The 113,980-nt window shown below is 35.2% G+C and overlaps 1 protein-coding gene and 1 long non-coding RNA gene across 4 annotated transcripts; both read left to right on the top strand.

Annotated features, from left to right (window-relative positions):
• Positions 1-6,537: 6,537 nt before the first annotated feature.
• On the top strand, positions 6,538-95,081 carry LOC143240077 (uncharacterized). 3 transcript variants are annotated; one of them, XR_013021552.1, is made up of 2 exons: positions 6,538-6,945; positions 94,561-95,081. It is a non-coding gene; the product is annotated as an uncharacterized LOC143240077 (long non-coding RNA). The 3 variants fall into 3 exon arrangements; XR_013021554.1 differs by lacking the exon at positions 94,561-95,081 and adding an exon at positions 36,797-37,059; XR_013021553.1 differs by lacking the exon at positions 6,538-6,945 and adding an exon at positions 47,864-48,211.
• Positions 95,082-102,480: 7,399 nt separating this feature from the next.
• Positions 102,481-109,759, top strand: LOC143238993 (uncharacterized). The gene is made up of 3 exons (XM_076479693.1): positions 102,481-102,725; positions 104,145-104,552; positions 108,689-109,759. The coding sequence occupies exons 1-3, from the start codon at positions 102,554-102,556 to the stop codon at positions 108,856-108,858; spliced, it is 750 nt and encodes a 249-aa protein (XP_076335808.1). The 5' UTR covers positions 102,481-102,553; the 3' UTR covers positions 108,859-109,759.
• Positions 109,760-113,980: the final 4,221 nt, after the last annotated feature.

The raw sequence follows: 113,980 nt of genomic DNA, 5'->3' as shown, positions 1-113,980 counted from the left end.
TAGTGAGTGGGCTCTGTTACCACTATTAACTAAACTACTCACTACGCCTAGAATTTCACTACAAACTTGAGTATCGATGGCTTTCGTCCATATCGAAAAGCTGCTTTTGCTAAAATTATTGACAGTATTAAGTTTACTAGTTGACTCAAATCTGTAAGTACAACAACGCGATTGCTAAGGCATTCATGTAGCTATAGTAACAAATCTACACGTTACAATCTATCAACGATGTTTTTATAATATATGTAGTAATACGCTTATAAGTATTAGAGAAATATATTGATTAGCTTGGCCATCCAGTAAACCTTTTCATATAACATTTAAACCTTTTCACGTTCTTGAACGTGAGAAACAAATAAACATACTTTAAATGAAAGATAGACAAAATAAAACATGGGACCAATACTATTTGGAACTATGTGAATACAGTCACCGGCGACAATGAAAATGTATACATATTATTTCATTACTTCTTTTATGGAATTTTTCACAAAGTTGAGTTAGATTAAGTTTGAAATTAAACTACACATTGAACAACCTGTGCTCCGCTCGCCACAGATATTGAAATACGGTTTCCAGCGTGGTAATTCAACAGACATGCCGTTCTGTTGCTGTGGAGCCATACAAGGCTAAAAGACGGCTGTCGGAGCATTGCCACCCTTAATGTTCACTTACATAAAAAGGAAAGACAACTAACCAACGGCACCTCCTAGGTTACTCCTGTCTGATTGAATATTTGGTTTTCATCGTAGTTATTCTAAACCATCACTGATAACGATCTCAAAATGTTGGGTGCGTTTCTTGAAACAACAATTTTTGCGAACCACGTATCATCGGATTTAAAATCCGGGCACAACGCCATGACCAGCCCTTATTTCTATAGAGAGACCAACATTTTAGAATGTACAACTTCTTAGAATATACGTTTGAAATATTGTTCGTTTGACAGTTACTGGGCACTCTAAACACTAGGTAAAGTCAGACCCCATAAATGGGAAACAAATCCACAAATAACCACGTGCAACATCACATATCTTCTGACAGATTCCTACACAATTCAATATAGAAACAATAACTCATTACCTACTACATACTTCACTGTATAAACACTAACTAACGTACTACTACACAGTTCACAATGGAAACAGTAACTGCTATTCTATTACATAGTTCACTGTGTAAAAATAACTGACATGATACTACATAGTTCACTATATAAACACTAACTGATAGACTAAGACACAGTTCACTATAAAAACACTGTTCTACTGCTCCATAGTTCACTATATAAACACTAACTGATAAACTACTACATACTTCACCATATAAGCAGCAGCTGACATCCTACTACATAGTTCACGATATAAACACAAACTGATGTACTACTACATAGTTCACTAAACAAACACTACGTGGTATACTACTACACAGATCACTATAGAAATAGTAACTGATATACTACTACACAGTTCATTACATATACACTAACTTATATACTGCTACATAATTCACGAAATAAGCACAAACATACAACTACATAGTACACAATATAAACACTGATATATCACTACATAGTTCACTATATAAACACTGATATATCACTACATAGTTCACTATATAAACACCAACTGATATACTGCTACATAGTTCACTATACACACACTAATTGATATACTGCTGCATAGTTCACTATATACACACTAACTGATATACTGCTACATAGTTCACTATATAAACAATAACTGATATACTACCACATACTTCACTATATAAATACTACCTGATATACTACTACATACTTCACTATATAAACAGTACCTGATATACTACCACATACTTCACTATATAAACAGTACCTGATATACTACCACATACTTCACTATATAAACACCAACTGATATACCACTACATAGTTCACTATATAAACAATAACTGATATACTGCTAAATATTTCAATATATCAACACTAACTGATATACCACAATATATTTCACAATATAAACACAATCTGATATACTGCCATATAGTTCACTATATAAAAAATAACTGATATACTGCTACATAGGTCACTATATAAACATTGATATACTACTACATAGTTCACTATATAAACACTAACTTATATACTGCTTAATAGTTTACTATATAAACACTGATATACTACTATATACTTCACTATATAAACACCAACTGATATACTACTACATATTTCAATATATCAACAGTAACGGATAAACCACTACATAGTTCACAATATAAACACTAACTGATATATTACTACATAGTTCACTATAGAAAGACTACCTGATATACTACTAAATAGTTCACTGTATAAACAATAACTGATATATTGTTAAATATTTCAATATATCAACAGTAACGGATATACCACAATATATTTCACAATATAAACACTAACTGATATAATACTATATAGTTCACTATATAAATACTACCTGATATACTACTATATATTTCACAATATAAATACTACCTGATATACTACTATATATTTCACAATATAAACACTACCTGAGATACTACTACATAGTTCACTATATGAACATTAACTCATTTACTACAAGATACTTTAATATATAAACACTGACATGCTCCTACATATTTAACAACATAAAGACTAGCTGATATATTACTATATAGTTCACTATATAAATACTACCTGATATACTACTACATAGTTCACTATATAAACACTAACTCATTTACTACTACATAGTTCACTATATAAACACTAACTGATATACTACTATATAGTTCACTATATAAACACTAACTCATTTACTACTACATAGTTCACTATATAAATACTACCTGATATACTACTACATAGTTCACTATATAAACACTAACTCATTTACTACTAGATAGTTTACTATATAAACACTAACTGATATACTACTACATACTTCACTATAGAAACACTAACATACTACTACATAGTTCACTATATAAACACTAACTGATATACTACTACATAGTTCACTATATAAACACTAACTCATTTACTACTAGATACTTTACTATATAAACACTATTTGATATACTACTACATACTTCACTATAGAAACACTGACATATTACTACATAGTTCACTGTATAAACACTGATATACTGCTACATAGTTAACTATATAAACACTAACTGATATACTGCTACATAGTTCATTTTATATATTCCACAATGTAAACACTAACTGACATACTACTAGATAGTTCATTATGTAAACACTAACTGATATACTAGTACATAGTTCACAATGTAAACACTAACTGATATACTAATACATAGTTGACTACAGAAACACTGATATACTACTACATATTCTACTATAGAAACACTAACTGACATCTTACTACATAGTTCACTATATGAACAATAGCTAATATACTGAGAGAAGCATGGTGATGTACTTGCCTTCCTTGACACTCTATATTCTGCTATATTAAGGATAACTAGCGCAGATAGCATTTTTGTGTGAAATTAAATAAATAATAAGTTTGTTTGTTTCTTTTGGAAATTAGACAAAGCTATGGCTAAAACAATAGGGTCCCTAATTTCGCAGTGTAAGAGCGTCGTGGGTTTGCTATCCCGTCCACCCAACATGCTCGCTTCTTCTGCCGCGGCGGTGATATAATGTGACGGTCAATCCCTCTATTCGGTGATAAAAGAGTAGCCTAAGTGTTGGCGGTTGGTGGTGATGACTACTTGCCTTCCTTCTCCTCTTATTCTGCTATATTAGGGATAACTAGCGCAGATAGCCCTGGTGTAGCTTTGCGTGAAATTAAATAAATAATAAGAAGAAAGAACATAGTTTGTTTTCTAGTCTCAGGAGATATTGGAAAGTAGTTTCTGGAACTATACCTGGAACTTAAGAAAATTATGGATGAAAGACATCAAAAGAAAGTCCTGTGCTTGAATTCTCTGTTACTTGAACAAAGTTAAACTACCTGTAATAATAAAATAGTCCCTTTATTACCATGATCCTAATGTATTAATACCTCTTCTTCTCCGAATAAAGAGATCGAATGACTCCAGTATTTTCATAACCTCACCCACTAAGCTGCATGTATTTTCATTAAAGTCTGATATGAACGAAGTTTCACTATCAGCACGAAGACAAGTATGTACTGCTGTTTGGACTATGATAATATCAGCCAAACGACCCTTGTACACTCTTAGATTACACACCACCCTTTCAGCACCGCAGCCTTCTTGTTTGGTCTGATAACGATGCCCAGGTGGTACATGTTTTAGCTGATTAGTAAGGACGCAACACTGTTTTGCCAGATAATTTTCTCAAATTGAAAGCATCGCTCAGGCGTTCCATTGAGATATATAGAGCCCGCAAGGTTTAACATTATAACACGAACTATCAAACACAACAAGAAGAGTAAACTACACAACGCAAGGAGGAATGGAGTTAACTTGTAAAAACATACATTTGTAATAACATTTCAAGTATTTTAATATGTTTTGACGGTTAAACAGAATCGAAACTTTGGTTCTAATTCTTTACTAACTTCCTCAAACAATGTTTCAGTTTGGTATAACAAGGTTTCTGACTTAGATCCAAGTATAACAAAAATTATTAAGTTGCATTAGGACTTAATTCTTTTTATTATCTCCACCCCTCCAAAGAAAGAAAAAAACGTTGTTGCGCCATATGATTAAGAAACGGTCTTGTAAAGATTAATCGTGAGAACTCCGCGTTATTTAATGGCGAACTAGGCTTAACTCACTTTAGGCCTATTTTTACAGTCTATTTTAAGCCTATTTTACCGCTCAAAATAAATAGTAGCCTAACATTTCTCGTTCTTTTATTTCATTATTCGAACATATCTGGTGGAAGAGTAAGGAGCTGACTTCCCTAAACGGGAAGGTATCTATGGAATGAGTTATTTCGTACGTGAAATTTAAAAAGACGAAACACTTGTGCTAAAACGTCAGATATGATCACACCGTTGCATATCACATGATTTGGCAAGCATGCACAGCACGTGATGTTTTGACTGAAATACAACATCTAACTACTATTTCAACTCTGATGGTAGCGGGTTTAATTGTAATATAATTCTTCATATCTGGAGGGGTTAGATAATAACACAAAAATAAATTATATTAAACTTCATTGTAAAAGTAATTATGCTAACTGTTTGTTCTCACACACCATGCACATTGGCGCTGACTGTAAATCAAAAATCATATTTGTCTCGTGATCTGTTTCATCAATTTATGTAGAGTAAATAACATGTATATACTGATCTGAAGGGGAGTATTTACATAAATGTTGTAAGATTAAACAATATTAAATTATCTATTTGCTTACACAAAGCGTTCACTATTCTATGGATCTCGTCTCTTTAAAAGGAAAACCTTACGTACCTGATGTAGGCCTAACATTGCACTTCCAGCTTAAAGTCTTTAGAATTTATTATTAACTCGTATAATAGAATATCATCCTATAAATCAATGTTTCCCAAACTCTTTTACTCTGAGGTTTCTTTGATGTAAATAAAAAAGTCTGAGGCGCCACCTTCAACCTATAAAAAAACCCTTAAGATGTAATTTAATAATTTCAAAAAATAATTAACAATGAATTTTGATATCTATGGAGCATTTTTTTTCTATTAAATTGTATGTTTGTAATTTAATGTAACCTTTTCTTAGTAATTTCTATTTGTAATAATTAAACCATTCGAGATTTATTACATTTGGGTTAAATTTCTAGACTGATGAGCGATTAAATATACACTTAATTTTATGTAAGGTTAATTTATTTTCACTTTAAAATGTAAAACAACCATGTAATTTAAGGATTAAGATTACAGCTAAGGTTCTTACTTTACGTTACATTTAAAAAATGTTCATTAAACGTGTGTACGTCATTTTAATTGTGAAAACCCACTTACGTTGAGTAACATTAAAAACATGTTCATTAAACGTTTGTACGTCTTTTTTTAAATGTTGAAAACTTGCTTATTTTAGGTAACATTAATATGTGTTCGTTAAGCGTTTGTAGGCCTTTTTAATTACGAAACCTACATACTATAGGTTGAAAATATGTTTCCTAAATCTCTGTACCCTTTTTAATTGTGAAAACCTAGTGATTTTAGGTAACATTAAATATATGTTTATAAAACGTTCGTACATTTTTTTCAATTACGAAAACCTGTTGATAATGTGAAACATTCACGAAATTTGCTGCTGTTCATAACATATGGTAACAACTAATGTGTTATTATAACACTGTTCATATAACACTCAAGAATAAAGTATCATTGAAGTCCCGCTTGAATATGTATAAGCGCTATATGACTCGATTTAGTTATATGAAAAAGTTGAAATCAATACTGTTTTTAAATCGACAATTTGTAGAAAAACTGCCTATTAGGTAAGAACTTTGTAAAAGTTAAAGAAACGAGGAAAGGACTACAAATAGACGAATACAAAATGGAGCTAACAACATTAAAATCACATCCTTTTGTGTATATATATTTTTACATACTATTCATAACTTCCTGCGAACACAGAACTGTTTTCATTATGAAATGTAACTACCGCCCTCTTCTTCCACGCTCTGCTCTAAAACAGAGTAACCTTATCCTTGGAGTGTTTCGCCCATAGTTTATGAGTCACTGTATTAGTCAGGGCATCTTTTGTTTCGAGCCAGGAGTTCTTGTATTTTCGTTTATAATCCGTTGGTGCATGCATAGTGAGACAGATGTTCTACGGATCGGGATCAAAGGGTTGAAATTACTTGTGATTCCGACCGTCGGAGGCGTACAACACAGATGATACTGATGACGCAACAGCGAGTGTAGTCCAGGGGGCTGCTTTTGTCATGCAGGTAACTAAGAACAGCTCACTTGGAGCCTACTCACCAACGGTCAGAGCCCCTTTTGTTCGAGACGTACAAAGTTTCTTGTAAGTGACATGTCTATCAATGTTGAGATAGCTCAACATGAGCAGATATAAAAACAAGAACCAAGTTTAAAGAGCAGTCATTAAAATAACTCTTCGTTCGAGAATACTGATGCCTCTTCTATTCTAGTCTTTTTAATTTTAAAAACAACTCGTTTTTCGCGCGATGGTCAAATTGTTGACCACCTGTTGTTTTCTTACGGACTTAAGCAAGACTGGAGACTTAGTAATTTTGTGTTTATTTCACAAAATTTATATCACATTAAAAACATGTCTCTTCCTACATATTTGTAATCGTCAAAACATTAATTACTTAGATAATACCTAGTTTTCAAACATTCCTGTAGTTGTGAGGTACATCCTAACCCTAACATTTCCAATGGGGTCCCATCCAACGGACATTTAAATACATTTTTCTTAACTGTTTATGCTTGCGAGTTCGTGACCTTTGGTGACATATGGGTCATAAAACGTTTAAACAAAAATCTCATCATTATTGTAATTAATCACCCCCTAGGGTATATAACATGTTTTGCAACGAAAATGTTTGGTTTCGTTCAATTTTTTGGTTAGTTCTTTACAACCTAGTGTTGTAAGAAACAAATATTGCTCAGTAGGGTGTAATATGTAAGTCTCATTGGTAAAAAAAAAAAAAAAAAGTAGTTAGTTATCTAAAGGTAAATATTCTTACTTTATTTCGCGGAAAACTACACGAGGGCCATCTGCGCCAGCCGTCCCTGATTTAGCAGTGTAAGACTAGAGAGAAGGCAGCTAGTTAATCACCACCCACCGCCAACTCTTGAGCTACTCTTTTACCAACGAATAGTGGGAGTGACTGTAACATTATAACGCCTTCCTGGCTGAAAGGGAGGGCATGTCTGGAGTGACGGGGATTCGAACCCGTGGCCCCCAGGTTACAAGTCGAGTATCTTAACCACCTGGCCATGCCGGGCTCTTCTTAATATGAAATATATATATAGTTTAAAAAAGGTTAACATAAATAAAGGTCAAAGCAGTCGAAAAGTTTGAAGTTCACATAGATCTTATTCGAGTCTTCTAAGACGACCTCGTTTCGCCAACTACTGGGTAAATATTTTATGCGAACTTTTAATCAGAGAAATTATCTTTAGAAAAACAAGCATTTCGAAGTATTCTTTGCGTATATATTGATAATTCTTAAGTTTAATTTAATAGTTCTATAATAAACGGTAAATGAAGAAAATAGTTCTTTGAAGTCTGATGAAAGCTATTTCTATTATAAGTTAATTTTGGTGAACCGATGCTTATAAATGCCTCTATTCCATAACAAGATAAACAATTCTACCACTGTTGAATTAATTTAAAATATCTTCGTTAGGTCCGGAAGTATTAGAGTTTCGTTTTTGTCTGTTTTTAGAAGCTCGCGCAAAGCTAGCCGTTCCCAATTTAGCAGCGTAAGACTAGAGGGAAGGCAACTAATCATCACTACCCACCGCAAACATTTGGGCTACTCTTTTACCAACGAATAGTGGGATTGGCCGTAACATTACAACGTCCCCACGGCTGAAAGGGCAAGCATCTTTGGCCCGACGGGGATTCAAACTCGCGACCCACAGATTACGAGTCGAGCGCCTTAATCACCCAGTCAAGCTGGGCCATTTCGTTTTTGTGTTATAATGTTATGTCGGACAGCGCTAATAAGATGCAATGTTATGTCTAAATGTATCGTTATGTTACCTTACTGTATCTGACGATATTGGTATGTTGTATTGTTTTGTCTGAATGTGTCAATATTATTGTATTTGATGCTATTAACAACTTACGTTGTTTTTTTCTATGAAGATATCTGGTCTTAAATTATTGTATCTAATAATATTAGTGAGTGGACTGTTGCGTTAGAAAGTAATAATCCATGAGTAGATTGTTAAATAGCACGTTGCCACGCTGTGAATCTCATGTCTACAACTCCAAGTGTACTGCATTATTATAACTAGGCGGTATGAAGAATGGGGGAGCCTGAATATTCGAATGCATTTTTTTTAATTTTCTTTGAAATATATGACACTGTATTCATGCCCTGAAGTATATAATACAAGAAGTGCATCAACTGTTGGGCCTCGTTGTAAACAGCGATTTGTACTTGAAGCCGGCTAGAAAAATATAAATCATTCGCAAATTTTATTAAGATTTTGTAGTTTTATTATTGAAACGAAGTAAAAGGTTTTCATAACCTCTACTTTCGTCCAGTATTCACCACCAAATAATTATATTTAACTGGAACGTATAATACTTTCATTATATAATCGCACATAACTTACATATAATGTTCTGTTGAATAATTATTCGTAACTTGCATATAACAGCGGTTAGATTACTTGCTTACAACGCTAAAATCGTGCGTTCGATTCTCCGCAGCGGACAAAAGAAGAGATATCCCAATGTGGCTTTGCTCTAAAACATACAAGCTTCTAATATTTCATTAAAAATCATACATTATTTTTATATAGTATTTTTATGACATGATAACAAATAATTTGTATATTATTTTATCAAATAATCACGTATTACTTACATGCACTGTTCTATTAAATAATCATAGATAACTTGCTTATAGTATTTATTAACTAATTATCTATCAGCTCGTATGAAATATTTTCATTAAATAATTTCATAAGTTGTCCTGTGAACTTACGTCGTGAAGTATTTCATACACAATGTTAGTAATTCCATTTAAAACACGCAGCCCGTAATTGGCAAGAGTTTCTTTCACGTGCTGGAAAAATTAACAGTCGTAGTATTCGAATAAAACGCTTCATTTTGTAACAGAAATCTTATTTGAACTATCAGAAGACTCTGCTCAGAATCGATGTGATTTCCTTGTAAATCATGGTGATAAAAGAAAATTTTAACGAAAAGGAAATTACTAGTAGTATTCTACATAATTATCACCACATTATCAATAATCGTTTGATCATAAACAAGTCACCGACAAAGGCAACGTTCACACCAGCAACTCAATCAAATCAAAAGTTTCTCAAGCTCATATGATTGTTGGGAAGCAACAATGTTTGTTAGCTTTTTGTAAGTTTCGCGCAAGGCTACTTGAAGGCTATCTGTGCTAGCCGTCCCTGATGTAGCAGTGTAAGACTAGATGGAAGGAAGGCAGCTAGTCACCACCCACCGCCAACTCTTGGGATACCATTTTACTAACGAATAGTGGAACTGACCGTAATATTAGAATGCCCCTACGGCTGAAAGGGGGAGCATACTTAGTGTGACGGGGAATCGAACACTCGACCCTCAGATTACGACTCGAACGCACTAACCAACTAACTATGCTGGGTCCGACACTAACGTTAAAGCTTAATATTTTATGTATCATCGTGTGAAGATAAGAATGCTGATATTCGAAACTTAATAATTTTTGGAAGAGCTACAACAAATATTATTATTATAATACAGCTAATTCTATGTACTGGTCTACGTAAGGAGTATGAAACAACATTATTCCAATGTAGTAATATTACTCCATAAAGTTGAAAAAACGTATTAAACGACAAACCAATAGAAATAATAAGGAACGAAACATTGTAACAAAGTTTATTTGTTTTGTTTAAATGTAAGGCTGTACGGTAAGTTACTTCACCTGTGCGCTCTCTAAGAATCGAACACAAAATTTTAGGGTTAAAAAAGATTCGAAGTTGACTGTTGTTAACCGAAATCGCGAAAACGAAGTGAACCACCATATCGATAGCAGTTTTCTCCCTTCCTTCCGGCCCGGCATCGTCAGGTGGTTAAAGCACTCGACTCGTAATCCGAGGGTCGCGGGTTCAAATCCCGTCACACCAAACATGCTCGCCCTATCAAGCGTGGAGGAGTTATAATGTTACGGTCAATCCCACTATTCGTTGGTAAAAGAGTGCTCAAGAGTTGGCGGTGGGTGATGACGGCTAGCTGCCTTCCCTTTATCTTACACTGCTAAATTAGAGACGGCTAGCGCAGACAGCCCTCGTGTAGCTTTGCGCGAAATTCAAACCAAACCGTTTTGTTTTAATATTTTAAATTTATTTATACCTCGTGTACACGATCGGAAGGATTAAAAAAAAGGTCGAAAATACGCGGTTTCTACATAGACAGAATAGGGATAACTGTTGTACATTAAGTCTTAAGTATTACATTCATCAAAGTCATATAAATAAGAAAAAAGAATGTGTATTTATGACTATGAACTGAAGTTGTCTTACCGTCTTAAGACAAACATCATTTCATAGATAACCAATAAGAGATACAGCTCAAGAAAGGGAACGTCAAGTTATTTCAGTTCCTAAACTGTGAACATATAAATTACTCTGTGTGTAGCGTGTCTCCTAAACTGTGGACATTCAAATTACTGTGTAACGTGTCTCCTAAACTGTGAACATATAAATTACTCTGTGTGTAGCGTGTCTCCTAAACTGTGGACATTCAAATTACTGTGTGTAACGTGTCTCCTAAACTGTGAACATATAAATTACTCTGTGTGTCATATTATATAACACATACAAGACATTATTTTATCTCTCTTTTTCCTTAAATTTTACTCACACACTCAGTTTCAGTAAACATTTTTAAGTCTGTATATAACATTTGAAACAATTTCTTGTCCGTTCATCACATCAAAAGGCTTGCTGTTTCACATACATCGCTTGAAGGTGCAGGTCCGTTTATAACACTTGAAGACGATTACCTGTCCGTATATAACACTTGAAACTACGACTGAAAGTTTGTATGTTAAATAAAATAAAACCTGTTCTTGTGCGACAAAAACACACACTACGAGTCTGTTTTTTTTAATTTCGCGCAAAGCTACACGAGGGCTATCTGCGCTAGCCGTCCCTAATTTAGAACTGTAAGACTAGAGGGAAAGCAGCTAGTCATCACCACCCACCGCCAACTCTTGGGCTGCTCTTATACCAACGAATAGTAGGATTGACCGTAACATTATAACGCCCTCACGGCTGAAATGGTGAGATATTTGGCGTATCTCTGTAAGAAGAAGTATTATAGGACAATAAAGAACGTATCTCTGTAAGAAGAAGTATTATACGACAATAAAGGACTATCTCTGTAAGAAGAAGTATTATAAGACAATAAAGGACGTATCTCTGTAAGAAGAAGTATTATAAGACAATAAAGGACTATCTCTGTAAGAAGAAGTATTATAAGACAATAAAGGACGTATCTCTGTAAGAAGAAGTATTATAAGACAATAAAGGACGTATCTCTGTAAGAAGAAGTATTATAAGACAATAAAGGACGTATCTCTGCAAAAAGAAGTATTATAGGACAATAAAGGACGTATCTCTGTAAGAAGAAGTATTATAGGACAATAAAGGACGTATCTCTGTAAGAAGAAGTATTATAAGACAATAAAGGACGTATCTCTGTAAGAAGAAGTATTATAAGACAATAAAGGACGTATCTCTGTAAGAAGAAGTATTATAGGACAATAAAGGACTATCTCTGTAAGAAGAAGTATTATAAGACAATAAAGGACGTATCTCTGTAAGAAGAAGTATTATAAGACAATAAAGGACGTATCTCTGTAAGAAGAAGTATTATAGGACAATAAAGGACGTATCTCTGTAAGAAGAAGTATTATAAGACAATAAAGGACGTATCTCTGTAAGAAGTATTACAGGACAATAAAGGACGTATCTCTGTAAGAAGAAGTATTATAGGACAATAAAGAACGTATCTCTGTAAGAAGTATTACAGGACAATAAAGGACGTATCTCTGTAAGAAGAAGTATTATAGGACAATAAAGGACGTATCTCTGTAAGAAGTATTACAGGACAATTAAGAACGTATCTCTGTAAGAAGTATTACAGGACAATAAAGGACGTATCTCTGTAAGAAGTATTACAGGACAATAAAGGACGTATCTCTGTAAGAAGTATTACAGGACAATAAAGGACGTATCTCTGTAAGAAGTATTACAGGACAATAAAGAACGTATCTCTGTAAGAAGTATTATAGGACAATAAAGAACGTATCTCTGTAAGAAGTATTATAGGACAATAAAGGACGTATCTCTGTAAGAAGAAGTATTATAGGACAATAAAGGACGTATCTCTGTAAGAAGAAGTATTACAGGACAATAAAGAACGTATCTCTGTAAGAAGTATTACAGGACAATAAAGAACGTATCTCTGTAAGAAGTATTACAGGACAATAAAGGACGTATCTCTGTAAGAAGTATTATTGAACAATAAAGAACGTATCTCTGCGGAAACATAATTATATTAAGTAAAGATCTGATTGAAATATTCGTTGTGTGTAATCTTATGTAATTGAAATAATTTTACAAAAATTATTGTACAACCGGACCTGCCAATCACCACAACATACCAGATGCTAGGTCCAATGAGGGGAATCAAACCCCAGGTTTTAGCGCTGTATCTGAACTTATCGCTGTCCAATCAGGGGACAGTAACGTGTTTCAGTACAACCTTCATAGCATGTCGTAGCTGAAAGAAAACAGACTTTTCACTGGAAACTGTTTTAAACATCAGTAACGTATCTTTTGGTATAGCAAACATTACTTATTTTTCAAACTCATATTTGAACTTTTTTTGTATTAGGTATAGTTTTACTTGGTATTTATAATTTAAGTCTGTTATTGGAAATGCTAAATTATTCTGTGTTACTTTCCACGGAGTGTTAGGTTGACACTAAAACCTGAAAAAAAAATTGATGTTTTTAAGCAAAAAGCTGCATTAGGGGTCATCAAATCTTGAGTTATAACGAGACTAACACTGGGTTACTAAAAAGAAATAAAGTTGAATAAAAAATAATTGAAGACGATGCCAAAACCAAAAACGTTAAATTATGTTTCTAACAAAAAACAAAAGCTATTCTAATGCTAGGCTTGGAACTTCCAACACCAATCCGTGCTTCAAAGACATGGAGAAAATCAAACGTACCTTGCTTAATTATTTAACTAAAGTTTACGGTAGTTTTCAAACTGATATAAAAAAGACCTTTTCCATTTGAGAAATACGAATTTCGGAATGAAAGTAACGCTAATAAGCAGCTTTTAGTCGATATTCTACAGGGTTATGTAAAGTATATTAACATGCCTTCCAATATGTACGTCAGCAGGCTATGTGGCAGTCACCAAATATATAGTGACGTGATGAGAAGGGATGTATCATAACTACATTTCGACATCGTTTGGCGTGACGTATGGGTAGTATGATGTCATTGAAAACTGGTCGTTATTGAAAAGACGTCCGAGGATTTAGAATTTTTAAGATGAAATACCCCTTGTACTTAATGTAATTGGAAAACAAAAAATATGGATCAACTTGGGAACCCAAGACCATCCAAAAATAAACCTGCAATGAGTCGCATTCCAACAGTGGTAAGCAAAGTGCAGCGTTTTGTAATAGGTGATAACCATAAACACAAAAGATCAGTGGCAACAGGCGTTCACGTAATCCCGGCGACATAAACCAAGCATAATAAAGAAGGATCTCTGACTGCAAAAGAAAAAAAAAATAATAATAAAGGTATGGGTTTACCAAGATAATGGATCCAGTCATACCACTAGTTCAACCGTTGTATACCTTAAAAATCTCGAGAAAGTAACGGGTATTCATACTATTCTTTACAAAGACATACCGATCAAGTCGCCAGACAATGTGTCTATGTATTTCTGTTCGATCTAAATATTAAAATGGGTGCTAAGAAACCACTGTTCAGATGGTTTATGGAAGTAAGATGAGTTTTTGACAGAATAACCATATAAATGAGCTTTTTGGAACAGAAATTATGTTGCAGAACTATTGTCAAATTGCACGGCCATCAAATGAACATGACCGGATATAGTTATATAGACTTCAACGACGTTGAAAGGTTCCAAAACATATTCCGTAAAACTCGTGAAAGCGTCTATACCATTAATAATATACTTTTTTCATTAACTGCTGATATTTTCAAGAATTATTAAGGCGGCAAATGTCGAAATTATTGATGTAATTTAAAGTTGTTTTTTTATAATCTAAACCAAAACGAACTCCGTGAAAGTTTCAAATCTTTATTGTAATCAAAGTTAGTCATGTTATATATTATCACATACGCAATCAAAATTTGTCATTAAAATCACATACAACTCTTGGAGTTTCTCACGTATGACAATCTCTAGCCACTGGCGGAAGACAACCTGTTAGGTCGGAGTTAATATGCCAAAGCAAACAACCATGAGGTCAAAAGTGTTAAAAAATACAAAAATAATTTATAACAATCGCTAGCAGTAGGTTTAATGTGGCAGATGTACCATGTTATATTTAAATACATGACTTTAGGCTTCGAATTAAGGTGATCATGAAAAGCAAGCCAACACTGAATGAATATCTAACCAAAACGTAACTGTTGTTTTCTCGGAAATTTCATAGCGCTCACACACGAGGCAAATGAAGCCATTACATTTTGTGTCAGCTTTGATGGCACAGAGATGTCTGAGGACTTATACCATTAGAAATCGGGTTTCGATACCTTGCTGGGGAGAGCACAGATAGCCCTTTGTGTAGCCTTGTGATGAATAACAAAGAAACAAACAAATCGATGGTCAGTGAAAAATAATTTCAAAACTTCTAAGTAAATTTAGGGCCTACGTTTCTCCCAAACTAATAATTGTTATCTATTAATTATGTTTTAAGAATATTTAAGATAAAACCCGAGCTTCTGCCCAAGACTTTCCTTTTTACTCTTCGGCTGGGTGGACAGTGTGACATGTTTCAAATTAATAGTTCGTATCTCTCTGGCGTTGAACTGTACTTCGCACTTTCAAACCTTGGGTTAGTTCTTGTAGCAACGTATAAATTCCACTTAGCTATAAGGCTTGCCCAAGAGCTGTTGACGGATGGTGTTGGTGAGTTTCCTTCATTCAAATCCATTAATCTATAATTTGCAACGACGAACACACATAGTTCTTTCGTAGTTTTGCGTGAAATTCTGGAAGAAACATAACTTGATTTGTTTTTAATTTCGCGCATATATACATGGGAGCTACCCGCGCCAGCTCTCCCCAGTTTTTAAGTGACAGACAAGACTGCAGGCCAGAGAAGGCAGTTAGGTGACACCATCCACCCCCAACTCTTGAACTACTCCTTACCAACGAATAGTAGGAATCACCCTCATATCATATCACTATCACGGGTGAAGGACGAGCATGTTTGGGAACAATATTCGACCCCTTAATCTTCAGATTGCGAGTCAAGTATCCTGATCACACACACAAAAAAACGTTTTACTTTTTTTTTAAGTAGTACATACAGCCACCAAAAGGGCTAGAAAGGTTTGAGAGAGAACTTTATGTGAATGGGTTGGAAGTAACGACCTCACACACAATAATTTTTATTAAATAAGTTGACCGATGTTGTCCCTAATATGTTCTCCTACAGAATGCTGGGAATTAGGGCCTCGTTTTGTTTCAGTCAATCAATTAATTAAAAACAAAAAGAAAACATTTACTTGATTTTATTTGCACGAAAAACCAGAATTTGTTTTTTTATTATTGTTCTTAAAATTATCAAAATGGAGTTTGTTTGTTTTTTAGTATTTCGCGCAAAGCTACACGAGGGCTATCTGCACTAGCCATACCTAATTTAACAGTGTAAGACTAAAGCAAAGGCAGCTAGTCATCACCACCCACCGCCAACTCTTGGGCTACTCTTTTACCAATGAATAATGGGATTGACCCTCACCTTATAACTCCCCCACAGCTGAAAGGACGAGCACGTTTAGTGTGGCAGGGATTCGAACCCGCGACCCTCAGATTACGAGTCGTGTGCCTTAAGTATCTGGCCATGGTGGGCCGAAATGTTATTGAGCAGTTGAAACATATCTTGGACAGGTTGTTTTTATAGTTATGTGGGCCTGTTATTTTGAAACGAACTAATCCAAATTACATGCTCGTCAGCCCCAACGTCCACAAATATTCGGTACACACGTTAAGCAATGACTGTGTGCCGTTCGACTAGTGCTGGATCTTTGTGTTTCCCTTTTCACATATTTACTACTTGCTTTGTTTGTTTGTTTTTGTTTTTTTGGAATTTCGCACAAAGCTACTCGAGGGCTATCTGTGCTAGCCGTCCCTAACTTAGCAGTGTAAGACTAGAGGGAAGGCAGCTAGTCATCACCACCCACCGCCAACTCTTGGGCTACTCTTTTACCAACGAATAGTGGGACTGAACGTCACATTATAACGCCCCCACGGCTGGGAGGGCGAGCATGTTTGGCGCGACGCGGATGCGAACCCGCGACCCTCAAATTACGAGTCGCCCGCCTTAACGCGCTTGGCCATGCCGGGCCTACTACTTGCTATGTAACTTAAATTTATGTAAGTCGTGCAAAAAAAAACGATCACAAGAAAATAAAATAGTGCCCTCTGGTGAACTACACTCAACTTCAAGTATTTTGTATTTTGTTTATTTGGCTCTTATACTTAATTACTTGAAGTCGTTCTACGTTTCACATCGGTTTATCTTGAGACAGTCATCACCTGTTATAATCATGGGTTTCAAAGTGACGTTTTTACTATTTCATCTTGGTCTGCATATTCCACAGTTTTTTTTTGAACTGGGATATGGTCCGGCATGGTCAGGTGGTTAAGGCACTTGACTCGTAATTTGAAGGTCGCGGGTTCGAATCCCCGTTGCACCAAACATGCTCGCCATTTCAGCCGTGAGAACGTTATAATGTGACGATCAATCCCGCTCTTTGTTGGTAAAAGAGTAGCCCAAGACTTGGCGGTGGGTGGTGATGACTAGCTGCCTTCCCTCTAGTCTTACACTGCTAAATTAGGGACGGCTAGCGCAGATAGCCCTCGTGTAGCTTTGTGTGAAATTCAAAACAAACAAACTGGCTGGTATACAGCTGGTATCATAATCGTTACGTTACCTACCATGATAGATGTTGACTTTCTTTATATTTCTTCTTTTCTCACGATGATTTGAGCATCTCTTGAAGCGTAAAAAAAAAGTTTCTTACGACCAGTTACGTTAATAAATAACATCACATCTGAACTATTTGAAACGATAATAAAACTTAACTCTGAAATAGAAGTATCTTACTTGAAAAGTTTGAAACATGCAATTAAAAACTTAACTTTAGTTTCTGCTCTACAAAAAGATGTTTCACGTAAATGAAGTTAGTGATTACCTCTGATATACTGTATAACGTTATTTTTATCTTAGTTAAAAAAATAATGTTACATTGGTAATTACACTCTTATTTTCAAATCTCCCTCTTTGAATTTTTTACTGTTAACACTGTTATGATGAATATGAATGAAGTTTTTATCCCCCCCCCCCAAAGAAAGCTGAAGAGAAGTTTTATAGATCGTGTCTGAACTCCTTTAGTTAATTGTATATTAATAGTTGATCCTCCCGTGTCACCCCTGGGGTACTATATATGTGCCCTGTTCGTCATATTAGTCTATTACTAGCAAACAGCTGGACCGATTGTAGCCAAACCTGGCATGTACCTTGAGGGCTCCCTCCGGGAAGCGACATAGTAGTATGTCGGAATTCTGATCTGACCCACGTCGTCCCTGGGTTTTTATGCCTTCTTTATGTGCTCAGATGGTAAGCTAGAACAGTCTTAACCACAATGTTTGCATATTTTAGAACATAAAGTTACTGCCAAACCTAGAGTAAAATATGGCAGGCATATCGGCTTCATGTGATGCCTGTAGGAGGCACCATTAACGTTTGTTTGTTTGTTTCTGAATTTTGTGCAAAGCTACACGATGAATATCTGCCCCTAATTTAATTTTGTAGTGTAAAAACAGAGGGAAGGCAGCTAGTCATCACCATCTACCGCCAACTCTTGGACTACTCTTTTTACCAACAAATAGTGGGATTGATCGCAAAATTATAACGCCCCCACGGCTGAAAGGACGAGTATATTTGGTGTGATGGGAATTCGAACCCGTTACCCTTAGATTACGAGTCAAGCACCTTATCCACTTGGCTATGCCGGGCTAACCATTAACCCTTTATTGAAAGATTTAAAATAAAATTTTTCCACCAATATGAATAGCTGCCCAAACACGTACTCTACCACCTGTGTCTTCTCGGTGGGAAAGAAAGCCTTCCGTCATCTGTTCTCCAAGCAAACAAAAAATACGAATCTTACCATCAGCTTTAACAAACTAGAAACAAGATTCATCTGAAAGGATGGCACGTTTCCAGTGTTCTAAGTGTAAGTTTTCGTACTGTTTTGTCCACGTAACATGGTAAAGGTGGTGAATTCTGGTTAATATCGGTTTGCAGATAGCTCTTCTTGCAAAGTAACCTTGTTTCATCAATCTCCTGTTAACTCTTCTTCTGGATACTCTGGAAAGAATAAATTCAAGCCATTTCTGTCGTCAGGCGTTCTACAATTCCTTCGACCTTGACATGTTAATCTGATCAAAGCATGATCATCTCGGGCAGTAGTTTTGGGCGTCTACCGGTAAGCTTTTCTGTAGAAAAACAAAACATAAACGTTTCTTGTAGTTCAATAACGTTTCAGGGTTCTGGACATAATATACTTGGAATACCCTCACTGTTCTGGCAGTGTCTGTTTGTTCCATACCATTTCGCACCAAACATGCTCGCCATTTCAGCCGTGGGTGCGTTATAAGTGAGGGTCAATCCCACTATTCATTGGTAAAAGAGTAGCCCAAGAGTTGGCGGTGGGTGGTGATGACTAGCTGCCTTCTCTCTAGTCTTACCCTGCTAAGTTAGGGACGGCTAGCGCAGATAGCCTTCGAGTAGCTTTGTGCAAAATACAAAATAAGCCAAACCATACCATTTCTTGGCAGTCGAACAATTTGACACCCTACAACTTCTGCCACGTGATTCAGTGAAGCATGTTTTCAAATAGATAAAAATTATCTGATCAAAGTGTTAGTCTATGTCGAAAAGGATAACACCAAAGGCACACCCTTTTATACAAAACAGGTATGTATATGTGGTTGTTTACTGAAAACAACTTACACAGACCAGAATAACCACTCGCTCATAGTTGTCCAATCATCCTCTACCTTCTCTGTTACAATTCAATTACCACTTCATGCACGTAGACAATAAACATCAATATAGAACAATACGTAAACATTCTGGTCAACACCGTATATGTGTTTGCGTTTTCTTATAGTAAAGCCATATCGGGTTATCTGCGGAATGCACCGAGAGGAATCGAACCCTTGATTTCAGCGTTATAAACCTGTAAACTTGCCGCTGTACCAGCGGGGGGACTACTGTATATGTACATATTTTTAGTAAGATATTAATAGCTAGTTATGTTGAAAAATCCAATAAATATGCTTGTTTTCCATTGACAGTAAACTATATATATATTTTACGATACAAGAACAAAGTGTAATTTTAATCAAAAGAAAAATGATAAAGGAACAGAAAAGAAACGACAGTATGCTAGAAAACTATCAACCAATTTATTTTTGAGTAGGTTTTAATATACTGTAATTTGTGTTTGTACATTTCGAAGAATATGTACATGAAGTTATTTGTGTCTAACTGACATAGGTGTTTCGTAACAACCAAAAATGTTTCAGAATAAACAATATATCTTAATTTGCTTTTTGGCTTCTGTTGCCGGGTTGTTATGTCCAACAAACAGTAGCTTTACGCTGTACCAGATAATTAAGGTCTTAAAAAAACTGTTACCAAGTTTTACTGGAGTGCTTGTTTTCTTCCCTTTGAAATTTCTGTATGAATTCAAAAGCCTCAAATTCTGATGGTAAATTTTACGTAAATAGTAACCTGAGTATAACAACGACCAAAAGTAAGCCCATAAGTTTACATTGTCAGGACAGCATTAAAGTTGATGTCGTTGTACTAACACAAAGCTACGCAATTGGCTTTCTGTGCTCTGCCTATCGCAAGGAATACAGTCACGTATTTTAAAGACAAGCAGTGGAAGTTCTGAAAGACACAGGAGTGGATAGAATGGTTGTGTGGGTATATATACCACAGCATATCAGGCCCTCAAAATGAAACCACTACATCAGTCAGTTGATACTGACTTGATTCTGACAAATGGTGATAGGCTAGATGTTAGTCCCTAAACTTACTGCTGACCCGTTTGGAGACCAACTTAGGGTCAACAGAATTTCCATTATTAATAGGAGAAGACCACGATCCTTAGTAGGGAAATTGAAAACAAACAAACAAAAAACTCCGGGGTAAGAAAGAAAAATGTTTAAAATATTTCAGTAAACCGATTGCTATCAAGACGCAAAAATATCACCTGAGGGGGGGGATGACACTAACCCGAACGTGATAGGTTCTTTCCGACGTTATGCATGTCAATACCTGGCTTTATTCTCGTTGCTTGCAGGCAATATCCTACACTGATATGTTACTGAAATGCACGTGGAACGACTCCCACGTCCCCAGCCTGTACAGGGGGCATCTTACAAGTTAACACCTGCGAAGAGAAAGAATTTAAGCAGCTTGCGAAATTTTTCGCCCACCCGTGGGCGAGGTCTGGTGGACCTTCCCAGCAGAAATCCCGAATGATTTTCACCCACGCAGGGTGGAATAAGCCGCCCCTAAAACTACAGTTCATTTTACGTGTAGGATTACTCTACGTTGAACTAACTTTTTAACCAAGCACAATTTATTTGATACTTTTAGGCGCTATTATGCACTTCGACTGTCCTTCACACTTTCAGCTAAGAATTAAACCACCGAACTATGAATTCGAGGATCCATGGTTTGCATCCTATTGTTGTGAAATTGCAGTTCTTTAGGGCCGTTACTTAATAAGAGCAGCGGTTCCCATAGTAATTTAGTCTGAGGTTCCCTTGATGTAAATAGAAACGTTTGAGGTCCCCAACCTATAACTTTAGCATGGTGATTGAAAAAACCAGTGCCGTAGTAAAAGCAATAACATCTTTCGACATAGTGTATCATTTAATTAATTCAACATAATTATTATAGGCTTATTGTTCATGTGAAATTAAAATTAATTCAGCATCATTGTTTTGGCTTATTTTTGGCGGCTCCCACGAGAAAGCTTTACGGCTCCAGGGGGAGCTTCCGCTCCTACTTTGGGAAGCACTGAATTGGAGAAGTCCAGGAACTGCCAGAACGATAAAGTCGCGCTAAACATGCTCGCCCTCCCAGCCGTGGGGGCGTATAGTGTGACGGTCAATCCCACTATTCGTTGGTAAAAGAGTAGCCCAAGAGTTGGCGGTGGGTGGTGATGACTAGCTGCCTTCCCTCTAGTCTTACACTGCTAAATTAGGGACGGCTAGCACAGATAGCCCTCGAGTAGCTTTGTGCGAAATTCCAAAACAAACAAACAAACAAACAAAGCCAGAACGACTAACTGCTTTCCCTTTAGTCTGTTCCTTCAAAATTAGGGATGGATAGTGCAGATAGTTCTTATGTGGCTTTGCGTGAATATTCGAAAGAAACAACTCGTTAGCTGTTCTTGTTAAATAGTAGTTTAGTTCATTTGTAAACGCGCCAACAATGCATTCGCATTTCTTAGTTGTGTGTCCTCGGTGAACGTTTCGAAGATACGGATATATTTCTATGTGTCGATTATACGAAATACCATCACTGAAACTATCAGATGAATACAGTAAGTGATATGAATTTTCAAAAAACATGCTGTCAATGGACCAAAGCAATATACACACAATGTGCTTTAAAGTCTCGAGGTGCGCAAGGAATGTTCCAAAGTCACGCTTCAAAGTGACCGTATATATTTATAAGCACACACACACACAAACTGATGGAAAAAGGGTCAAGGTGAAAGTCATAAAGTTAGAAACTATATTTTCCAAAACGCAGCCAAGTGGTGCTGCCAGAATTTGGCGGATATACCTGCGTAAACATTGCTTAAATATAAGAAAAGCAACAGGGGATAACTGGCTATGCTCCAAACATTACGATTTACCTTGAATTCAGCCCAAGTAAGGGCATTTGCATTATAGTAAATAAAAAAAAATCTTTGCCCAAAATCGGCAAAAAACATGGCCCGGCTGTCTTGTGTTTGACACAAGAGTGTATGTTTCTTTGGCTTCGTTAACATAAGATTAAGAACAGAAAAAAGAAAAAGAAGGGAAAAAAGCACGTGTATGATGCATGTTTCTGAAAGTATTAATAACACCAGCAGATGGGAGTTCCCAACAGGTCCTTATCTTGATTTGTAGGTAACCTAAAAAACGGTTATGTGCGTCTCCAAATATTAGAAACTTCTCTGTTCGCGGTGTCTAATTCAGTCCTACTTCATACCATCAGGACTACTCAAAAAATAAAGAGAAGAAACTGTAATTTTTAAACACAAACAACAATAAGTATAAGTTTCAATCAAATAAAAAATAATTTGTGATATTTGTTTCTCGTGGAAAGCAGTGAATATCTTTCACTATCCTCGAGCCTCTTTTCCTACATTCACACTGTTTAATACTGAACAAATTCCTGAAGAGGGCGCTGATATTTTACTTGAAACTTCCCCACATTTGTGGCGTTACTTTTTCTTTCTTTTTTTCATTTTGCAAGAGGAACATGATCAAACTGAATAAAATCCAAAGACTCCTCGGGGACGCAAGTTTCTAATGAAGGTAACGTAGTCTGTTTAAACAGTATTAAAATATATCTCCAAAACTGGAAAAAAAGGAAAAAAAGTTTATCACCAGATGCTGATGAACAATTAACCTCGTAGTAAAAAGAACGTCACAAACCAAGATTCAAAAATCGAGGGTCTACTTCCAAAAACAAAAGTATAATCTTTTCACACATTTATCGCACATCGTTTATTAGTCACCTCTTTTATGCCACGTTTATTGATCTTAGAAAGAAAAACTACTCAGCTTAGTGGTTCTAGAACATTCTCACACAAAATGCTGTGCAACACATTAACTTTAAAGCTTATGTTATAATAGGCATGTTTTGGAATACAAAACTTGTGTGACAACTTATGATAAACAGTAGTTAATGTTAACTAAACTGTGGTATACACTACCTATATGCCAGCTTATGGCAAAGAGTACTGAGTGGAAACTAGACTGTAATATTCAGTATTTGGTGGATGTTTATACGGTACTCATTGTTTCAGGCACAGAACATGGATTTATGTTAATCACAGGCTCTTGTACAAGATTTGGAGCTGTAAAACCGCGTACACAGTATCTTTAACTATTTGTTCTTCAGATAATCGAGATCAAACTCATAAGCCTAAACGAAATGCAACTGGGGAGAATGAGAATATGCTATTTGTCGCTCGTGTTTTATGAGGTCCAAGTTCAAAAATCTCTTATACTTAGTTGTTCATTATGCTGAGAGTTTTCAATGACGTCGAAACAGTGTAAAAGATATAAACGTTTATCAGGTTTGCTACGACACATACTCCCCATCCCTCGGGCGGCCTCATTGACTGTTCTTGCATTCCGCTCATTTTATATAATAAGAACCCACGGACCGGATGGGACTTTAATGAAGAGTTTTGAACTTTTTCACCGCCATGCATGTCAGTTTACAGACAGAACATGCGCTCTCTCTGTACAAACGACACTTTATGCACGTAACTTTTTTTCGCTAATAGCGAGAACACAGTTAGTTCCCAGAAAACAACAACAAGAACACAACTACATGTGTTTAAAACGCTAGAAGCTTTGCTGTTACACGACGTTAAGGAGTGAGGGGATGTGCCCTCCATTTCTCAAATTTTTAGTCTGTAAAAAAAATATTCGATACGTTGTTCTTTATTAATCTGAGTTTAAACTCGTTCACGTTTCCCCCTATTAAAATAAATTCTGTTGTTTATATGTTCGTGTTTTCAATTCTATATCTTAGCAACATGATTTCACTTACCACCAACTCCAAGTCAAGTCGGCAATGAATTAGAAATTTTTACTTTCACGCATTTCAAAAAAGAAAATCCCACGAGTCTGGCAAAGCGTGAAGAAATATACACTTATATGGATTTAGAAGGGGACAATGGATAAATTAAAGTAGACAGAATGGCGCTTCAGTCTACTCTCGATCGGCTGCCAACACTAATCGAAGTTCGAGTTACGTTTTATTACACAGAAAAGAGCTAGCTCAATATAGATAGGTACGAAGCTGGCGTGGCTGAGATAGTCCAGACACCATTTTGATATTGAAGGCCCTTGTTAACAGTTTTATTTTCTAACTGTTCTATGTTCTAATTGTGTTCTACGCTAACTATTTTATGTTCCAACTGTTCTGGATTCTAGTTGTTCTCTATGTTAGCTGTTCTATGTTCTAATTGTTTTCTACGTTAACTGTTTTATGCTCCAACTGTTCTGGGCCCTAGTTGTTCTCTATGTGAGCTGTTCTATGTTATAATTGTTTTCTACGTTAACTGTTTTATTCTAACTGTCCTGGGTTCTAGTTGTTCTCTGTTCAGTTGTGTTCTACGTTAATTGTTTTATGTTCCAACTGTTCTGGGCTCTAGTTGTTCTCTATGTTAGCTGTTCTATGTTCTAATTGTTTTATACGCTAACTGTTTTATCTTACAACTGTCCTGGGCTCCAGCTGTTCTCTGTGTTAGTTGTTCTATGTTCAATTGTGTTCTACGTTAGCTGTTTTATGTTCCAACTGTTCCGGTCCCTAGTTGTTTTCTATGTTAGCTGTTCTATGTTATAATTGTTTTCTGCGTTAACTGTTTTATGTTACAACTGTTCTGTACTACTTGTTCTCTGTGTTAACTGTTCTACGTTCTAATTGTTGTTTGCGTAAACTGCTTTATGTTTCAACTGTTCTGGGGTCTAGTTGTTCTCTTTTCTAATTGTTTTCTACGTCAACTGCTTTATGTTTCAACTGTTCTGGGGTCTAGTTGTTCTCTGTTTTAATTGTTTTCTACGTCAACTGCTTTATGTTTTAACTGTTCTGGGGTCTAGTTGTTCTCTGTTCTAATTGTTTTCTACGTCAACTGCTTTATGTTTCAACTGTTCTGGGGTCTAGTTGTTCTCTTTTCTAATTGTTTTCTACGTCAACTGCTTCATGTTTCAACTGTTCTGGGGTCTAGTTGTTCTCTTTTCTAATTGTTTTCTACGTCAACTGCTTTATGTTTCAACTGTTCTGGGGTCTAGTTGTTCTCTGTTTTAATTGTTTTCTACGTCAACTGCTTTATGTTTCAACTGTTCTGGGGTCTAGTTGTTCTCTGTTTTAATTGTTTTCTACGTCAACTGCTTTATGTTTTAACTGTTCTGGGGTCTAGTTGTTCTCAGTTCTAATTGTTTTCTACGTCAACTGCTTTATGTTTCAACTGTTCTGGGGTCTAGTTGTTCTCTTTTCTAATTGTTTTCTACGTCAACTGCTTCATGTTTCAACTGTTCTGGGGTCCAGTTGTTCTCTTTTCTAATTGTTTTCTACGTCAACTGCTTTATGTTTCAACTGTTCTGGGGTCTAGTTAATCTCTGTTCTAATTGTTTTCTACTTTAATTGCTTTATGTTTCAACTGTTCTGGGGTCTAGTTGTTCTCTGTTCTAATTGTTTTCTACTTTAATTGCTTTATGTTTCAACTGTTTTGGGGTCTAGTTGTTCTCTGTTCTAATTGTTTTCTACGTCAACTGCTTTATGTTTCAACTGTCCTGGGGTCTAGTTGTTCTCTGTTCTAATTGTTTTCTACTTTAATTGCTTTATGTTTCAACTGTTCTGGGGTCTAGTTGTTCTCTGTTCTAATTGTTTTCTACTTTAACTGTTTTATGTTTCAACTGTTCTGGGGTCTAGTTGTTCTCTGTTTTAATTGTTTTCTACTTTATCTGCTTCAGGTTTCAACTGTTCTGAGGTCTAGTTGTTCTCTGTTTTAATTGGTTTCTACGTCAACTGTTTTATGTTTCAACTGTTCTGAGGTCTAGTTGTTCTCTGTTCTAATTGTTTTCTACGTTAACTGCTTTAATTCCTAACTTTTCAGAATTCTTTTTCAGTGGTTTAGCTAAAACTTATAAATAGAGCATAGGAAACATATAGACAAATTAATAACTTCAATAAACGTGACATAAGTGTGAAAATATTTAAAGAACACCTAAAAATGGTCAGTTTGTTTCACATGACAAGAAATTAGTAGTAGCATTCGCTTAATATAATGTTGTCATTAAATTAAAAGACGAAATTATAAGAAACTTTATCTAATATGGCACACGTAAACAAAACATGAAACTATGAGAAACTTTTTAATTTAATAAAGGAAAGTAATCAACGTGTACTATTTCATGTTTTAATTATGATATAAACATATGTTTAATTCCTTTATCAATAAAATTGTTTCAATGAACTTTCAATAATGTTAACGGCCCGGCATGGCCAGGTGCTTAAGGCACTCGACTCATAATCTAAGGGTCGCAGATTCGAATCTCCGTCACTCCAAACATGCTCGTCCTTTCAGCCGTGGGGACGTTATAATGTGCAGTGAATCCCACTATTTGTTGACAAAAGCGTAGCCCAAGAGTTGGTAGTGGTTAGTGATGACTAGCTGCCTCCCCTTTAGCCTTAAACTGCTAAATTAGGTCCGGCTAGCGCAGATAGCCCTTGTGTAGCTTTGCGCGAAGTTAAAAAACAAACAAGAACGTTAAAAGTTCTTGGTAGATGTGAGTTTGCACGTTTCAAGCGAAACGAACAGTAAGCACATTATTGACAACCGTATTTTATGCATGAGTCACAGGAAAACGTTAAAATTATTAAATAACAACAGGATGTGATTAAACATTGTATAGAATCGACATGCTGAGTTTGTTTATTACTTTGTATCAATCCATGCTTGGTGTGATAATATCTTAAGTGAAACAACTAAATCAGTAGAGGTCTCGTAAAGTCCATTTCACGGAGAATTTTCCACGCCATTCTCCAAGCCTTCCTGCAGTTTAACAACGTATTAGAACATGATGGCTAACAAGGGTTCGTAGCTTAACTATTACAGCTACGGAAGTACTGAGATTTAGTATGAATACTCACGTATAAATCATTCACCTGAAAGAAATGTACACACACGAGATCTGTTCATGTCACAACACTGAACCGCGTGCAAATAATAATAATAAAACGAACAAAATATTAGGTGTGACGTACAAGACGAGGGTACACGCTCCTGAAGGAAGGTGTAGCCAGGTGAACACGTACGAAGGAAAGGTGCTGTCCTAAAGTGACAGCTCAATAGGCATAGTGTTAACAAAAAGTCTTGTACATCTGTCTACCCCCCTTCATTTCTACACCTTTTTTTTGGAGGGGAAGGGGAAGATATTCCTCCAACATTTTACACTGAATGAGAACATTGATAGGAATATGCTTGATAAAAAATACATCACAGTTTAACAGAATTCTTTTCAAAACACTTCGTCGCTCTAGCTGGTCCAATACGGGCAGATTATCATCCCAATGAAACTTTTTATCATATCTCCAGTCTAAGTGTGGTGTTTAATCACAACAGGGCGCCTGTTCTACCAACATTATCAGTACACATCAATCAAGGATATCAGTGTTAACTGATATTAAAGATGTCAGTAAATCGACAGCGTTCCAATCGAACATTTTGTGATACTTCCAGTCTGTCATCACAGAATGGGTTCCTGTTCTACCAACATTATCAAAGTTAAACTGGTATTAATATATACAAGAATACCGCGTGTAAGATTCTCCATTCACTGTTTAACCCTTCTTGATTTGTTTATACATATTTTTGTATATTCTTGGTATTATGTGAAAGAGCTTATCGGCCCTAGATACGACAAATCTAGTGCAGTTGACGTATCATAATATAATCTCTGTCGCTTCTATTCATGTTGTTCAAACTTTTCTACGTATTCGTTGTGTGTGGGTGTACGCACCATTACGTGCTACGTTTTGAAATATAAATGAAGTTTTTCTTAGAAAAAATCCGTTTCATTTTAAAACACGTGAAACTTGTCGCTTTCTAGAAAGGCATCGAAAACCGTACTTCAATATGAAACGTCTTCTATGTTACACGGCATTGAAATGTTAAGCCTGTCGAATTATGGGTTTGTTTGTTTTGGAATTTCACGCAAAGCTACATGAGGGCTATCTACGCTAGTCGTCCCTAATTTAGAAGTGTAAGACGAGAGGAAAGGCAGCTAGTCACCACCACCCACCGCCAACTCTTGGTCTACTCTTTTACCAATGAATAGTGAGTTTAACTGTTACATTATAACACCCCCACGGCTGAAAGGGCGAGCACGTTTAGTGTGTGGGGGATTCGAACCAGCGATACTCGGATTACGAGTCGAGCGCCTCAACCACCTGGTCATGCCGGGTTCTTTGGAATAAACCAGCAGTTTTATATCACTAATGACACATTCTGGTGGATACTTTTTTAATATTTCGGCACTCGATCAAAAATGGTTGAATTTAGTCCTAAACGCTTTTGTTCCCTGGACTTTACCGAACGTGACACACTTTTTTTGTAGTTAAGCTTACAGAAAAACATGTGTACCACTAGAGGGCGTTTTGCATCGTCATGATGTCAGGATTATGTATTAAGGTACAAGTAAGTGTTGCGTGTATATATATGTATATGTTCATACACATGGAAATAGATATATGCACATAAATCTTCAGGGACAACAGGCATGGCCTCAAAAATTCAAATAAAAATAAAGGTGATATTAAACAGTTCAATATGTACAAGAAAACAAAAACAGAGATTTGTATTTGGATCAAGTTGTATAATAAAATAAAGATGAAAAAAAAAAGAAATTACAATAATGATATAAACATGAATTAGATTGTCTGCATACGTGTACGGTTTTCCGTTTGGACGATAAAAGAAACCCCGACTGACTTCGTTTTGGATAGTGTGTTCCTCACAGCCGATCATATTGTTTGATTTAAAACCAATAACAGAGCTACTGACCAAGCGTGGTCAGTGGTTATCGTGCCTTCCCTCTAGTCTTACACTGCTAAATTAAGGACGGCTAGCACAGATAGTCCTCGTGTAGCTTTGAGCGAAATTCAAAACAAACAAACAAAACTGTAGTGGCTTTGTAAATATATATTTATTGTTCCCGGTTTCTCAGCGGTAAGCTTGTGGATTTACGACGCTGAACTCTAGGGTTCAGTTTCCCGCGGTGTACATAGTGCAGATAGCTTAATGTAAGATTTTACGCTATAAAAGAACCAATATTTAACAAACAATATTATTTTGAAAGAGCAAATGAAATAAGTTCCATGCGAAACTTATATAGCTTTAGATTAAGGCGAGGTGAAACAGACATTTAAAATTGTAAAGGGTATATTTAAAAGTTAAACGTGGAGGTATGAAAGCAAAATGGACACATATAAAAGGTAAAAGGGGCAGGTATGAAAGCGAAACGGTCAAAGGTAAAACAAAGATACGTTATATACACAGAGTCAAACATTACGTTTCGTAAAACGTTTCTCTGTGAAATTATTTTCTGTCAGACCGTCTGTTTCTGTTTATACATATTTCCTTCTGACCTTGGTATTGATCGAAATGCCTCATCGGTCCTGGCATGTTTTTGTTTCAGTTTTGAGTGAAGAAATGTTAGGTTGTTTGTTTGAGTTGAATTTCTCAAGAATCTTTAGATCAAATGCCAAAACTAATTTGAATGTTGTTACACACACATATATATAACCTCCCATAAACTAATACGTTAAATCTATTTCGTGTGTAGATTGTCTTACTCACCTGAATGCCACTGTTTTATTTTTGGTCATTTAAAAAAATGTCTATGTTGGTTGCATTGCAAGTTTCATTTTAAATATATCAACTCTAAAATATTTTTATTATACTATGTAACAAAAGTTTTACTTTTTCTTGTTCCTGGGCAAAAAGTGTTATTTCCCAATTACTTATGTTTAAAGTAAATGGAAAAGACCTATTTTTCTCTCCAAACTTTGCTTTTGTGACCTGGGTAATAAAGTTTTCAAATTTACCCATTTTCCAGGATATTCCAGGTAGATTCAGTGTTGAGTAGCTGATAGAGAATATTCTCGAACTTATAAGAATTTTCAAGAACCTTTTAGAATTTTCTAGAACTTTCCATAGTAATATATATACAGGGGCTTACCATTCACCACTTCAGTTTAGTTCTAGCTGCCTAAGTGAACACAAAGACCTATCTGATTTTATCAAAGATGGTATCAAAAAGCTGCAAGCATTCTCCAGATGCATTCTGCTATATATGTGGCCAGTTTACCAAGACGAGAGCGAAAAAGTGCTCTGTGAAAGAGGAATACAACAGCGTCAAGACCTTGCTAGAAGCCTTGAAGTATGGTGAGTATGGCTGGGAAGTTATCGGAGATTTCAAAATGGTGGCATTCCTGATGGCTCTCCAAGAAGGCTTTACCAAGTTTCCCTGTTATCTTTACCTTTGGGACAGCAGGGTCACCGCGACGCACTACAACAGGAAGCACTGGCCACAAGAGACCGAGTTCTCTGTGGGGAGGCACAATGTCAAGTGTGAGCCACTAGTGGACCTCCAGAAGGTGTTGTTCCCACCATTGCACATAAAATGGGTCTTATGAAACAATTTGTCACAGCTCTTGATAAGGAGTCTCCAGTCTTCAAGTACCTTCGAGACTTCTTCCCTAAGCTGTCTGAGGCAAAGGTCAAAGCTGGTGTCTTCGTTGGAACACAAATAAAGAAGATCCTGGAGTGCACAGAATTCCTCAAGAGGCTCAGCAGGAAGAGAAAAAAAGTTTGGGGCAGCTTTGTCGCAGTGGTTCTGGGCTTCTTGGGCAATCGCAAGGTCGAAAATTATGTGGAACTGGGTTGAGGCTCTGGTGAAGAACTACGGCAAAATGGGCTGCAGGATGTCACTGAAAGTCCATATCCTTGACGCTCATCTTGATAAATTCAAGAAGAACATGAAAACATACTCAGAGGAGCAAGGCGAGCGCTTCCACCAAGATATACTGGACTTTGAAAGCCGCTACCAAGGAGCGTATAACGAAAACATGATGAGAGATTATATTTTAGGGCTGATACGTGAAAGTGATTTACATTACAGTCGCAAATCTCGAAAAACTACTCACTTCTAAACCTTTTTGTTCATTTTTGTATAACTTCAGTATAAATACGTGTAAATCTTGATTCATGTGTTGTTTTATTCAGACCTTATGTAAATGAAAATGTGCAAAGTTGCCCGTTTTTTACATAGAAAATAGGTTGATTTCTAAATTTCATTATCCAGGTCACAAAAGCAGTTTAAAGGAAATAATGGCCATTTTCTGTACCTTTACAATATAAGCAATTGAGAAATAACACATACTATCCAGGAACAAAACTTGTGTTACATAGTGTTACCTGTGTTTATTTTCTATGCTTATATTAAATTGTGATGTCTGAATAGCAGCTATACTGCTTACCAATATGGCCCATCTATCGGTTTTGTAACGTATTTTCTTTAAAAAACACTTATATACAAAACTGCTCAGAGTGTACAAGGTTTCCATTAACATGAGTTACATTAAAAAAAAATTCTTTGTTTTTCTTGAAAGCTGCACCATGAGCTATTTGTTCTGTGCCCAATACGACAATCGAAACCAAGTTTTTAGCGGTTTGAACCCTCAGGTTTACGGCTGAGCCACTGAGAAAGCACATTAACATAAACCATCAATAATACATTTATGTTCACTGAGGCCCGCTGTGTAATTTACACAAACAGCCAGATTATCCATTGGTCCACATATCACAAAGTAATCAACAAACAACTTTAAACTTGTTACTATTTCATAGTCTTGTATGAATGTCTTTATTTTATGTTTTTTCTGATAAAAAATGCTTTTAGTCGAGTTCTTTATGTTAACTGAATTTAGCATCAACCAATGCATGGCTGTTTAAAACAACATGTATTTACTATTTTACATTTTTTAATATTGTGATTAAGTTTCATTATTTTCAGTACATTCAGATTATTCTGTTGTTTCATACATACTTTAACTCTTTATTTTGGTTAAAACATTAATTAATTGTGTCTTCTATTCAAGAATTCGTAGGACCAGTGTGAGGTTTTTGGTCTGGTTGATTAACGCTTGTTTAATTGCTTTTATCCGTTTCAAAATCGATTTTCACACAAGGATAATTTTTGTTATGAATTTGATCATTGATAAAGATCATAATTTAAAAAGCATATGGTGGACACAGAGACACATGTTTGGTTAGAACAGCGCTGTATAAAGTGAGTGATTTTACCAAAGTTTTTGGTCAGTTCTTTTCACTGAGTGCAGTGACAAGAAAAAACAAAATATGTGGACCCACTAGGATTAATCGCCATAAAAACAGATCGGTAGTTTGGAAGGATATTTGATAAACTTTAACAGACTCAAGTATTGTAAAACTGGTAAAAACTAACGTCTATTATTATAGTTTCTATCAGAGTTGTTCAAGTATATTGTGTTTGTTAATTTCGTTGTTAACCCTTAAACAGCGGGAATGTTACAGATAGCAGCATCAATTTATTATGGCCGCCGTTTAAGTGTTCAGCACAAAGCCACATATTAAGCTACCTATTCTGTGCCCCAACGGGCATCGAAACCCAAATATTAGTGTTATAAGCCTTCAAATTTATCGCTGAGCATTGTGGGAGGACTACTGCATTCAGTTTGTTTTGACATCATATTACGAATTTACAGTTTAAAACGGTAATCACTGTTCAAGAGCGGGGCAGGATGCACAAATTAATGTTTTCATTTCAACTGAGCACGTGCTAGAGAAAGAGTTACAAACAGAGAAACACTATACCAAATAATACTGCGGTTATACTGTAACAGAATAGTCATACGTTGCGTCATTACAGCTAAAGACTGGTTGTATTATCATAATTACTTGTCTCTATGAGAAAGGAAGAATTTGTTCGTCACTGAGACTGCGCAGATGATTTTTAACAGATTGATGTGCCTTTTTAAGGAATTCGTGGATAGTTAAATGCAAATATTCCATGACCCCTCTCTATGGAACGTTGTTATTCAACATGCTGGTGTAAATCTGAAATGCATCCGGTTCTCCACAGAAAAAGGATCCAAAATGAATCATCAAATAAACATCCGTTATTTTCCGGAAGTAAGAAACTAAACATCCGGTATGTCTCTGGAAGTAAGCAAAAGTGAACCTCATCAAAAGATAAAACGATCCTAATAACAAACAAACACTTGTATGTTTCTGTATATAAATTATTAACGTGATGTCAGCTCATCTGTACTGTAAACGTTCTCGAAGAGGCGCTGACGTCATTAATGTTGAGTGACGTATGTTAACGAGTACAAGAGCGACACTGTGTAAGTCTCTGGATAAAAGAGACAAAAAAGTAAAAAGTAATAAAGACAAGAATGAAGTGTTTGCTTGTGAACTAGGTGTAGCACCAAAAATTACTGTGTTCAAAAATTTGAAAACCAAATTTTTGTAATTTTAACCTAGATAGTTGACGGTCCAAAAAACAACAACACGTAAAGTTTAATTATATGTATTTCAACTGTCTTGTTTGTTTGTTTGTTTTGGAATTTCGCACAAAGCTACTCGAGGGCTATCTGCGCTAGCCATCCCTAATTCAGTAGTATAAGACTAAAGGGAAGGCAGCTAATCGTTACCACCCACCGCCAACTCTTATGCTACTCCTTTATCAACGAATAGTGGGATTGACCGTGACATTATAACGACCCCACGACTGGGAGGGCGAGCATGTTTGGCGCGACGCGAGCGCGAACCCGCGACCCTCAGATTACGAATCGCACGCCTTACGCGCTTGGCCATGCCAGGCCAATTCAACTGTCAAACAGGTAGGAACCATGAAAAGTACTACTGACTTATAACTGTAACAGAAATATGAGCCAGATGTTAAATGCGATTCTTGAAGCTGTGGCGACGGCTTTAATTTAAGCTTCTAAGCCAACTGAAAGCATTCTTAGCGACCACTACAGCGACCTCTCTTATTGGGAGGGAATTAATTATATCAAAAATAACGTAATTAGTTACAATGTCACATTGTTGATTTTTCTCGATTTCCTCAGGACAAAAAATTTCAGTTGAAAAATGTAACAAAGTTACAATTCAACAATGTAATTAAGTATATAATGTAAATCCTTATATACCTCCAACAATATACACACTAGAAACAAAACTAATATTTAAATGTAACGTAGAACCAGTGGTTTGTCTTTGTTTATTGTTGTTGTTGTGTTTCAACGTGAAACGTCATGTTGCTCTTCCATCATTTTTTTCACAAGGACGGGAAATTATAGAAGGCGTTATCCCTACACACAATGTGTCTCATATTGACACATGCATGTGAATGGGGTATTTAGGAACTGTCAGTATAAGAAAACTACAGGAAACACTGTGTGAATCGACCGTCGAAATCACCAGATGTTCGATATAAAGTAAACACTCAGCAGCTTGCATAATCTTACCAGGACTCTCTCTGTTTCCGTTAATTTAGGAAACATAAAAATAGTACTGGTGGACACACAGGATCTGATCCTTTGGAACCAAGCGGCAGTTTTATACTAATGATGACACATTCTAGTGGATATCCTTGTTGTTTGAAGTAAACCGTTTTTAATTTCGCGCAGAGCTACACGAGGGCTATCTGCGCTAGCCACTCCTAATTCAGTAGTATAAGACTAAAGGGAAGGCAGCTAATCGTTACCACCCACCGCCAACTCTTATGCTACTCCTTTATCAACGAATAGTGGGATTGACAGTGAAATTATAACGACCCCACGACTGAAAGGGCGAGCATGTATGGTATGATGAGGATTTGAGCCTGCGACCTTCGGATCACGAGTCGAGCGCCTCAACCACCTGGTCATGCCGGGTTCTTTGGAATAAACCAGCAGTTTTATATCACTAATGACACATTCTGGTGGATATTTTTTTAATATTTCGGCACTCGATCAAAAATGGTTGAATTTAGTCCTAAACGCTTTTGTTCCCTGGACTTTACCGAACGTGACACACTTTTTTTGTAGTTAAGCTTACAGAAAAATATGTGTATCACTAGAGGGCGTTTTGCATCGTCATGATGTCAGGATTATGTATTAAGGTACAAGTAAGTGTTGCGTGTATATATATGTATATGTTCATACACATGGAAATAGATATATGCACATAAATCTTCAGGGACAACAGGCATGGCCTCAAAAATTCAAATAAAAATAAAGGTGATATTAAACAGTTCAATATGTACAAGAAAACAAAAAACAGAGATTTGTATTTGGATCAAGTTGTATAATAAAATAAAGATGAAAAAAAAAGAAATCACAATAATGATATAAACATGAATTAGATTGTCTGCATACGTGTACGGTTTTCCGTTTGGACGATAAAAGAAACCCCAACTGACTTCGTTTTGGATAGTGTGTTCCTCACAGCCGATCATATTGTTTGATTTAAAACCAATAACAGAGCTACTGACCAAGCGTGGTCAGTGGTTATCGTACCAGGACTGTCCAATAGAGGAACCACAGTTCTTGTCCCGTTCCCGAAAAAACAGGCCCCTCGCATTTGGCAGTCATGGGTGCGCTATAAATGTAACCATGAGATCCCTCTGGTCAGAGAAAAGAGTAATAAATATTGAGTGGTCCTTTGTTTCTTAGCATATGGTCCATGCAGTACCGGGTCAAGACGATCGTAGGACCAAGGCACTTTCTGTTCGTACGCCCTACCTAGCAGCCGTATAAGTTAAACCAAAAGTTAGATAAATTATAGATATATAAATTATAAATTATAGTTTGAAATTTACGTATTTATATGCGTATAGTAGATACTTGCTGTTTGTGTCTTAATATACTGTAGTTAAATATCGGTTGTTTATTTTTGTGTATACACTACTGTATGGTGATCCAAATAGTTAAAACAGATGACTTTCCGTAGTGGTCTCCAGGGATTCGAGGATCCGGAACTGGATTATTTATTAGGCACAACAGGCACAGTCCCTAGATCCGACGAAAACTATGGATCCCTGAACCTCTGGAGGCCACCAGGAGGAGTCACCTGTTTTACCTAGTCGCATCACCCTACAGTAGTGTGTTGTCTGTCACTCGATCAACACACACTAAAAGGACGTCACATAAGGGACGCTTAATGTTGCAACTTTTACTGTTGTGACGTAAGTAAAACGTGACCATGCTATAAATTACGAGAAAAATAACTATGCACTCTGTAGGCTACAATACAGCATGACATATGAGCTTTAGAAACAAGAAATAAACTTACTGGTCATCATTAATTTTGTTTTTATTTATTCTCGAAAGAGAACACTTTCAGGGACCCTGCAAAAGTACATTTGGTTTTAGCTAAACGGTTTACAAATGCAAATTAAATTCAGCTGAAAAGACAACTTACAATGTGGATTGATAGTTTTTATATAAAAGTTCACTAAACAAAGTCTGATAGTTTTTTTTTAAAACCCAACATATATATTATTGGCGACCAACTTGTCACAACTGATTCTTCCCATCAAATAATCTCTGAACAAAACTGCATCAAGCTGGGCGGGCACAGCTGTTTGTTGTTTGTTAACAAATTACAGTTATAATTATAAAAAAACATGATATACGTGCTGCCATCTATTGTGTTCTTGAGTTTAATAATGGATAAAACTTTACTGATGGAAAGACCCATTCAACAAGCACAGTAGATTTAATTATCAACTACCTAATGCACTCGTTCAAAACAAAAGGAAGACTCGGAAAATGATATCGGGGTGAGGAGAAATACTAACGTTGAACTCTACCTCCTGATCACTTCCCTGAGAACTGTAAGCGTTAATACCGAAAGTGACAAACATTAAACAGATAAGTGAAGAAGAGCAGTCATACCTTTGTTTGGTTTGTTTTTGAATTTCACGCAAAGCTACAGAAGGGCTATCTGCGTTAGTCCCTAATTTGGCAGTGTAAGACTAGAGGGAAGGCAGCTAGTCATCCCCACCAACCGCCAACTCTTGGTCTACTCTTTCACCAACGAATAGTGGGATTGACCGTCACATTTTAACGCCAGCACGGCTGAAAAGGGCGAGCATGTTTGGTGTTACAGGGATTCGAACCAATGATCCTCAGATTACGAGTTGATAGCTCTAACCACCTGGGTATGCTGGGCTAATAGGCTTAAGAGGAGGACATAAGGAGAGACAAGATCCACCGTGGGGTGACACATAGGCAGTTCTGAATTTCAATCCCTCTATATGTTACTCATCTTTGTGCCCTAATGGTACCTTTAAAGTTTAGTAGAGGTCAACAGAATTTCACGGGGAACTTTAAGTGTATCCAAAGTTGACGACATAGAATGATCCAGCCTGTACGATTTCAGAGAAATCTTTTAAGTGTCTTCCTTGGTAAGCAAAGATACAGGTTTATATGACAGTGAAAAAAATTTCCTTTCAAAAATACTTAAACATACATTTGATGAACTTTACAAAATATAATTATATTAATATTCATATGTTTTTCACAGTTCAGAGAATTAACGGACACACATGAATTAATATTTATCAAATTAAATGGAGGGAAAATCTGTTTGTGTTACTTTTTAATAAAAGTTTGTCAACCAAAGCCAATACAATGAGAGTTTTCCCCGTGTCGTGGCAAGAACTTCCTAAACTAAATCAAAGCTCTCATTCAAGCCTAACATAATAGGATTTACTTTAATCCGGTTAGGGCGTTAGATAACAAAAGTAGTTCGTTCTGTTTGAAAGTGTTTTGTGGTAAGTCAGTGGAGACGGCAATCTTATCTGTAAAAAACAAGAACAAAAAACACAAGAACATGAGGTACATTCCAACACAGCACAAGTAAGGAAGGAGCTTTTAAGAAAGGACATCATTTTGTTTTAGCAACTTTGATCTCTCCCCCATGGAAGCTCAGCGATAAGGGCCCGTAACGTTAAAATTCAGAGTTCAATGCCTGCAGACAGCAGAACACAAGTAGTCCATAGAATAGCATTGTGCTTAACGATAAACAATTATATTTTTAATGTCAAGAAATATAATTTGAAGGTGATGCCGTAATTGAACATTCATTACCGAACATAGTCTAAGAAAATCAGCGAAGTTATAAACGTAGTGAACTGTAAAGCATTGTCACTTGAGATCTATTGCTTTTATTCTAATGGCTTTGTTTAATTTCATACAACACCATACATCATATCCAATAACAATGAATGTTTGTGTGTAGCTCCAAGAACAATACATGTTTCTATGTAGCTCCAACAACGAGTATTTCTGTATAACTCCAACAACAATGAGGAAATCAATGTAACTATGTTAACAATAGGTACTGCTATATAACTCTAACAATATACATTTTCATGCAACTCCATTGACAATAAATGTTTACATGTAGTACCAATAACAGTTGTTTTACTGTAGTTATAATAACAATGAACGTTTCTACGCAGCTCCAATAATTGTTATTTTTTCTATGTAGCCCCAGTAACTGTAAGTATTCTCATGTAGTTACAGTAATAACGAATATTTCTACCTAAGCCTCCTTCATCAAGTTACAACTCATGCAAGTCTTGGCCTCTGTCTCTGAAGTATCTCAAATCATGACGTCTGTTGTTTGGCTGAAGCTAAACTTAACTATCTCTAAATTTATTGCTTCTAACGATCGGCATGATGAAAACCATAAACCCTCGAATTTGCAGCCAACCACGCTAATCACTAGGCCACGCCCGGCCCATTACAGATCTTAGATAATTAGTCACAGACTTTTTTAATTTGTAAATTTTTAATTTTTTGTGTAAAGTTACTTAGTTCAGTTTCTACTCAGACAAGACGAGTCTCTTTAATAACACACACTGAGAGTAACTATATACACAATTTATATTTCCTCTCACACGAATCACATATGATAACCACATGATGTTTTACTAGTATCAGTCTAAAGCGCATATAAGTATTAGCGTTTCTACTATTTTGAATTCTACACTATTGCACAGGGAGATCAAATGTAGTTTTGCTTTCTCGCCCGAGATTCTAAGCATAAGATCGTTTCGAAAATGCAGAATAAGTAATTGTTTTATTTTTGTTTTACAAATTTATTTAGGCAAGAAACAGAATAAATGTACCCACGAGATCTCATGTCTGCTCAAAAATAAGGGTTAACTGAACGTGCTCAGTATGTCTTTACACTTAAAAACGAGGGTTAGCTGAACTTGCCAGCATGCATTTATTCTCGAAAACAAAAGTTAACTGAAGATGTTATGTTTGTTTTTATACTTGAAAATGAGGTTTAACTGAAGTTACTCAGTATGTTTCTATATGGTTCTAATACTGTAAACCTAAACAGTACCTTACGTAATACATGGATTAAACGGCCAAGTCAAATAACCCGAAGTTCAGGCACGGCAGTTCCTAATTTGGAACTAATAGCTGGATAACCTATTTGACAACTTTTAACCAAGTAGAGTAATTGGTTGTTTTATAACACGACTACAGTTTAAAATGTAGAGGCATTACGTTGTATCTCGTGGAATCGGACCATGAATCATACTATACACATCTTGCTGCTTATTACCCACTGGGTATATAAGCAAAAGAGCACAAAATCATTGAAACAACGCAAACTTGATCATGTTAGAATTTCACTTCACAGTGAAGATCTTTTAGATTTTTCACACACAAAAAATAAAACAATAACAAAAACATAAAAAGACAGTGTACGGTTAAAAACAGTGAGACTGATAACGAATTAAGAAATGGAGAGAAAAAGTTATATATATATATAGTCTATACTCAAAATTTATATTATAAATTGGGTTGAATTCGGATCAATTCACTAATGACTACAGTAATTTTACGAATATGCGACATTGTTTGTTTGTTTTGAGTTTCGCGAAAAGCTACTCGAGTGCTATCTGCGCTAGCCGTCCCTAATTTAGCAGTGTAAGACGAGAGTGAAGGCAGCTAGTCATCACCACCCACTGCCAACTCTTGAGCTACTCTTTTACCAACGAAAAGTGGGATTGACTGTAACATTATAACTCCCCCACGACTGAAAGGGCGAGCACGTTTGGTGTGACGGGGATTCGAACTCGATACCTCGAATTACGAATCGAGTGCCTTAACCACCTGGCCATGCCGAACCAATATGCAATATACAAAGCTATCTGCCATTTCATAAATCAAACATCACAAATAGAACAACCACATGGTTATTGTTATTACTAAAGTAATAAACACCTTGGAAAAATCTAGAACACGTTAAGACATCAAAGTAATAAAAACATTCGAATGATCACTAGAAAATATTAACACGCAAACAACTAACAATTACAATACTTATATTATTTAACAGAATATAAATATTATGTTTTCTTGTCCCATTTTTAAAATATCATTCTGTTTTCATTTGCACCCTGAATATGATCAGTCGTATTTGATTTTCAGTTCTCAGCTTCAGTTTTATTCAGTATTCTCGCGGGTAGAGAACATTACGTCACAACAGGGGTTATGACGTTAGAAGAAAGACGTCACAGATTTTTTTCATGTCGAATTGCCCATATACTCAATGTTAGTAGGCATATGCGTGCACGAGATCTTACATTACTCCAATAGATAGGTAAATAAAGAAGTCTGATCGTTAAAAGAAAGAGTTAAAAAACAGATCGATTGCAGAATCAAGAGCGAAGATGAAAATCAGACAGAAAGAATTAAATAAGAAAATAAAAGACAGACCTGATCTAGATGAACAATATTCAGTTTGCTAAATCAAAAAGATCATAATACAGTAAAGGTGAAAAAAGATAAAGTTAAAAATACGTTCCGATGTTTTTAAAGTAAACGCCTCTTTACGGCCTTAAGATACAATTGTTTTATGTGTGTGTTCTTAAAATAAAAAGCAGGCTTGTGTTGCAGATGACAACTGCTCTGAATGTGCTACGCTGAAAGCTTGGATCGTCAAAGATTTCGCATTTTAACTATCACTGCTAGAGACGAAACAAGGTATGAGTAACTATCTCATTCTCCTTATGAGCCTGTGCACTCAACAGCATCGTGGGCTCGAAGCTCATTAAGTCGTCGATCGCATATTAAGAGCGTCTCCGCGTGACGCAAACAGCCAATCAGACGGGAACAGCTGCAAGTCGTCTGAACTAAACAAACCACAGTGTATGTTATTTGCATAGCAAAAAATGCAAAAATTTAAAAACTACAGACTCACGAGGCACATGGGAACTTAAAGGCACTGACAGAGATTTGGGCTGTTTTCTCTTTGTAGTTTTTTATTAACAAAAACAGGAGCTGGCTCCTGAAAGGAGTAGATAACTCCATGTCAGATAAATTATTTCGTATAATGGTTTGAGAAAATCAAATTATTATTCACGTTTCACTGTCGTGAACAAATAAAACTGATGTAAATTTGCACAAGTGTTTGTTTTATATATATATACAAACACACATATGTACAAGCACATATATACAAACACATAAATATACAAACACACACACATATATATACAAACACACATATGTACAAGCACATATATACAAACACACACACACATATATATACAAACACACACACACATATATATACAAACACATATATATATACAAACACATGTATATAAAACACATATATATACAACCACACATATATATATACAAACACATATATATATACAAACACACACATATATATATACATACAAACACACACACACACATATATATATACAACCACATATATACAAACACACATATATATACAACCACATATATACAAACACACACATATACATACACACACATACAAACACACACATATATATATACAAACACACACACACACATATATATATATATACAACGTATCCATATATCTTGAATCGAATGAAAACATTGTAATGTATTTAACTGATGAAAAAAACAAAAAACAACAAGAACAAAAATAAAGGACACAAAGAATCGTTCTTCCGTTATGCCCTAATTTCTGGACTCTGGATGAACAATACAGATGACTGGAGCAACCGACGTCTTCACGAATTGTTGAAGGAAGGAAAATTTAAAGTTCTTTTTTGTAACAGTTGAATTTAAAATACATCGCTTGTTATCCACGTGCGTTATTCGTGTAATGATATTCCACAACAATATTTTTGGTATTACGTCAGTCAACAATGGCAAGTGTTACTGAAGGCATTACATTTTTTTTCCTTCCTTTCTTCTGTTTCTTGTTAATCTGATATTTGACATTTTTAACCTGAGCAACACATGGACTACACAATCATGTCAGACAGTACCTCAGTGTAACACATGAAGTAGATGGTCATGTCAGACAGTCCCTCATTGCGACACATGTACTAGACGGTCATTTCATACAGTTCCTCAGTGTGACACATGGACTACACGGTTATGTCAGACAGTCCTTAAGTGCGACACATGGAACAAACGGTCATGTCAGATAGTTCCTCATTTATAGCGTAGTTATCCCTAATTTATAACGTCTGACTAAAGGAAGGACAACTAGTCAGCATCACCTTCGCTTTTGTAGTCATTCATATTCAAATAGTTGACTGTCGCACTTGTAACGCCCCCACACTTCAAATTAAGTTGTTTTTTTTCAGTAACGTATCGCGGTTTGAACTTTGGGCCTTCTGTTTCATAGCTTACCACGCTAACCACTAGGCTTTGCGCAGCTGTTCTTGCTAATCTAGCATCTCAGTAATGACTGTTCGTGTAGGATACAACCTCTATACATGTTTATCGTATCAGTCACAAGTTAATTTATAACTAGTAGCTATTGGGTTAAAATTATGTCCAGTCGTTTACAAACGACCTTTTGTTAGTGAAGCATTAGTAATAAGTGCTAGAAAGTGAAACTTATGACATCACGAGGTACCACCAAGGACGAGAGGTCGGGGTATCCAAAAATTATATCACTGTAAACTTATATCTACGAGCAGAGCCACGCATTATTGTGAAATCTTAAAAAAATCGAATATATTAAGAATATTAAGAAGACTAAATTCTAGCGTTTCGCGCATCAAAGCGCTTCTAATTCAAAACCGTTGCACGACCAGCCACTAAAAATTGAAACCAAGATATTTTCTGAGGGGAACCATTAACAAGTGAGTGAGAAACACCCCTGTACACTCTTCCCTAAAATTTGTCAGTTATTAACAGCTATTCTATGATTTTATTATTATTTCTCTTTCTTTCTCTCTCTCTTCCTACATATATATATATATATAAGAGCTCAACTAAAATCAGAATCTTATAAAAAGTTAGAATAAGTTTCATTTGAATAAAAAATATCAGCAACAAATAACACTTAATTTGTTCACCCCCCCCCACTGGCACAGCGGTGTGTTTGCAGACTTAGATATCTGTAAACTGGCACTTAATTTGTTCACTCCCCCACTAGCACAGCGGTGTGTCTGCAGACTTAGATATCTGTAAATTGGCACTTAATTTGTTCACTCCCCCACTAGCACAGCGGTGTGTCTGCAGACTTAGATATCTGTAAATTGGCACTTAATTTGTTCATCCCCCCACTGGCACAGCGGTGTGTCTGCAGACTTAGATATCTGTAAACTGGCACTTAATTTGTTCACCCCCCCCCACTGGCACAGCGGTGTGTTTGCAGGCTTAAATATCTGTAAACTGGCACTTAATTTGTTCACTCCCCCACTAGCACAGCGGTGTGTCTGCAGACTTAGATATCTGTAAATTGGCACTTAATTTGTTCATCCCCCCACTGGCACAGCGGTGTGTCTGCAGACTTAGATATCTGTAAACTGGCACTTAATTTGTTCACCCCTCCCACTGGCAAAGCGGTGTGTCTGCAGACTTAGATATCTGTAAACTGGCACTTAATTTGTTCATCCCGCCAGTGGTACAGCGGTGTGTCTGCAGACTTAGATATCTGTAAACTTGGTTTCGATACTCGTGGTGAGAAGAGCACAGACAACCGATTTTATAATTTTGTGCTTAATAACAGAAACAACACTTAATTTCAAAATCCAACAGTGCTCAGTATATAAGCACGTTTTAATAATGCTGTTAGAATTCTGCTATATTATTATAAAAACAACGTATTTTACCGATATGTTTACGAATTCCACTATATTACTTCCTCCCCCGCTAGTACAGCGGTAAGTCTACGGAGTTACAACGCTAAAATCAGGGGTTTGATTCCCGTCGGTGGGCTCAGCAGATAGCTCGACGTGGCTTTGCTATAAGAAAAGCACTATATCATTTGTATCACAAAACAGAAAGGTGTTATAAGAAAAACATAAAACATGTTATACAACAGTAGGTAAATCACATCATATTTGAAAATTCGGCGTTGGAATTATCCTATATTATTGTTGTTACAGACAATAGTGACATGACTGTTATTAATGAACAGATGTTTGTTGCTAAACACATAGCTACATAATGGTATATTTGTCCTTTGCCCATCGGTACGTATAGAAACTCGATTTTTAACGTTATAAGCCCTCAAACTTACAATTGAGCTACAGAAAAATAAATAACATAAGCTTTAACAGTTTTATTAGAATCGTCCTATATTATTGTTGTTATATCGATATTGTTACCATTCTCCCACAAAATTGTTACTACACCATAAAAACGTGTTTAACTCTGTTGTAAGAATTATCCTGTATTATTGTTATAACGGAATATAAACATAATTTATCGGTTGTAAGATTATAAAGGAAATCGGTAATGTTGGCGTATCATCATCATTCATACTTGACGGCGAGAACATCAGGACGATGGAACTCAAATATAAATATTCAAAAGATAGGAGTCATCTCCGGTTGAGACAGTTTTAATTTTCTAACAGGGTAGTTAGCTTTTGGAAGGGGTTGCCTTTACATGTTATGGACACAGTAAATTTAAGAAGAAAGCTTGACAACAGTACGAATAATAAGGGCTGGCTTGAATTTTTTCTTCTTAATTTAAAATAGTTTAGTTTAGAAGATAGGATGATTGAGATGGAAAAATAAATTTTTGTTGTCCATGAACATTATACGTTATTTTGTTATTAAAAACAAGAAAGTGTTTTAAGAGTATTGTTAGAATTATATTATTATTATTATTAAAAACAAGAAAGTGTTTTAAGAGTATTGTTAGAATTATATTATTATTATTAAAAACAAGAAAGTGTTTTAAGAGTATTGTTAGAATTATCTTATATTATTATTAAAAACAATAGTGTTTTAAGAGTATTGTAAGAATCATCTTATATTATTATTAAAAACAATAATGTGTTTTAAGAGTATTGTAAGAATTATCTTATATTATTATTAAAAACAATAAAGTTTTAAGAGTATTGTAAGAATTATCTTATATTATTGTTATTAAAAACAAGAAAGTGTTTTAAGAGTATTGTTAGAATTATCTTATATTATTGTTAAAAACAATAGTGTTTTAAGAGTATTGTAAGGATTATCTTATATTATTATTAAAAACAATAAAGTGTTTTAAGAGTATTGTAAGAATTATCTTACATTATTGTTATTAAAAACAAGAAAGTGTTTTAAGAGTATTGTTACAATTATTTTATTGTTATTAAAAGCAAGAAAGTGTTTTAAGGATATTGTTAGAATTATCTTATGTTATTGTTATTAAAAACAGAGAGGTGTTTTAAGGGTATCGTAAGAATTTTCTTTTATTATTGTTATTAAAAACAGAAAAGTGTTTTAAGGGTATTGTTAGAATTATCTTATATTATTGTTATTAAAAACAGAGAGGTGTTTTAAGAGTATTGTTAGAATTACATTATTGTTATTAAAAACAGAAAAGTGTTTTAAGGGTACAGTAAGAATTTTCTTTTATTATTGTTATTAAAACAGAAAAGTGTTTTAAGGGTATTGTTAGAATTATCTTATATTATTGTTATTAAAAACAGAGAGGCGTTTTAAGGGTATTGTTAGAATTACATTATTGTTATTAAAAACAGAAAAGTGTTTTAAGGGTATTGTTAGAATTATCTTATATTATTGTTATTACTGGATATAAACATGTTTTTAACGGTATTCTTACAATTAATGTTCTTACTAAACAATATAATCATGGGTTTTATTAGAACTATCCAGTGATATTGTTGTTTAATACCAGTAGCAGTTGTTTTAATGGTGTTTTATAATGTTACTACTAAAGACTTGCCACTACTCAACGAATTGTACGACCCCAAAATTCAGTGTACAGGCTTTATGAAATTATACATTGTATTGTACACTTCATGTTGTACATCACGAGGTGAAGTGTAACTACACCATATTAATAAAATATACATAGAGAGTTTAGACTTATGGGTTTTGCTAGCAATAGGCTGAAGGGGGACTGTCTACACTTCAGACTTTCAAGGCCAGGAGTGAACATCATTGACACAGACATGAACACTGACTTGGGTTATTTCATGATTACAAATCCAGACAATTTATCACCATATCAAATAGCTCGTTCTTTAATTAACTACACTTACCAACAAGCACGTGCAAAGCTGTCTTTTGTTGCTTGATTTTGCTTATTGTTTGTTTTTTTCATTCGACCCCCTTCCCTATTCATTTGCCCTTCTAGTAAAGCTGGAGAAGTAGTAACATTATAAATCAAATGGCTGGAGCGACAAGTTCAGAGATCAATATTCTGCTCCCAGTGTCCTTTTACTTGTTCTTGTAATTTGTCAGTTGTAGTCAAAATGCTATAGGCATCGCAACAATAAAAGAAAAAACTTCAAAATATCATAGCAAGAAATGACAAAGTGAATTCAAGAGAATCCTTCACTCAGTCACAGCCAAGTTTTTTATACGAAACGTATACTTTTTAAAACGTACTTACCTCTTAAGTGAACGTTACTACTACACCGAGACGTAGCATTAAAACAACTTACAAGGGGTCTGGTTCATTAGATTGAGAAATCATAGGCGATAAGGAACCAAGTATGAAACAGGCACTTCATAAACTAGCGTCAAGAGACATATAAAGGTAGGCGAAGCAATCTTTTCTGTTATACATATTATTTTATCCTAGAACCGAAGTAAAAAACAAAAAGTGGTCCTACTTGACTAGTCCGTTGCAACAGATGGCGCGAAAGCTGTTGAATATTACGTCAAGTTAACATAGGCTTGTTGTTCAGATATTGTATTCAGAAAGACGAAGTAGCTCCAGGCGGGCGCGGCTTCGAGAACAAAGGGTTAAAAGGGTTGGATCTACAGGGCACTTACTGGTCTTCCATCACTACATGGTGGCTTGGAATGAAGGAAACAGAGAGAGAGAGAACTGAGGCAGCCATGATAGAGAAAGATCACAGAGGTACCTTGGAGCGATGAACCAAAATGTTGTAGTAAGTATCTTTGATAGAAATACCGATGAAGAGATTATTCTATGCAGTACCTCTGACTATATAATTACTCTATGGATTTAGCTATGTGTTGTTGTAGAATGTGTTATTCTGTTATTCTCCCCTTTTTTTAGTATCCAGCTTAATTAGCAGTTACATATTTTATAAACTGTCATCACTATTTACTTAGTCCTACACTGTCAACACACATCATTACGTACCACACTGTCACCACTAATTACTTAGTCATGCACTGTCAACATACATCATTAAGTACCATACTATCACCACTAATTACTTAGTTATGCACTGTAAATACACATCATTAATTACCACACTGTCACCACTAATTACTTAGTCATGCACTGTCAACATACATCATTAAGTACCACACTGTCACCACTAATTACTTAGTCATGCACTGTCAACATACATCATTAATTACCACACTGTCACCACTAATTACTTAGTCATGCACTGTAAATACACATCATTAATTACCACACTGTCACTACTAATTATTTAGTCATGCACTGTCAACACACATCATTAATTACCACACTGTCACCACTAATTACTTAGTCATGCACTGTAAATACACATCATTAATTACCACACTGTCACCACTAATTACTTAGTCATGCACTGTAAATACACATCATTAATTACCACACTGTCACTACTAATTATTTAGTCATGCACTGTCAACACACATCATTAATTACCACACTGTCACCACTAATTACTTAGTCATGCACTGTCAACACACATCATTAAGTACCACACTGTCACCACTAATTACTTAGTCATGCACTGTCAACATACATCATTAAGTATCACATTATCATTTCTGATCTCTTAGTTGTAAATTTAATACTGACAACTGCTTAATACTTGGATGTGACCAACGAGAACCAAGTATATGACTGACAAATACGTCACTAAAATATTCAGTCATAAATATTCATCTACTGTTATTACACTGTCTTCATTGTCCACTTGTACATATATCATTCACACGTTACCGTTAGTTCTGTTGTTAATACCGTTGTCCACAGAATATAGGACAGTAACAATTACAAAAGCTACGTCACTACTGTCCATGTCAACCTTCATCGTTAGATACTATACCATCGTAACCAGCCACTGACTGCCATCAAAGTCCAGTTAGTTCTCCTGTCGAATACTCGGATTACAGAGTATTAGACTGTGACCATTAAATATGGCAGTTATCACTGATCAATAGTGTCAGACTTTTAACATCAGTTAGATATTATCTTTGATAAGTAAACGTCTTGGGTTAATTTCCATAAACTGACAAGGAATCAGCTAATTAAAGAATAGGCGTTTGCATTTTTAATTAGATTATTTAAATAATAAGTGCTAGTATAAATAATATAACATCACTGATTGCATACAAATTATTTACTTGGATCTTGTGTTCAGTGTAAATTGAAACACTCGCACTGGAATTTCAGTTTCGAAACGCGCCTGGATATCATTCGTTCAGTTTACAGCACGAAATACACGAAACGTTCCAGAAAAAAACAACAACAAAAAACACTCTTCTTTATACCGATGAAACCATGCTTAACACAGGTTTCAATAATGTCCTTCTATATAAAAATGGAGGGAAGAAGGGCGACAAATCTCTTTTGTTGAAGAAAAAACTGAACTGATAAAGTTGAAGATGTTGTTCAAACAAAGCTTAGGTTGAGAAATGAAATATTCGCCCACATAAAGTAATATTCCTAAAGATATAAACACGATCAAGAGCAAGGATGCGGTACCCTAATCATGAACGAAACAGAAGAAAATAAGTTCTCTTACCTATAAATAAAATGTTATGCCAGTATTTTATTTGGAAGTAGAGTCTCTTAACAGTAAAGAAGAACACGCAAGAATACGTTGACCACAAGGTATCTGCTATACATTGCCAACGAGGCTGGGAAACTGAACTATGTTAGTTGTTGAGATGTTATTCATAATATCAAATTGCATGAAAACAACTGTTATATAACGCTGAGAAGTATAGTAAACTGAAGAGACGTAATCACTGTCAATTCTAGTGTAAGTGATTTACAAAAGAGAATTAGGGAGAAAGCTAATAACAAAATATTATTCACTTACTTCTTTATTCTAACTCTAATTATTCATTGATATAACTAAATATTTTTTGCATAATTTCACTCATTATTCACATGAAATGGCGAATTGACTGTTTCTTGTCGCAATCTTTGACGAAAGTTGCGTTTCCTAAGAAAACTTGGTAGTGGAATACTTTAAAATTAAAAGTGGATTTGTTTTTTGTTTGTTTTTAAATTTCGCACAAAGCTACTCGAGGGCTATCTGTGCTAGCCGTCCCTAATTTAGCAGTGTAAGACTAGAGGGAAGGCAGCTAGTCATCACCACCAACCACCAACTCTTGGGCTACTCTTTTACCAACGAATAGTGGGATTGACCGTAAAATTATAACGTCCCCACGGCTCAAAGGGCGAGCATGTTTGGCGCGACGGGGATGCGAACCAGCGACCCTCAGATTACGAGTCGCACGCCTTAAAAGTGGAGGCAAAACTCTCCAGCCTTCGTGCGAAAAGTAAAATATTAAGAACTATAATTATTGTGAGTCAGTCAAATTGTCAATAAACAATTAATTGGTTTAGTTCCTTTTAGTTTCTGGTTTCGAACCATTCGTGATGTTAATAATGGAATTCCAATATCTACAACACTCCCTTCGTGAATTCATGTCGCGACGAACACTTCAACTAAGATATCTATAATTTCTTTAGCGTGTAGTTATTGCTGCAACCTGCGCTAGCCGTCCCTAAATTGGTTTGTTTGTATTTTAAAATTTCGCTCAAAGCTACACGAGTGCTATCTGCGCTAGACGTCCGTAATTTAGCAGTGTAAGACTAGAGAGAAAGCAGCTAGTCATCACCACCTACCGCAAACTCTTGGACTACTCTTTTACCAACGAATAGTGGGATTGACCGTCACATTATAACGCCCCCACGGCTGAAAGAGCGAGCATGTTTTGTGTGACGGGGATTCGAATCCGTGACTCTCAGATTATGAGTCGAACACTTAAACCCACCTGGCCATGCTGGGCCAGCTTTCTTTCTATATTTAAATATATAAATATACTGTTATTGCCACCTTTGCGAGCATGGAATATGAGTTACGGATAGCAAGTGTCTTTATTGTATCTTTTCTTGAGCAAGAGACGAGACATCACTGAAGAGAAGCGACCTATGTCTCTCCCTTATACCGCTTTCCTTCCCTTTAAGGTGATGTGAGAATCGCACACCTTCGCTTGCAGCTGCTCCAAGTGTGCACCGTGACCATCACGACACAATGTCGCAACGGGACAACATTTTTTTGTAAACTCAAGGACATCCCAATCAATCATTCTAATGAAAGCAAAAAAGACAGGTAGTGAAACATAAACATAAAAAAAAACAGGGTGGTTCTTAAAAACATGTCGGTAATGGTGAGTTTTCATCACCTTGTCTATCCACCAGTAACATCGGATTATACGTTGCCGTTTCGTACACTTAGCCGTGTCCGTTTTGTTCGTTTGAAACGAGCAGTTTGGTTTTGTACGACAGTCTCGAAACCTGCGTCTAACAAAAACACAACAGGGCAATAGAAAAACGCTACACCACGTTCCTTTAGCAAACTATAGCATATATTTTAAACTTCCTTTTCGACAATGTCTGACCATGGGTCAATAGGTCAACAGGACCGAAAATGTATAAGTCAATGCACACACGTGATACCAAACGTTTCTTACAACGTGAAATTACGTTGTTTCTTTTTCATCTTGATAAAAAAGAGGATGACCGTAGTCCAAGTTACTCATTCTCAAAAACTATAATTGAAGGTCAGAAAGGTTAATGTTGGTTGAGAGTCCTCGACCCCTATTTCGATAGAAAATAATTTTCGGTCGTGACCATTCTTCTTTCAGATATGTATTTTAATATTTGTTGAGTGTCTTCAACCCCTATTTGAATATATTAAATTTTTTAAAAATAAGTTAGATCGTGATAGTATTACCTTCAAATATGCATTCACTCCGGTCTCATTCGGCCAATTTGCGAACTTTTCTATTATCTAATCTGACAGGTCAGATTTTTGTCACGTGAAAACGCATATTTCCACTTAACGCAGGTTAAGAACAGTAAACCGTTGTTATGCTTTGACTTTAACCTTCAAATGAATAAAATGAGACGAATAAAGACGTGTATTAAATACCCTAGTAGGCTTAATGAGAGTGTTCGTTAATGTACATAATTCTAGTCAGGTAAGGTGGTCACAACGGGGTTCTGAAGTATATCTTAACCTTGAAAAACCTCGGAATAATTGTAACCCTCTGCTTAGATCAATCACAATTAACGCTTACTGCACAAGAATACAGACGAGACCCCCCAGCAAAGACCAGGAACTCAAATTCCCGGATAATTCGCCTTTTACGTCCCCTGGTGGGGCGTTGCGTGGTTAAAGAATATTACAACGAGTCGGTCAAGAATCACCTATAGACAACTGTCAAAAGATTACGAGAGAAGCAACAAAAGTAGCCTTACATAGACAGTTTAAAATGCAGCCGCACTTGTCACGAATTGAATGAGATCAGTTATTTAAAGACAACACTAATCTTAACAAGTTGCCGCCAGAAGAAAAGGAAATTTAATCGCTGAGATATGATGACAGAGGGCACTGTTGCATGTAATAACTACATGTTAACAATGGCTGCTGTTGTTTGCAGTTAAGAACATAGCTACACAAATGGCTATCTGTGCACTGCCCACTACGGGTATCGAAACCCGGTTTTTAGCACTGTATATCTTCAAGCATACCACTTTGCCACTTGGGGGGGGGCATTAATAATGGACTTTATTATCGATATGTTACCTATTAACTACTTAAAAATAATGATATGTTAAAATTGATGCCCGTCATGGTCAGGTGGTTAAGGCACTCGATTCGTATTCTGAGGGTCGCGGGTTTGAATCCCCGTAACACCAAACATGCTCGCCCTTTCAGCCGTGGAGGCGTTATAAGTAACGGTCAATCCCATTATTCGTTGGTAAAAGAGCAGCCCAAGAGTTTGCGGTGGTTGGTGATGACTAGCTGCCTTCCTTCTAGTCTTACACTACAAAATTAGGGATGGCTAGCGCAAACAGTCCTCGTCTAGTTTTGCGCGAAATTCAAAAACAATGTCAAAATCACTACATACAATTTATTCTACTTAAAAGTGTAAGAAACGACCACAAGTGCTGTAAAATTTAAAAATCAATGTTTTTCGATGCTGTTGTGTTGTTGTTTTTTTTTACTGGAAGTATCTGTTAGTTATGTTCCTCACAACATTTCTGTATTCGTTATCCCTAACACTAATACAACTCAGTTATAGCTGTTGATTATTGATTACTTGGAATTAAGCACGAAGTTACACAATGGGCTCTCTCTGTTCTGCCCACTACTTTCCTTTGCTTAAAACATTAGAAAAATACCATCGCTCACATGCGCACCCTCAAAAAAATGTATACGGCATCAGTAAATTAATGTCAATTTCCAGGTTTCAGTTGACATGTTTAGGTCATAATATTAAACTCTTGGAACACATTTTACAGCATACAAGTAAACACCAGTGATAAATAAATAACAAGTAGATACGCGTTCATTTTTATAGCAAAGCTGTGTCCATCGCGGGAATCGAACCTCAGGTTTTAGCACTGTAAGTCCAGGAATTTACAGTTGATCCATCAGGGGTGAAATAGGTATGTTGAACTATAAAATAATAAGTCATAAGTAAATGTCCTTAAATTATCCCACTGAAAACATACAACAATCGTCTATAACACAAAAATATGAGAATACTGTTTATTTTTAAAGTTCATTTTCATTAGCCTTAAGCGTACTTTTCTATGTTTTTTCGGTTTTTTTAGTTAGCATCTCATTATCACAGCCATATAAAAATCACTCAACCCATATAAATACTTGCCAATCATAAATTAATAATTTAGTACGTTTGACTGTAATAAGCTGTAAGTTTGTTTCTGTCTTACCATCGACATAATGGAACGATACCCCAGACCTCATAAATAGCTACAGTTGAATTGGTATGTCTGACTATGAAAAAGTAGTTTGATTTAGATCTAATCTCATCCATTACACACTTTTAAACAAAGTCTGAAATAATCTCACATCAAATACACAGTTTTAAACTACAAAGTTTGAAGTAACCCCCCCCCCCACAAAATCAAAAGTTATTTCGGAGTCAACTTTAAAATCTTCCTTGACATAATCCAACAATACTTATGACACTGTCAGATACCTTATCTAAGTATTCAGACTAAATATACGATCCAGAATTAGATCCTTTCCTTGATCCGTACCCCCTGAGAATCGAATAAACAAGAGGATATTTCATAATAATCCTCTGATTAATGTATGCCATATTATAATGACTAATCAGACAGAACACAGATCCATTCATATGAACTTTGTCAAAAGCGTGGGCATTTTTAAGGGCATTTATGTTTTTGATACATCATACTCAGATACGTATTATGGCGAGAATTATGTTACAATAAGTGCTCATGAAAATATGACAAATAAACTGGATACTATCCATTAATTGTCAATTGGACTTCATGAGTACGTCACAATTATACATAAATAAATAAATCTCTGATAAGTAACTATTCTTTACTTTATTATACATTGTTAATCCGTCAAGTTAAGAACCGTATCGTGACATTTCGAATTGACTAGAAATAGGTACGTGTATGACTTCATCTTGAATTTAAAGTAAAGTGTTTGGCTGGTTTGTACTGTGCAAAACGGTACGCTACTCGCTCCTACATCTTGTACTAAGAAACGAGACCGTTAGCCCTTCAATACACTGTGACGGCTCGTGGAATTAATGTTTACTTGTATTCCAAAGGGGGATGTTCCCCCAAGCTACACCCACAAGAAAGAAAAATGAATAGGACAATAATGGTTGTCGGCGGTAACAATAGCGATGCATTTAATAAACTTGCTAATATCTAAGTTGGACATAAAAGACAATAAATTCATTTATATATAAAGAGTAAATACTGAGTGAACTAGCTAGCAGTTTACGGAAAGCAGCGAATCCAACGAGCGCTGGTATAATATTCCATATACCAGCTAGAGCCAATCAATAAGAGGCTGGGCGTGAACTAAGTCACGTGACGCTTGCCATGACAAAGTTCTTAGTATGTATGCAGTCACAAAAGATGTCGTCTTTTAGTAGAATAAATAATTTTTCTCAACATTTGAACAACAAACGTCATGATGAGAAAAAATGTACTGAACCACAAAGACTGATTTACTTCATAAATTTAAGTCTTGCCTCTGTGGATAAGCCCTAAAAACGAACAAAATACATTAAGACCAAACAAGAAAGAAAACAATGCCAATATCTTGTCCTTAGAAATTGATATCACCAAAGAACAAGTCCTAAAAGCGAATAAAATGCATTAATACTAAACTAGGAAGTAAAGGCAGTGCCACGAACCCAAGGAAACTGACAACACTGAAAAATAAGTACTAAAAAACGAAAAGATCATTAAAACTAAACAAGCAAGCAGACAATGCCACGAACCCAAAGAGACAACGCTAAAAGATAAGTCCTAAAAAACGAACAAAACCATTCAGACCAAACTACGAACTATACAGTGCCACGAACCCAAAAAAACTGACAACACTTAACAATAAATTGTTCCGTACCACTATTTTAAAATCTGAATATTAAAATGAATATGTATTATTCTTCCTTTTCACGGTATATACATTTCTTATTTAACTTTATTTCATTTGAAAACCTTGTCAACACAACAAAAAAAAACACTTTTTTAAAAAAGAAATTTACAGCCGTTAGTGAAGATGGTCGTGTATATAGTTGCGACAGATGAATCAGAACATTTGGTTGTTACTAAGTTACCACAGACGAATCAGAACATTTGGTCGTTACTAAGTTACCACAGACGAATCAGAACATTTAGTTGTTACTGAGTTACCACAGACGAATCAGAACATTTGGTTGTTACTAAGTTACCACAGACGAATCAGAACATTTAGTTGTTACTAAGTTACCACAGACGAATCAGAACATTTAGTTGTTACTAAGTTACCACAAACAAATCAGAATATCTAGTTGCTACCGAATGATTATTTAAATATAAGCGTTAATTCGTTAATAAAAACTATGGACTAGGTAATATTAATTGTTTACAAACAGCATTTAAAATATAAAACATAGTAATAAAACCGACTAAAGTGATTGTATTGTACATAAGTCCATAGTGGTCATAATAACCAATTATACGAGGGCTTCATACGTCACAAAACCTACCCACGTGAAGTAGAACCAGAGAACCTGTTGTGTAGTTTACTGACTACAGTTGTTAATCCTTACCTGCAGATTACTGAAACAAGAAAACAAAGGAAACTAACAAAGCTTGAGAGGTTCTATAAAAAACTAGTAGAAGTAGGAAAGATACAAGTACCGTTTCAAATGAGAAATGAATACGGTGACAGATTACTATATCACTTACCATTTGTACGGACAACTTCAAAACATGTAGATGTCAGTATGATTACGCAACTAAACAAATATTTTAATACAATTTCTGTACGGTAATAAGTCTATATAACGAAAGTGAATATGTAAAGTTTTAGAATCATTAAACAGTTGGCCCGTTATATACTATCGAATAATGAATTCGACGAAATATCATAACATTCTTCACATATTTAAATTAGTTTAGGTTACTATATAGCGATATAAAACTGGCTCAAAACACTATAGATAAAGAGATAAGTAGATCAATAAAAACTCGAGATTTGGATATAACAGATTATATATAGTAACAAATAGTTAGGAAAACGGTTAACGGCGGTAAGAAGAGTCGTAAAAAACAAATACAACTATAAAATACAAATAGATAAGCGATGAATGAAATTATTATAGAGCTTGTAACACGTATAACCACTGCAAATAATCGAAATATAAAACTTCTTTTATTAAAGATACATCCGGGATCTCTGAAAAAAGATATTTCATCAGTTTTAGTTTTTGGGGGGTCGGGATTAGCGTGCCTGGACTTTGACTCCGAGAATCACAGGTCTGTAGCTCGTTCTTTACTCTGGGAGCTACAGCTGGGATACGAGTGTGACGGTCAAATTCCGTTATTTGATCAGACAAGATTAACTCAAGAGTTGACGTTTAGGTGATGTTAACTAGCTGTCTTCCTTCTAGCCTGTCATTGGGAAATCAGGGATTGCTGACGCAAATATATATATCAATTTCAACAAACAACTTCTTAAACCACAATTGTTAGGGAGCTAACTTTATGTTCACGATATAAAAAATCATGCAGGGCCAAAACGCTTAGCAACTCACAGTAAAACAAACAAACAAACAAAAGCTCTTATCATTCTTCACAGGTCAATCTGACTTCATCAAGAGTAAAGTCCTTTACCAGAAAGCTTTATAAAAACAAAATTCGTAAGGTGTGATTATTCGTGTTGTCTTAACAACTTAAATTAATTACTCAGTTAATTTGTCTTCAAAGTCTCATAAACTTAAACGTCCGCTTCACTGCTGTGCCATTTTGTCAGTGGCATAAAAACATGTTACAACATATTAATCACACATATAACATCCACTAGGTCACAAAACAATAACAACAAAAACCAGCCGGATTTTGAGCCATTTATGATGGAAAGAAGTACACAATAATATAATTTATGTAATAATAAAAATCAGATACAATATTCATGAAAAAAAGTTTTCACCACAATTACCCTAGAAATAAATTACAGAGAAAAAGATCATATTATGCACACGTTAAATGATAATTATACATATAAACCTTGTTCGTTTAATACTGGTTTTTTTTTTTTTCATAAAACGCGTTTAATGACACACGTTGCGATTGGTCCGTTTTAGGTTTTTACAACCAATAACTCAGGAACATGCGCAAAACTCCTTGAAAAACATAAATCTAACTTGTATCCGACTGATGTGAATATTTAAAGATGGATGGATACCAATGTTGTTTATATATTACAGTATCGTTAAGTCTAAGGAGTTATAACGACAAAATTTTGGGTTTACTCCTTACAATAGGCACAGCGCAGATAATCGATTACGCAGTTTTGCGCTTAAATAAAACCCGAGCACACAATCAGAATAAAGAGGGATTCCTTTTCAGATCAAAAATGGGCAAATTACGACGGGTGGTGATTCTACGTGGTGGCCTCTAATTAAAAGGAGCAAGATACGGAAGATATACTTGATGAAGTAACCATAATTAAAAGTAAAAGTAAGCGCAAACATTACAATTACGACAGCGTAAATGTTATACAAAGATACTACTAACACAGTATACGTTTATTATCAACTCCGTATTAATGCAATACGTCCAGCGGTAGGACAACGGTAAGTTTACGGATTTACATTGTTAAATTAGGGGTTCGATTCCTCTCGACAGACACAGTAGAGAGACCGAAGTGACTTTGCCGTGGAAAAAAAACAACACAAAATATCATGATGTGTGCGTGTGGTTACTATAAGTTAGAACAGGGTACATGTCGAGTAAGCAAAAACTGGGTAAACGACAACGTCAGATGACGTTTCACTTCTTTCCTTTGTTATTAAATCTCTAATGAATTCATTAGATGCTATGGCATATCTCATTTTGTAAAAAACAATAACTGACTCACCTAACTGATGAAGTGCTCGTGTCTTTAAATTCACAGCCAAAAGAGTATAAAAACAAATATAAATCTGTCCAGTTTCAGGGACTTTCATCTCCCTTCTCGGGCAAAAATTTTAAAACACAGTATCCCCCTTATGCCGTAGGACAATTTCCAGTTACCATACAAAACATTACGGTAATCAAGACACCCAGTTCTGGGTGACGGGTATTAATACACACGACGAGTCATCTTTTATAGTAGCCTTTTAAATCGGGGTATATAATTATAGTCGTCTACTAACGACTTTATATCACAGTATGATATAAACAGAACTAGCACGTCGCATAATGTGAATCAAACAAAGAAATTCTAATTTCGTATCTTTCTGATGTTGTGTAATTTTTTTTTAAAGAAAGAAAACTGTAATAACAGATAAAACGGTAATTTTAGGCTTCACTCGGTTCCAAATATTTTTAGCACTAGTCTAAATTTACGTGGTATAGATTTATTTCGGTGCCAAAAATAAATTACCGATATTATATTATGTAACAAATGTCAATCAATCAGAGAAGTGACATTTACGTCCTCTAGGAGGTACTGTTTGTCAGTATTCTGTACTGTACGTTCCTTCGGTAGCGTATATTGCACAGGCTCCATACTTTCTTTATGTAGCATGCATTGCGCATGCTCCTTAAATTCTGTATACATGTATTGCGCTTGTTGCTTGGATAGTGTCGGCTAAGGTTGTTCTTAAGGTGCATATATAAATATATTGTAAATATTCTTTAGCTAGTATATACTGTTCACGCTAAATTATTAACTTGTCTTCTCATGTTTCTGTTTCTGTTGGTTTTTCGAGCTAAAACAAAAGCTAGAAGGAACTCACAAAGAGCCTCCAATGTCGTCAGAAAAAATGAAAAAGTGAAATTACTTAGAAACAATGTCGTCTCAAAATAAAATAAAAGATTGACTCTTTCAATAAAAAAACACAGTATCGATTTCACGGTCATTCAAAAAATATTCAAACTCTACTGAGTTAAGATACCATATCATGTTACAGTTTTATGTACACGCTCAAGTAAAGTATTATTTTTTCAACAAAAACAAAGACACAACCTGATTTAATAGGGCAGAGAAAAATATGCGAGTGCCTTAGAAATAATTTTTCACAAAGTTAGCACGATAGAAAACCCAAACGTCGTAACTGAAGCCACTTCTTATTACACGTACCTTGTAAAGGTCAAACGGTCGCTGTGTGTGTTAAGAAAACCGTAACGTATGAAGGTGCTAAAACGTCACTTTGCAGAAGAGTATGGAGAAACAGACAGGGTGAATGTACACTTAAGTATCTCTACACTAAATCATCAGGTTTGGTTATGTACCTGTTTCAATCTTACAGAGATAGTCTCCACCACCATTCAAAAGGTGGGGACACCACTCTCTTCATAACGCGTGGGGAGAAAACATTTTACAGACGGGAAAAAAGACGAGGGGGGGGGGACTAAAGATGCCCCAAGTTTGGTAAAAGAAAGGCCGTGTTCAGAGTGCAGCACTAAATCATCGGACAATAACCCGAGCCACTCATACCATCACTTTCTTCGAATCAGACAAAACATGACGTCAGAATTCTAGAAGTTTCGTCATTTTTAACAGAATATTACTGAGCACAACAATATAACTAAAACAATAATAACCTTTAAAACTGTTGGCGCGTGTCATGGAAAGTTTTGAAAAAACAGGAGATGGAATGGGAAGGATAATGAAACATTAGACTGGAAAGTAGACAACTGTACATCAGCATTACTGAACATTACACAGAACAGTAGACAACTGTACACTAGCATTACTGAACATTACACAGAACAGTAGACAACTGTACATCAGCATTACTGAACATTACACAGAACAGTAGACAACTGTACACTATTATTGTACATTACACACAACAGTAGACATCTGTACACTAACATTACTGTAGATTACACAGAACAGTAGACTACTGTACACCGACATTATTGTACATTACACGGAACAGTAGACAATTGTATACCAATACCACTGAAACTTTATATACAACAGTGGAGAATTATACACTAACATTACACAGGACAGTAGACATCTGTACACTAACATTACTGTAGATTACACAGAACAGTAGATAACTATACACCGACATTATTGTACATTACACGGAACAGTGGACAATTGTATACCAACATTACTGAACATTACACAAAACAGTAAATAATTGCACACTATAAATGTACGTTATACAGAACAGTAGACAATTGTACACCAATACTACTGAAACTTTACATAGAACAGTAGAGAATTATACACTAACATTACACACGACAGTAGACAACTGTACATCAATACTGATGAAACTTTACATAGAACAGTAGAGAATTATTCACTAACATTAAACACGACAGTAGACAACTGTACATCAATACTACTGAAACTTTACATAGAACAGTAGAGAATTATACACTAACATTACACACGACAGTAGACAACTGTACATCAATACTGATGAAACTTTACATAGAACAGTAGAGAATTATTCACTAACATTAAACACGACAGTAGACAACTGTACATCAATACTACTGAAACTTTACATAGAACAGTAGAGAATTATACACTAACATCACACACGAGAGTAGACAACTGTACATCAGCATTACTGAACATTACACAGAACAGTATACAACTGTACATCAGCATTACTGAACATTACACAGAACAGTAGACAACTGTACACTAGCATTACTGAACATTACACAGAACAGTAGACAACTGTACATCAGCATTACTGAACATTACACAGAACAGTAGACAACTGTACATCAGCATTACTGAACATTACACAAAACAGTAGACAACTGTACACTAGCATTACTGAACATTACACAGAACAGTAGACAACTGTACACTAGCATTACTGTACATTACACAGAACAGTAGACAACTGTACACTATTATTGTACATTACACACAACAGTAGACATCTGTACACTAACATTACTGTAGATTACACAGAACAGTAGACTACTGTACACCGACATTATTGTACATTACACGGAACAGTAGACAATTAATTAAAGTTTTAATACCTATACCAGCCATCTTAAGATATTTTTGTTTTTTTGAAATTCGCGCAAAGCTACTCGAGGGCTATCTGCGCCAGCCATCCTTAATTTAGCAGTGGACTAGAGGGAAAGCAGCTAGTCATCACCACCCACCGCCAACTCTTGGGCTACTCTTTTACCAACAAATAGTTAGATTGACCGTAACATTATAACGCCCTCACGGCTGAAAGGGCAAGCATGTTTGGTGCGACGGGGATGCGAACCCGCGACCCTCAGATTACGAGTCGTACGCCTTAACCGATCTGGCCATGCCGGGCCGCCACGTTAAGAAGACAACCAGTTAGCTATTTTACGCCTACAGTAAAGTACAAAAGTGCTCGCTTGCAAAGTGATTTCAAATATTTACGCTGAATTAATGGTACTTTGCGCAATAATATTTTTCAAATTATTCGCACATCTTCCTACACTCTAAAAACAATACTGCTTATTTACAAAGAATTTGATTCCAGATTCAAGCCTATTTTCGTACAGAGCATTTATGGTCTGGACAAGAATAAATTAACAGAGCCGTACCTTCGAAAGGTATAATTAAGGTCCCACATTGTAAATAGAACATTCCTTCTACAATTAAAATAAGTATAACTCTACAATAAACGCAAAATAATTAATTTGCTAAATACAAGTACAAGCCCTCGAAAAACTAAAAAATTGGGTGTTCTAACGCCATCATCTTCATAAGTAAAAGCCCAAGTCTGGTCAAGCCTCGTATAGGTGCGTTGTCATTTGCATTCGTTCAGCGCAATCTAAACTTAAAATATCCCGAGCTTATAAAACATGTGTCCAGTATTTTATTTCTTCTAAGCCTTGACCAACTTTTTTGTTGAGCGGTGCATCTTTGATTTTTTTTTATTGTTTCTCTAATATTTAATTAAAATATCAACTCTACCCGACTTATAAATCAAAAATTAATCTATAACATGAGACTAGGATCCTCGGTGGTAGACTCTATAAAAAGGCCCTTCACCACCGAGTGATACTCCTGGGAAGCGTATTCCAACAAATCAAGTGGTTCCAGACAGCAAAGGTGCTCTGGAAGCAGATGTGTTACATGGCCTTACCATTTCGGACCTTATTGCCTGTCTTATTTGGGGCATGCCATATAACTTTCGTTCTGCACCTCTTACTTAGATAAAATGCAAATAGTAAGACATGTGGTCATTTATAATCATATCCATATAATCGTACGTTGAATCACAACTCACTTTTCAGACCGTAAGGAGTTATTACAAGATCCCAGATTTTAAATAAAAGCGAAACGTGGAAACGTTACTGACAGAATTTTATAGTAAAATTTGACCCTGTATCAGGTAGATGTATGTTCCATGTGTACAATTTTTTGTAGTAACGATAGTGCCATCTATCTATTCATCTATTTAACTTATGAGAGTAAAGATAATGCCTTTTAACTATCAATCTGTTTAACTTACGAGACTAAAGATAATGTCTTCTATGTCTACATTTGTTTAACTTATCACAGTAAAGATAACGTCTTCTTTCTGTGCATCTGTTTAAGTCATGACACTGAAGATAATGTCTTCTATCTCTACATTTAACTTGTGACAGCAAAGATAATGCCTTCTTTCTGTCTACCTGTTTAAGTCACAACAATAAAGATGTCTTCTATCTCTACATTTGTTTAACTTATGACAGTAAAGATAATGCCTTTTAACTATCCATCTGTTTAACTTATGAGACTAAAGATAATGTCTTCTATCTCTACATTTGTTTAACTTATCACAGTAAAGATAATGCCTTCTTTCTGTGCATCTGTTTAAGTCATGACACTAAAGATAATGTCTTCTATCTCTACATTTAACTTGTGACAGTAAAGATAATGCTTTCTTTCTGTCCACCTGTTTAAGTCACAACAATAAATATAATGTCTATCTATCTATCCCAACTCTTTTAAGTTATTGCAGTAAAGACAATGTCTTATACTTATTTAACTGTTTAAGTTAAGGCAATAAAGATAAGCACTCTTGTTTTGTAAGAGAGCATGTTAATAAAAACACTTTACCATGTAACAACCATATAAAACTCAAATAAAAATCAAATTTAAAAATAAATGCCATGGAGCATAGTACCCACTTAGCAGCATATAAAGATAATACCGTAGTTGTTTCAATGCTATCTGAATGTTTTTTTTTAATAACATGTAATACAAGGTACCTCATATTATCTTGCTTCACGCATACGACGCAGGATCACTAACAGTGCATTTTCTACATGTAAGAAAACATTAAGGGAGATAAAACACATATTGATAAACCGCCCTCTAGCGCATTCCCTATTGACTTACAACCTTAAAAAAATGTAATATCCACTACTGTATATGTTGTGTAAAACAGATAAAAAAGTGGTTATGGCTATACTGGTGGTGATAACACCATGCTAACATAGGCCAAACACGTTCGATCTAGAGAATGTACTATGCAAACAAGAAGGAATCCTAAACAGAGTGAGAAAATGCTATTTTTGGGGGCAGGATGACGAAAAAATTAATTATAATATATCTCTCCCCCTCTTTATTAGCTATATTTTTGTGGCCAGCAATACTAAGTGTGGGACGCGCACACAGCCAATTCGATTTTATTACTCATCGGGATCTCCACCAGTCTACCCTAAAATTGAAATCTTTTTAGTTACTATGAGAGTAAATTAATCTAAGATACTTCAATTGAAAGGGTTTGACCTCCTGTAATTTGATCTCAAATCGGTTAAGATATGGCAAAGCTATAAGCTTAGAGTTTGTACTTAAAAAAAAAAACTACTTAAGAGCCATTATACAAGCCGGTATGCCGCGGCTGAAAAAAATCATTATTCTTTCCGTAAACGTGTGAGAAGTTTTCCGACTTTCTTATTTTGCAAACATTTCCACAGCTAATATTTTATCTTTCCACGTGATCAGAAATGTTTTCAATAGTTACTTTATAATACAGTGTCATTTGTACCGTGTTAATAACTCCGAAAGCTTTACAATAGTGAAAAATAACATAATATGATATACTGAAACACCGTGTAGTGAAGTACTACTTAATAGTATATTGTGTAAGACATGTAGTATATAACATGTTTATTAATGCAATATAGAACCACGCAGCCTTGTACAATACGTTGTAATGCCACAGTGTAATACTGTAATTTATGTTAATACAGTCTAATACGATATACTGTAGTGAACAACTTTTTGCAACATAGTATGGTACAACGTAACACCATGTGGAAAAATTTAAAAAACGCAGACTACCAAATATGATACAGTAACACAAGCTTTAGTGTGGTGAAAAAAAAACTGCACCATAAAGTGTGGTACAACATTGCACCACGTTGTATAACGAAGACCAGTGTAGTACATCTATACAGGTAAATTATCTTCTGTACTTTCAATGTACAGAAAAGATATCTGTTCTGTATGGTTCTTAGTTACTTTTTATTGCTGTTAAAAATAAAAAACTACACCTGTACAAGTAGCGAAACACTTTGAAGACACAACAATGAAATATTGTGTTAATAATGTAATGTCATTTCCTGTGTTACAACAATAATATTAACTCTCGTTATCAACTTGGGATTTTAAAGCAGTTTCGGTTCATTATTTCTCTAATGACAAGTACATCACGTGGCTCGTGAGACTCCAGAAATTCGCTGGTACGTCTAGAAGTGGCGCTAAACACGCCAATTACCACAGTCCGGTTTTACAAGTACAGCACGTGAGTGACGATTCTTAAATGTTTCATCATTTTCAAGTAATAATAAGAAAGCATTACTTTAAACGACGTGATAAAGGAGATGGTTAATACTGTACCCTAGAATGAACTGTTTAATAAGATACCCTGGAAAGAGTTTTCAATAAACTACCTTACAATTAGTTGTTTAATATACTACCCTAGAAGGAACTGTGTCATAAGATACCCTGGAAGGAGTTTTCAATAAACTACCCCACAATTAGTTGTTTAATATAATACCCTAAGAAGAACTGTGTAATAAGATACCCTGGAAGGAGTTATTCAATCAACTACCCTACAATTAGTTCTTTAATATAATACCCTAAAAGGAACTGTTTAATAAGATACCCTGGAAGGAGTTGTTCAATAAACTACCCTACAATTAGTTGTTTAATACACTACCCTAAAAGGAACTGTTTAATAAGATACCCTGGAAGAAGTTGTTCAATAAACTACCCTACAATTAGTTGTTTAATACACTACCCTAAAAGGAACTGTTTAATAAGATACCCTGGAAGTAGTTGTTCCATAAACTACCCTACAATTAGTTGTTTAATACACTACCCTAAAAGGAACTGTATAATAAGATACTCTGGAAGGGTTGTAAGTCCACTTACAAACTTACCTCTATTCCCACCAGAGGATGGCTTCTCCGTAGAATCAACATAACAATTTGTCTTAAAGCAATAAAAATTCTAGTCTTTTCATTAAAGGTCCTTAATAATTGAATTTTGGCAAAAAATGTGCCAAGATTTTACCCCAAATATCCTTAACAGTTGAACAGCAACAACAAAATGTTCAGGGTCTAGAAAATCTTCATATCACTTCTTTCGCAAGATAATTGTTTGTTTCCATGTTGTTGTTTTTTTAATTTCGTGCAAAGCTACATGACAGCTATCTGTGCTAGCCATCCTCTCTAATTTAGCAGTGTAAGCCTAGAGGAAAAGCAGCTAGTCATCACCACCCACCACCAGTTCTTGGGCTACCCTTTTACCAACGAATAGTGTGATTGATCGTAACATTATAACACGCCCACAGCTGAAAAGGTGAGCATGTTTGATATGATGGTGATTCGAACTCGTGACCCTCTGATTACGAATTGAGCGCCATAACCGCGTGGCCAACCCGGGCCTCGCAAGTTGATATGTATAATGCTTTGCGAAAACGTGGTTATATTTAGCCTAACTGTAAAAGACAGAACTACTCAATGTCATGGTTAAGACATATAACAAATGTATATATACTTTAAAAAGACTTTAAAAAATAAACAATTTCTTTCTATTCACTGTATAATACAGATTCTTATTAAAACAAGTGGGCACGATCTGCCTTTTCAACGTATAATACAGATTTTTAAGAAAACAGGTGGGCACTGCCTTTTCACTCTGATATCCAGTATAATATGGATATTATACGCAGTATTCCGTGTCATACAGTGCGACCCTGGACACGGCTTTTACCGTAGCTGGTGAACTAGTGTGTGACCTTTCCTTTTTGTTTTATTATTCCATGTCCATCGTCAGCTGAATAAGATTTGTTCCATCAAAAATAAACTGAATCCAAATATAGGCAGTTTCGCAAGTAACGTACGAAAATGTTGAAATTCCAACCATTATTGACTATACATTTTCTCTTTTTTATGGTTTGTAAGTTTGTTTTCGGGCAAAGCCACTTTGGTCTATCTATTATCTTAAACGCCGGGAATCGAACTCCATACTTCAGTTCGTAAGCCCTTAAACTTACCGCTGTCCCGTCAGTCTATTCTAGGACTAGACCCGAAAATACAGTCAAACATCGATATAAGGCGCTAGTTGGGGTCCAAAAAATTCGACCGCGTTGTATCTGATTGCGCCTTATACCGATTTGATTATATATTTTTTTGACCTTCGGGGTGAGCGATAATGCAAAATTTACGCGTTTTGGGGCCTAAGACCCCATCGAGCCCAACTGATTATCGCGCTTTATCGATGCGTTTTATATCGATGTTTACCTGTATTTTGCTTATTAGATTCTACAAATCTTTATGCCCAGTGACGACTAAGGACATGATTTTTATTTAACTTTGATTTTCAGTAATATATACGTCTATTTTTTCGAACTTTAGTAGCTAACATACATTGTGACGAAGAGTACCTTTCCTTCCATTAGCAAGTTATAACATACTACAAATACGCCACTAAACCAGATGCAAATTCCAATTATATATCTAGCGCCATCTATGAATAGGTATAATAAGTAGTACGTTCCTCCTCCTAAAAATAGTTTATTTTCATAGTTGATTTAGTGATTATTACACAATAATAATTAGGAAATTTCTCGTTTTTGTTTAAATTATATTTTTAATCTCCGTGTTATTTTTACACTTTTTATTAAGAAAAATGTCATGTGAAACAGCAAGAAACCATGTCATACATTCAACCAGTACTTCTGCTTAGCCTAATATAAAAACTTTAAGCACACAAAGTTTCTTGTTCTTGTTTTAGGTAATTCTTATTGTTTAGATTCATCTAACGATGATAGATAATTTTTAAATTATAATGCTGTTTTTATACTATGTATCAAAATTAAACCTAAATATCGTCTAGACTCCAAAGCCTCGAGGTACATACAAAACGAAAATTTAACATTAAATATAACAAAACAAAAACTTAACGATCTGATGAACCAAGAGAGCCAACGAAATCAAAATTACGTAGTATTTAGTTATGGATGTATTAAAACATAACTATATAAAAGTCACGAAATGTTATTTCTTGTTTCTAAACAATTTCATAATGTTGTCCAGACAGTTAACTGAAAAGTTTACCAACATAAAATAGTTACAGCTAAACACTTCCCATGCAAGCGTGGAGTCACAAACATAGAAAGCCCATTTAAAGTTTCTATTTTACAAAAAAATCAAAAATTTTAAAGATAGAAAAATATATAGAAGAGATACTCATTAACTGAAAAAACCCTAAAATTAACAAAGATAGTAGGTGGTACATGTAACTAAAGGACCATCCAAAAAACAACACATCGTATCAATACACTTGGCACTATTATATTCAGTTTAACATTCTATGGGGTATCACAGTCTCACAGTTTGTTTTTTAACACTACTAGTCACTTTTTTATAATTTACTTACTTCTGTTTGTGTATTTTCAGTTAATCGTAAACTACTTGTATTTTACTTAAGTAATATATGTAATATATTTGTATAGCTACATACTTATTAGTATAACTACACTATACGGCACGATGCGGCAGACTTGAAAAATAGAATATTACAAGCCGTTTTATAATTTAACGAATAATCTAATATCAAACAGTTATATACATTAACTCTGAAGAAGCCGCCAATGCGAAACGTTGGTTAAGTATATATTGTTTTATATTTATCTGGAGTGCAGAGTTCGCTTTTTTTTAACTTTTACCAAAATGAGTTAATTAAAACGCTTGTCTTTCATTCTTTTCCCTGACTTTTTTTGAAGACGTTTAATTAACTTCATCTTATGTTTTGAAAATAAAATACATGGCGCAAGACTATAGACTTCAGATGAAAATACAGTACAGCAAGGTAATATTTCCTCTTTTGAACATCTGAACCACTTTTCATAAAAGAATTGTACGCTCATAACGTACGTACAACATTAATATTGTTGACAATCTCGAACAAAAATACTTCACAATGAATTACTAATAACCATTACAACAACAAACCAGATACACATATGTATACCATGTCAACTGCACATTTAGTGTAAATTCTTTAAACTTTGAACAATTTAGTATATTGTGTATTACACTTTTAAAAAAAGTTATTTAAGATTATAGTTTCGTGATAATAAAACAAGATTATATATGACCAAATAATATTTCTATATATTCAGTAAACCATTAGCAGAGCTGCTTTAAAACCCAAACACTACCTACTGTTATTCATATTTATTAAAAAATAAACTTTTCACGTGGTTTTATATATAGAAAACGACCTGAAAATCCTCAATAGCTGCAGCAGTAATTAGATCTCAAATATGTCAAGAGATGTAACCATAAGTTAAAAGTTTGTAACTGAAAAGAAACAAACTCAGATTCCTTCTATGAGCCGACATGCCGCGGCTAAAAATGAGTTTACATGCACGCGCGCGCACACACACACATACATATAACTGGACAAATGAGGATAGCCAAACGAAGAAGATAATTCTCGATTTTGCATTAAACTTGAACAACAAAAAGACTAATATGTAATTTTTTTAACCATAGATTACACAGAATTTTTTATTTCTTTTAGAACAAAACTACACAATAGGCTATCTACCTCCTGTTCACTAACGGGGAATGAACGCCTACTTTTGCATTGCAGTCCGTACATTTACCGCTAATCCACTGAGTCCATGTGTACGGAGTGTATTTTTGTAGCATAATAATGGGCCACCACTAATAAATCTTGGAGTTATAGTCTAAGATCGCTATTCACCAGGCCACGCCCATCCCGCGAATACCGAAGTAACAGATAAATACGTCCTAGTCACTCTTACTAAACTTCAAAGTGGTTCAGATGTCCTGAGGAAACGTTTTTATTTCAATTTTTAATAAACCGCATATATTATGGTTGGTCGTTTTTGGGAAACCCTGTAGGTAACCAATCTACAACATGTAAGAAACATCAAACACTTTGGTAACTTATTAAAACAAATATATGCAACAATCTGACTTTTTAACTGTCGGTCATCATCGCCATAAATCGATGTGATTTGTTGTTTTTTTCTCCACTGAAAATTAGTATGATTTCATTAGACCAAGTCATCATGTATGCTACACCATCCACGTCGTAACTTCAAGCAATACACATCACCTCTGAAGGTTACTTGGTTCGTTAATAACCAAATACGATACTAATAATGTGTCACTAACTCACGGCAGAGAATCATCTCTGCAGCTCAAACATCCGCGGTCATTATAGACATTTAATTCAGACCTCAAGACACAAGCATTACCGTGACCTTCAGCGTCGCCATCTAGTTTTACCTTGAGTTACTAACAAGTGAGTTACACATAACCAGAAGTATTAATGAAATTTCACTTTATGATTGAGATTCTATTTTGACTGTACTTTGAAGTCTATATCTTAACAAGCTATGGGGATGTTTGTTGCTAAGCAACGACGCTATAAACACAACTACGAGCTTGACGATAATATACATTAAGTCAGATTTACAATTTTAATTTGACTTTAATTTTAGAATTAGAATTTGAGAGTACATTTCGCCCTTTGGGCCTAAATCTAGTACTGAAGGACTAAAAAAAAAGGTTTAGTTACTTATGAAGCAAGTATATTAGAAATTTACTGTACATCTGTTTTGAAATTTAGTTTCATTAGAATTATTTTTGTCGGTGGTTAGAAGACAAGGCTCTATCTATATCTACTTTTCTTGTTAGACTGTGGTCAAGTGATCAGTCCAGTGGCTCCGAATTCAGCCACGGCAGAAGTAAACCTGAGGACATTCTAAGAAACAACACGTAGAGTTTTAACAGAGAACTTAAAAACGATATTAAACAAAACAAATGTTGTCAACCAACGATAGAATTTACAATCCTCGAGTAGCTTTGCGCGAAATTTAAAACAAAATTTTGAGTAAGAGCTGCTCAGTGGGGACAAAGTCCCGAACGTATCCAACGACACTCTTGACAGCTGTATATTGATGAGGTTATCAGAAACAAGAAGCAAGACTCATAAGTTATATTTGACTGTTTCCGTACACTTCAATGGTAGAAAATCTATCAATAATAGTAGTAATGCTGTAATATCTGCTAGGTTACTAACGGTGGGTATGATATTTAAATTGTTTTATATCCTTTCTCTTCCCTTAAATTAAAATAAAACAAATGTTATTCTCCAAGCAAGAATATGTACACATTATCTCTACTGGTGGTGTGGTTTCTTTATTGAAATTCACACAAAGCTACATGAGGGCTATCTACGCTAGCCGTCACTAATGATAGCAGTGTAAGACAAGAGGAAGGCAGCTAGTCACCACCACCCACCGCTAACTCTTGGGCTACTCTTTTACAAATGAATAGTGGGATTGACCATCACATATATAACGCCCCCACGGCTGAAGGGGCGAGCATGTTTGGTGTGACGGGGATTCGAACCCGTGACCCTCGGATTACGAGTCGAATGTCTTAACCACCTGGCCATACCGGGCCCTCTGTTAGTGCGCTAGTGTAAACGTTTTATTCAAAAACAGTAAAATTCAACACACATAACCGATAAGGTTGATGGCATGATTATGGTGTTTATGTGTGTTTGAAGTTGAGCACAAAGCAACACAATGGGTTATTGGTACTCTGCCCACCACGGGTATAGAACACGGATGCTAGCGTTGTATAAGTCCCACACATACTGTTGTGTACCGACGAGCGTTTAGACCTGAAGGCTGAATCAATAATTTTTTATTTATTTTTTACTTCTTAAACTGTTGAAATTCAAAATGTATTCTGTTTAAAAAATGTTGAGGTAACAAGTTCCTTAATATGCACGTATGTTTATGAATCCACACAAATACCTGCTTTCTTTAGAATCTATTTTTTATAAGAATTGACAAATATTTTAGATAGTGAAGAATAGGTTTTTTGTTTCGTGTTTTTTTACCGTTTCTTATCACGCAAGAGAATTTGACGCTGTAATTAAGGTATGACAGATTAATAGGTACACTTTGCACCGAAACCGTTGAACGACATTAGCAGTGTTTCTACGCAGGGCAAGTGTGCTCGACCTGGAACTATTTATCACCCCTCATCTTCACTGCTAGACGGAACTTGTTGCTGTCAAACTATGAACAAGAACGACACCTTAGTTTATCAGTCGCCTAGCGGTATTTCTGCACATGATAATTAATATTGCTACGTAGTGTGATTCAGAATTATCTCTCTTTAAAAACCCATTGCTTTAAACCTCATCGTTTAAGGTAGCACTGTGACTGACATTCCAATTTACGTTTGTTTTTTTGCTTCAAAAGGTACCCGTATCTTTCAAAGTGATTAATGGTGCATCAGGTTTGACCCCAGCAGTTACAGGTAGACAATTTCATGGAGTAAAACGTTCACATCAATAAAAGAGACAACAAATAAGTCAAAATGCTGGCCCTGTATGAAGATGCTGAGCACCTGTATAAGCAATTAATAGCAATCCAGTTGTGTTAAGACATTGTATTTGAAGTTAGGCCTAGAAGTAAATGTGGCTGATGCAAAAGCTTATTGAAGAAAGAAATTAACTCGTTATCGTTAGATGGACTGAACTTGGAATTTTGTTTACCAAGCAAAATAACATGAACAAACCAATGATGGAACACTTACAACATTGGATCAGAAGAGAGATTACTTTGGTGAAAATACGATCAAAATATCTAAAGAACTAAGACAAAAATAAATACGACCAATGAAATTGATGGTGATGTACAAACAGATCAGAAAAAGCATACTGAAGAAGTAAAGACATATGAAGCAGAAAAGGCTGCTATGTGTGGGTCAAACAAGTTCCATTCCATATTTTGTAGTATATGATGTTTTAGGTTAGAATTATTTAGAAGATCCAAAAATAAACGTGGCTGGTTTACTTTTTATATTTACTGATTAGCTTCCAGATGCTTTATTTTATCACTGATATTCTTTTTATCTCAAGAATCTATTTTTTCCTACTTCTTTGCCTGTATTAGTCCACGTCGCTACTAGATTGAATTCCAAAATTCACTTTGCCCACTTCGCAATGGTTAAGAAATCAGTTGACTGTGATGGAAATGTACAATGGGCAGTATATCGTACTCAGTTTGAAATAATTTTATAGAGCGAATGGGAAGAATATCGAGCAACAACCTATTAATCTTGTTATCCGTTTTAATACGACCAGTTTTGATCACATTAAGTATCCTTCCAACTGAGAGCTGTAGCAACTATTAAGCATTAGTGATCATCTAATCCATCGAGTTTGGAGTTACACATACCATGAGAAAGTATCTTAAGCAATGTTTAACAGTGGAACAGGGTACGGAAGGAAGAAATGACTTTAGCCAAATTTGCAGAAGACTGGAAAGGCTTGCCCAGCTATCTTACAAGGATGCTTCACGTGCAAATGATGGATCTGTTGGAACGTGAGTAATTTATAGATGTTGTAATAGACGAAGAATGAAAATTAAGTTAAAGCAAAGTATGTATATAACTTTAAAGAAAACTCTACGGTTGACAATGGAACTTGAATCCATTGAATTCGCAAATAAACAACTAAAGGCGGCATCTAGAAATTATAAAACCGTTAGTATTGAAACATCAACGCCTCCTGACGACAATCTGGAAGAACTAAAATGATTAGCTTGAGAGCTAGTTAGAAAGAAGGGAGGACATAAACCACAAGACAACAATGTTTAACGTTTAACACGTAACTTGAAAGGACATAATGCCTGGTACTACAATCATGAGTGTGTATAAAATATCAACTCCTACCAAAAGATTTCAATAAGAAGGAACTGTTATAAGTATAGAAAACACAGCCATTGTAATTCAGGCTATGAAAAATCAATAGCTGTTAACGTACTATGGGGGCAGTACTCTAAGGATGAGTCTTTGAGTCCAATCAATTACAGAGAACAATAAAAGGTTAATGAGACACCAGGAAACAGAAATTAGCTTGGCTTATGTAGTAAAGTTCAGATGAAAATATCTGATCTGTTCCATATGAGATAAGACGTTCATTATATAAAGAAACAGTTTAATAGCTCTATTCAATTTCGTAATAAAGAATGGAGAATTACTTTCAGCGATGAGAAAATAAGATAGACTAGTGTAAACAGCAGGTAGACATACAATTCCAGTAAGAGGAAAGTTTTAGATATATCGAAACGAGGTAAAACTAGCTTCAAACAACTATACAGTCTGTGACCAGGAAAACCTTACGTGGTTCATAACAGTTACTACATCAGAGGTTGAAGTTCCAATGATAACAGGGAGGATAATCATTGTATCAACGAGAAGTGAAGTACTCATACAAGGACTTATTAAAAAAACACATAAAACATACATTTAGTGACTGGGTTTTGAAATAGAACCAAATACTCTAGTGGTTTTTGATAAAGTAATAATTGGAAGAGCTTCGTGGGTCTGAAGAAATACAAATGTCATCATTGAAGCCATAATCACAACACACCATAAAATTCGAGTCAAGCCAGCACAAGACATCAAAAGGAGATACGCTATACAGGTAGTAATCCCACATCTAAGAACATAAGAACTGTTCCATCAACAGGTTAATTTGTTGAAACACACAGTCAGTAAAGAAAGACTGCCTACAAAAAACACATCTAAGATTGACTCTGTCAAGAATTGGCCAAGAATGAAGAACTTGTTAATGGTAAGAAAACGTCTTGGACTGTACTCTCACTGTCATTGTTTTGTAAACTCCTTGTCTGACGTAGTTTGTCCTATGTATAAATTACTTGAAAATTCATACAAGTTTTGTTGGATAACTGATAGTAAAAAAAACATTCAACAAACTATAGAAATAATTAACTAACATGTCTGTATTAACATTCCCAACCCTTGAAGATCCACTGATTTTGCAGTGGTAGTTAGTAATGTTGTCACAACTACAACATCGAACAAAATATTCCAGAAAGAAGGTACTGTACTACATGAAAAGTTTTTGTTCAAGCCATGAACCATTTACGTCTTTACCTTAAAGGAGAAAAGTTTGCAATCTGAACAGATCTTGCAGAATTAAGATGGATTTTTGCCATCTAGAAAGCCAGATAGCTAGATGGTTCCGTAAACTTCATAATTACAACTTTATCGACATGCAATGAGATTTGGTCAGAACCTTGGAAATGTTTATACATTATACCATGTTTGAATGAAGAATATGAATTCTGTGAAAAGAGGGAGTTATAAAATAGTAAAAAATACCAACCTAAAGTAAAAAAAAAAAGACTATAGTCTAAGATGGGATAAACACGACTGATGATAAAGAGATAATGTGGTCCAACACTCAACTTGAAATATTCTCAGGATTTAAGTTGGAAACAAGTTACTGAGTGGACCAAAAATAGTACAGAAAAACCCCCATGGCAAACACCTGTTTGTTATAGCCTAAGGACAGACATATTGGACCCAGTGAGTTTACTATGCCTACAATATGGATTGTTATGTCGGAAATTAGAAGATACAATTGGACAAGAACAAAGACTGTGGTTGGCACATCCATAGATTCTACATTCTGAAATACTACTTCATTTCCATAACCTTCAATAACTGGAAACTTAAGTTAAAAGAGTAACAAAATGTTCCTGTGGGGTTGAGGGCTAGGTATTTATAGAGGACTGATAAAAAAAAACATGAAGTTTGGCATGAGAGAAAAGACCCACAAAAGAAACATAATGGGCGACTACAGCAGATGATGTTAGAACGTCGTGTTGTTTGCTGGACACTCTGGAATAAAGTAGCATGTTTGTGATGGACTAGTTCAACAAATGACCAGAGTCAAATGTTCCTAACCAGGAAGCAAAACCTCTTTACTGTTTATGTAACTTTATTGAGACCAAGGATGGAACTTCCAAGGAGCATTTTTGAAGAATTGTGTCAGATCCCTGAAATATAAAAAACCAGGACACTAGCCTTCGTCCATCTTCTGACGACATGGTGGGTAGATACAACCATGTATTTTAAAACCAGTTAGTCATTTATACTGATGAACATCTAAAACGAAGGCAAAGGTTTCTCCACTGCTACTTACGAGTTATCTAACAGCAATACACAAAGCTACATACAACATACCACTATGATTGATACTTAGGAGAGAGAACTTAGAGTGTATTTGGACTTCTGTGTTCATACCCAGACGATAACCAGTCAGCAGTATCTTACACAGAACATGCAGAGAGAAACACCAAGGAACACCACTGATGTCATACATGACTTTATCTGGGAAGGTCTTAAATCAGCTAGTGATAAAATGGTCTTAATGCTGAGAATATTATACTCCATCGTGGTGACTTTTTATACCTTACAATCCCCATTGTAAGAAAGGAGAAACTTCAAAGTTAAGCAGGTGTTGGGAAGGGCCATATGTTGTGTTGAAAAGAAAAAAAAAAAGATGTGGATTACAGAATTCAGAAGGGCAGACGATCCAAGCCATATGTCATCCACAGAAGTACGTCAATAAGAAACAACCACTGAAAAGACAGTATGTGTTGGTATGAAAAAAACAGATCATTTTCCCCATCTGCTTATCATAACCATTTGAGAGCAAACCACTGAAAAGACTTAGTGAATGTACAATTTAATGTACACAGTTTTATTTGTCCACGAGGATTCTTCAAGGGAATTATGACATATTCGGAAATATATTTTTTATTAATTATCATAATTTTACAAAACAAAAACTACCGATAGTGGCTTGGACTGATCCAGTTGTTCACTATTAATTCTAGGTTTCACGGTTCGCAGCCCATTGCCGCAAAAACGCACTCCTCGATTTTTGGTTGTGGGTGTGAGATAAGAATAACAGTCGATCCCACAATTCAATCAAATAAGAGTAGCCCAACAGATGTCAGTGAGTCTTGTTAACTGACTGCTCTTCTTTTAGTTCACCAATAAAAAACTGGAGATGGCTCCGTGCAGATTGCCTTCTATTTAACTTTGTACAAAAACGAAAAACAAAGAAACAAACTGGTTGCTATTCAGTTTTTGTCAATCTAGAAAGTAAGACTATAGATATGTAGTTATATGGATGCATGCCTACAGACAAATTTTTACGGACTAGCGATGTTTTTTTAAAAAAATTATTAGTTTAAATTTTAGTTTTGTATGAATTTCGCGCAAAGCTATCTGTGCTAGTCGTCCCTAATTTAGCAGTGTAAGACTAGAGGGAAGGCAGCTAGTCATCATCACTCACCGCCAATTCTTGGGCTACTCTTTTTACCAACGAATAGTGAGATTGACCATCCCATTATAACACCCTCACGGCTGAAAGGGCGAGCATGTTTGGTGTGACGGGGATTTGATTCTCGTGAATAAAGTTTGCCTTGCAGCACTTCTTTCGTTTTTTTATCTTGACCTTTTAACTGTCAAAGTGACCAGTTAATGGTATTTTGAACCACATCTTTTTTCGTTCCAAACACAATGATTTGTAATGGAAGTAACAGACGTACATACATCTTTATATCTTTTAACACGGGATGAAAGATATGACATCACGTGTTAATTCCAGTAATTCAACTCGCATACAGACCAAGAAATGAGAAACTATTGTTGTTGTTTTTTAAATTATCGCCTACGCAGTAGATTCTAAACAAAAATAAAAAACTCGTCACTTGTATCAGAAATTAACAGCAATGCACTTCTTGAAAATGTACATCATCACTTGAGTCCACGTGCCCAGGAAACGTCAGTCAATCAGTGAAAGCCATTAATAACTGCCCGTCAAAACTTCGGAACAGCTACATGCGAAGCTCTGTACTGTCCAAACTGCCACAAAAATGGTAGTTTTAGTTTTGATGTTCTCGTGTAGGTCTTCACTCCATCAAATATATTCAATCGTTCTAAAGTTTCCGCCCGTTTTCTACGACAGGATGAATGAAATATATCAGGCTTCGTGTCAACCCATTACGCATGCGTAATGCAGCAAACTCATCTCGTTGCTGATGGAATTCAGACTTATTTGTGCCGAGGTTAAGAGCAAATATCGATCATATATCATTTATATACTTACTCATTACATACACATAAGTCGCCTGGCAACAGTTTCCTTCTGAAAGTGAGGCAACACATCAACCGGCCTACTCCTGACAACGTTTCACAACCGAACTCATCTGTCCCCAACAAGAGCCGTCAACCCTCATTTAAGAAAGGAATGTTCCTCATACTGAATTTTCAAGCTTAACAAATAAAAACATTTTTCATGATGAATTTTGAAAAAAGTTTAAAAAGAAAAGTTGAATAATGGAAGACTTACTTATACCCTACTCACGTCTGAGGATTATAAACATACAGTTTCAGAAATCTTTATTCAAAAGTGTATACTGATTTTGTAAAGGTTAAAAAAACCTCCCATAAATATGTCAATAAAGTACTTTAATTAGATGTTTGGTTACTTTTAGCGTGTTGTAAACGGACGAGTTATATACGGTTTATTGAATTAAAAGAAGTGTTGAAATATCAGACTTGAAGCTAGTGGAATTATATATATATATTTATTTATTTATCTTTAACATTTACAGTTATTCGTCGATTTATGACAGTTCAAAAAGTTTTAATGTCTTCTCTGAAATGCCCACTCTTTATACTTAAGCCCCAAGATACATATTGGGCTATCAGTGCAGTGACAGCAACGACTATCGAAACCCAGTTTTCTTAGGGTTATAATACTGCCGCTGCGCCACCACTGTCCATCGTATATATTCAACTCTTAAAGGTTCAACTGTAGATATGATGATGTTTAGCTTAAGCCTTTCTTAGTGTTATACATTTCAGTTTTATAAAGGTTTTGTCCTTTTTATTCTTGTCTTTTCATTTTTATATTATAATGTAACTTAATTTATTACTATTATTTTTTAGTGTTACTTACAATATTGTGTAAATATAATTTTTAATTTAACGCTTTTTTATTTTTGGCTTATGTAATCTTAAGTAATTTATTTTGTGGTTTCGTGTAATTTTTTGTTGGCTTTGCTATTTCTGATTCTTCTTGTCTTATTATGATCTCAGAATGACTTACTCTTATTTTTCTACTTTTGTTTTGAGGTGCAAAAGTCGTTTTAATGTACTTTGATATGATTTACTTGATGGGGAGGGGGCAAGCATGGCCAGATGATTAAGGCATTTAACTCGTCCTCTGAGGGTCGCGGGTTCTAATCCCCATCATCGAATAGGCTCAGTGTTTGGGGCGTTATAACGTATAAGTCAATCCCACTTTTCAGCGGTAAAACAGTAGCTCAAGAGTTGGCTAGCTACCTTCTCTCTAGTCTATTATTTTAAAATTAAGAACGATCACCAGGTAAATCATCGACGATGCATCGATACCTAAGGTGTCCTAACGGTCGCACACGGCCTTGGAACTAACGAGTAAAAAAAAGGACAAAAATATTCACAGCGTTCACAACGATCAATTGTACAGCCAGTCACGAACATAAAAGTGAATGTGGAGAACAAAGCAATTCGTGTTTGTACATCCAAACCTTACTGCCATTTATTTCTTCCTACATTCAATTCCCGCTCGATTCGAAATAAATAGTTATACAGAGCTGGACATAACACACAGCTAGATTTCTTATCAGTAGAAACACATACACGTTATACATTAACTTTCGAATCGACCGGAAATAAATAAATAACACATGCAGACACGTGTTCTTTTGTTAATCCTAACTAAACTGATTCACAATTCAGGTGCGAACGTGTATCCAAAGGCAAATGACATTACATTTTAAAAATAATTAAATAATTGTGCTGGTTTTGTTGTTGTTTTATTTGAAATATTTTTACCGTATTAGAACAAATAATTCAGCCGACAATCTGTGAACGTCAAACTATGCATTTTTTAAATATTTATACATTAGCTACTAGTGATTTAGAATTATGCAAACGAAATTTGATTGTTGGTCAAAAAAAGGATGAAAAGACGTTTGTCTTTCGATATTAGAAATTTGTTTTTTCAAGTTAAGCACAAAGCTACACAACGGACGATCTGTGCTCTGTCCACCATAGGTATCGAAACCCGGTTTCTTGCGCTATAAGTTTGCAGATATACCGCTGCGCCACCGAAGCATGGCTGGACAAGATGTTTTGTTGTTAAGTGCAAAAATACACAATGGGCTATCAGTGTTATGCCTTCCTAAAGTATCAAAGCCAAATTACTTTGCGTTATAAGCTCACTGACTTGTCAAAGAACCACCAGGGAGAGGTTGTAAAAGAAGAAAATTAAAAGCCAGTCTAACTAAAGCAAAATATATTCTTGAATCAAAACCACCATAATACCGAAAAGAAATACTCTATAACTAAGCTAATTACGAAGCCAATAGAAAGAATATTTGTAATTAAGGTAACGTGGATGTATCCATTTCTGGATAGTATATGATATCGAATAATTTTTATCCTTCCATTTTAAAGCGATTTTTATAAATCGGTTTTGTCCAAGCACATATATTTTGTTTAATTTAAACTTATACGGGTTGAAGTAAGTAAATAAGCTCTAGTACCGCAGCGTTTCGCAACGTTTTTGATAGCAGGAACCAGCATGCTGCTTCCCTACACCGTCATGTACCACTGAAATGTAAGAACAGGAGGGGAAAACACTATATTCATATGAATATTCTGTCAGTTTTGGTTTATTCATTGTTGTTTCTTCGTTAACTCTCACTCACCGGTAGTTGAAAGACACTGTTCTAACGCTGTTGATTTCTTAGATCCATTTATTTTCAAGTTGCTGTGTTTCTGATTTTAGACTTATTCTCCTGTGCTATTTATCAGAGCAGATTTAACACGTAAGCTCCCAAGCCTACTTTGCTGATACATTCCAGGGTCACACTAGTCATTTTATAATTACTTTTTAGGAAGAGTGTATATGTAGCCGTTGTGTCCCAGCCAATAGGTGGCCCTTTAAAAAGAAAATAGACGACAACTTGCCGGTGGGTCGTGTGGGTCTTATTGGAAGACTATCACGACCCACCGGTGGATCGTGTGAAAGCCAACGTGTTAAAAAAAATCATATCAACAATTCGATCGCTTACTTGCACGCTTTTCACTGACTGAAACTCAATTACTTTAGTTAGGCTAAGGGTTCCCCATGAGTGCGATTACAGACAGAAAGTGCACTCGCGAATTTAAGGTATTGTTAGATATTTCTCTACAACCGTACGTTAGTCGCCCAACTAATAATAATTTTATTCTTGGATTATTCACCAAATAAATGTCAAAAAATAATAATATTACACGCGGCTCTCATGACAGCACGTGACTGTCATATAGTCGTCTCGTTTCTTTGTTGGGTCTTCTGCCGTTGAAGTAACGAAGTTCGCTACCAGAAAAAATATACTAAAACAAGATACAGTTTAACGATATGCGTTATACTCTGACGTTTACATCAGTGTTACAGACAGGTGCGAAATGACTTTATGTTTTTAGACTGCAATTAGATAAAAAGGAACGAGCTGTTTGTCACTGGTGTCCACGCATTACAAGCAGTCGCGAAAAAACCCTCGTTGTGTTTACCAGTTTGTAACGTGCTCGGATATGATAACGTTTGTTTGTTTGTTTTTTGAATTTCGCGCAAAGCTACACGAGAGATATCTGCGCTAGCCGTCCCTAATTTAGCAGTGTAAGACTACAGGGAAAGCAGCTAGTCATCACCACCCACCGCCAATTCTTGGGATAAACTTTTACCAACAAATAGTGGAATTGACCGTAACATTATGACGCTCTCACGGATGAAATAGGGAACACGTGTTGTGCGACAAGGATTCGAACCCGCGACCCTCAGATTACAAATCGAACATCTTAACTCAACTGGACATGCCGGATCATAATGACGTCATCATTATAGACACAGAATGATATGTTTTGTCCGGAATTACACACTGTTTTCCCAAAACAAAAAACTCCCTAAAGAAGATATAGAAGAAAGTTTTTAGTTTTATCTTCATAGTTTACCAAATGTTTGACTGACTTTTCTTTGACGCAGAAGCAATTTTTTTTAGCAAGGAGCGCTGCCAAAAAACCCCAAAAAACATTCGACATTAGCTTCTCTATGTGATAGAAATCACATGTACGATTGTTATTGTTTTGTTTAAAAACCAAAAGGGAGACTTATTTGTTTACTGAAGTAAATAACAAATGCTTTAGGCTTAGCATATAATTCAGGAAACAAACAAACCAAAACTAAGTTATTTACACATTTCTAATAATATAAATTTAGGAACATTAATTAATAATAATAATAATAATTAATATTATTCAATCGCCACTCGCAAGGAAAGTCATCCACGAGTAACTTCTGAAAATTATAACTAATTTGAATGTAACTTGCATAATATAAGATTCAATAATCTTATTTTTATAGTCGTGGTGTATAGAGCACAGATAGTCCATTGTGTAACATTGTGTTTAACACCAAATAAACCGAACTAAATCTTATTGGCCAAGTTTATCACATTAGCTTATAAAAATCCTTAACACTACTACCCTTGCGCGTCACAGGTATTACCTTCACTTTCTATACACCGTCAGGCTATCTTATTTACATCTTCTACCGCATGGAAGGAGATAAGTTGCCACGCGTTCGTTATTTCTTCGCGGCATAATTTATCCTAGCGTTTGGAATACCTCCATGTTAGTCGCGATGCGACAGTCTGCCTGTTAGCGCCATTTTAACTTTCCACGTGAAAGTTTCCATAGTAACGTCGAATCCATCGTAGCCGCTGCCGTACAACGTCTGCCTGCACGTTCCGTATGAAGCTCGCAGGTGAAGGTTTCTAGAGCAACGCTAAATCCATTTCAACTATTATACAGGAAAGATGTTAAAATACTGATCCCAGTGTACCCGGTACATCAAAATTAATATCAGTAAACTTATACAGTAACGTCAATGAAATGTTCACTTCACCAACCTTACTTGTGGTTTACTTCAAACTGTTTAGATTCAGAATTTGCTTCCCCTTATTTTCATTCCTCGCTGGGGCAACGATGGGTTCAGGAAATCCGCGTTCGATTCCCAGAGGTGGACACAACAAATGATCCAATGTTCGAAGACAAACAAACTCTCATTTTGTTCTTTGTTCTTTTAGCTGTAAAAGCAGAGTTTGCTTTGTTTGTTTTCGAATTTTGCGCAAAGCTACACGAGGGCTATCTGCGCTAGCCGTTTCCTAATTTGGCACTGTAAGACTGGAGGGAAGGCAACTGGTAATTACCTCCCACCGCCAACTCTTGAGCTGCTCTTTTACTAACGAATAGCGGGACTGACCGCAACTTCATAACGCCCCCACAGCTGAAAGGGCGAGCATGTTTTGTGTGACGGGGATTCAAACCCGCGACCCTCAGATTACGAGTTAAGCACCTTAATCATCTGTCCATGCCGGACCCATAAACGTATAGAGTATTTCTTTAAGATCTACTTCCTCGAAGTTACTGGAACTTTGTTATACGTTGACGTACGTTAGCTTGTTGTGTCTGTCTGTAAGTCGATTTCATTTTAGTTGAGATCAAAATAAACGTTTTTATTGATGAAGCCGCCTTAGGTAACCGATACCTAAGAAAGCCGCGCCTCCTATACTTAAATTACCAAGCCAAAACATTTGTATATTCAATACTTTTGTAATTTAACTTTAAATTTTAACGCACAGAAAGTTTCGTTAGTATCACTGGGTGATAAAAGTACTTGAACTATGGAACCACCTATCCCTACTCACGCACCATATTAGGCCACGACCTAGCCTAACATAAATATCTTCAGGTTTTAAATCAACACACATCGTATTATCAGAACCTCATCTGACACAAACAAATTGTGTAAACCTGACATCTAACTAATATCATATTAATTCAGTTGCTTTACATGTTATCAAATCCTCAGCATTCGACTCGACAGTGAATGCTGAAATTTAATTTGAGCGACTGAGAAAAATCAAATTTTGTGAAAATTGTTTGCAATATTGAAACATTGAATAAATAATCAAATATAAAATCAGAATATGATCGCTGTAGATCTGTAGGAGACAAGTTAAAATTTACATCTCAAGGACACCACTGTAGGTAACTAGTTAATATTTACATCTTGAGAACACTACTGTAGGAGACTATTTAAGAGAATATATCTGTATACATAAATAAAAAGAAGCAACCCGACAACTTTGCACTTATATTAGGCTGAACATTGTCTAATGGTTAGGCCAGCGTATCCCAAGTTCCTCGTTTCACGGAGCCCTTAGTGTCTCCTAGGCAAAAATAAAAACCTAACAGTTCCGTTTATTAAATAGTTAGATCCTAACAGCTTAGTAGCTGCTTGAAAGAATAATATACGTAATTGAAAGTAAAAACAATATTTTTATTACATTTTTAAATAATCACAATTACTAATGCGATGTGTGTGCTTATTGGTCACTGCACAGCTTCTCAAACCTTAGAATCAGACTGGACACCACCACCCTTATTTCCTGCTCCACATTAATTTTCGCGCGATGATTGCTTTTTATCACAGCAACCTCCGAAAACTCAGCATCGCAGAGATATGACGTCGCAAATGAAATAAGGATTCGCTGAGCTTCAACACATAGCTGCGGATATTCATCTGTTACTGATATCCAAAAGTAAGTTAGCTCCAGGGTGCCAAATTTTGTTTTTAAAGTCTTGTCACAAGACAGCTCAGTAAGATTTTCTTCTTTTGCAGAGGTAAATTCAGATGGGGCCTCAGCCTTGAATGGGTCTTGGATCCATGCAAACTTCTCCATATCTTCTGGAAAGTATTTTTCAAACCAGTCACTGAGCTGTGTGAGGTGCTTCTCAAAAACAGATTTTAGTTCGTGGGCCAAATCAACTTCATTGAATGTAACAGACCACTGCAACAAGGAGAAACAGTCTTTGCCACCATCTACATTCATTTTTCTTCTCAACAGTAGTAACTTTTTTCTGAAGACTGAAACCTTCTCTGCGAGTTTCAAAATGTGCATGTTGCTTCCCTGCAGAGAGCGATTCAACACATTCAGTTTTGAGAAGAGATTGCACAGGTGTGCTAATTTTGACAAAAAAAATCAGTATTCTAGAAGTTTGTAGCACATTCATGTTCTATTTCTTCAAGATAAGAGTTCCTGTCGTAATTCGAACACACGGGAAAGCCACTACGAGCTACAGTAATGCAACAAAGATGTGTGCTCAGATCCCATATCCTCACACTGTTTGCTTTTAAAACCTCGTATTCTGGAGACGAGTTTTTATAAAGTTCACACTTTCATCACACTTTCATCATCCAGGACTAGGTTCAGTGGAGGACTCAGATGCTTTGACAAAAGGACTTCCCTGTGAGTTATGTAATGGGTCCACAGTGCATCAAGGGCTTTGCTTTGTATGAGTGCCTGCAATCCTCCATAACGGCCGGACACAAAGCGACCACCATCGATACAGACCCCAAAGCACATATTCCAGTCTAAGTTGTTTTCACATAAAAGTGTCAAGGATCTCAAAAAAGTCTTGGGTCTTCGTACCTGTAGTGATACTTTTACAAAAGAGTTTGTCTTCCACAATTTTGTCACCACCCACTAACCGTGTGTAGTAAATCAAATGAACATCCTCGTTACTATCTGTTGCCTCATCCAGCTGTAACCCGAACTCTTTTCCTTTTATTTTTTCAATTAGCTGATCGTTGAAGTTTTCGGTCATGTGTTGGATGTGATAGTATTGTTGGATAAAGGCACCTTTGAAAGCAGATTCACCAACCATACTGTTCACCACATCCACTGCAGCCGGTAAAATCAGTTCTTCTGCGATGGTGTGAGAGTTTTTACATTTTGCGACTCAGTATTCTACCTTGTAGGATACTAGCAAAGCATTGTTTGGTACTGATGCTTGTTTCAAAAATGTACCTTTTTGTTCTTTGAATTCTTTTAACTTTTTGGTACAATAATCATGGGATTTACAAACCATGTTAGAATGATTGGTTTCTAAGTGGCATTTAAGTTTACTTGGAAGCACGCACTCTGGAGCCAAAACTTTCAGACATAATACACACTGTGGACACTCTTCATAATTGACATCTACCGAAGTAAAACCAAAATCTAGATAACTATAGTCATGTTTCCAATATTTCCGTTACTTCACAACTTTACCACTGGTTTGTGGTCCGCCATCCTTTTATTCACTCCAACACTTTTTATTAATGTTCAAAAATCTTTTAATTTTTAAGCACAAGGTCTAAAAATCAACAAAATAATTCACTGAACTTCGCTAGACTTCGCAGACACATGATCACAACACCCTTCAGTTATTCCAATTACTGACCGACTCGGAGAGTCGACAGGTATTTATAACAAAATCTAAGAAACGAGAAAGTTCAAGAAGTTACTGGCGTAGCCAAAAGTACAAGTAAACAAAACATATCTCAAACATTAGAGAACATCATCGAAAGGAATTTAGCGCGATCTAATGTTAAAACTGTGAACTACCTCAAGCTAGTAGTTTGCGCGGTGTCCGACAGATGTTGACATCGCTGTCTTTCCCTCGAAAATTTGAAATATCCCGAGGCGCTCCAGAGCGCCGCGGCACACAGTTTGAGAACAACTGGGTTAAGATAATCGACTTACAATCTGAGGGTTGCGAGTTCGAATCTCCGTCACCGAACATTCTAGTCCTTCCAGCTGTGGGAACATTATAATATTACCATCAATCCCGCTGTTCATTAATAAAAGAGTAGCCCTATAGTTGTCGATAGGTGGTGTTAATTAGTTGCTTTCCCTCTGCTAAAGTAGAGATGGCTAGCGCAAACAACCCTTCTGTAGCTTTGCGCGAAGTTCAAAACAAACTAGAACAATATTAACATTTAATCAAATGTTTCAGAATACACAATCTCCGCCATAAATGTCCTATAAAATATTTTCTGTTCTATTTTTTCTCACACGTATAAACATCATAAACCCTTTAAATATACGTGTATACAACTATATTTCAGTACTTGTTTTATTTTTATATTCTCCAGCTTCCATAAAATGATTGTGTTTGTATATACCATACTAAACCGATCATAGAGTAGTTTCGAATATAAGGCAACTCCCACTTTCACAAACCATGATAAAGGAAAAAAATTAGTGTCATAACGCCCTTTTTTAGGTCCTCAAAACCAATACTAATACTGAACAGCCTGCAGGTAGATTAGTTGCAAAAATTAGGGATGACCTTGTGAAAACTTCTGATGCACATGCGTAGACGGATAATATCTCTATATTCAGGAATGTGACAGGTTAGAGTAGTGGGAAGGGGCCTGTGGTCGGACGCGATTATAAGGCGACTATGAAATTTACAGCCTAATTATTAATCAAAAACGTCGCTTTATAATCAAGTCAATTTTGTGCTTCATATTCAATGTATACAGTTAATTATTTTTACAGTTTAGCGATACTGGGACTTATAAATATAAAATATTTCGATTACATATGCATATAGTTGACGCCGTGGTGTGTCGCATTATCATAACCTCATTTTTAAATTCAGTAGCTAAATTACTTTGCTATATTCCGTTCGTTAGAGCTTTGGGCGTCTGTCAAATCAGGTTGAAAAATAAACCAAAAACACGACGGAAAAAAAAGGTTTATTTTTGGAAAAGATTCGAAACCTTTATTTTCAATCGTTCTAAATGTAAACAGTAAATAGTAAGTAGTACGAGCGTTGCATTCGACATCGAAGGGAGCCGCTAACTGCCCCTTGACCAAGAAAGCGAACTAATGGCTTGAGTTGGGATGCACCAAATTTATATGTCGCACAGGACGTTATCAAACATCGTTATTGCATGAAACAAAACTCGTGAGAATTACAACTTTCGTAGAAAAAGGAAGACAGCTTATATCAAGCATTCATTGGGATGAAAGATGGAGCCGTACCATGAGCAAGAATTTCGTTTTGCCAGTTTTTTGGTGTTTTTTTTAATATAAAAATATACGCACCGCTGTTTGTGGTATGTCTCAAAAGTTGACAAGGTCACTCTTAAATAAACACATGGTGTGCTTTCAGCAGCCAGAAGAAATTTCATATTGGGTAAAACTTAAACATATACTAGGTGATGTTAGGCAAAAACTGACAAACAAAAACACATCTAATACTTTGTTTTTAACTGTGGTGATTTGACTGATATGTTATAACCACTTCTACTGTTGAGCGAATTATTTTCAATTATTAGATAAAAATAATAAAATAATAATCCACTTAATGAAAAAAGAAAGCGTTTTATTTTCTAAACTGAAACTTTTACAACTTACCAGGAGATATATCAAACTCACAAATAAATCTAACAAGTGACTTGTTATATTTCCTCTCGTATCTACAGCACACACTCAAAAACTTACAATACTGGAGAAATATCTAACTAGTTGATTAACTCCTAATCAACAACAACAATTGTTGTTTTTACACAATATCCCCCTCCTCAGGATACAGGAAGATTCAAGACGTCACATTCAAACTAAACATTTAGAAAGGAACCACACATCATCTCTTCATTATGGCAAACCTACCTGTACCAAATGACGTTACAGATCTCAATTAAAATATGAAAACAGTTCGGAACAGATAACTGATAAGAGTGAAGCTTTCACAATACGCAATACACAGTCAGGCGGTTAGAGCGCTCGATTCGCAAACTGAGGGTCGAGAGTTCGAATCCCCGTCCCAACAAACATGTTCACTCTTTCAGTCGTGGAAGCGTTATAATGTAATGGCCAATCCCACTATTCCTTGGTAAAAGAGTAGTCCAAGAGTTTACATAGGGTGGTAATGACTAGCTACCTTTCCGCTAGTCTTTCGCTGCTAAACTAGGGACAGCTAGAGGAGGTAGCCTTCATGTATCTTTGCGCGAAATTCAAAACCTAAACCAAACCGTTCTTCTTTTTGATGAACCATTAGAGCTAACGTGAATAATGAAGGCGCTGAGTTGTATAGCTTCTGTATAGGTGTTTTTACAGAAATACATTTCCCGTCGCTTTTAACAAAGACAAGAAAACCACCTAGTTTGAATAAAGTTTCTACCCGTAGTTACACAGACAAACAGGTAGATAGGTGTGGACAGAACCTGAAGACATTTATTCAAGACTCGACATATTTTGTCTTTAGGATTTCCTACACATTCTCGATAAAGAAAGGAAGAAGAAAAAAGGTAACTTCCGGTCTTTCTTCCGTTCGTGTCAGCTTTTTGTTCGCTCTGTCTAAACTTTATCCTCTCATCTAAATTCGTCAAATGCATCAGGCACGTTTATACAGCTTGCTATAACTAAGAATCTATATAAGGGTCCACTAGACTATTTGTACAGACTGTTACAACACAGAACCTTTATTAACGACCACTGGACTACTTGTACAGGTTGTTATAACAAAGAAACATTATTAACGACCACTGGAGTACTTATACAGATTGTTATAACACAGAAGCTTTGTTAACGACCACTGGACTACTTATACAGACTGTTATAACACAGAACCTTTGTTAACGACCACTGGAGTACTTATACAGATTGTTATAACAAAGAACCTTTATTAACGACCACTGTAGTACTTATACAGATTGTTATAACACACAACCTTTATTAACAACCATTCGATAACTAGTACAGATTGTTATAACAAAGAACCTTTATTAACGACCATTCGATAACTAGTACAGATTGTTATAACAAAGAACATTTATTAACGAACATTATACCGAGTATCAAACAATTCATCTGATAACAAGACTCACTTCATCTTCAAACTTTACGAGCTGTCTTCAAACAGTGAGTTCATCAACCAGAACTTCACACACAGCTCATCAAACAAACAGCTTCACACAGTGAGTAATCCAAACAAACAGCTTCACACAGCGAGTAATCCAAACAATAAAGCTTCACACAGTGAATTCACCAAACAAACAAAGCTTCATACATTGAGTTCACCAAACAAACAGCTTCACACAGTGAGTTCACCAAACAAACAGTTTTACATAGTGAATTCACTAGACAAACAGTTTCACATAGTGAATTCACTAGACAAACAGTTTCACATAGTGAATTCACAAAGCACACAAGCTTCATACTGTGACTCCACCAAACAGAGCTTCACACATTATCTTTACCAACCACACAGTACTTCACACAATGAGTTAAACAAGAAGCTTCACAAAGTGATTTTACCAATCAAACAGAGCTTCAAACAGGATATCACCAACTTCAAATAAAGAAATCGCACTTCATAGGATATAATAAATTCGGAAATAGTTTCCTTTGAAATACCAGAGAATTACAAGTTGTAGCGAATAAAATGTTCATCTGTAGAAAAGCAAAATACGAGTATATTCCTGACTTTGATATATTATATATTTTAAATACAATCGGGGCCGCCCACAGGAAGCTACACCCTCGGCTGTTACCATAGTCGTTTGCATAATAATTACTCATTTGCTTGGACCACACGCGCTCAAAATACCAGCTCTTCCCCATCTTTCTGCCTCCACACTTCAAATTTTTCAGCTCAAGGCATCACATACACTCAAATCACGTGATTTATATTCCATAATTTAACCCAACATTACAAATACATATATATTATGTACTATGCATAGAAATTTGTATACCGTGTGTTAGGTTGTTGTTGTTGTTGTTTTTGGAATTTCGCACAAAGCTACTCGAGGGCTATCTGTGCTAGCCGTCCCTAATTTTGTAGTGTAAGACTAGAGGGAAGGCAGCTAGTCATCACCACCCACCGCCAACTCTTGGGCTACTCTTTTACCAACGAATAGTGGGATTGACCATCATATTCTTCACCCCCACGGCTGGGAGAGCGAGCATGTTTAGCGCGACGCGGGCGCGAACCCGCGACCCTCGGATTACGAGTCGCACGCCAAAAAATCAAAAGTTGGTAAATTAACCAGTTTGATACGAGAGGGCAGCATGGAAGAAACTTAGGTTGCCCCTTCTATGAGAATTTCGTAAATGTTATATCACCCAATTTAGAAGTAGTCAATCGCCTATTAACTCTGTATACCTTTGGCTATATGCTGTTATGTACATAAAAAAGCTCTAACAATTTCTGCTTCAGTTCATCCAACTATTTCACTTCCACTTATGAAGTGGTTGGTAGCTGTCCGACCGATACTCTGATAAACAAGGTGTATATCGTTTATCTAACATTAACTGATCCACAGATTAAGGTGTATATCGTTTATCTAACATCCACTGATCCACAGATTAAGGTGTATATCATTTAATCAGCACTCACTGATCCACAGATTAAGATGAATATCGTTTATCAAAACTCTTTGAACTCCAGGCTACAGTTAACATGTTTGTTAAAATCCACTAATCCCCATATTAACTGCTAGTATTTTACACCAACGTAAAACCAAGACTTAAGTTTCAGAAACTTTAAAAGACCATTGTTCATATTTTTATGAAGAAAACCATATCGTAAAACAGGTAAATGAAAGTATTATACTATACGCATGTTGGTGATATACTGTTTACAAATTATTTTCCATGAAAAGTTCTAAGAGGGTTAAACAACAGTTTTCTTTCAATTGCCTTAAAGTTACGTAAGAGCCCTACTAACGTCATAATAAGGTTATAACTTTTAATTATTAATAGGATTGTAGATGCTCTATTAAGAACTTTAACGAGGTCATATTTCATACTTGCAACAAAATAAATAACTACACGTTTACTCAACTTTTATTTTCGTATTATCCGGCTTTTGAATACTAAAAAGGTTTTATTTTTCGAGTACTTACGCCTAAAGTCGACATCAGTAAAACAATTGAAAAGTTTTAATACAAACATCAAAACAAATGTCATCGTAAGTAAAACTTGTGGTTCTTCATTTTGTCCTAATATTTGTTGTTTTTCTAGCTTATAAGAAAAAAAAAATCACTCCGACTATCCGTTCATGGAGTAAAGTCCGCGTGTTGCCAAATATTGCCCACTTGACGCCACTATGTACCAAATTTTATCCTTAAATCTAAATACATCAGGTTCGAAATTAACTAACCTTTTGTTTTATAAATTTACCTAGAGGGCGTAAAGAAAATATTACAAGTTTAATTAATATTGTTCTAAGCGGCTGTGGGTCTGAGTTATTATGAACACTGAACGAATAGTAAGTATCTTTTACACCTAATACACCCACATTATGGTCATTGTGCTAGGACTAGAAAAAATTGACATTTGATAAAGCAGTGGAACATGCATGTTACAATGAAAGTGTTAAACGTTTTGTTTGTTTGTAGTTAAGCACAAAGTTAAACAATAAACTATCTGTGCTCTGCCCACCATGGGCATCGAAACTCACTTACTGACGTTGTTAATCCAATATTTTAAGACTGAAATAAACTGGAATTTGGCAACACACAGCAGAATCTGCGCATTACAGTCAAAGTGTTAGGACTAGAAAAGAACTAGGATTTAACAACACATCGGAACTTATACCTTTTAGCCAAAATGCTAGGACCAGAACAGAACTGGGATTTCACGAAGGCAAAAGAAATGTAATCAGATTCTCGTTACGTTAGTGTCTAGGGGAAGTTCAAACTAAGCAAATTGGCGTCTTCAGGCAAACACATACAAATACAAAATTTAAATACTTTTTTCTTTTCTTTAATTACCGTGAAATAATAAATTTGATATACTACACAGCAGTGCCATCTATACAACACAATATAAAAAGTATTTTTTCACATAAAGATTATTCAAAGTCCATTCTGATTGGTTCTCTGCTTCGTAAACGCAGCTCACTAATTTTAAATAAATAATATTATAAAAGTAGATTTATATACATATAAGGACTTGTACAACTGAAATTTCATACATCAAATAACCCACCATATTTCTTGTATTAAATACATTTTGACACTTCTTCCTTGGCCTAAATTTTCTCCATACCACAACAACAATAAATATCGTTGTATATAAATGTGTAAAGTTTAAACTAAGTTCCGTTAGTTGAAAAAAAGTAATCAAATTTAATGAGATGTTAAGATTCACTTTAGAACTTTGTTTTGTACAGAAATACTTAAACACTGAACTTAAATGGAAAAGTAGAAACATCAGTGTCGCTAAAAAATACTTTTTTTCATAACATTTCATAACAATGGATTTAAATTGATATCGAAATACTTAGTTCTCCTGGAGGTGCATGCTAATTTAACGGAGTTACAATACAAAAGTCCACAGTTCGTTTCCACGTGGTGAACACAACCCATAGCTCAACGTGACGTTGTTGTAAACAACAAACAAATAAGCAAAATAACTAAATGAAACTGAAGCTCCCCAAAACCCTAGTGGCTCAATTATCGGGGTGAAAAAATTGTAGACTTTCAAACGTAATTGTACTTTATGCGATGCCCCTCCCCACCACGTGGCACAGCGTTACATCTACGTTATAATCCGGGTTTTAATACCCGTGGTGAGCAGAGCACAGATAGCCCACTGTGTAGCTTTGTGCTTAATTACAAGTAATCAAACATATAAGTATACCTTATACGACACCTAGGACAAACGACCAAATCAGAAAGACCTCTAGTGTTAAAATACAGCTCCTAATTTCTAACTATTAATTAAAGGAAGAGAAACCAGATAACAGTGCCCATAACATTACTGAATAACGGGATTGGCCTCACCCAGTAAGGTATGGAATGTTTTCAACATTATTACGTCTCGTATTATGCTTCCTGCAAATATCAACCCGGTCCGATTCTTCCAGAAACTAGGTTAATTACAAAGCTATAAATAGAAATTTTCATAGATATTTATTGAAATCTTTATGCAGTATTAAAAAAAAAACTTCAAATTTATCAACATTTTTTATGTTCTCGCACCTTAACCACGAGCTTTCAAAACACAAATAAACAATTTTAACTAAGATATTATTATAGTGAAAGTTTACAGATTATATATCAAACTAAACGAGTTATCCCAAAATACGACCAAGTAAATTTTTATACAGGGTGTCCGAAAAGCCTGGCATTAAAGTTGTTTTTTTTTTCTCTCTTTTTTCTTTCAGATACGCGACTGATTATGGCGCTGTTAAAACATGTGAAGGTCGAGTTAATGTCGTCGTGCAACAAAGAAGGTTGGTTCCAGCAGATGGTTACTGCTGGACTTAACACACGTCATCCAGAAGAGAGAGAAACATCACTCACAGTGCTGTTTGCAACTAAGTTTAAGAAGTCTGGCAGTGTAGACCGTTGACAATGACACGAATACGCTTAGCAGTGTTCAAAGAGAATTATAATATCTTCTATAAACTTCTTTCCAATTTCAAGGACAGCACGTGGACCACATTCTGTAAAATTCGTTGTAGTGTCTATGGTTCTAGACGTTTCGGACCCCTGTAGGGTATTCTAATTAGAAGGAACAGAGCCAGATCAAGGAGTCAATTAGAAGCCCATTTGTGTATCAGAAAAAGTTATATAATCAAGGACAAGGTCAAACAGATGAAAATAGTTTAGTTATAAACTGTTTGTTGTTTTTTATTGCAAAGATTGTTACAGATGAAAGTTTTACTACGAAAATAAATATATTTCATTACTTGCGAGCCCAAAGTTACTTGATGGTTAGTAATGTTGGACTGTGAGTTTGAGAGTTGATGGTTCACGGTCCGTTCCACACTTCGGGATCGTTGATGTGCTGTTAGAGTGATAGTCAAATCCCACTGTTCAATCAAACAAGAGTACCCTAAACTTGACGATGGACGCTTTTGGCTACCAGTCTTCCTTGTGGACTGTCAGTTGAAAATTAGGGTCACTACGCCCTGTATAGATAGCTGTTTGTGCAACTTTGAGTGAGAATTCTAAAACAAACAAACTTATTACGTATTATGTAGGTTATTATTCGTTTTATAATCGACGTTCAGTTACCCAAATCAACAGTACATAATCCTCAACTGTACTATTCAAGTGAACCTGATGTAGTTATCAGATAGACCTTAATCTGATGAAACTCGAGGAAGTACAAGTTTTATACACACGAACATCAAATTATATAACTCAAAACACGAACTTACACGTGGCTTAACTCATACAATTTACAATTACTAGAATCTGTAGAGTTTGGTTGTTAAGCACAAAACCACACAATGAGATATACGTGCTCTGTTGAGCCACTAGGAGGATGGGGCTAAGATAATGTTGGTCAGGTTTAAAAATGTAACTACCAACATCCAGAAATTGAATAACATTGTACAGTTTACACTACTGATGCAGAGATGCCAACTATTTCAAATGAATGAGCGTAATGATTGTAGACAGAGCCCTTTATCATTTGCGGCTACTAGGCCTGACCAATGTCTCTAAGCTGTTTATTATTATTTTATTATTTATTACTGCTATAGATTGCTCATTTATGACTGTGTTTTGTGTATTTAATAAATAAATTTTAAAAAATTCTTGATCGACTACAGCTAAGGGTAAATTATGAGCAATGACGAATTGCGTGAACATCACTTCTGCATTTATGGTTTCATATTCTGAATTCTTACTCATAAATGTCGGTGTCTGTATCGTTTTTGTCTTCGCCTCAGCATTTTGTTGGTGAGATGCCGATTTTGTATGTCTTGAACAATCGTTTATCCCGCCATACGCCACAGAAAAATCGATGTGACAAACTGTACAAAACACATGACTGTCACTGACTTTTGATGCAATGACCGGATATTTTGCACTATACTCTTTCCTAAATTTTTGATTCACAGTTTTAATCCTTTTAGATTTCCCAGAAACAAGAAAATCTGGTGAACGAGGCCTCTTTTTTCCATCTTGTGAACGATCGCATTGTTGTTTCTTTGCCGCTTAGAAAACGAGAAATACCCATCTACGCGAGCGCTGACTGGCTGACAAGCACTGATGACGTAACTGTGGATTCCCCCACGTACCCAGTATGGAGAAGCACCGTACTTAAACTATTGGTAGACGTCGGAGGTACAAATATGTTTTATTATTTCAAGCACAAACATGATTATCGCAAGTAGCCATTTGGACTATGTCTTCCATTTATTATCAAAATTTATTTGTATCTCACTAGAAATTTTCTTTTCACCCCTTTCAAGCCCTGGGGGAACAATTTATCACTTTATTGTATAGGCCTATATAATATATAATAATTTGGGAGTTGCAACAAGTCGTAATATTTGTCTGTATGAGCGTATAGTGAATACACCAAAATCGTAATGATTACGCTCAAATCGTAATGGTTGGCATCTCTGCTGGTGCCAATAAATATGTGCAATTTATTATAGCAAAGTCACATCAGTATTTATACTGAGTCTACCGAGGGGAATCGAACCTCTGATTTTAATGTAAATCCGTAGACGATACCAGCGGGCTACTCTTTTACCAAAGAATAGTGGAATTGACCGTCACATTATAACGCCCCCATGGCTGAAAGGGCGTGTATGTTTGGTGTGACGGGGATTCGAATCCGCGACCCTCAGATTATGAGTCAAGTGAGTCAGTTTTGATTCCAGAAACTGTTTCGTTATAACGATGTTGAATGTATTATATGCGTTAAGTAGTGAAAAGATGTCTTTATTAGATTATGTAATAGACTACTTTACGGTAATGTGTAAAAAATATTTACTAATTCGGCTAAGATCAAAACGTATAAGATGTATGTATGTTCCTTAATGTGATGTCTTTCTGTACGTTGAAACATAAAAACTTATTGTAAACAACCCATGTCGATGGATCAGTCATTCTTTATAACAAAGACTGCATAAGTAAATCAATTAGTTAGGTACATAATGGACTATCTGTGACGAAATAAGTTTTCTAGCATTATGACTCAGCAAACTTACCGCTATACCAGTAGGTGGCCGCAAATAAAGACTACAAATATCAATACTTTATGCTATTGAGCTCACGGTGAATATAATATGAAGCTGTCTCCAAACACGAAGAAAAAGACATTTAATGAAATGTAAAGATTAAAAAAACAACCAAACTCGAGTTTCATTCGAAAGCAACAGATGGTAAAAGAACAAACGTAAGCTAAAAAAGGAAAAGAATTAGAGAAGCGAGAAAACCTGTCTTGTACATAAACATCGGAATGTCGATTACTGAGACGCTTGTAAAACTGAAGACAAGCTAGGGAAGTACTAATTAAAATGGTTGGGAGTCTGTAAAAAAAGATATATGGAGTGAGAAATATTTAATTACGTAACGTGTGGAACATATAGAAGCTTTGTAGTGAAATTTCTGCGTGGTTGTTTTTCTATCTTAAGTCTCGTACATCACATCATTTAAGTTATTTCATTCTTGCATTAATAAAAATCATATGTGGGATTTCAAAATATTCAGTATGTCTAGAAAACTATTTGTGTCTCATAAATAAATGAATATCACTTCTCACTGATTCTTGGATAACGATTTATCTACATTAAGGCTTAGTAGCAATCTTCTACAAAACAAATTTCGCATTTACCAATTTCGTCTTTTGTCTCAAAAATAAATGATAAAGTTACTTCTCAACACACACAATCTCTGTTGCTGAAAATTTCACAGATTACTGGAATATTTCTTAAAGGTAAGTTTAATTAAAATATGAATTATCTTTTATATTTTTATTTATCTTGAATCATGATATAAGATCTTCTCATGTAAATTGCTCTGACGTAAAATGGATAGAATATTCATTAATTAATACATTTATAGCGAAAGGTCCATCATGAAGCCACAGCATAAACATAAAGATCTATAAAATATTTATAATGTGAAAGCACTCGTACACGTTTTTTTTGTATGTTTAATTAGATTATGAATACATTCCCAAGGTGTTGGTGCTACATTATTCATTATTCAGCATTTCCATTGTCAAGGGTGTTGCCATCTAACGACTATAAAAAGTATTATTTTTGAGCGAAACTTGTTTAATGCGTTCAGTGCAGAATGTTCAGATGCGATTATTCATATAAAAGAAATGGTTGCTAACATGTATAATTGTAAAATACAATAAAACATCAATATAATGAAATTAAGATCTGGTACTTTGTCTTGTAGATTAAAGGTCATTTTGTCTAATTAACCAATCAAATTTAAGTAGAAACTTTTGTAGAACCTGTGTTAACAACGAACAAGCATTATTTCACAGTAAAAATGCAAATTTTGAGTTCTACTTCACACATTTGTCACGCAAATTGTATTATTTTAACTCATACTATCATTGGGGTCATTTTCACTTGAGGGCCGTTTGAAGACTGACGGTTAGAGTGTTTGTTTTTGAATTACGCGTAAAGCTACATGAGGGTTATCTGCGCTAGTCGTCTACAATTCAGCAGTGTAACACTAAACAGAAGGCAGCTAGTTATCACCACCCACCGCCGTCTCTTAGGCTACTCTTATTATCAACGAATAGTGGAATTGATCGCAACTTTATAACGTCCCTACGTCTAAAAGATTGAGTATGTTTGGTGCAACGGGGATTCGACCCTGGGAGCCTTCAATTACGAGTCGAGTGCCTTAACCACTGGGCTATGCCGGGCCCTGACGTTTCGAACTTATAAAATTTACGAGAATAAACTACACAAACAACTAAAAAAGATTCACAGACAAAACTATTACAGTTAAGTCTGGCTTTAATTCTATCATTTAGAACAAATACTAGTGTTACCGAAACAAATATCCAAGATTCCAGTTCAGAAAACAAAAACTTAAAAAAAAAAACGAAACAAAAAACAAAAATCACTACAAAACTTTTAACTATTTATTTATAGCATAATGCAACATTTTTACAATACTCAATTTTGTCGGAGAAAATTCTCGTACAGCTTACAACAGACTAAGCATGTATGCGTGCGCACTTCATTTCATCGAATATAAACAAAAGGCGGATGTACATATACTTCAGAATATATTTTGTACAACATATTGAAAGATTATCAAATTTTTTAAAAAGATCTAGCGATAAGTCGTAGAATAATATTAAAACATTATTTATTGATAATATTATGTACGGTAAAGTTTGATTGGAAATAAGCACCAAGCTACACAACGGGCTATCTGCACTCTGCCCACCACGGGTATCTAAACCCAGTTTTCAGTGGTGTAAGTCAGCAGACATACTGCTGTGCCACTGGGGAGCGTACTGTTAAGTTTATTTTTTTTTAAAACTATTTTTTTTTTAATTTCGCGCAAAGATACTCAAGGGCTATCTGCGCTAGCCGTTCCTAATTTAACAGGGTAAGACTAGACTAGCTATTCATCACCACCGACCGCTAACTCTTGGGCTACTCTTTTACCAACAAATAGTGGGATTGACCGTCACATTATAACGCCCCCATGGCTAAAAGGGCGAGCATGTTTGGTGCGACCGGGATTCGAAAAACTAAAACAAAAAGGACAATCGAAGATATTATCTATTCTAGCCCCGCCTCTCTTTTTCGAGATTACATTCATCTATATTGGACAACGTCAAGTTTCACCTTCGAAAACTCAGAAAATCACCTTAGATCCACAACGATCCCTAATGTTTTTGTAGTATGATGAGAAATCTTATTGTGCCAAATCCGCTCACACTTTATAGTTATCTTTAATTTTGTCTCCTTATCGAGTGTAGGCCGTACGTAATGAAGGCTTAAATAATATTAGGCCTAAGACAAGAGAGAGAACTTATACATTTTAGTCTCTACGATTAGAATTATATTGTATTATTCTAGAAATCCTGCATTTAAAAAAATATAGTTGCAATACTAACCTAACTGCAAATGTTTTGTAGGTCTTTGCTTGTTCCTTGTGTTTCAGACATGTTAGGAACGTTCTCTGTTATTTCATATTCACGTATTTCTAACACTTTGGTTCTAAAGCCACAGACGTAAGACTGAGAAAGATATTGTTCTTTCGACGCATTATGGGATACGTTTCGAAATGACCCCTGGAAATTTTTAGCGCTTTAGGATTCGGTGTCCATTAAATAAGTAAGCGTCAAATACTGGAGATTAGAAGTCGTTGAATCAATTCGTAGTTACTTATTTAGTTCAGCAGACTTGCGCTAATGGCTTTCAAACTGGCTACAGCAATTTTTTTTTTACTGTCTTTGCTACGTTTCTCAAGACATTGGACTTTTCGTAATACACAACCAACCGCATCCTAAAATATTTTGATATATTATCGTAACATAACAACATTTACATCGAGGCTTGGTAACCGTGACATTTGACCGATATTCTTAAAAAACAAATTTGTCACTGAAATATTATGAATCATAAGCACGTAAAAGAAATGTATTCAACAAGAATCAGACTGACTCCAGAACTCTCTGTTTGTGCAACTAGAATAATAATTTGTAAAACAGTTTATTTTTTTTAGTTTTTTTTTCTTAAGCTTGTTTGTTTTTGAATTTCGTGCAAAGCTATTCGAGGGCTATCTGCGTTATCCGTTTCTAATTTAGCAGTGTAAGATTAGAGGGAAGGCAGCTAGTCATCACCACCCACCGCCAACTCTTGGGCTACTCTTTTATCAACGAATAGTGGGAATGACCGTACCATTATAACGCCCCCGCGGCTGAAACGGCGAGCATGTTTGGTGAGACAGAAATTCAAACCCGCGACCCTCAGATTAAGAGTCGAACGCCTTAACCTACCTGGCCATGCCGGGCACTCTTCTTATATAGTCATTCAAAACTACTTAGCCTTGTGCTTATCTGCTATAATTCATCAAAACTATTTAGTCTAGTTTTATAACAATGAACCCACTTTTTAGAGAATAAAAGTTTGCAAAGAAGCAAGATATTATATCATCTTCGGAACATAATCTTGTCTAAACGTTGTATATTTATATTAAAGTTTTTCATAACCTAATTGAGCTGTGTCCAAACTTTTATTACCTCGCTTACTTCTTCTTTGTTGTAGTTCATCAGAGCTTTCTAGCTTAGTAGTTTTTTTATGTAGTTCATCAAAGCTTCCTAGCTTAGTAGTTTTTTTACGTAGCTCATCAGAATTACCTAATTGGTACTTATTTGCTGCAGTTTAGTGACAAATATTTTTGGAAAGTGTATTTTTATTTTTCCAAATTGCCATGTTATCATGGCTCAGGGGTTAGTCAGCAAGCTTACGATGCTAAATTAGGGTTTCGATCCCAGTAGGGTGCAAAGCACAGATAACTCATTTTGTAGCTTTGCGTTTAAAAACAACGACGTAATACCAGTAAAGAAAAATTTAACAGCCGTTTCATCAATGAAAATCGTATTGAAGAAGATGCATTAATGAAGTTTCATTAGGCAAAGTAGAAAACTCACTCTTAATTTCCGGATAGAAGTTCTACCAAGCAAAATCGGAAAGAAGAAAGTCTAGGTCCCTAATTTACTATTTGTTCCACTTGTTATTCCTTTGTCTTCGTAAGTTCGTACAAAGCTAGTCACTCATAATTTTGAATTTTTAGAAAATAACGAAGGCAGCTAACCAACAGCACCCACCGTCAACTTTGAGATACTCCTGTCTGACCGAATAGTGAGGTATTTACTGTCACTCTTAAATTCACCTACGACCTCTCAACGTAGCCATATCATGTTGGCCTTTTTTACACTCATCTTAATATTCAAAGGATTTACGTTTCTTATGTTCCAGTATACGCCACACAATGGGTTTGTAATGTTATAAGCTACAGCCTAATCTAGGAGCCAGTGAAGAAGGGGGGTTAATGACAGTATATATGTATTTTCGTTATAACTTTCCATTTCACTTCGAATCTTGTTCAACTTTAATCGACCCATCACTATCTGTATTTTATTTGTTTTCACTGTTGTTTTTGTCTACGTAATTTTGTTCATCTCGATGATAAAATGCGACACATAATATTATTAAACTAAACTAATTTTATCACTAACATGCTTACATCTGCTGCTAGGTAACCATGTGTTGATAAGCAACAACGTGTTGAAAGATAACATAATTATTGCTACATATACACCAAAGGTTACAAAGTCTTGACGAAACAGCAGTTGGTTTAACTGACATTTGTGAAACGTACTGACACAAACCGCCATTCTTCGTAAGGATTTTCCGTAATATGTATCGAGAAAAGTGTTTTAAAATATTCTTATTTCTACTGTCCTATTCTTTATGCCTATTAAACGTAAGTGAAACTTACCGGCATTCGGATGCTTTAAAATTCAGTTCAAACGGAAAAAAATTGATGGAAGGGAAAGAAAAACGATTTCTTTCTTCTAGTTACGAAACATGTAAGTATAGGCGTGTCGTATCGTAATGTAAATAATACAAACAGGAATTACAATTTTAAAATGTTGTCAGTGCAGGATAATTATCGTCGAAAATGCAGCGAACGTCAGCTTCTTTCTTTTATTTCTAACTATTAATTAACTGTACAAGTAGTGACCTTAAGAAGAACAGCATTGGCTGTTTGGAAATGTTTGTGCGAGCTACCATAGTGTTCCCCGCTGATCCATCAATAAGACTACGGATTTACAACGCTAAAATCAGAGGTTCGATTGCCGTTGGTGGACTCAGCAAATAGCCCGATGTTATAAGAAAACAAACACACACGCTACTATAACAATGATATGGTGATGTATCTTTCAGAAAAAGGCGAGCCCCGGCATGGCCAGGTGGGTTAAGACGTGCGACTCGTAATCCGAGAGTCGCGGGTTCGAATCCCGGTCGCACCAAACATGCCGTGGGGGCGTTATATTGCGAAGGTCAATCCCACTATTCGTTGGTAAAAGAGTAGCCCAAGAGTTGGCGGTGGGTGGTGATGACTAGCTGCCTTCCCTCTAGTCTTAAACTGTTAAATTAGGGACCATTAGAGCAAATAGCCCTCGTGTAGCTTTGCGCGAAATTCTAAAACAAACAGAAACAGACGAAAAACAAACGATTAGTAGTTGTGTCATTAATTCAGTTTTTTTTTTTATTAATTTAACTGTAGGGTAGTAACTTATTGTGGAAGGTGAGACAGACATCATCCATTAGCTGTAGGGGTAGAAAACTAACTACAACTGCTGGAAAATTATTAAAGTATTAAAGTCTTACGTTAAAAAAAAATCAGTTTAAAAATACGCAGCCACATGAACTGAGATCCGAAGACCTGCGTTCCGCGAAAATGAAAACAAAGAATTAACATTTTTTTTTGAGTAGGTTCACGACAACAGTTTTTATTTTCAGTATTATAAGCTAATTAAACTTTTTGACAAAGTTTTATTCATAGTTTTACAAAATCACAGGATTATTTAACAAATGTAAAAAGTGTGTTAATGTTATTTAAACTGGTGGTTTAGACGCTTCACTCGCAATTTGCGGGTCGTGGATTTGAATTCCTTCACCAAACATGCCCCGCCTTTCAACCGTGGGGACGTTATAATGTCATAATCAATCCTACTTTCCGTTGGTAAAGAGCAACTAAAGAGTCGTCAGCAGAAAGTGATTTTAACAAGTTATCTTCCTTCTAGATAATCACTTTTAAATTAGGGGCACCTAGTGCAGGAAATCCTCGAGTTGCTTTGCACGAAATTCAACTAATTTAAAAGCTGTTACAGTGTGACTGGTTATGTAATAAATATATAACATCTTTGCTTTTCACACTAACAATATGATAATCCTACTATAAAATGAAAGCTCAACTAACACATTTATTATTTCTGTTACAGTTTATGTTGAAGATGTGTGTAGTGTCAGCAATCGTTCGTTAATAGATGTGGGAAGTTTGAGTTATGGAATACTAAAACTGTCAAAACATTTTCCCGGATTACATTGTAACATCACAATGTTAACTGCTGCAAATAATCGTGTCTTTATAACATTTCTAAATTTTTTTTTACGGGAAAGATCAACAAATTTTAAAAGTTTCACAAAATGTTTAGATTCCGTAAAAGTTCTAGATGGTAAATCAGCCCATGAAATCTGTGGAAAGCTGCAGTATTCGAAAAGTGACCAACTTGTATATTCTTCTTCGCCCGGTAAGAACACAATTACATTAGAGTTCCACGTGAGTGACAAAGAAATGGAAAGTGACGAAACGCCCGAGGTAACCCTGGTTTACACGTGTTTCCAAATATGTAAGTATAGACTTTCACTCTCGTTCCTTAAGTCGTTTTTGTTTGTTTATTTACTATTGAGGATTCGTCAGATTGCTGTCCTCGAATAATTTAACTTACGTGACAAATTATTTTTGGCATTAGTAATAAAAACGTAAGTCAAAGAAACGTCATAAATCATGATTTTAGACTACTTTACTTTTGAAGGAATTTAATAATATCAAACTTCAAACAGAACGAAGAAACTAGAAATATTAACCTTCAACGTTAATTTTTAACATTAGCAGTGTAATTACAAATGTTAACCTTCAGTAACGGAATACAATCAAGAATAATAGCCTTTAGTAAAAGAATACAATTAAAAATGTTAACCTTTAGTAAAAGTAAAGCATGGCCTAACGCGTAAGGCGGGCGATTCGTAATCCGCGGGTTCGCGCCCGCGTCGCGCCAAACATGCTCGCCCTCCCAGCCGTGAGGGCGTTATAATATTACGGTCAATCCCACTATTCGTTGGTCAAAGAGTAGCCCAAGAGTTGGCGGTGGGTGGTGATGACTAGCTGCCTTCCCTCTAGTCTTACACAACTAAGTTAGGGACGGCTCGGTGCAGCAGGCTAACAATCTACTCACTTAAATACCTGTTCAAGAATCCGCAAGCGATTGCGGCCCTATGTTCCTTGATGGAATCTAATGGTGATAACTAACTGAAAGAATACAATTAAGAATATTAGCCTCTACTAAAATAATACAATTAAGAATGTAAACCTTTAGTAAAGAATACAATTACCAATGTTAACCTTTATTAAAAATACAATTAATAATGTTAATCTTCAGTAGTAGAATACATTTGAGAATGTAAACCTTTGGTAAAAAATAAAATTAATGATGTTAACATTTGGTAAAAGAATACAACTGGAATCTTAACTTTTAGTAAAAACCACTTTTAAGAATGTTAACCATTGGTAAAAGAATACAACTGGAATGTTAACTTCAGTAAAAAGAACATTTAAGAATGCAAATCTTTGGTAAAAGAATACAATTAAGAATGTTAACCTTTAGTAAAATAATACACATATGGAAAGTTAACCTTTGGTTAAAAACACAATGAATAATGTTAACCTTTAGTAAAAGAATACAATTAAGAATATTAATCTTTAGTATAAAATGCAATTAAGAACATTAGCCTCTAGTAAAAGAATACAGTTAAGAATGTTAACCTTTAGTAAAGAATACAATTAAGAATGTTAACCTTCAGTAACAGAATACAATTAAGGATATAAATCTTTGGTAAAAGAATACCATTAGGAATATTATCCTTTAGTAAAAGAATACAATTAAGAATATTATCCACTAGTAAAATAACACAATTAAGAATGTAAACCTTTAGTAAAGAATACAGCTATGAATGTTAACCTTTATTAAAAATACAATTAAGAATGTTAACCTTCAGTAGCAGAATACAATAAGGATATTAATCTTTAGCAAAAAATGCAATTAAGAATGTTAACCTTTAGTAAAAGAATACAATTAAAAATGTTAACCTTCAGTAACAGAATACAATTAAGAAGATTAGCTTCTAGTAAAATAATACAATTAAGAATGTAAACCTTTAGTAAAGAATACAATTACGAATGTTAACCTTCAGTAGCAGAATAAAATTAAGGATATTAATCTTTAGTAAAAAAATACCATTAGGAATGTTATCCTTTAGTAAAAGAATACATTTAAGAATGTTAACCTTTACTAAACGAATACATTTGAGAATGTAAACCTCTGGTAAAAATTAAAATTAATAATGTTAACCTTTGGTAAAAGAATACAACTGGAATGTTAACTTTTAGTAAAAAGTAATTTAAGAATGCAAACCTTTGGTAAAAGAATGCAATTAAGAATGTTAACCGTTAGTAAAATAATACACATATGGAATGTTAACCTTTGGTTAAAAACACAATTAATAATGTTAACCTTTAGTAAAAAATACAATAAAGAATTTTAACCTTCAGTAAAATAATACAATTAAGAATGTTAACATTTAGTTAAAGAATTCAATTAAGAATGTTAATCTTTGTTAAAAATAAATTAAGAATGTTAACCTTTAGTAAAAGAATACAATTAAGAATATTAGCCTCTAGAAAATAATACAATTAAGAATGTTAACGTTTAGTAAAAAATACAATTAAGAATATTAGTCTCTAGTAATAGAATACAATTAAGAATATTAACCTTTATTAAAAATACAATTAAGAATGTTAACCTTCAGTAGCAGAATACAATTAAGGATATTAAACTTTAGTAAAAAATGCAATTACGAATGTTAACCTTTAGTAAAAGAATACAATTAAAAATGTTAACCTTAAGTAACAGAATACAATTAAGAATATTAGCCTTTAGTAAAAGAATACAATTAAAAATGTTAACGTTTAGTAAAAAATAGAATTAAGAATATTAGTTTCTAGCAATAGAATACAATTAAGAATATTAACTTTTAGTAAAAGAATACATTTAAAAATATCAGCCTTTAGTAAAAGAATACAATTAAGAATGTAAACCTTTAGTAAAGAATACAATTACGAATGTTAACCTTTATTAAAAATACAATTAAGAATGTTAACCTTCAGTAACAGAATACAATTAAGGATATAAATCTTTGGTAAAAGAATACCATTAGGAATGTTATCTTTTAGTAAAAGAATACATTTAAGAATGCTAATCTTTACTAAACGAATACAATTGGGAATGTAAACCTTTGGTTAAAAATAAAATTAATAATGTTAATCTTTGGTAAAAGAATACAACTGGAATGTTAACTTTTAGTAAAAAGTAATTTAAGAATGCAAACCTTTGGTAAAATAATACAATTATGAATGTTAACCGTTAGTAAAATAACACACATATGAAATGTTAACCTTTGGTTAAAAACACAATTGATAATGTTAACCTTTAGTAAAAGAATACAATTAAGAATGCAAACATTTAGTAAAATATACATTTAAAATGTAAACCTTTGGTGAAAGAATACCATTAAGAATGTTAACCTTTAGTAAAACAATACACATAGGAATGCTAACCTTTAGTAAAAAATACATTTAAGAATGTTAACCTTTAGTAAAAATACAATTAGAAATGTTACCCTTCAGTAAAAGAATTCCATTAAGAATGTAAACCTTTATTGAAATATACATTTAAGAATGCAAACCTTTGGTAAAAGAATACGATTAAGAATGTTAACCTTTAGCAAAAATACCGTAAAAAATTTTAACCTTTAGTAAAAGAATAGAATTAAGAATGTAAACCTTTAGTGAATAATACAATTAAGAATTTGAATCTTTAGTAAAAAGTACAATTAATAATATTAACATTAGTAAAAGAATACACTTAAGAATGTAAATCTTTAGTAAAAGATACAATTACGAATGTCAACCTTTAGAACAAAATGCAGTTTATAATGTTAACCTTTAGTATCAACAACATAATTAGTTTCGTTAAACTTTAATACGAACATCGTATTTAATTATGTTAACCTTTACTCTGACCAAAGTAATTATGAGATTATTAACCCTTAGTCTGAATGCCGTCGTTAGGAATATTGAATTTCAATCTGAACAATATATTTACAAATGTGGGTCTTCAATTTGTCCAATTTTATTAGGAAGGTTAAATTCCAACCTGGACAATATAATTAGGAAAGTTAACTTCTCATACGAACATCTTGTGTAATAAGCAACGTCAACCTACACTTTGGATAGCGAAATTTGAAATATTCAACTTTTGTTTGAAATAATTGGAAATAGTAATTTTCAGTGCGGAGATAATCGTAACCAAAAAGATATTAACTGTTTCGTCCATGTTATCCAACTGACGGGTCACACCCATTTTCACGATTGACCTCATCTGGCCTAGCCACTCATAGTAAATCAGTGTGTTGAAATTTTCGCTTTAAAAATGTTACTCACACAAATAAATTTGAATAGGCAAGTTCCATTTCAACATTTAACAACGTTTCGTCTGCACCATGGGTTAAAGGTTAAATCATCTCGCTTAAAACTGATGTACAATTTAACATCCATGATAATAATATAAGGTAATAACATATTTGATTTAAACATTAGACGATAAATTCAGTTTTGTCCTAAAATAATTTTAACACCATTTTTTTACAGCCAAGAATGGTCTTTGCAACGAGCTAGACAGTTATATGTGTAGGAATGGAGCTTGCGTATCACATGATTTGTTAAATGACGGTTACAATAACTGTGGAGATTTGAGCGACGAAAAATGTCTACAGGATAACGGTGGAACACAACAAGGTAAAGATTTCCCTATGACGTAAAACTGGCAAGGAAATATAATTAATTAATTTCAGAGAACTTTGTTAAAAAATTAATTTGTTTAGAGTCAAAGTGTCATCCATGTTGCTATTTATTTCACTTAGAGAAAGTTTATGGTTACATATATATATATGGAAGTGTACTGTCCTTCAGAAATTAAAAATATTATACAAGAGAAATCGAATTCATCTACGTTCCTCTACAAATTTTTGTGAGCTTCATGTAAAACTGTCAACTTTTCATCACTATTCGTCTCTGTTGTTTTACAACTTTCTACATTGATAAATGTCTATAGCTAGATCACGTTCCACTATTCGATTAATATGTTGTTTGTCCTGTTAACTGACAGCGTTTCCTCTAGTCTATCAGTTAAAAATTAGGGACTGTTATTGTTAGATGTTCCAAAAAATGAACTTTACAGATTACTCTTCCTTAAACTGTAACCTTGTATGAAATACACCGACTTGTAGAATTAAAATAATTTTAAACTGTAACCTTGTATGAAATACACCGACTTGTAGAATTAAAATAATTTTAAAAGAAGGTGTTAAATGTGTAATTGTACGAGTGGGCTATTTTACGTTACAATCGTACAAACCTCACAAACAACGATATAAAGTTGTATACGCTGATGTTCTCGTTGTCTTTTTAGTGCAAAACTACATAATGGACAATTTGCACTTGGTCCAACGTAAGAAATCGAATCCAAGATTTTTGCTTTGTAAGCCTGTTGACCAGTGGAATACTTTATCTGTTTTCTCTCCCAATACATGACTAGATGGTTGGGGCACTTGACTCGCAATCTGGGGGTGACGGGTTCGAATCTCTGTCCCACTAAACATACTTGCTCTTTCTGCCGTTTCAGTGTTACGATCAGTCCTATTGTTCATTGGTAAAAGAACAGCCCAAGAGTTGGCAATGGGTGGTGGTGACTAGCTGCCATCCTCTAGTATTTCACTGCTAAATTAGGGACGGGTAGTGTTGACAGCCCTTCTATAACTTTACGTAAAATGCAAAACAAAACAAAATTCTCCCACTATTGGACAAATTACCTAAATAAAGTATAATATGTAATTTGAGTGAATAGGTAGTTGTAAACGTGCCTCTGAATGAACAGTACTGTTATCGTCTTGTGGGGTAGGTGTTTACCCTATCGTGTGTTATGACACTAACTGAACTTGCATTGTCTGCTTAGCCAAGAACTAACCGTCACTCAACAATATTAGTCTATAATACTATTGTTCATATGCGGATTAACAATGGTGTTATTGGACCACAGACTGTGTGGCTATGGACCAAAGGGGAAGCCTTCCACTCATGTTTATTTTTTACTTTCTTTGGGCCATAGTGTTCCTAAATTAGTGTAGTACTGGCTGAGAGTATGATGCGATATTTGTGTCTACAGGGGTGAATACTTAACTCACTTATCTCAGATTATTGCTTATCTGCCTGATTCCCTGTGTAACCACTCCGTGTCTTGTATTCGTTAAGTTTATTTGTTTGTTGTTAAGTGCAAAGCTACGCAATGGGCTGTATGCACAAATACTTAGGCCCGATTTTTATCATCGTGAACCTGAAGCCTATCTGTCACTGAAATGTGGGGGAGAAGGAGGGTGTATTTGTTAAAATAATTGAAAAGTGATCTTTTGGTAGATGAATAGTAATTCCCTAATGTTGTAGTGTAACATACGGCATTCATTAAATGCGGTCTTCTTTGGTATCTGTGCTACTAATTAGGACATTGTCTTATTTTCTGAGTGGTTAACCTCTGAGGAAAAATTGTGAGTTGTCGGGTAAAACGCGATTATGCGAAATAGTACAGATTGCGCGAGAAATTTTCAAGTGATCAAGCCCTAAACAGTCTGAGATCTATGTCTAGTACTCTTATATCCTTTCTCTGTCATATTCTGAATTCTGCAAAAAAAAAAAAACAACACATGATTTGTGCCAATGTTTGGAGAATACTTATGTATGCCTTTGAATATAGCCTCCGAAATTTCAGCTTTAAAGTTTGAGGATTATGACGTTAATAATTAGGTTTCGATAACTGCGATGAGCAGAGCAAAGTTAGCACAATGTGCAACTTTGTGCTTAAAGATAAGTTATCTGGAATTTTTAAGATGCTTAAAGTTACCCTTTAAAGTTAAAGGGCCCTCTAGTGGCACAGCGGTATATCTACCGACTTACAACTCAAGAAACCGGGTTTCGATACCTGTGGTGGGCAGAGCACAAATAGCTTATTATATATCTTTGTGTTTCACTTTAAACAAACGATCTGATGTAGCTCCAAAAATCTACGAAACGGATACCTGTCGTGGCAGTGGGAATGGGGCTACCAAGGTTCCCGGTCAGCATACAGTCGAGTACAACAGATTGCACAAAACTACATAAGAAAATAATAATAATAAAAGGTCACAGACAAATTATATTGGCTTTTGCTTTCTTATATATATATATAAATTTGAAACTGATGTCTGGTCTACCTGCTTCGTTTGTTTAGAACAAAGTCACAGCGAATTATTTGCTATGTCCACTGCAGGGAATCGAACCTCAGATTTTAGCGTTTTAAGTCCGTAGACTTATCGCTGTTTCACGGAGGTAGTGGTCTACTCGTAAAATAGTTGTTGTATTTAGATATTCAGCATAAAAATGAGTATTTACAGTTAAGAACAAAGTTACACAATGGGCTATCTGTGCTCTGCCCACCGGTTTCTAGCAGGGTGAGTCTACAGACATACCGCTGTATCACCGGTGGAAGGAATAATTTAGATTACTCTGATTTTCGTTTAGCACAAAACTGCCGACTGGACTATCGTGTTCCGCCCACCATGGGTATCTGAAAGCAGTTTTTAGTGTTGTCAGTCTGCAGACATGTCGCTGAACGGTTGAGGGGAGAGCGAAATAAGCAATTTGGTTCAATTAATATTCTTACCTGTATTGAATCTGTGTTATATTGGAATAACAACCTGATTTGATTTAATAAGGTGGTGAAAACGACTTGTGGTATTTCGCTCATTTTAGTACTCTGTCGTAGATATAACTAATGTTAGGTTAAATTTAGCAACTGTACTGGAACTTTAGCTATAATTCACTTTTATAACACCAGATCTACTTTCGCAGGGTCTTCAAAAGTGTTCTCTTTCAAAAGTAAGTAAAACCAAAATTAACTGTAAGAAATATTTTTATTTCTTATTTTTGAAGTTCGTATATCATGCTGTGCTGTAGCTTACAGAGTGCATAATTTTTCTCGTGATTCATAACATGCGTACGTTTTACTGACATAACAACAGTTCAAATTATAACGCGAAGCGTCCCTTACGTGGCGACATTTCAGTGTCTACTGACTGACTGACAGACAACACAGTACTGTATTGAGGTATGATTGGTTAAAACAGGTAACTCCTCCAGAGGTCATTCGGCCCCCTTTCGGGGAAATAAGCTGAGTAACTTGTATTATTACATTTATCATACATATATAGACTAGTTATTATCACTTCTTTATCTTGGGGATTATACTAACTACTTTGTTGTTGTGATAAGGTAACGATAAAACAGTCTTGATACCAACTTTCCAAACATCACTTTGCATTCAGAAATATTCTGACTATATATGAGGTGTTTCTTAAAAGGGGACGTATATTTTCTAAAATGAATTTCGTCAAAAAGTACTTTTCGGTCAACTCTTGGTCAAGGAAAATTAAACTGTCTGCTACTCACTATGACAATTGAAAATGACGTTTGCAACAGTTTAGATTTTGCAGATATGGTTAACACATTTGATTAGCAGAAATATCGAAGAAAATATTAAGATGTGAATCAGTAAATTATACACATACTAATATCTTATGCTACTCGACCATTTCTAGCTCTATGTGTTATTTCAAGTACAACTTTTTAGCTCGTAGCCTCATCTCTCGACAGAATTGGATCTTATAACATCCTTGGTTGGCTGCTAAGGATTCTCTCTTTGTGTATATCTTATATGGGTTAGGAGCCCTAAAAATATTTAGTGCCAGAAGCCCAAAACACGTAATCTGGTTGAGATTTTGCTCAGTATTGATGAGTGTTAGTCCTTTTGTCAAAAATGAAGTATTAAACAGTAAAAACAACAGTAAAATAAACAATACAATTTTACCATAAATTGATTTCATTTTGATTACATCAATTACAAAGATACAAAAAATGGATTCTCTTTTCTTTTTTTTCAGAAGTGTTTAGACTTTTTTGTTACAAAGTCATAAATAATTATTCATTAAGGAAAAAGGAGTAGACAATAAATTCCCTAAATATACAAAGAAACACTTTTCAAAACAAGGTACAATATTTTGAGATCCACAAAGTTTTTGTACGAAACTATATGACCTAGAATATTTCTAGAAACATCTCAGACCAAAATATCTCTAGGAATGTAACATTTTCAATTGTTAACTTTCCGTTTTTGCAGGAAATCGATCAGTTCTATGAACAGTATTTACCAATGTGATAGCGTATTCGCCATTTATTTATCCAGACAACAGTGACACTATTTGTACTGACAGAGCAACTGTAGTCATTGTGACGTCATGGAACTCGTACACAAAAAAATGACGTAGTTATCAGTGCCTTAGGAAAGGGCTACTACAAAAGTGTTCTCCTTACCTATACTTACTATTCTATTATGTTTTAACTTCCAGGAAACTTCTTACAAAAACATTTTCTCGAAAACTGAAACAGGATATTCTGCATTCTGTGGGTCGTGGGTTCGAATCCCCGTCGCCGAACATTCTTACCTTTACAGTCGTGGGAGCGTTATAAAGTCACAGTCAATACCACTTTTTACTGGTAAAAAATAACCAAAAATCTGGCGATGAGTGGTGATGAATATTTGCCGTCCTTCTAGTCTTACACTACTAAATTAGGGACGGCTGGTGCAGACAACCCTCGTGTAGCTTAGCGAAAAATAACAAAAACAATAGTGTTATCCTTTTAGTATCTAAATAATTGATTAAGGAAAACATTTTGTACTATTTGGTAACATGAAAATATTCTACAAACTGATTAAAAGATAGCGCCACCGCACTGTTTTTCTTCTTCTATATTTCTGTAAATAATTGGAACAAGTTTCAGAAAATTACAACAAAAATT

Source organism: Tachypleus tridentatus, chromosome 13, assembly GCF_004210375.1.
Source record: "Tachypleus tridentatus isolate NWPU-2018 chromosome 13, ASM421037v1, whole genome shotgun sequence".
NCBI lineage: Eukaryota > Metazoa > Arthropoda > Merostomata > Xiphosura > Limulidae > Tachypleus > Tachypleus tridentatus.
The sequence above is the reverse complement of the archived record's forward strand: the minus strand, read 5'-3'. Positions and strand labels throughout refer to the sequence as shown.

Excerpts from the sequence above, each read along its gene's own strand:
- LOC143238993 (XM_076479693.1), top strand. The coding sequence starts at position 102,554 with ATGTATCGAGAAAAGTGTTTTAAAATATTCTTATTTCTACTGTCCTAT. Across the intron at positions 102,726-104,144 it reads TTCTTCTAGTTACGAAACAT|TTTATGTTGAAGATGTGTGT; the intron begins GTAAGTATAGGC and ends TTTCTGTTACAG. Across the intron at positions 104,553-108,688 it reads TTACACGTGTTTCCAAATAT|CCAAGAATGGTCTTTGCAAC; the intron begins GTAAGTATAGAC and ends ATTTTTTTACAG.